Source organism: Ranitomeya imitator, chromosome 1 (genome assembly GCF_032444005.1).
Source record: "Ranitomeya imitator isolate aRanImi1 chromosome 1, aRanImi1.pri, whole genome shotgun sequence".
Lineage (NCBI taxonomy): Eukaryota > Metazoa > Chordata > Amphibia > Anura > Dendrobatidae > Ranitomeya > Ranitomeya imitator.
The window spans coordinates 530,550,130-530,653,929 of NC_091282.1; the positions used below are offsets into that span (position 1 = coordinate 530,550,130).

General features: G+C 45.4%; 1 protein-coding gene across 2 annotated transcripts; it reads right to left on the reverse strand.

Annotated features, from left to right (window-relative positions):
• Positions 1-32,458: 32,458 nt before the first annotated feature.
• On the reverse strand, positions 32,459-89,872 carry POLR1E (RNA polymerase I subunit E). 2 transcript variants are annotated; one of them, XM_069767350.1, is made up of 13 exons: positions 89,752-89,858; positions 87,497-87,588; positions 79,840-79,916; positions 77,580-77,677; positions 68,753-68,850; positions 68,266-68,327; positions 66,547-66,688; positions 65,985-66,095; positions 63,418-63,514; positions 48,354-48,484; positions 44,336-44,417; positions 33,478-33,609; positions 32,459-32,889 (listed from the first exon to the last, which is right to left on the reverse strand). In XM_069767350.1, the coding sequence occupies exons 3-13, from the start codon at positions 79,843-79,845 to the stop codon at positions 32,736-32,738; spliced, it is 1,113 nt and encodes a 370-aa protein (XP_069623451.1). In that variant the 5' UTR covers positions 79,846-79,916; positions 87,497-87,588; positions 89,752-89,858; the 3' UTR covers positions 32,459-32,735. The 2 variants fall into 2 exon arrangements, with proteins under 2 accessions (XP_069623451.1, XP_069623442.1); XM_069767341.1 differs by lacking the exon at positions 77,580-77,677 and having other exon boundaries at positions 89,752-89,872.
• Positions 89,873-103,800: the final 13,928 nt, after the last annotated feature.

The window sequence follows — 103,800 nt, forward strand, 5'->3', positions numbered from 1 at the left end:
ACTGTTGGAAATCAGCATGAATGGGTACATGATAGTAGGCATCTTTCAAATCCACTACTACCATGAAACAGTTGTTGAAAAGCATTTTTATTGCCGAATTAATGGACTCCATTTTGAAAGTATGTTTCACCAAAAACTTATTGAGACCCTTAAGATTTATAATGGTTCTGTAAGATTTATCAGGCTTCTGGATTAGGAACAGGGGAGAGTAAAACCCTTTCCCTGCCTGAGAATACGGCACTTCTACCAAAACATTTTTGGAGCAAAGAGTCCTCACTTCCTCTTCTAGGGCGAATTGTTCAGTGGGAGATGAGCGCCAGGGTGTTAATCTAAATTTGTCCTGTGGAATATGAACAAATTCCAGCTTGAGACCATGGGAAACAGTGTCTTTTATCCAAACGCTGTTTGTGATTTTCGACCACTCTGCCGAGAATTGCAATAGTCTCCCTCCCACTGGAATTGCCAGTCATTGGTCTTGTTTTTTATTTTCCGTCTGGTTACGGCGAAACATGAGACCTGTACCTCGTTTTCGCCTATCCTCCCATCTGGGACGATCTCTCCCTGGTGAAAAGGCGCGCTTTCCTCCCCGGTTGAACCTTCTTTTGTTGAAGGGACGACGGTATGGATTGAACAGGTTGGGAAACTTTTTCTTATCATCTCCTGCTTTCTCCAGGAGTTCATCCAGGGTAGGCCCAAATAAATACTCGCCTTTACAAGGGATAGCGCAGAGCTTTGCTTTTGCCTGCATATCCCCCGGCCAGCATTTCAGCCATAGGGCTCTCCTTGCAGCATTAGAAAGTCCTGCTGCTCTAGCTGCCAACTTTACGGAGTCAATTGAGGCGTCTGATAAAAAAGCCGCCCCCTCCTGGATTACAGGTAATGCTGCGAGTATGGAATCTCTAGAGGCCCCTTGTTTTAATTGGGTCTCCAACTGGTCCAGCCAGACCATCATTGACCTTGCCGTGCAGGTTGAAGCTACCGCAGGTCTTAAGGAGCCAGCTGCCATTTCCCAGGTCCCCTTTAGGAAGGTATCCACTTTCCTATCCAGGGGGTCTTTAAGTGTTCCCATATCTTCAAATGGGAGAGAAGATCGTTTAGCTACCTTGGCAATTGCTGCATCCAGCTTTGGTGCTTTCTCCCAGTTACCTACTGCTGGGTCATCAAAAGGGTACCGACGTTTTTGCGCAGGTGGTAAGGAGCCTTTTCTCTCCGGTTTTCTCCACTCCCTATTAATAAGATCTTGTATTTTCTCATTTAAAGGAAACACTCTGCGCTTTTTCTGCTCCAATCCACTGAACATCATTTGTTCTTTGGATAGTTGAGGCTTGGGTTCCGATATACCCATTGTGCCTCTGACTGCCTTTACCAATTTGTCTATTCTTTCTAGGGGTAGGCAAAACCGAGCAGCGTCTTCTTCCGAAGAGGAGGATGATGCTGCTGAATCGTCCGATTCTTCAGACTTGTCCTTTTCCACAGATGAATCAGATGCCCACTCAGTTCTCTGCCTAGAACCTCCTGACTGTGAAAGGTTTTTAAAGGACTCCTTAACCTCCATTCTAATCATCTCTTTGAGACTGGCCGTAATAGAGGAGGATTCTTCGGCTACCTACGGGGATAAGTAAGGTAGACTAGAGTGTAAGATCTACATGCTATACCCCCTCCCCTCCTTCCAGAACCTCACCGTCTGCTGGATACAGGGGTCACATAGTTTTTTAGGGTGTGAGTCAGGCAAGGGAACCCCGCAGATGGCACATTCCCTATGCTTCGCCTTACTGACGTTTTTCCTTCCCTGCATAAAACATATGAGGGGAGACTAGTCACTAAGTGAACTTTCTCGAAGATCACTTACCAGTGGCTGCTCACACCCAGAAATACCGAAGTACGAGGGGGATCCTTTTTGGCTGACCCTCCAGACCCCTGTCTGGAGGAGCTTCTGCGGCCCGAACCATCGCTCCTCTTTTCATGTTCCTTCTCCTTGGGTTTCTGGGATGCTTGTTCCAGCAGCACAACCTGCTGATCCTGATCCGATTCCATCCTTAGAAAAATGGAGCCAGAACCCGGGAACATGCTGTTGGAGCCGCCTTATAAAGCCCCTCCTTCGGTCAGCGCACCTTGCCCAGCTTGTTTGTTTGATTTTCCCGCCCTCCCGCAGCTGTGGGGGATCAATCAACGCTCAGGAGGGATTGCGGCATGATCTCCGGTGGGCGCCGCCATCTTGGAGCCCCTGCGCATGCGCAGGAGCTCACCGACCCGGAAGTCGTCGCCGGCTCTGCCCCCCGACTTCACCACCGCTTACAGCGCTTCCTGTCAGCGCTGCAGCCCTCGTGGAACGCCGAGGCCGGCCAGCTACGTTCCGATCGGCGCCCCCTAGATGCTGCCGCCCCCCCCCCCCCCCCGCACAGAGAGACCCACAGCACACGGGAAGGCGACCTACCATCTGCTGGTCCCGGAGACCGGACACCCCCTGGCGACCGCTCCTCGCTGCCTAGCCACCGCCGTGCCGCCCTGCCAGGGCCACCGTGACTACCTCAGGTACCCGCACCGGCCGAAGTGGAAGACCCCCTCGCCACCAGAATCGGTCCGGCTGGCCTTGACTCCTGTAGTCTATAGGCATCCAGTCCCTTCAGGAACAGGAAACCAACTGATGCATGGGGAGAGGTGCCGCCCTTTTGTATCTGTAGGTTTCCTGTTCCTTAAGGGCGGATCCCCTCTCTCGTGTGCTGTCATGGGAGTCCGAATAAAATACACTGTTCCAATCATTTAATATTAGTGAAGAGCGAGTATGCGTGACGAAGCTTTACATAGCGAAACGCGCGTCGGGTGTGGTGGGTCTCTGGCTTGTGGCTCTTACTTGGTAACTATTACTGTTGCATATTTATTGTGGGTCTAGTCAGTTACATTTTTTGTTTGTTTGCGTACCTGCTCTGCTCATGGTGGAATCTTGGAACCACCTTTCCTTACTAATACATTTATATGATTTATTACTACTATTAATGTCACTACTTTTCTGCTAATGCGGTTCTCTGGTTTCCCCCATGGACTGAGTATATTTACTGTATCTTGATAGCATTTCTTTGCACACTTATTTATATGATATGAATTTATATGAGCATTTGCATTTTATTTACTATAATTATGTACCCCCTTATTTATGTATTGTATGTTTTGCGATTTTAAGCCATACCCACTATTTTTCTCCTGTATGGTGTCACCTCCCATTAGTTTTTTTTTAATGTTTTTATGAACCCTTGTGGTTCTTTTATTGATTGTAAACAATACAATTTACTCTTGTAAAGCGTTATTGTTGGTGTTGCGTATTACTAGACAGGGTATAAATACTTACCGTATTTTCCTGACTATAAGACATACTTTTTTCCCCCCCAAAAAGGGGGGAAAATGGGGGGTGCGTCTTATAGTTGGAATACAGGCTTACCGGCAGAGGTGCGGGGATGAGGCGGTATGGCGTGAGTGGGGTCCCTTCCACAGGTGAGGTGATGCAGCAGCCCGGTAAGCAGCAGAGTTGGGTGAATCATGCCGTTATCGGTGGCGGCAGCCATCTTCCTGAGGCCACGCGTGCGCAGATGGAGTACTCTGCTTCCCGGGGCTTCAGGAAAATGGACGCGGGAGGCCGCACGTGCGCAGATGGAGATCGCAGCAGCCATTTTCCTGAAGCAGAGTTCGCATATTTAGATCTCGGCTTCAGGAAAATGGCCGCCGCGATCTCCATCTGCGCACGCGCGGCCTCCCGCAGTCATTTTCCTGAAGCCCCGGGAAGCAGAGCACTCCATCTACGCACGCGCGGCCTCAGGAAGATGGCCGCCGCCACCGATAAGCCGGTTATTAACCCGGCTCTGTTGCTCACATTGGAATGTATGCCGGGCCGCTGCATTACCTCACCAGTGGAAGGGACCCTGCTCTCGCCATACCGCTCATTATCCCCGCACCTCTGCCATCGCCACACCACTGCTGCAACCCCCCCACGGACACCAGGCCGTGGCGTCGCCCACCTAAGCAGGAAGGAACCCTGCTCAGGTGCACGCCGTACCGCATCACCCCACCTCTGCCGACACCATGCCTCCTGTGACCCTGCTCTGCCACTGCCAGCCCTCAGGTAAGATACTGTAAATTCTGACAATAAGACGGCCCCCATCTTATAAAAAATCTTTTTTTCTGCAATTTCCACCCCAAATTTGGGGTGCGTCTTATAGTCCAAAAAACACGGTACTTCATGCTGTCCTATTACTGCTGCTCTTTTCCTCATGTGTGTTTTTTATGGTTTGAGGCACCCCTGTTTTAATAAGTCTGTTTTGTCTATTTTGATCTATTTGAAATAAAATATTTTTGCATTTTATCTTATAAGTGTGTAACACTCTTGATCTACATGCAACTTAATTGCTGCATGATCTGTATGGTGCTATGCGACATGGAGTGCTGCTCATTTCTCATCTGAGGAAAATGGGTTTGGGTAGTATGCTTATATTTTTATTCATACAGCCATATGGATCCTTCTTCCTTTTTTTGTACATTAAATATTAGTATTACATTACAATTTATTAAGCAACTTATCCTGTGTATGCCAATACCCCATATGTAGTCGAAAACTACTTTTGAGGCACAGTGCAAAGGTCAGAAGGGAAGTAGCACCATAATATACTGCAGATTTTGTTGCACTGGTTTGAGGGTGCCATGTTACATTGGTAGAGCCCCTGAGGTGCCAGAACAGCAGAAACCTCCATAAGAAACCCCATTTTACAAACTACATCTCTCAATTAATTCATCTATCAGAGCAGTTACCTTATTGACACCACGAGTTTGTCACAGAAATTTACCGTATTTTTCAGACCATAAGACGCACTTTTTTTCCTCCAAATTTGGGAGGAAAGTGTGGGTGCGTCTTATGGTCGGAATGTAGCATGTGGAGAGGGGGCAGAGTGGGATTGCAGGAGGCAGGAAAATGTCTCTGCTGCAGGATTCCGATGCTGGGGAAACCAGGTGGTCCCGATACTTAAAGTTAAGTCAATATTCATTAGCCACTTCCCCGCCCACTGAGCAGTGAGCAGGGAGCAGCAAATGAATATTCCTTCAGCAGACCCACATGGTTTCCCAAGCGCTGGATTCCTGCAGCAGCTGGGGAGATCTGTGTCCGATGGAGGAGGGGGCAGCAGCAGGGTGCCACAGGAGAGAGGGATGCCGCATACCTGACAGCTCTGATGTAATGCTGCATGCTTTGTGGAGGACCTGTGCTGAGGTCATGAAGAGGGTTGGCTGGAGCATCATATGACCACACAAAGCCCTGCGTCTTCATGAGGTCATCACAGGTCCTGCAGACAGCTCACTACAAACAGTGCAGCTTCGTGTTACATGATCTGTGGTGAGGTCATAAGAGGGCATTGTGTAGTCTTGGCTGGCTGCAGGACCTGTACTGAGCACAGCCTGTACAAGAAAGAATTAAAAGTTTAGCGAGTACTTTACAGACACCACACTGGTCCTGCAGCACCGTCTTCTACTTTATAGCTTCCAACATAACATACTATTAGATACAGTATAATAAAACCACATATAATTGTATGTTATTTATGTTATTAAATATTTTACCACATCTTTTGCTTCAAATATTTTTCCCTAATTTCCCATCTCTAAAACCTGGGTGCGTCTACTATAGTCCGATGCGTCTTATAGTCTGAAAAATACGGTATCTCATTGGGCTGTGAAGAAAAAATAATTACACTTTTACAACAAAAAAAATTGTTTTAGCTCCAAATTTTACATTTTCAGATGGGGAAATAGATAAAAATGGTGCCAAAATGTGTCACAATTTCTCCTGAATGTATCGATGCCCCTATATGTGGCTGTTCAGTACTGCTTAGCCACTTGGCGAGAGTCGGGAGGGATGTAGCGCTATTTCACTCTTGCAGAACAAATTACTGTAGAATAGTTTGCGGACACCATATACAGTTCCCCCAAGTGTCAGCAGAAGAGCGGAATTACACCCACTGGGAGTTTATATACAGGTGCTGTGCCGATTTTAACTCCATAAGTGTTTTCCAGAAACAAGCAGCAGTGGATGTTGCCGAGTGAAATTTGCAAACTGCCGTTGTAGTGACCAGTACATTATGCTCAGCTCTTACTTCTGAAGACATGTACCCGTAAATTTGGTGGGCTCTTATTGCTACAGAAATGCCAAACATGTGGTTTAGGTACACTGTGGGGCTTAGAAGTGAGGGGGCATTTGGATTTGGGAGCGCAGAATTTGTTGGTTTCTTTTGGGGGTGCTTTTCCAGAGCCTTTGCATTACCAGTAACATGGAAGTCCCCTATATTTCTGTTAACAGATGATGGACCTGAGTGGGGACTTTTTTTTGTGGACTGAGGTGACGCTTTTATTGGGAACATTTTACATAACATTTTAGACACGTGAGGACTTTGGGGTTTCCATCTAAATGTGAGTGACGTGATTCAGATGAAACCCCAGAGGGATCCATTCACTATGAGGCAGCAGAGTTACTCTGGACTCCATCTGGCCTCTGCTCAGCGATGTCCTGTGGCAAACTGTACTTTTACGCATGCTTAATAAAAAGACGGACACTGCTGGATCACAGCTCCTATGGCATCCATAGTGCCTCCCTCTGCCTCATTATAGGGAATTTTCTGTCTGGGGTTCCATCTGAATCACATACAGTATTTCAGAGATTTACAAGGAAGTGCTCAGCGTAGAGCACAGAATAAATGTGATCTGAGCCTAACTGTGATCTTTGAATGAACAAATCAACAGCAGGTGAACAATTGGTTTTATTTTTTATGCTGTTCCTCGTGCAATATAAGTTATTAGATTAATTTATTTTTCAGGTTGGTGCAATTAAAACAATACCAGATTTATATCAGGTTTTTATGTTTGGCTGCTGTCACACCAAATTTTTTATTTTTTTTTTACAAAATCAAGTTTTTGCATCATAATATTCAGATAGCTATCGTTCCATATTTCTGTTGACAGAGTCATGTGAGGGCTTGTTTTAGCGTGACAAGCTGACGTTTTTATTAGTACCATCTTCGGGCACTTGACTTTTTTTTTTTCAATTCTATTAAGATTTTTGGAAGGCAGAATAAGCAACAACCGGGAATTCAGGAATTGTTTGTTTGCCATTGCCATTGTTTTATTGCCATTCCACGTGTGGTAAAGTTGATAAGACTTATTGTTCGGGTCAGTACGATTACAGCGATACCACATTTATATCTTTATGTTTTGCTGCTTTTACCCAATAAAAACTCTTACAGAATAGAATAAAGAGTTGTTTTTACGTCACTCTATTTTGAGAACTTTTTTTATTTTTCCACTGATGGAGCTGTAGGTCAGCTTGTTTTTCAAGATGATGTTTTCATTGATACCATTTTTATTTTCAATTGACTTTTAGATCGAGTTTTATCCCATGTTTAGTTCGACAGTATTAGAAAGTTATTTGCTCCATTTTTTATGGTGTTCACTGAAGGGATTAACTATTGAGACAGTTGTACAGAGGTCAGGTTGTTCCAGTCGTGGCAATACTAAATGTGTATTTTATGTTTTTTTTTTACATATATATATATATATATATATATATATATATATATATATATATATATATGTATTTATTGCTTTAATATTTTTCTTTTTTATTTTCTGAATTTTTATTAAATAATTTTAAAATATTGTTTTGCATTGTTTATTTAGTCCCTGTATGGGACTAAAATTTTTATTCCTCTGGTCACTGGTCTAATGCATTGCCATACACATGTATTGCATTGCATGAGACCTGTCAGTTTTACACTGTCAGATCGCTTGTTAGACTCAGCTGCTGGCTGAGTCTAAGGCCATGTTCACACCATCCTTTTTTTTAATGCGGAACCGCCGCGATTTTCCCGCTGCGGGTCCGCAGCTGTTTTCCATGCAGGGTACATTACAATGTACCCTATGGAAAACAGGAACTGCTGTGCCCACATTGCGGAAAATCCCAAAAAAAGCCGCGCTGAATAGCTGCGGTAAAAAAGAAGTACCATGTCACTTATTTTTGCGGAACTGCAGCGGTTCTGCACCCATTGACCTCCATTGTGAGGTCAAACCCGCAGTAAAACCCGCAGACGAAAAAAATATCTGCGGGTTTTCTGCGGTTTGTGGTGCAGAACCGCTGCAGTGTGGCTGCCCCCCCCCCCCCCGTGCTCCAATCCCACCCCCCCATGCTCCGGTGCCACCCCCCGTGCTCCGACCCCCCCCCCCCCGTGCCCTAATCTCCCCCCTTTATACTTACCGGGCCTCTCGGTGTCCGTCCGGCCGTCTTCTCCCTGGGGCAGATTCGTTCCAGGCACATTTTGATCACTGTGATAACCTCACAGTGATCAAAACAAAAAAAAGGTAAATGCCCCCCCCCCCTTATGACCCCCATAGGTAGTAACAATAATAAAATAAAAAGAATTTTTTATTATTTTTTTCCCCACTACAGTTAGAACTAGGGTTAGGGTTAGGGGTAGGGTTAGGGGTAGGGTTAGGGTATTTTCAGCCATTTTAACCCTAAAAAAAACTTCCTAGAAAACACACAGAAACTGCACTAAAAACCGCATCAAAAAACGCACCAAAAAACGCACCTGCGTTTTCTGCCAAGAGCTGCGGTTTTTAGTGCAGAAAAAACAGCAGGGAAATCAGGAACGTGTGAACATGGCCTAACAGGTCACCGTAGCTGGCAGACCCGGGGGTCATGAGATCTTCGGCTGCCATGACAACGCTCAGCTTCCCCGTGGGTGAAACTGACCGCTCAACGCTGGAAGAAGCTGTCAGCGCTCAGAGACCAGAGATACAGGAGCTGGTGAGTATAATGGGGAGGGGGAGCACTGCGCTATATTCACTTTTCCTCGTTCCGGCACTAGGGTTGAGCGAAACGGATCGTTCATTTTCAAAAGTCGCCGACTTTTGGCAAAGTCGGGTTTCATGAAACCCGACCCGATCCCTGTGTGGGGTCGGCCACATGGTACGCGACTTTCGCGCCAAAGTCGCATTTCGTATGACGCGCTTGGCGCCATTTTTTCAGCCAATGAAGGAGCGTGGGCAGAGTGATGACATAGGTCTTAGGGGCGTGGACGCTTATCGTCATCTTGTCGCTTGTGCGCTGTAGCGATTTGAAATGTGTAACACCAGTTTTTCTGTTCAGGGACGGAGGGGAGAGAGGGAGAGGAAGAGAGGGAGAGGGAGAGGGAGAAAAAAAATAACAATAAAAAAAAAATCCCATTGACTTTGCATTGGGTTTCGTGTTTCGGTCGATCCCCAACTTTACGCCATAATCGGCCGATTTCACTCGACTCGACTTTAGAGATAGTCGGGTTTCGCGAAACCTGACTCGACCCTAAAAAAGTAAAAGTCACTCAACCCTATCCGGCACAGCTCTGTCTTCCGCATCCTCTGCAGTGACGCTCAGGTCAGAGGGCGCGATGATGTGGTTAGTCCGCGCCCTCTGCCTGAGCATCACTGCAGAGGATGCGGAAGACACAGCGTCGCCGGAACGAGGACCGTTGAGTATTGAAAGTGCCAGGGGCCTGATCGACGAGAGGCATGTCATTTTTTTTTTTTAATCGCAGCAACAGCTTATGGGGCAAATATCTCTATGGATCATCTTATGGGGCCATAATCAACGTTTGTGCAGCACTATATGGGGCAAATATTTTTATGGAGCATCTTATGGGGCTATATTAAACGTTTGTGCAGCACTATAAAGGGCAAATATCTCTATGGAGCATCTTATGGGGACATATGTTGTGAATTCTGTGGTCGAGCTCCCTCCTGTGGTCACAAGTGGTACTTCGGCTGATTCTGTCTATGAGCTTCCGTTGGTGGATGTGAGTGGTACTGCGGCTTCTAAGTTTCCTTCCTCAGGTGATGTGGTGAAGTCGTTAGGTGCTGCTCTATTTAACTCCACCTAGTGCTTTGCTCTTGGCCTCCAGTCAATGTTCTAGTGTGGATCTTGCTCTCTCCTGGATCGTTCCTGTGGCCTGTCTTTCCTGCATTAGCTAAGTTTTGCTGGTGTTACTTTTGTTGCTATATTTTCTGTCCAGCTTGCGCTATTGGTTTTTCTCGCTTGCTGGAAGCTCTGGGACGCAGACGGGGTACCTCCGTACCGTTAGTCGGTGCGGAGGGTCTTTTTGCCCCTCTGCGTGGTTGTTTGTAGGGTTTTGTGTTGACCGCAAAGTAATCTTTCCTATCTTCGGTCTATTCAGTCAGTAGGCTTATTTTTCTATCTTCAGGGCTAGTTAGTTTCTCAGGCTGTGCCGAGTTGCATAGGGAGCGTTAGGCGCAATCCACGGCTATCTCTAGTGTGGTATGATAGGATTAGGGATTGCGGTCAGCAGAGTTCCCACGTCTCAGAGCTCGTCCTTGTTATTGGTAACTGTCAGGTCACCTTGTGTGCTCTTAACCACTAGACCCATTGTGGTTCTGAATTACCTGTTCATAACAGTACTGGAGGCCCAAAGTACTAATGCTTCTCAATAGAGGGAAAAAAGAAGTTCTGAGACCATTTTTTTTTCTTTGCACTGTGTTTTGCCTTTTTTTTCCCCTAGACATTTGGGTGGTTCAGGACACAGGTGTAGTGATGGACATTAAAGGTCTGTCTTCATGTGTGGATCATCTCACTGCAAGAGTACAAAATATTCAAGACTTTGTGGCTCAGAATTCTATGTTAGAACCAAGAATTCCTATTCCTGGAAGAGGAAGAGCTAAATTTCTAAGTTTCAAAAATAATTGTAAACTGTTTCTGGCTTTGAAACCTCGCTCCTCTGGTGACCCAGTTCAACAAGTTAGGATCATCATTTCTTTATTACGTGGCGACCCTCAAGACTGGGCGTTTTCCCTTGCGCCAGGAGATCCTGCATTATGTAATATTGATGCGTTTTTTCTGGCACTCGGATTGCTGTATGAAGAACCTAATTCAGTGGATCAGGCAGAGACAAATTTGCTGGCTCTGTGTCAGGGTCAGGATGAGGTAGAGGTATATTGTCAGAGGTTTAGGAAGTGGTCTGTGCTCACTCAGTGGAATGAGTGTGCGCTGGCAGCGATTTTCAGAAAGGGTCTCTCTGAAGCCCTTAAAGATGTCTATGTCTTTGGCCATTCAGATCGGTCGACGCTTGCGTGAGCGTAAATCTGTGCACCATTTGGCGGTATTATCCGAGCATAAACCTGAGCCTATGCAGTGCGATAGGACTTTGACCAGAGCTGAACGGCAAGAACACAGACGTCAGAATGGGCTGTGTTTCTACTGTGGTGATTCCACTCATGCTATCTCCGATTGTCCTAAGCGCACTAAGCGGTTCGCTAGGTCTGCCACCATTGGTACGGTACAGTCAAAATTTCTTTTGTCCGTTACTTTGATCTGCTCTTTGTCATCTTATTCTGTCATGGCATTTGTGGATTCAGGTGCTGCCCTGAATTTGATGGACTTGGAGTATGCTAGGCGTTGTGGGTTTTTCTTGGAGCCCTTGCAGTGTCCTATTCCATTGAGAGGAATTGATGCTACGCCTTTGGCCAAGAATAAGCCTCAGTACTGGACCCAGCTGACCATGTGCATGGCTCCTGCACATCAGGAGGATATTCGCTTTCTGGTGTTGCATAATCTGCATGATGTGGTCGTGTTGGGGTTGCCATGGCTACAAGTCCATAACCCAGTATTAGATTGGAAATCAATGTCTGTGTCCAGCTGGGGTTGTCAGGGGGTACATGGCGATGTCCCATTTCTGTCTATTTCGTCATCCACCCCTTCTGAGGTCCCAGAGTTCTTGTCAGATTACCGGGATGTATTTGATGAGCCCAAGTCCAATGCCCTACCTCCGCATAGGGATTGTGATTGTGCTATCGATTTTATTCCTGGTAGTAAGTTTCCTAAAGGTCGACTGTTTAATTTATCTGTGCCTGAGCACGCCGCTATGCGGAGTTACGTAAAAGAATCCTTGGAGAAGGGTCATATTCGCCCGTCATCGTCGCCATTGGGAGCAGGGTTCTTTTTTGTGGCCAAGAAGGATGGTTCGCTGAGACCTTGTATTGATTACCGCCTTCTAAATAAAATCACGGTCAAATTTCAGTACCCCTTGCCGCTGCTATCTGATTTGTTTGCTCGGATTAAGGGGGCTACTTGGTTCACCAAGATAGATCTTCGTGGTGCGTATAATCTTGTGCGTATTAAGCGGGGCGATGAATGGAAAACTGCATTTAATACGCCCGAGGGCCATTTTGAGTACCTGGTTATGCCATTCGGACTTGCCAATGCTCCATCAGTGTTTCAGTCCTTTATGCATGACATCTTCCGAGAGTACCTGGATAAATTCCTGATTGTATACTTGGATGATATTTTGGTCTTCTCGGATGATTGGGAGTCTCATGTGAAGCAGGTCAGAATGGTGTTCCAGGTCCTGCGTGCTAATTCTTTGTTTGTGAAGGGATCAAAGTGTCTCTTTGGTGTTCAGAAGGTTTAATTTTTGGGGTTCATTTTTTCCCCTTCTACTATCGAGATGGACCCTGTTAAGGTCCAGGCCATCTATGATTGGACTCAGCCGACATCTCTGAAGAGTCTGCAAAAGTTCCTGGGCTTTGCTAATTTTTATCGTCGCTTCATCTGTAATTTTTCTAGTATTGCTAAACCATTGACCAATTTGACCAAGAAGGGTGCTGATGTGGTCAATTGGTCTTCTGCTGCTGTGGAAGCTTTTCAAGAGTTAAAGGGTCGTTTTTCTTCTGCCCCTGTGTTGTGTCAACCAGATGTTTCTCTTCCGTTGCAGGTCGAGGTTGATGCTTCTGAAATTGGAGCGGGGGCTGTTTTGTCGCAAAGAGGTTCTGATTGTTCGGTGATGAAGCCATGCGCCTTCTTTTCCAGGAAGTTTTCGCCTGCTGAGCGAAATTATGATGTTGGCAATCGAGAGTTGCTGGCCATGAAGTGGGCATTCGAGGAGTGGCGTCATTGGCTTGAAGGAGCTAAGCATCGTGTGGTGGTCTTGACTGATCACAAGAACTTGACTTATCTCGAGTCTGCCAAACGATTGAATCCTAGACAGGCTCGTTGGTCGCTGTTTTTCTCCCGTTTTGACTTTGTGGTTTCGTACCTTCCGGGCTCTAAAAATGTGAAGGCGGATGCCCTGTCTAGGAGTTTTGTGCCCGACTCTCCGGGTTTGTCTGAGCCGGCGGGTATTCTCAAAGAGGGAGTAATTTTGTCTGCCATCTCCCCTGATTTGCGGCGGGTGCTGCAAAAATTTCAGGCTAATAAACCTGATCGTTGCCCAGCGGAGAAACTGTTTGTCCCGGATAGGTGGACGAATAAAGTTATCTCTGAGGTTCATTGTTCGGTGTTGGCTGGTCATCCTGGAATCTTTGGTACCAGAGAGTTAGTGGCTAGATCCTTTTGGTGCCCGTCTGTCGCGGGATGTGCGTTCTTTTGTGCAGTCCTGTGGGATTTGTGCTCGGGCTAAGCCCTGCTGTTCTCGTGCCAGTGGGTTGCTTTTGCCCTTGCCGGACCCGAAGAGGCCATGGACACATATCTCTATGGATTTTATTTCGGATCTCCCCGTCTCTCAAAAAATGTCGGTCATTTGGGTGGTTTGTGATCGCTTCTCTAAGATGATCCATTTTGTACCCTTGTCTAAATTACCTTCCTCCTCTGATTTGGTGCCATTGTTCTTCCAGCATGTGGTTCGTTTACATGGCATTCCAGAGAACATCGTTTCTGACAGAGGTTCCCAGTTTGTTTCGAGGTTTTGGCGAGCCTTTTGTGCTAGGATGGGCATTGATTTGTCTTTTTCCTCGGCTTTCCATCCTCAGACAAATGGCCAGACTGAACGAACCAGTCAGACCTTGGAAACATATCTGAGATGCTTTGTTTCTGCTGATCAGGATGATTGGGTGTCCTTTTTGCCGTTGGCTGAGTTCGCCCTTAATAATCGGGCCAGCTCGACTACCTTGGTTTCGCCGTTTTTCTGCAATTCTGGGTTCCATCCTCGTTTCTCTTCAGGACAGGTTGAGTCTTCGGACTGTCCTGGTGTGGATACTGTGGTGGACAGGTTGCAGCAGATTTGGACTCATGTAGTGGACAATTTGACCTTGTCCCAGGAGAAGGCTCAACGTTTCGCTAATCGCAGACGCTGTGTGGGTCCCCGACTTCGTGTTGGGGATTTGGTTTGGTTGTCATCTCGTCATATTCCTATGAAGGTTTCCTCTCCTAAGTTTAAGCCTCGTTTCATTGGTCCGTATAGGATTTCTGAGGTTCTTAACCCCTTCGTGACATGCGCCGTACTAGTACTGCGCTGCCGGCACTGCATTAGTGCCAGCAGCAGTACTAGTACGGCGCACCGATCACCGCGGTCTCGCGCTGAGCGCCGCGGTGATCGGGTGCGGGTGTCAGCTGTATATGACAGCTGACACCCCGCAGCAATGCCCACGATCGGCGCTATCGCCGATCGCGGGCATTTAACCCCTCTGATGCCGCTGTCAGTAGTGACAGCGGCATAGAGGGGGATCGCGCAGGGACAGGGGCTCCCTGCACTCTCCCACCGGAGCAACGCAATGAGATCGCGTTGCTCCGGTGACCCGGAAGGAGTCCCCAGATCCAAGATGGCCGCCGGACTCCTTCCGGGTCATGAAGTGACCTGGCTAGCCGGCGCCTGCTAAGAGCAGGCGCCAGAAAGCCACCTAAACTGCCTGTCAGATCGTTGATCTGACAGTGTGCTATGCACAGTGTCAGATCAACGATCTGATCTAATACAGAGATGTCCCACCCTGGGACAATGTTAGAAAGTAAAAAAAAAAAAAATAGAATGTGTAAAAAAAAAATAAAAAAAAAATCCCCAAATAAAAAAAAAATAACATTTCCCAATAAATCCATTTATGTAAAAAAAAAATTAAATAAATAAATGTACACATATTTGGTATCGCCGCGTCCATAACGACCCGCTCTATAAAACTATCCCACTAGTTAACCCCTTCAGTGAACACCGCAAAAAAAAAAAAAAAAAAAAAAAGGCCAAAAACAACGCTTTATTATCATACAGTCGAACAAAAAGTGGAATAACACGCGATCAAAACGACGGATATAAATAACCATGGTACCGCTGAAAACGTCATCTTGTCCCGCAAAAAAAAAGCCACCATACAGCATCATCAGCAGAAAAATAAAAAAGTTATAGCTCTCAGAATAATGCGATGCAAAAACAATTATTTTTTTATATAAAATAGTTTTTATTGTGTAAAAGCGCCAAAACATAAAAAAAATTACATAAATGAGGTGTCGCTGTAATCGTACTGACCCGAAGAATAAAACTGCTTTATCCATTTTACCACACGTGGAATGGTATAAACGCCCCCCCTAAAAGAAATTCATGAATAGCTGGTTTTTGTTCATTCCGCCTCCCAAAAATCGGAATAAAAAGCGATCAAAAAATGTCATCTGCCCGAAAATGTTACCAATAAAAACGTCAACTCGTCCCGCAAAAAACAAGACCTCACATGACTCTGTGGGCCAAAATATGGATAAATTATAGCTCTCAAAATGTGGTGATGCAAAAACTATTTTTTGCAATAAAAAGCGTCTTTTAGTGTGTGACGGCTGCCAACCCTAAAAATCCGCTATAAAAGTAAATCAAACCCCCCTTCATCACCCCCTTAGTTAGGGAAAAATAATGAAATGTAAAAAAATGTATTTATTTCCATTTTCCCATTAGGGCTAGGGTTAGGGCTAGGGTTAGGGTTGGGGTTAGGGTTTCAGTTATAATTGGGGGTTTCCACTGTTTAGGCACATCAGGGGCTCTCCAAACGCGACATGGCGTCCGATCTCAATTCCAGCCAATTCTGCTTTGAAAAAGTAAAACAGGGCTCCTTCCCTTCCGAGTTCTCATGTGTGCCCAAACAGTGGTTCCCCCCAACATATGGGGTATCAGCGTTCTCAGGACAAGTTGGACAACAACTTTTGGGGTCCAATTTGTCATGTTACCCTTGGGAAAATAAAAACATAGGGGATAAAATATCATTTTCGTGGAAAAAAAAAATTTTTTTATTTTCACGGCTCTGCGTTATAAACTGTAGTGAAACACTTGTTGCTTCAAAGCTCTCACAACACATCTAGATAAGTTCCTTGGGGGGTCTAGTTTCCAATATGGGGTCACTTGTGGGGGGTTTCTACTGTTTAGGTACATCAGGGGCTCTGCAAATGCAACATGACGCCTGCAGACCAATCCATCTAAGTCTGCATTTCAAATGGCGCTCCTTCCCTTCCGAGCTCTGCCGTGCACCCAAACAGTGGTTCCCCCCAACATATGGGGTATCAGCGTTCTCAGGACAAGTTGGACAACAACTTTTGGGGTCCAATTTCTCCTGTTACCCTTGGGAAAAAAAAATTGCGGGCTAAAACATCATTTTGTGGAAAGAAAAAATGATTTTTTAATTTTCACAATGCTACATTCTAAACTTTAGTGAAACAATTGGGGGGTTAAAAGTGCTCACCACACATCTAGATAAGTTCCTTAGGGGGTCTTCTTTCCAAAATGGGGTCACTTGTGGGGGGGGGGTTTCCACTGTTAAGGCACGTCAGGGGCTCTCCAAATGCGACATGGCGTCCGATCTCAATTCCAGCCAATTTTGCATTGAAAAGTCAAATGGCACTCCTTCCCTTCCGAGCTCTGCCATGCGCTCAAACAGTGGTTTATCCCCATATATGAAGTATCGACGTACTCAGGACAAATTGTACAACGACTTTTGTGGTCCAATTTCTCCTGTTACCCTTGGTAAAATGAAACAAATAGGACCTGAAGTAAAAATTTTGTGAAAAAAAAGTTAAATGTTCAATTTTTTTAAACATTCAAAAAATTCCTGTGAAGCACCTGAAGGGTCAATAAACTTTTTGAATGTGGTTTTGAGTACCTTGAGGGGTGCAGTTTTTAGAATGGTGTCACTTTTGGGCATTTTCTGTCATATAGACCCCTCAAAGTCACTTCAAGTGTGAGGTGGTCCGTAAAAAAATGGTTGTGGAAATTTTGTTGCAAAAATGAGAAATCGCTGGTCAACTTTTAACCCTTATAACGTCCTAACAAAAGAATTATGTTTCCAAAATTGTGCTGATGTAAAGCAGACATGTGGGAAATGTTGTTTATTAACTATATTATGTGATATAACTCTCTAATTTAAGGGCATATAAACTAAGAGTTTGAAAATTGCTAAATTTTCATAATTTGACAAATTTTTGTTTTTTTCACAAATAAATGCAAGTCATATTGAAGAAGTTTTACCACTATCATGAAGTACAATATGTCACGAGAAAACAATATCAGAATCACCAGGATCCGTTGAAGCGTTTCAGAGTTATGACCTCATAAAGTGACAGTGGTCAGAATTGTAAAAATTGGCCCTGTCACTTAGGTGAAAACAGGCTTTGGGGTGAAGGGGTTAATCCTGTGTCTTTTCGTTTGACCCTTCCAGATTCTTTTTCCATCCATAACGTATTCCATAGGTCATTGTTGCGGAGATACGTGGCACCTATGGTTCCATCTGTTGATCCTCCTGCCCCGGTTTTGGTGGAGGGGGAGTTGGAGTATATAGTGGAGAAGATTTTGGATTCTCGTGTTTCGAGACGGAAACTCCAGTATCTGGTTAAGTGGAAGGGTTATAGTCAGGAAGATAATTCCTGGGTCTTTGCCTCTGATGTCCATGCTGCCGATCTTGTTCGTACCTTTCATATGGCTCATCCTGGTCGGCCTGGGGGCTCTGGTGAGGGTTCGGTGACCCCTCAAGGGGGGGGTACTGTTGTGAATTCTGTGGTCGAGCTCCCTCCTGTGGTCACAAGTGGTACTTCGGCTGATTCTGTCTATGAGCTTCCGTTGGTGGATGTGAGTAGTACTGCGGCTTCTAAGTTTCCTTCCTCAGGTGATGTGGTGAAGTCGTTAGGTGCTGCTCTATTTAACGCCACCTAGTGCTTTGCTCTTGGCCTCCAGTCAATGTTCTAGTGTGGATCTTGCTCTCTCCTGGATCGTTCCTGTGGCCTCTTTCCTGCATTAGCTAAGTTTTGCTGGTGTTACTTTTGTTGCTATATTTTCTGTCCAGCTTGCGCTATTGGTTTTTCTTGCTTGCTGGAAGCTCTGGGACGCAGAGGGGGTACCTCCGTACCGTTAGTCGGTGCGGAGGGTCTTTTTGCCCCTCTGCGTGGTTGTTTGTAGGGTTTTGTGTTGACCGCAAAGTAATCTTTCCTATCTTCGGTCTATTCAGTCAGTCGGGCCTCACTTTGCTAAAATCTATTTCATCTCTGTGTTTGTATTTTCATCTTAACTCACAGTCATTATATGTGGGGGGCTGCCTTTTCCTTTGGGGAATTTCTCTGAGGCAAGGTAGGCTTATTTTTCTATCTTCAGGGCTAGTTAGTTTCTCAGGCTGTGTCGAGTTGCATAGGGAGCGTTAGGCGCAATCCACGGCTACCTCTAGTGTGGTATGATAGGATTAGGGATTGCGGTCAGCAGAGTTCCCATGTCTCAGAGCTCGTCCTTGTTATTGGTAACTGTCAGGTCACCTTGTGTGCTCTTAACCACTAGACCCATTGTGGTTCTGAATTACCTGTTCATAACAGCCATAATCACCATTTGTGCAGCATTATATGGGGCAAATATCTCTGGAGCATCTTATGGGGCCACAATCCGCATTTGTGCAGCACTATATGGGGCAAATATCTCTATGGAGCATCTTATGGGGCCATAGTCACCATTTGTGCAGCATGATATGGGGGCAAATATCTCTGGAGCATCTTATGGGGCCACAATCCGCATTTGTGCAGCACTGTTGGGGCAAATATCTCTATCGAGCATCTTATGGGGCCATACTCACCATTTGTGCAGCATGACATGGGGGCAAATATCTCTGGAGCATCTTATGGGGCCATTATCAACATTTGTGCAGCATTATATTGGGCAAATGTCTCTATGTAGCATCTTATGGGGCCATTATTAACCTTTGTGTAGTATTATATGAGGCATATTTTAATATGGTGCATCTTATGGGGCCCATCATGAACTGTGTGGAGCATTGGAGCATTATATGGGGCTCCTGATTCAATATGGATATTCAAAAACACTTAACCTACTGATCTCAATTCATTTTACTTTTATTGGTAACTTTTTATTTTTGAAATTTACCGGTAGCTGCTGCATTTCCCACCCTAGGCTTATACTCAAGTCATTAAGTTTTCCAAGTTTTTTGTGGCAATATTAGGGGAACTAGGCTTATACTCGAGTACATACGGTAGATCTTTATACTCCTGAAATGCTATTTCTGTATTCTCAGCCTTCAAGATTATGAATGCCATTTGTTTTTGTCTTATTAAACTTTGCACTGTCTTATTTACCCATAATGGTTTCTTTTCATTCCATGACATTTTATTACCAGAGGGTTCAAGTTCAGCAGCATCAATAGAGTTCCTGAAACTTGTAGTTCTACAACCAGCAAGGAACAGGTGTGACAACTACAAACACTCAAAAAGATGTTGAAATCAAGGGGACTATACCATCACTTCCAGGACTCCTTGTTTTACTTTAACCTGAAGATGGGTCTTAATGAAATTGAATTTGTGGGGTTGCTGTCTTGTAGACTCCCTAATGGTACTACATGATGAATAAGTATCTGTCTGTATTTCTCAGCATTGAGGACTATACATTTTGAACAAATTCACAAGTATTTGCTTAAGGGTAGCCCCAAACATGCAAGGATCCCCCCCCACCATGTTTCATTATTTTGCCTGGAAACAGACACTCATAGATATGTTCTCTAACCCTTCAGCAAATAAACTACCCTTTGTTACAGCCAAATATTCCAAATTTTGACGCATCAGTCTGGAGGACCTGTTGACACTTTTCAGCAATGCAGTTCATGTTTTCCTGTTTAGTGGAGTCACTTAGCCTTGTTTCCATATCAGAGGTATGTTTTTTGGACAGAATTCAATGAAGACTACTTCTAGTAAGATTTCAGTAAATAGGTGTAGCTGGGCCCACTTGTTGCTGCCAGTACCGAGTTGATGGCATTGCTGCACAACTTCTGATTTCAAAGGGAAGTAAGCATGATGTGCCTTTCATCTGCTACATGAAGTTTCCTTAGCAGATCACTGCATCTATTGTACTAAACATTGCCCATTTCATAGTGCTGCGATATAGAGGCAGATATTTATTAATCATGCAAGGGAGACATCTGATTGGCGCCAAATTTATTCTACAGCAAGACTACAACTCCAAGCAGCTACTTTTATTCAGTGTAAAAAATTTGCTGAAGTTATGATATGGCCCCCATAGAGCCCTGATATCAGTCTGCCTTGGATGATCTGAAGAGACAGAGGAATTTACTCAAGCCTACATTCAGAGAAGATCTGTGGTTAGTTGTCTAAAGGTACCGTCTCACAGTGGCACTTTGCTCGCTACGACGGCACCATCTGTGTGTGGAAGTGCATTTGAACAGCAAGGTTGATTGCTGTTGAGGGGAACTAGAAAAAAAAAAAAAATCTATAAATCTTCAGCAGAGCGAGTGTGAGCGAGCTGAGTGTGTCCTGAGCGTAAGTGTGGACGGCGGTAAGTGTGACTTGTGATTCAGTGAAGAGGTATTTGGAAAGCCTTTAACAAATACCTGTGTGAATTGGTGTGAGTTGCTGAATTGGGGGTAGGTATATTCATAAGGGTTAACTTAGGGTGGGGGCTCATAGTTAAGGGTTTATAAGGGGCAGCTGTTTGGGGCTCAAGTCCTTTTTGGAAGTGCATTTGAACAGCAAGGTTGATTGCTGTTGAGGGGAACTAGAAAAAAAAAAAATCTATAAATCTTCAGCAGAGCGAGTGTGAGCGAGCTGAGTGTGTCCTGAGCGTAAGTGTGGACGGCGGTAAGTGTGACTTGTGATTCAGTGACTTTGGAGTCAGGGAGTTTCCAAGGGAGGAATTACTGAATTGCTGTCTGTTTCTTATTAATACTTTGTATTTATTTATTTTTTTTTTTTTTAATTGAACTGTTCTGTCTGGTGCAATCCCCATTAGGAAATGTGCTCCACGATTGTTAATGCCATCCAGTGCACATCTTGCCACATGTATGCAGTCCTTGAGCAGCCGATCGAGGGTGCATACTGCTGTGCGAGATGTGAGCACGTTGTGCATTTGGAAACCCAGATTCTGACTCTAAATGTGCAGCTGGCAACACTGAGATCCATAGACAATATGGAGAGGAGTCTTCTGCTCACGGAGCAGACGCTCAATGGGACAGATGAGGGGGGTGATGGTGGGATGGAGCTGCAGAACAATGAAGTAGCAAGCTGGGTGACAGTTAGGAAGCGGGGTAGAGGGAAGAGTGCCAGGGAGGCTAGTCCTGATCTGGAACACCCCAATAAGTTTGCTAAGTTGGCAGATGAGGGGGGTGCCAGTACAGGGGTAGCACTGCTGCAGCCAGGCATGTCCTCTGAAAGCCGGAGGAGTGACTGCTCCAGTAAGGAGGGAAATAGGAGAGCAGGGCAGGCCAGACAGGTGCTGGTAGTGGGGGACTCAATTATTAGGGGAACAGATAGGGCAATCTGTCACAAAGACAGGGATCGTCGAACGGTGTGCTGCCTACCTGGCGCTCGAGTCCGACACATCGCTGATCGGGTGGACAGATTATTGGGAGGGGCTGGTGAGGACCCAGCGGTCATGGTGCACATTGGCACTAATGACAAAGTTAGAGGTAGGTGGAAGGTCCTTAAAGATGATTTCAGGGAATTAGGCTGCAAGCTGAAAGCAAGGACCTCCAACGTGGTATTTTCCGAAATACTGCCGGTACCACGTGCCACGCCAGAGAGGCAACGGGAGATTAGGGAGGTTAATAAGTGGCTCAAGAATTGGTGTAGGAAAGAGGGGTTTGGGTTCCTGCAGAACTGGGCCGACTTCTCAGTTGGCTACAGGCTCTACGCTAGGGACGGGCTGCACCTCAATGGGGAGGGTGCAGCTGTGCTGGGGAAGAGAATGGCTAGAAGGTTGGAGGAGTGTTTAAACTAGGAATTGGGGGGGAGGGTATTCATTTTATAGGAGGGGAAGATAGTGCAGACAGAGACCTGGGCACAAATAAGGAAGTTGGGGGTGGCGGTGGCATGGGGGTTGGGGTCAGAACAGTTAATAATTTAAGAAATAGAAGTACAGAGAGGAACATAAAGTGCATGTATACTAATGCCAGAAGCCTCGCCAACAAAATGGACGAATTAGAACTAATGTTGTTGGAGCATAATTATGACATGGTGGGGATATCTGAAACGTGGCTGGATGAGAGCCATGACTGGGCTGTTAACTTGCAGGGCTACAGCCTGTTCAGAAATGACCGTACAGATAAGCGAGGGGGAGGGGTGTGTCTATATGTAAAATCATCCTTAAAACCCATCCTGCGCGATAATATAGGTGAATTTAATGAAAATGTAGAATCCCTGTGGGTGGAGATAAGGGGAGGGGGAAAAAATAATAAATTACTGATAGGGGTTTGTTATAAATCTCCAAAAATAATGGAAGCAATGGAGAATATCCTCGTAAAGCAAATAGATGAAGCTGCGACTCAAGGAGAAGTCATTATTATGGGGGACTTCAACTACCCTGAAATAGATTGGGGAATAGAAACCTGCAGTTCCCGCAAAGGTAATCAGTTTTTGACAATTATGAGAGACAATTACCTTTCACAACTGGTTCAGGACCCAACAAGAAGGGGGGCACTGCTAGACCTAATATTAACCAACAGGCCAGACCGCATATCAAATATAAGGGTTGGGGGTCACTTGGGAAATAGCGATCACAAAATAATAAGTTTTCAAGTATCCTTTAAAAAGATGTGTAGTAGAGGGGTTACAAGGACACTAAACTTCAGGAGGGCAAATTTCCAACGGATGAGAGAGGATCTTGGTGCAATTAACTGGGACGATATCCTGAGACACAAAAATACACAAAGAAAATGGGAGACGTTTATTAGCATCCTGGATAGGACCTGTGCACAGTATATACCGTATGGGAATAAACATACTAGAAATAGGAGGAAACCAATATGGCTAAATAGAGCTGTAAGGGGCGCAATAAGTGACAAAAAGAAAGCATTTAGAGAATTAAAGAAAGTAGGTAGTGAGGAGGCATTAAATAAATACAGAAAATTAAATAAATTCTGTAAAAAGCAAATCAAGGCAGCAAAGATTGAGACAGAGAGACTCATTGCCAGAGAGAGTAAAAATAATCCTAAAATATTCTTTAACTACATAAATAGTAAGAAACTAAAAAATGATAGTGTTGGCCCCCTTAAAAATAGTCTGGGTGAGATGGTGGATGAGGATGAGGAAAAAGCCAATATGCTAAATGACTTTTTTTCATCAGTATTTACACAAGAAAATCCCATGGCAGACAAAATGTCTAGTGATAAAAATTCCCAATTAAATGTCACCTGCTTAACCCAGCAGGAAGTGCGGCGGCGTCTAAAAATCACTAAAATTGACAAATCTCCGGGCCCGGATGGGATACACCCTCGAGTACTGCAGGAATTAAGTACAGTCATTGATAGACCATTATTTTTAATCTTTAAAGACTCCATAATAACAGGGTCTGTGCCACAGGACTGGCGTATAGCAAATGTGGTGCCAATATTCAAAAAGGGGACAAAAACTGAACTCGGAAATTATAGGCCAGTAAGCTTAACCTCTACTGTGGGTAAAATACTGGAGGGCATTCTAAGGGATGCTATACTGGAGTATCTGAAGAGGAATAACCTCATGACCCAGTATCAGCACGGGTTTACTAGGGACCGTTCATGTCAGACTAATTTGATCAGTTTCTATGAAGAGGTAAGTTCCAGATTGGACCAAGGGAACCCAGTGGATGTAGTGTATATGGACTTTTCAAAAGCTTTTGATACGGTGCCACACAAAAGGTTGATACATAAAATGAGAATAATGGGGATAGGGGAAAATATGTGCAAGTGGGTTGAGAGCTGGCTCAGGGATAGGAAACAAAGGGTGGTTATTAATGGAGCACACTCGGACTGGGTAGCGGTTAGCAGTGGGGTACCACAGGGGTCAGTATTGGGCCCTCTTCTTTTTAACATATTTATTAATGACCTTGTAGGGGGCATTCAGAGTAGAATTTCAATATTTGCAGATGACACTAAACTCTGCAGGGTAATCAATACAGAGGAGGACAATTTTATATTACAGGATGATTTATGTAAACTAGAAGCTTGGGCTGATAAATGGCAAATGAGCTTTAATGGGGATAAATGTAAGGTCATGCACTTGGGTAGAAGTAATAAGATGTATAATTATGTGCTTAATTCTAAAACTCTGGGCGAAACCGTCAATGAAAAAGACCTGGGTGTATGGGTGGATGACAAACTTAAATTCAGTGGCCAGTGTCAGGCAGCTGCTACAAAGGCAAATAAAATAATGGGATGCATTAAAAGAGGCATAGATGCTCATGAGGAGAACATAATTTTACCTCTATACAAGTCACTAGTTCGACCACACTTAGAATACTGTGCACAGTTCTGGTCTCCGGTGTTTAAGAAAGACATAGCTGAACTGGAGCGGGTGCAGAGAAGAGCGACCAAGGTTATTAGAGGACTGGGGGGTCTGCAATACCAAGATAGGTTATTACACTTGGGGCTATTTAGTTTGGAAAAACGAAGACTAAGGGGTGATCTTATTTTAATGTATAAATATATGAGGGGACAGTACAAAGACCTTTCTGATGATCTTTTTAATCATAGACCTGAAACAGGGACAAGGGGGCATCCTCTGCGGTTGGAGGAAAAAAGGTTTAAGCATAATAACAGACGCGGATTCTTTACTGTAAGAGCAGTGAGACTATGGAACTCTCTGCCGTATGATGTTGTAATGAGTGATTCATTACTTAAATTTAAGAGGGGACTGGATACCTTTCTGGAAAAGTATAATGTTACAGGGTATATACACTAGATTCCTTGATAGGGCGTTGATCCAGGGAACTAGTCTGATTGCCGTATGTGGAGTCGGGAAGGAATTTTTTTCCCCAATGTGGAGCTTACTCTTTGCACATGGGGTTTTTTTGCCTTCCTCTGGATCAACATGTTAGGTTAGGCTATGGGTTGAACTAGATGGACATATAGTCTTCCTTCAACCTTAATAACTATGTATGTAACTATCTGTGATGCTCCAGCGTCGCTCCATTATCGTTCCAGCGTCGTAGACTGCGGTCACACTTCGCAATGCACGGCGCTGGAGCGATAATTTCATGACGTATTTGCGATGTAGAATTAGCAGAGGAGGTGGAGAATATCGTGCACACCTTTGTTACACGATGCGATCATGCCGCCACAGCGGGACACTTGACGAAAGAAAGTTTCAAACGATCTGCTACGACGTACGATTCTCAGCGGGGTCCCTGATCGCAGTAGCGTGTCAGACACAGCGAGATCGTAAGTATATCGCTGGAAAGTCACGGATCGTGCCGTCGTAGCGACCAAAGTGCCACTGTGAGACGGTACCCTAAGATGTTTAGAACAACCTCCCTGCTGAGTACCTTAAAAAAAAAAACCTACTGTTCAGAATGCAAAGGGGAAGGGGAATCACAACAAATACTGGTTTGATTCAGATTTCTCCTTTTTCATTTAACTCTTTATTCTGTTAATTGATAAAAATAAACTATCACTTCTATTTTTGAAAGTACTCACACTCGGCATTTTTTCCCCCCACACTTGATAAACCAAAAGAAAAAAAAAAATCACTATTCACAAAAATAAATGGAATAAATGCATAAATAGGTATGAAAAGTATTTTTATTAAATTAAAATGAACAATCCAGAAGGATAAACAGGTTTACAGGCAATAAAAACTTAAAATAGCAGATACATTGCATGGGGCGGAAGAGCATTAGGAAAAGAATAAATGATATAAAGACATACAAATATATATCAAATATATTCAATTAATAGATTGGGTTAATAAATGGACAGAAATGGCAAAGAGGTAAGTAAATAATATATGCATAAGTAATCAAAATGTAATAAATAGTTCAAATAATTATCAAAAGGCGGTGCAAGTCATTAATGAAAAGTGCTGATCCAAATATCTTATAGTACCATATGAAAGAAAAGAAACATGTTAAGAAATCAGAGTACCATGATTGTGTAGACAATAGTGAAAAAAAAAAGGGCAAATGATGCACTGTATTAACCTAATATGATGCAAGAACCATGCTGCTCCTTCACCCCACATTCTGATGTGCGTTTCGCATAGCTTCTTCAGGGAGTGATAAAAGGGCCCTGATATAGCAATGGCGATAATTATCCAAACCGCTGCTTAAGTCACATTGTAGGGTACCTGGCACACATCACCCGTCTGCCCACTGGAAGAAGAAGAAAAAGCGTCATATGACGCAGTTTTGGTAACCCAGTGGGCCGCATCAGGACTACACTAGTTCGGACATGCACAGTCTGACACACAATGTCTATCTCAACATTGAAACAAAGGTAATAGGGCCATAAAGTGAATGGAAGAAATAAAAGCTGTGAAATGAACAAGTATTTAATGTGTGTGAAAGTTGGGGGAAAAAAAGAATGAAATAACAATAGAGGCCGAAAATGAATGTGTGTGTGCGTGCGTGCGTGCGCACACGCACAGAGGGGGATAGAGGTGGAAAGGTAAAATTGCAAAATATAACGAATGGTGGCGATATAGCATGGTGAAACGAGTGATGAATGAATGTGATTTAAACTACGGTAAATGAATGTGAGAGACTAAAGAAAAAAAAAAGAGGGATACAAAAATTCCGATGGACCATGGAAGAAGAATGCATACAATAGGTGGAATATGGAAACTGAGGCAATAAAATTAGAAACATAACATAAGCTATGAATAGGGAAGGGACTGGATCACGTGAGATGCAGTGAAAAAAGTTTATCTATAAGATAACAAGCGCATACAATTATAAATTAGAAAGTGCAGACTCACAATATTTAGAATAGTTATGCACTTACATCTGCCTTTGCCAGATTTTAAGAATTCCACCCATTAATTCTTTTTTTGATGATATGATGGTTTTAGTTTTTCAATGGTTTAGGAGTGGTTTCAAACTCAACTTGTGCATGACATCGGGCCCACTAAGCTGAATCTGACAGACTGTCCTGATCTCTTTAATATGTTCAAGGATGTGAACGTGCATTTCCCTTGTTGTACGACCTACAAATATTTTGCCACAAGTGTATGTTAGATAACATATACAGTCCTGCAATTTCAAAAGAATGAGAATTGAAGACCAAATCGGTCCTATTAATTATTTTACTTTTACATGTACTGGAATTCGCACAATATCTCAAACTCCATGTGGGACAAGATGAATTAAAAATAAAAATATATTTTGGAGCAATATAATAACTGTATATTAAAGTCTCGCCAATGATTTTGGCTTTCTTGGCTACAATCCGAGGTCAACTTTTAAGTCTGAATCCTGTTTTAGAATAGACCAATACTGTTTGCAAATATCCATCTGGTTCTAGTGACCATGAGAATTTGTGATAGTTAAAATTATCTTATCTGTTGGTCTTCGATTTCTTTGCAGAAGTTATGGGTTGTTGCCAATCCATGGATTTGACCTCTTTGATGGCCATGATAATATTCTGTTTGTTTTTTTTTCAGCAAGATTGTCGAAATGTAGAGTAAAAGATCTTGTGCTTGTCTGTCAAATTCATCAGGTAAATCGCTGATGTGCTGGACTCATACAATTGTTCCTTTAGAATGGCCATACAGAGAATACATTGAATTAGCATGTAGAAAGCTATTCACACTGGTAGGTTTGCACTGAATAGTTGTATATAATGTGCCCATGTTGACCACTTAGTTTAAAAAATCAGTTCCAAATTGTTTAGTGTGACGAGTCAGACTGATATTGCAATTACTACTGTTAAGACAAAATAGAAAAAGTTTTAGTGGCTCATAAGTACTCTGCCACATGAAGAGCACATCATCTATAAAGCACATCCAATTGCTGACAGTTACCTGATCAGGGAAATCTTAAGACATTACTCGTTTTAATATCTATCTCAAGAATAAGTTTGCATGGATGGGACACACCTCACACCAATTGCCACACTTATGCATTACAAATTATATTTGGCCTATTTGGACAAATTCCAATAAGACCATCATTAATTTCTAATTAAGTTCTCACAGCTATAAGGTTTTTCCTTGGCATGAAAGTCCATGGCTGTGTTGGGTACACTTATAAAGTAATGCTACATCACATGCAATGAGGTACAAATCTGACTCCATGTTATTGTTGTCCAGTTCTTGCAGTACATCTCTTGAATTATGCATGTACGATGGAAAAATCCAAAATGCACGGTTGAAAATAATAGTCCATATAAAGACTAGCTCACAAACTGCCTCATCCAGAGATGATGGGGCTTCCCGTTGCACTAATACTGCGTCTATGAATATGCAGCTGGAAAGAAATGGTTGGAATGGTGGGACATTCCACCAGAAGCCCCTCCCAGATGGTCCTGGTAATGATCTTTTTACCTACTGTTTGATAAAGTTCTGAAAATATGGTTCGCGTCATACAAGTGTTTCATAGCATTTGATGTCATGTAGTTATATGTGTAAGAACAAAGTACTTCCAGCACTCATGTCACGGAACTTGATTGTTTTATTCAGAACCTGAAAGAGAGAGTGAGTTCTTAGATCTTATGCCGTTTCATTTCCACATGCACCACAATTCATGGAGGAGTGCTGATCACTATTTGGACTACTTATGTAGTTATTTGTGGGCTGATTGTTCATATTTTTGAATTTGTCAAAGAACAATGTTTCCACCTTTATTGGCTGGTTTAAATACTACTTCTTTGATTCGGATACGTTTTTTTAATTGAATGTTTCTGGCCAAATGATGGATTAACATACAGTCTTGAAGGTGTATTTGTCCATGTGACCATCCTACTGAGGCATATATCACGTTGGAATGTCTTGGTTTTTGATTGTTGAATCTCACTTCCCCATTTGAAGAATGAAAATCAACGCAAACTAAATATATTCTTCAATATATGCAGGTTGGATAATGTTAAAGGGAATCTGTCACCTCATCTTTCCCATATAAGCTGCGGTAACCCCCATTAGGGGATTATCTACAGCATTCTGTAATGCTGTAGATAAGCCCCTGATGTAACCTGAAAGATGAGAAAAAGAAGTTAGATTATACTCACCCAGGGGCGGTCCCGGTCCGGCGCCTCCCATCTTCGTGCGATGACGTCCTCTTCCTGGCTTCTGTTGCGGGTTCGGCGCAGGCGTACTGTTTTGCCCTGTTGAGGGCAAATCGAAGTACTGCAGTGCGCAGGCGCCGGGAAAGGTCCAAGAGGCCCAGCACCTGCGCACTGCAGTACTTTACTCTGCCCTCAACAGGGCAAAACAGTACGCCTGCGCCGGAGCCGCAACAGGAAGCGAGGAGGACGTCATCGTCTGAAGATGGGAGGCCCCGGACCACCCCTGGATGAGTATAATATAACTTGTTTTTCTTATCTCTCAGGTTACATCGGGGGCTTATCTACAGCATTACAGAATGCTGTAGATAAGCCCCTAATGGCAGTGGCCGCAGCTTATATGAGAAAAATGAAGTGACATTAAGATTGATCTTGTCTAGTATTGCTGACATTTCAAAATATGTGTGACGCTTAAAAGAGACAATTTGTCTCTCCTCTCTGTTGTGGAAATCCTTATAATAGTAGGATCTATGAAAAACAACAAGGTATTAAGTTGATAGTTGATAATTGATAACTGGATATAAGATCACACTAAAATCTGATAAGCCGAAGTGACGGGCAGTTGTCTTTACATCATTCTTCATTTTACATTATACTGTGCATCTTTCACAGTTTTGTTTTTGCGCTATTGTCTATACAATCATGGTAATTGATAGCTTGATCTTCTTTCATTTTTATTGCCTCTGGACACAACTTGTATCTATTATATGCTGACTTTTTTTTTACTTCTACATATTCTTACTCATTTTCAGGGCAACTTCTATTAATTCTTGTATTTCATATGCTATTATGAGTTCATTTGGGTCAGCATCTTTCATTTCTGACTTGCACTGCCTAATATAATATAAATATTAATAATAATCATATTAACCGTTATTACATATTAATTTACTTATACATATATACTCTTTTACTTACCTGTTTGGCAGTTCTGTCTATCTTTTAAACACTCATCTGTGCATTTAATATTTTATAAACTTTATTAAGAAACTGGTTTTGAAAATCTGTGGCAAAATGTAAAAATATAAACAACACCACAATGCTCCAACCTTAATTTAACCCCTTAACGACCGCCAATGCACCTTTTAATGGCGGCAGTTAAGGGTACTTATTTCTTAGTGCCACTTTTTAACGGCTTTTTCCCCAGCTTCGGAAATTCTCCAAAGTCTCTGCTACCGGGAGTAGCTGAGACCCCGGAGAACATTATTCTGGTCGGTTTGTACCGACACCAGTGTTGTGATCACTGTTATTCATGGAATAATGGCGACCGCAAAAAAAAAAAAAAAAAAAAGTCAGATTTCCCATTTAATTTCTCCCTTCTCTGATGTGATCTAACATCAGAGGAGAGAGAAATGAGGTTCCCCAAGCCACCCCGATGCCTCCGATGTGCTCTGGTGCCTCCTGCATGCCCCGGTGATATCTCCCGGCCATCGGCATCTTCTTCCAGGAAGAAAATCCGCCGAGATCTGTTGGCTGGCACCAATAGAAAATGTTTCCAATTGGTTCATTTTGATCACTGCGATAGACCCTATCACAGCGATCAACATAATAAAAAAAAAAAAATTGTAAATCAACCCCCCCTTTGTCATCCCCTTAGTTAAAAATAATAAAATCTAAAAATGTATTTATTTCCATTTTTCCATTAGGCTTAGGGTAGGGGTTATAGCAGGTGTTGGGATTAGGATGGAGGTGGTGCTGGAATTGGGGTTAGGCCCCTTTCACACATCAGTTTTTTGCCATCAGTCGCAATCCGTCGAATTTAAAAAAAAAAACGGATCCGGCCACTGAATGCAGAAAATTCAGTGCTTGAGCCCTGCCATGCGCCCAAACAGTGGCTTTCTCCCACATACGGGGTATCAGCAAACTCAGGAGAAATTGCACAACAAATTTAGTGGTCTATTTTCTCCTGATACCCTTGTGACAATAAAAAAAAATTGGTTCCAAAGTAAATTTTTTGTTAAAAAAGTAAAATGTTCATTTTTTCCTTTCCACATTGCTTTAGTTCTCGTGAAGCACCAGAAGGGTTAATAAACTTCTTGAACGTGGTTTTGAGCACCTTGAGGGGTGCAGTTTTTCAAATGTTGTCACTTTTGGGTATTTTCTGTAATATTTACTCTCCAAACTCACTTCAAATGTGATGTGGTCCCTAAAAAAACAGGTTTTGTAAATTTTGTTGGAAAAATGAGAAACTTTTAACCCTTATAAAAAAATATTGTATTTCCAAAATTGTGCTGATGGAAAGTAGACATGTGGGAAATGTTATTTATTAACTATTTTGTCTGACTCTGGTTTAAGGGCACAAAAATTAAAAGTTTGAAAATTGCAAAATTTTCAACATTTTTGCCAAATTTCCATTTTTTCATAAACAAACGCAGGTAATATTGAAGTCATTTTACCACTAACATGAAGTAAAATATGTCACGAAAAAATCTCAGAATCAGTGGGATCCGTTGAAGTGTTCCAGAGCTATAACCTCAAAGTGACAGTGGTCAGAATTATAAAATTGGCCTGGTCATTAAGTACCAAATTGTCTGTCACTAAGGGGTTAAGCTCATCAGCTTTATAATTTTTGTTTTCTTAAGCAACAGAAAAACTTTGTTGCTTAAATGACCCATGTGCATTATTGCTCTATTGCAGCCAACATAGTCACCTCTAGTACCATAAATAGTGTGTCACATGGACAACTTTCAAAACAATTTTCAATGATTTCCAGGTGCTTAAAAGGAGTGGTCCGAAAATATTCATTATATTTCTAAATTTCTATTTAATGTAAGAATCTGACGGCTTTTCAAATATATTTTACTCTACTCTAGATAATTGTTGTATTTCTTTTTTACCTACTTCCAGTTTGATATTTCATTTAACAATCCCTAGTTCATGCTTGAATATACAACAGCAAGGCCTCAGGGGGCAGAGCGCTGAGATCTCATCTTCCGACATCTCCATCTGCGCATGCGCCTCCCCCGACAGCCATTTTCCCGGAGTCCACCGCATAGTAAACCATGTAAGTGCGGGGGCTCTGGGCTTTCACAAAATGTCGGCAGAGCCCCTGCACCAACGAACACCCGCAGTGGCGCACATCCGAACATCCCCTCATCCCATCCTGCAGCAACGCTCCACTCTTGCCTCCTCCAGCAGTGACCCCGCTTCATCGCAGCCACCAGTCCCGGTAAGCAATACGACGCATGGATTGTAAGAAGCACCACCTTTTTATTTTAAAAAAAGTTTTTTTTTCCTATTTTTTGGGGGGATGGGGTGCGTCTTATAGACTGCAAAATATAGTAAGTCACATTAACATTTAAAAAAAAAAAAAAATAAAGCTACTTCTGGAGTATACAGTTTTTACTGGTCAGAGTAACACATACAAAGTGAAGATGACACTGAACAGCCGTCTTTTCCAGCTTAAATGAACATTCTGGCAATGTTAAATTACTTCCAAGATTTGTGACAAGTCTAATAGATGTTTTCTACAGCGCCTTGCGTTTTCTCCCAGCTCCCGGCTTGTACACCGGCAGAGGTAGTTCCAACGTGCCCATTTTGTGCCCCTCGTCCATAGACAAGCTGGAGAACATTATTCTCTTGTTTATTCTCAGCCCCATGGCTTTAGCGATTTCAAGTATCCTAATGAAAACACAAGGAAACCACATACATGGTGATATTCTGCATGCTGGAGAAAATCAGATAACCCATTTTTATATTCCATGAAGTATTTAGCAATGCAAAGTCCTACATGTAGGTCTCACAAAGGAAAGAGCGCAGAATGCAGTAATGCAAATGTACTAATGGAAGCAAAGGTATACAGAATAAACCACTACTAAACATCTGCTTTAATCATACATACATGACTACCAATTTAAGGAATGTCATATCAGGGGTCATGATGGGTTTCAATAAAAAGGTAAATCCTCATTCTAATTCAGGGCATTGTATAGACTCATCAAGATAGGTACAGTATCAGTTCATCAAGCCAGAAGCATAAATTAATATCAAATCTGAATGAGTGGGTAAAACACAAATCAAGGGGGCTGTTTGCATTTCTATGTAGTCCAGTGACCACAAATGGCTAAGAGGATGAACAAGGGAAAATACTACAAGCTCTTAAGAAGTTCCTTTGTAGGGGAAGTAATACAGTCAAAGATGCTTTGTTAGGAGGCACTAGCTATGTGACTGGTTACATGTGTGCGTATACACACACTCACACCTTCATACCTGTTCTCGTTGAACTTTAGATCCCTCTGTAACAACGTCAAATCTACTTGAAAGTCAGAAATGTGCAATGCCAGGGCAAGGACATAGGATGCAATTTTACATTTCATTGTGGCAGATATGGAATTCTTTACACTAGAAAAGAAAAAGTCACATCATACAATTTGACAGCCCAGGACATAATATTTTGCAAAATTTCTTCTGATTACAGAGGAATTCCATCACATGACTTCATCAGTAGGCGAGGATGTCAAATCTACAGACACCCATCAGGACACATGCATGATCAGCGGATATAATGCAGGTGTCCTATACTAATGGATATGAAAAATGCACGACACCTGACCCACAGACGCCCAGTAAAGTATCTGGAGATGCAAAAGCGAGTGGAGCCAGAATACCACTTTAATGCAAATACATTCTAAAAAGGCAGTTTTAAAAAGAAAAAAAAAAGGACAATACATTTTGAGGTTTTCAAAGTAATAGATAGGTGCATATGCACAAATAATCTATTGCATAATAAACTTTGGTGTGCGCGAGGAAACCCATGTAAACACAGGGAGAGCATACAAACTTCATGCAAAAGTTGTCCTTTGTGGGATTTATGCCCACCATCTTAGGGCTGTAAGGCAACAGTGCTAACCAGTGAGCTACCATATATACGGCACATATTGGGAAGGGGTCAATCCTTAGTGTGACTTATCACCATTTGGATCAGAGGTGGTTCGTCTTTTTTCTTTTAACGTGTTTTTTTTTTTGTAACTAGCAATCATTTTAACACCAGGGTTTTTTGACAAACACATTGTGACACTATAGCTTTTATCTTCTACAGCCTCTATATATCACTGTACATAAAGTGCAGCAAGTGCTTCCAGTGAATGCATCCATGACACTGTTCTGATAGGATGGTCTGTAACCTTTATCTCTCTTCTCCTGACCTATCTTCTTAACAGATTTAGGCTATGTGCACACGTTCAGGATTTTTCACAGAAAATTCCTGAGAAAAACTGGACATTTTCTGCAAGAAATACGCAAGAAAACGGCATGCGTTTTTGCCATGATTTTACCGCAGTTTTGCCGCGTTTTTTTCCGGACACTTCTCAATGCATTTTCTAGTGGGAAATCCGCAAAAAAACGCAAAATTAATGAACATGCTGCGGTTTTTACCGCGATGCGTTTTTTCGCAGAAAAAAACACTTCATGTGCACAAAACATGCGGACTTCATTCTAAATGATGGGGTGCTTATTGTATGCGTTTTTTTTGCTGTTTTATAGCGTTTTTATCGGGAAAAGCCGCGAAAAAAACCACGAAAAAAACGCAACGTGTGCACACAGCCTTAGGCTATGTGCACACGTTCAGGTTATTCATGTTTTTTTTGCGGTAAAAACGCTATAAAAACTCATTAAAAACGCATACATTATGCATCCTATCATTTAGAATGCATTCTGCGTGTTTTGTGCACATCATGCCCATCCAGGATCCCAGCGCTGCAAAGCAACAGTACGAAATTTTTAATAGAACCCTACAGCAGAAATGACTGCCAAAAATAAGTGCATTTAAGGGGAACCTGTCAGCAGGGTTATGCATAGTAACCTATACACACTGTCAGGTCGGCAGAGTTACACTGATTAAAATGATACATAGGTTGATGAAATCCGTTTTGTGGTTGTTTTTTATTAATCTTTATTTTCGGTTTTGTGTAAGGCTGTGTGCCCACGTTGCATTTTTAATGTGTTTCTGCCACTTTTTTGCAGCAGCGGAAACGCTAAAACCGCTTAAAAAATGCATTCCCATGCAATCCACAGCATGTTCATTATTTCTGCGGAATCGAGGCGATTTCGCAGCCATAGGATTGTATTGAAATGCTCACTTTACGCACGTGGCTATGTCCACCATGCGTAAAGTGAGTGCATCATGTGCGGATGGTACCCGGGGTTCGGAGGAGAGGAGACTCCTTCAGGCCCTGGGATCCAAATTAATGTAAAAAAAAAAAAAAAGAATTAAAATAAAAAATATGGATATGCTTACCTTCTGATGGCCCCCGCAGTCCTCCCGTCTATCAGCGGTGCACGCGGCAGCTTCCGTTCCCAGGGATGCATTGTGCGAATCACCTGAGATGACCTCGCGGTCACGTGACTGCGACATCACAAAGTTCCTTCGCGCAAAGCATCCCTGTGAACAGAACGTACCGGGAGCGCCGCTGAGGAGATCGGGGGCCGTCAGAAGGTGAGAATAACCATATTTTTTATTATTTTTAACATTCTATCTTTTACTAATGATGCTGAATAGGCAGCATCAATAGTAAAAAGTTGGTCACACTTGTCAAGTACTATGTGTGACAAGTGTGATCAACCTCTCAATCACTTTTCTAAGCGATGCTTCATATCGCTTGGAAAACGCAAGCATTCTGCAAGCTAAAAATGCTTGCAAAATGCTTGTGTTTTGCGGAAAAACGCATGCGAATTCCGCATGCGTTTTACCCGCGGCAGGGAGTTGCGGAAATGCTACGGACATTTCCGCAGCATTTCTGCAAGGTGGGCACATAGCCTTAATGAGATTCTTGTGCCCTAAGGCAGGGTTCATGTATGTGGTGCTCTGATTAGATAGTCATAATGCAGACTGCTGACAGGTCACTGCTCCCTCACTGACCTGCCCCCTAGTTTACATAATGAATACCATCACACACTGAATAATAAAAAAAAAATAATACTTCTGCAGGCATAATCACATGTTTACGTGGCACTTAATACCTTTTTTTCAGAATTACTTGAGTGAGTCATATAGTCATTATAGTCTCTATAATGAGGCAGCAGAGTTACTCTGCACTCTGTCTGGCCTCTGTTCAGCGGAGTCCTTCTTTTCAGAGATACACAAAACTGTGTCCGACTGCACTTTTATGCAATCCTAAAAAAGCAGACAGCTGGATCATGGGTCCTATGCCATCCACAGTGCCCCCATCTGCCTCATTATCGGGAATCTTCTGCCAGAGGTTCCGTCTGAAACTGGCATTTCAGAGATTTACACAGAAATCCCGGTGTAAGCACTCAGTGCACTGGATAAATGTGCACCGAGCCTTACTGCAATCTTTGGGAGGCAGAAAAAAAAAACAGCAGGTGAAGAATCGGTTTTATTTTTTATGCCGTTCCTATTGCGGTATAAGCGATTACGCGACTATTCTTCGGGTCGGTGCAATTACAGCGATACCAAATTTATATAAGTTTTTTATATTTTGCGACTTTCACACACTGAAAACAGGATTTTTTTGTTGCTTACCGTAAAATCTGTTCCTCGGAGCCTTCATTGGGGGACACAGGAACCATGGGTGTATGCTGCTGCCACTAGGAGGCTGACACTATGAGGATAAAAAAGTTAGCTGCTCCTCTGCAGTGTATACCCCACCAACAGGAAGTAGGATATTCAGTTAGTGAAAAAGCAGTAGGAGAAGCAATATAACATAATAAACAGAGCTTTTCAACTTGGGAGGGTGCTGTGTCCCCCAATGAAGGCTCCGAGAAACAGATTTTACGGTAAGCAACCAAAAAATCCTGTTTTCTCTATCGCCTCATTGGGGGACACAGGAACCATGGGACGTCCCAAAGCAATCCCTGGGAAGGAACAGCAGAAAACTCCATTCAGGATGGAGAACTCACCGCTGCCGCCTGCAAGATCCTTCTACCTAGACTGGCATCTGCCGAAGCATAGGTATGGACTTTATAAAATTTGGCAAATGTGTGGAAGACCAGTTGCCGCTTTGCAAAGATGTAGGGCGGATGCCCCATGGTGTACCGCTCAGGAAGCGAACACTTCACGGGTAGAGTGAGCCTTAATCCCAGGAGGAGGCACTCTGTTAACCCGGTAAGCCTCCAGAATAGCAGTTCCGATCCAGCGACCAATCGTAGCCTTGGATGTCGGTAGGCCTCTATGCGCACCATCTGGAATGACAAACGGTCTGTCTTCCTAAAGGAGGAGTCCTATACAAATAGATCCTCACAGCCCTGACCAGGTCTAGCCTGATCAGCAAACGCTCCAGAGAATGAGTAGGAGCAGGACAAAAGGAGGGAAGGACAAACTCCTCATTGAAGTGAAAGGAGGTCACCACCCTGGGAAGAAAAGAAGGGAGAGGCCACAAAACCACCTTATCCTGTTGAAAAACCAAGAAAAGGGGGAGACAGGAAAGAGCCGCCAACTCCGAGACGCACCTAATGGAAGTGATGGCCACCAAAAAACGCCACCTTCCAGGACGGAACAGACTGTAAGGCCTGGTGGAGACGTTCAAAGGGAGAAACCCCACTGAGCCTCCGGAACGTGATTGAGGTCCCAGGGATCCACGGGAGTCTGGAACGGGAAGCCGCATGCGTCACTACCTTGAAGAAAAGTTCTGACCTGAGAACGGGAGGTTAAAGACTTCTGAAATATAATGGAAAGGACTGATACCTGGCCCTTTAGAGAACTAAGGGCAAGGCCAGCATCAAGTCCCACCTGGAGAAAGCCAACATGGAAGCAAGAGACAGGGTCAGTGGCGGAACGTAAATGGCACTCACACAAGTCAAAATAGGCTTTCCAGGTCCAGAAATAGACCCTGGAAGACAATGACTCCCTAGCCTGGATCATGGTAAGTATCACCTGATCAGAGAAACCAGACGCTCTCAGAAATCGTGGTTTCAACAGCAATGCTGTTAAATTGAGCGACCGAGAACTCTGGTGGCAGAACGGTCCTTTGGACAGAAGATCTGGCCTGTTTGGGAGCCTCCAGGGGGCGTTCGAGAGGAGATTGATGATCTCTGTGAACAAGAGCCTTCTGGGTCAATCCGGTGTGATCAGAGTGACGGGCACCTTCCCTGTATTGATCTTCATCAACAGATTGGGAAGAAGGAGAGGAAACAGATAGGGAAGTACGAATTGCGACCCAGGAATGGCCGAAGCATCGGCATCCACCACGAGAGGAACTGTGAACTGTGGAACCTTCCTAATCAGTCAGAATGCCATGAGATCCACGTCCGGAGTTCCCCATCAAAGGCAAATTTGATGGAAGACCTCCTGAAGCAGGGACCACGCTCCTGTCGTGAGGCCCTCGTGGCTGAGAGAAACAGTGGCCCAGTTGTCCACGCCGGGAAAATGCACTGCGGATATAGCCGGAACCATCATCTCTGTCTAGAGGAGGATCTTGGATACCTCCGCCATTGCCAAGAGACTCAGAGTCCCTCCCTGGTGACTGACGTATGCCACCGCCATGGCAATGGACGTTTGGACTCTGACTGAGAACTCAGAGAAGTCTTTCCCAGTGACGGAGGAACAGATGGATGGCCCTTATCTCAAGGATGTTGATCGGCAGAGAGGACTCTTGCTCCGACCAACGCCCTATACACTGACGGATGGCGAAAAACCACACCCCAGGCGGGAAGCTTGTGTCCGTCGACACCACCTGCCAATGGGCGGGAAGGAAGGACTGGCCCTGAAGAAAGGGAGGGGATGACAGCCACCAGCTGAGAGACCGTTTGACTACGGAGAGCCGAATCGGACGATCCAGAGAGAGCACTGACCTGTCCCACTGAAAAAGGATGGCCTGCTGAAGTGGTCTCGAATGGAATTGCGCAATTGGGATCGCTTCCGACGCTGCTACCATTTGTCCTAGAACCGTCATTGCTGAGCGGAAGGAAGGCAGACGAGGGCCTTGCAGAGAGCGAACTCCGTCCTGGAGAATTGCTCGCCTCTCCTCGTCGCGAGGCCCTAAGAAAAAAAACTCTCAACTGACAGGTGTCGAACAGCATGTCTAAGAAGACAAGGCGCTGAATCAGGACAAGGCAAGACTTTGTTCTGTTGACCAGGCACCCGAAACGGAACAGAGAGTCGAGGATGATGGTCAGACTCTCCTGGGCCTGAGAAAAAAACAGAGCCTTGATGAGAATGAGCACTAGGCCCCTGAACCTCAAAATGGCCATCAATGTCGCCATGATCTTGGTGAAGACCCTGGGAACAATTGCGAGACCGAACGGCAGAGCGACAAACTGGAAATGATTCTTCTGCACCACGAAATGCAGGAACCTCTAGAGTGCTGGGAAAATCAGAAACATGGAGATAGGCGTCTTGATATCTATGGAGCACAGGAATTCCTGCGGTTCCATGGAAGCGATTAGTGAACAGAGGGACTTCATCCTGAAATGCCACAGGCGGACCCTTCTGTTCACTGACTTCAGATCTAGGATGGGCCGAACCACACCACAATTCTTCGGCACTACAAACAGGTTTGAATAGAAACCTGTGAAGCGTTCCCGCTCTGAGACGGAAACGAAAACCCCCGAACTAAGAGAGGGATGGATGCAAAGAAACCTGGAAACAGAGGAGGATCTTTTGGAGGGCGGGATTTGGAGAAGCGATCCCGGGGCCACGAAGCGACCCCTAACTTGTATCCTGAGGATACCACCTCCTTGACCTAGGCGTTCTCCGCCGAGGCAAGCCCACACGTCCCTGAAAATTAGAAGACGCCTGCCCAACCTGGGAGAAATGCTGGGCTCTTGACACGAGTCGTACCGAGGAAGATCTGCCGGGTCTGGACCTGGTGGACCTACCATGGGAGTTTCGGGAATGCCCGGAAGGGGTGGGCTTGAAGGAAGCCCCCCCCCTTTTTTTTTTTTTTTTTTAAACCTGGTGAGTCTGCAGTTTGTACTGACCAGCAGAATCTTCTATCGCCGCAAAACGGCACAAAAGGACCAAAAGGAGCGCAACTGCCTTTTCAGGGGAGGCTGGCAAGGGTTGGGCAGAAGAAGGAGGTAACTCGTGCCCCTCCGTGGCATCCTTAATAATTTGATCCAGCATGGATCCAAACAGACGGGCCCCCTGGAAGGGGAGGCTGGAAATGGACTTCTTTGATGACAAGTCCGCCTGCCATGCCTTGAGTCAAATATTCTGCCGGATGGCCACCATATTGCTGGATGCCTGAGTTGCACAATACATGGCATTTAGGGAGGCAGATATCAAATATTTCCCTGCATAGGAAATCTGGTCCGCAAGGTCGGCTATTTCCCCCAGAGGTGTTCCGGCCAGGATGTCCTTACAAAGCCGTTTGGTCCCTCTAGCTATGGCCCTTGAGACCAAGGTAGAGGCAGAGGCCAGGTACAATGCAGGAGCAGCCACTTCAAAGGCTGACTTTGCCAGCGAGTCTATAAATCTATTATTGAAATCTTTGAGGGATGCTGCATTAGAAAGCGGGAGGACCATGTGGATGGGCAGTCTGGAGACTGGCGGGTCCACTGCCAGGGAAGCAGTCCAGTTAGCGGTGAGGTCAGGGGAGAAGGGATATAGAATGCCGAGACGCTTCCCTCTCTGAAAGCGTCTGGTAGGGTTCACCCTTTCCCTGGCAAGTATCTCCACATATTCACTGTGTGGGGCAAAGACCTTGGAAGTTGGTTTTGACCGTCTAAACGAAACCGCCTAATCTGCGGGTTCTGTAGAGGTATCCGTGATGGCTAAGGTCTGGTGACCAGGATATCTCTCCTGTTAGAGGCCTGTACTGAATCCAAGTCTGAATCATCCTCTGAAAAATGCGACCGAGGACGCCTCGCCTGACTCGGGAGAGGAAGATCTGGAAGCAGGATCTTGCCGTGCCAAACCAGAAGGCTAGATGGACTTAAAATGGCGCTCCTGTCTGGATCTTTTGCAGCTTGTGTTGAAAAGGGGTCGGAGAATCCTGTGACCCACTGGCAACGGCGGGAGCTGGAAGGGACAATCTGTCAAGCACGGACACCAGGGTCTGCGACACCCTGGTGTGGTCTGCTACAGACTGCGACAGAAAGGAATACCGACCAGGGATAGGGGTCTCGGGCTCACCCGGGGTAGGCAGGGACTCCTGGGCGATGGGAACAGTGGAGATGCTGCAGCCCTGACAGAGGGAAGAGGACTAACCTAAAGGGAGCCTGCCATTTCCCAGAGAGAGCACAAAGTGTCTGACAGGAGTAGAGGAGTAAGATGGAGCAGGAAGACGAGAATGGTAAGCAGACCTACTAAAGAATGCCAGAAGGTTAGGGGAACAGGAGAGATGCAGAGAGGAGTGCCAGACTGCTAAGCAGCGCTACTCACAGCAGGTGTCGTGTCCTGTAGTCTGCTCCCAGACTGTAGCTGCGACAGGCATCAGGGCGCAGGTCCAGGGCACCAGCAGGAAGATGGAGGCGGGGAACCCGGACGGTGAAGGCACACGCTGGTGGGAAAGGACCCGCCTCAGAGGTCGAAAGGGGGGCGGGAATAGCCACCGGATCAAGAGGAGACCGCTCTCCAGCCAGATGGCAGCGATCCCAGGACGATTCGGGCGACTGGGAGTAGTGGGCGGAGCTAGCCACCCTGCACAGGAATGGGTACAGACAGAATCGGGCAGGAGAAAAGCCCGCCCGGATGTTGAGAGGACGGAGCTAGCGTTGTAACTAGGCCCGAGAAAAGCCAGGACCTAGATTTGCAGCAAGTGACCGCCGAAGCATTGGGGGGTGGGGGGGTTTGCGGAGGCCTCAAAATGCCACAGTGGGATACCCGGTGCCCGACTACCATCGGAAAAGGCAGAGAAAGCTCCCAAACCTAAAAACCTCTGTAAAAATTACAGAACGGATGGCGTAAGGGGGGGCCGCAGGTATGAAAGAAATAAAGGATCTATCTTCTTCCTGACTTCGCCAGAACCTGGGGAGAAAGAAAAGTACCTCCCCGTTCAGCATGTCCGAAATCCTGTGATGTGGGACGTCCTCGTCTCCTCAGACCGACAGGCTCTGGTGGGCGAGTGGGTAGGGGGACGGAGGAAGGAACAGGTCCAGATCACCTGAACACGCTTCTGTGTTAGGGGCTGGGGTCCTGCCGGCTAGACGTATGAGGATACGGGGTGGCAGTACACGCCGTACTCAGTCTCTTTGTGGGAGTACAGGAGTGACTGTTCACCCTGTATACGTCCGTGGTACCCGAAAAGGAACAACGCACACTGAGGTAGATATGAATCTAATGAAAGACCCGTGTCCACCTCCTACTGACACTAAGCTAAACTGGATATTCTACTTCCTGTCGGTGGGGAGTACACTGCAGAGGAGGAACTAACTTTTTTATCTGCATAGTGTCAGCCTCCTAGTGGCGGCAGCATACACCCATGGTTCCTGTGTCTCCCAATGAGGCGATAGAGAAAGACTTTTTTTTGCAAAAAAAAAAATAGTTTCTGCATCACCATATTTTGGGAGCTATAATCTTTCCATATTTTGGCCCACAGAGTCATGTGGGGGCTTGTTTTTTGCAGGACGAGCTGACGTTTTGATTGGTACCATTTTCAGACATGACATTTTTTTGTTCGCTTTCTATTCGATTTTTGGGAGGCAGAATGAACAAAAACCAGCAATTCAAGATTTTATGTCATTCCACTTGTGGTTAAATTGATAAGGCAGCTTTATTCTTCGTGTCAGTACGATTACAGCGATACCTCATTGATATCGTTTTTTGGTGCTTTTACACAAAAACTATTTTATAGGGAAAAAAAATGTTTTTGCATCCCTTTATTCTGAGAACTATAACTTTTATTTTTCCGCTGATGGAGCTGTATGATGGCTTGTTTTTTGATGGACAAGATTACGTTTTCAGAGGTACCATTTTTATTTATAGTCATCTTTTTTATCACGTTTTATTTCACTTTTTGTTTGGCGGTATAATAAAGCATTATTTTCTGCCTTTTTATTTTTTTTATGGTTTACACTAAATGGGTTAACAAGTGGGACAGTTCCATAGGTCAGGTCATTCCAGACACGTCAATACCAAATAAATATCTGTACTTTTGTTGTTTGATTTTTTTTTCTTTCATGAAAATATTACAGTAATTACAGTATATTTAGATTTTTATCAATTTAATTTTTTTAAAAATATTTTTATAATTTTTTTTAAACTTCTTTATAACTTTTTTTTACTTTGTCTCACGCTGGGACTTTCATTTTTTGCAGGTTGATCGCTTTTACAGCATGAAGATGCAGCAGCATCCCTATGCTATGCAAACTGTCAGCTCTGCACTGACAGAGACAAGAATGTCGTCATCGAGTCACCATGGCAATGACAGCGACCCCACGTGACTTTGCGGGGTCTCCGATCCAAGGGCAGAGGGGCTGTCATCCCTCTGCCTGCTCCCGAAATGCTGCAAACAAGTTCAGTGGCAGCATTTAGGGGGTTAAATTGCCGGGAGCGATGCAGGACCGCTCCTGGCACTTAGTGTTGGGTGTAAGCTGTCAGAATCAGCTGACACTCGGTAGCGATCACGCACACACAGCCTGTCTGCGTGCAAAATCCCTGGGACACATCGAATAAGAACAAGGTCACAGGAACGTATGGATACGTCCAAGGTGGGATAGGGCTTAATAGTTCCCTTAGGTGACTTGAAGCTGTGATAGTCTGATCACATGGTAGTGCATCAGCATTGCTATGTATAGCAGAAATCACAATCTCCTATGAAAGTTGGCCAGAGGGTGGCATTCACAAGAGGCTCGTAATGACAGGCACAGGGGTCATCGAGATCACATTACGGGCATGCCTGATTCACGGGCACATATTAAATGCTACTGTCAGATGGGCAGCAGGCTTTCACAGGTTAATATCTGTGGGCAGAGCTCAGATGCATCAGCGGCTGTGAGGGACACAATGGCTGATGAAATCATGTGTGGGGAAAGATACAGGCTCAGCGTGTGAGCCTGCATTAAAGGCAGGGACATGAAAAGATGTAAATATATGTCAAAATTCATAAACTTGGTTAAAAAAATGTTTTATTATAAATTCCATTTAAATCTTTAGACCAAAAAAAGAAAATTGTTGATTAAAAGCCATTGGCAACATGATACTTTCTATATAATAGGAATAATGACTGACCTTTCATTCTTAAATACTGTGACAGTAAAATTCTTCAGGAAGTTGCCAATCATAACATTTGGACATTCCAGAGTAACAAGATCTAAACACAAGAAAATAACGAGGTTATAGTCCATCATTTATGTCACAAATGTATTTGCACAAGAAAACCTCCTTGAAGACTGTTTAACCCCTTAATGACCGCCAATACGTCTTTTAACTGACCTGAGATATAAGAGAATAGCCTCCCATACAGATGACAATCCAGTAGCTGTTGGTTGTACACTATAGCTGACAACTTGCTGTACCAGCCACGATCAGTAGTTGCACCATCTAAATCTGTTTAACCCCTTAGATGCTGCTGTCAATAGTGACTACATCATTATAAATGGTTAATAGAGTGTGGGGGCTTCTTCTTTGTCACAATTGGTGCCCTCAGATCATGATTTTCTTGTCCTGATGTTTGCGATGGCAATTCATGACCAAATAGCGGACTTAAGAGTCTGACGGCTGTAGTAATCTGTTTAGAAGTTAGCAACATTTAGGTGGTAAAAATACACATTTTCATTTCTGTCATACCACTTTGCATTAATTCCTGTAAAGCACCTGAAGGGTTAATAAACTACCTGACAGCAGTTTTCAATATGTTTAGGGTTGCTGTTTTTAAAATGGTATCACGTTTGTGGGTTTCCCAATATATGGGACCCCTAAAGTCACTTCAAACATGGATAAGTCCCTAAAAAAATAAATTTTGTAAATTTCTTTGAAAAAATGAAAAATTGCTGCTACATTTTTAAACCTCCTAAAATGCTAACAAAATAAAATAACATTTTACAAATGGTGCTGATGTAAAGCTGACATGTGGAAAATGTTATTTATTAATGGTCTGCTGTTGTATGACTATCTAGATTAAAGGGATAATCATTCAAATTTAGAAAATTGCTAATTTTTTAACATTTTTCTCAAATTTTTGATATTTTTTTATAAATAAACACAAAAAATGTTGAACAAAATTTACCATTATCATAAAGTATAATGTGTCACGAAAAAAACAATCTCAAAATCACTGGGATTTGTTGAAGCGTTGCAGAGTTATTACCACATAAAGTGACACTGGTCAGATTTCAAAAATTTGGCTCGGTCACTAAGGGGATAAAGCAATTTGTTACTAAAAGTTCCTGAGGCTTATTTTTGCTTTTGGGAAGCAGCATATAAATGGGTTATATTTTAATTTAACCAACAGATGTCTGTTTTTAATAATGTTTTTGCATCATTTATGCATGATCACAGTAAGAGCAATAACTATTTCTATGTGGAAATAACTTGATTAGTACTTGATTTGTAGGACAACTGTACCAAGTTGCGGTACAACTTGTTTTTGGATGGGATAAAAAAAAACATTTAATATTGCCATTTTTTTACTTGGCTGAAGGCTAAATATATTTATTTTTTTATTACTTAAACACAAGTCGCCACATTTTTATACAATGAGTTTTATTTATTTTTTAAATCAACTTCAGATCTCGTCATTTGATTAGACTGGGATTCTCTCACTGCTTTAATAATACAATGTAAGGTCCCTGTATTGTACTCTAATACTACTGCTTGTCAGCGTTTTACTGACAGCCATTCTATTAGGCCCAGCCGCATGCTGGGCTATACAGGCTGGGTAACACGGGAGTACCAGCACGGCAGGGACGGGGGCCTTCAGCAGGCCCATGGCCTGGCATCCATGGGCCATCCATGGCATCCATGAGCATAGTAACATAGTAAGGCCAAAAAAAGACATTTGTCCATCCAGTTCAGCCTATATTCCATCATAATAAATCCCCAGATCTACGTCCTTCTACAGAACCTAATAATTGTATGATACAATATTGTTCTGCTCCAGGAAGACATCCAGGCCTCTCTTGAACCCCTCGACTGAGTTCGCCATCACCACCTCCTCAGGCAAGCAATTCCAGATTCTCACTGCCCTAACAGTAAAGAATCCTCTTCTATGTTGGTGGAAAAACCTTCTCTCCTCCAGACGCAAAGAATGCCCCCTTGTGCCCGTCACCTTCCTTGGTATAAACAGATCCTCAGCGAGATATTTGTATTGTCCCCTTATATACTTATACATGGTTATTAGATCGCCCCTCAGTCGTCTTTTTTCTAGACTAAATAATCCTAATTTCGCTAATCTATCTAGGTATTGTAGTTCTCCCATCCCCTTTATTAATTTTGTTGCCCTCCTTTGTACTCTCCCTAGTTCCATTATATCCTTCCTGAGCACTGGTGCCCAAAACTGGACACAGTACTCCATGTGCGGTCTAACTAGGGATTTGTACAGAGGCAGTATAATGCTCTCATCATGTGTATCCAGACCTCTTTTAATGCACCCCATGATCCTGTTTGCCTTGGCAGCTGCTGCCTGGCACTGGCTGCTCCAGGTAAGTTTATCATTAACTAGGATCCCCAAGTCCTTCTCCCTGTCAGATTTACCCAGTGGTTTCCTGTTCAGTGTGTAATGGTGATATTGATTCCTTCTTCCCATGTGTATAACCTTACATTTATCATTGTTAAACCTCATCTGCCACCATGGCAACCCATCAGCAACCTGTCATCGTGCTAGCGCTGGTCGCTGCTGTTAACACAGTTGCTGGATGTATAACATATGGTACATGGAGTATGAAGGGGCCAAGACAAAATACATGCCCATTTTCCCATACTAAACATAAAACAACTTATTATACTAGCTAATCAAACTAATCAGTGGAAAAAAATCCTATTGTGGACTGAAACCACTAAGCTTATGCTGCCTGCACTGCAAACTCTAATATATAATGGAGGTTGTTAATAGAAACTTTCTTGTTCATTGATATATTTTAAGTGTGGTGGTCTTGGCGCGTACACATAGCAATGGTGTAAGCAAATGCATGCACACTATGTCAATGGTACACCATAGTAGAGGGTAAAGGCGTGTGCACAACTATTGATGGTGCCAAGGTAGGTTCCCACACCATGTGAAACTTGAAGGAATCTGGCACTCAACTTAATGCTCGTGTGAATTTTTAATGTAGTACCCAAAACGTTTCGGTCCTATGTCAGGACCTTCATCAGTTAAGTACTAGTAGTGTAATTTTTGGTATTGGTGACAATGATGTCAGAGGGCACATCGTGATCTGCGTCTGTTAATGCGCAGATAATTTAGCAGACGCAGATCACGATGCGCCCTCTGACATCATTGTCACCAATACCAAAAATTACACTACTAGTACGTAACTGATGAAGGTCCTGACATAGGACCGAAACGTTTTGGGTACTACATTAAAAATTCACACGAGCATTAAGTTGAGTGCCAGGTTCTTTCTTTCATTGGTACACCATATACACCTATTAGAGTCCAATTGAAGAATTTGAAAATAACTGGCGTTATACTTGAACAGATTGTGTTTTGTTAGGTACTCAATAAGCATTGTATGACTTGCAGTTTCTGAAACATTGGGTATTACTTCTATTTATTTTGTGAACTGATTATTTCAATGCCTGGACTCACCAAGAGTCTCCGGACCCCAACCTCATATATGCCCAGGAGGCTGTAAGCTCAGGATATGAGAAACATGACTAACTGAACCTGGTGTTACAATGCATATTTAATGATTTGGAGCTTATGCCACACCAGTTTTAAATGGATTTTATATGAATTATTATTTCAATAAAATATTGCCAGTTCATAATGTAGTTGTATTTTTGACTCACTCTCTTGGACATAGGATAGATATCCGGACATAATGATGCCAGGGTCTTAACAGTGATTCTAGTCCACACGCACAAAATGAGTGTGTTATATTTCTAAATCTGAGACTGATGCAGCCATACAAAGATCAGAGCAGCTTTCCATAAACGCCTTGCCTCCTTAATAATTAGGCGGCACCTTACAGTGTGAAAAGCACTGACAAAGCAGATAAAAGCTGATAGGTTATAATGTTTAAGAGAAAATATGGAACACTGAGATAAAGGACATACATCAGGCAAATACATTTACAACAATGCTTACCCTTCCGTTTGATAATTTTATTATTAATGAGTTTTGTTAGAGTGTCCAAATACCACAAAGCACGGGCTTTACGATCAACATCTTGAGCATATTTAAGCTCACCAAGTTCTTGAAGTACATATGCACCATGTCTACAAGGAAAAGACAGGTACAAGTTATCACACCTCAAAACATTGCTTTGGGTTGTGCTGAAATCACAGGTCAGATCACAACTTTTGGGTGGATTATCTCACCAGGAATGAGTAACTCTGTTGTGCTGAACCCCCTCATCAAGAAGCACTACTGACAAGGGAGCTATACATAGGTTTAAAGATTTAGGGAAACTTGCCAAAAACATGCACATTAACACATTCTTAATGAACTTATGTTAAAATGTTTTTCTCTAAAAGATGGGCCATACCAATTGATCAAGAACATTCCATTCTTTTTGGTGGGTCATCGATACGTACACTTTACGGTCTGAATGGATTTCTGTACACATAATGATAAATCAGTTGCAATCACTAATAGGGATGGGCGGACCTATGGATGTTCGGGTCTGTTAGGTTCAGCCAAAGTTTAAAAAGAAAACGTTTGGTTCAGGTACAAGAATGGTACCTGAACTTGACCCCGGAACCCATTCAAATGAATGGGGGCCCCAAACATCCGGCGGTTACCACACTTTAATTGTTTGACAGAGCGGGAAACACCGGCTCTGATCGGCGGTAACCTTACTGATGTTACCAATGGTCACAGTGCTGCAGTTCCCACGCTGTCACAAAAAGTGTGTGAGCCAGCAAGCTGTGACCAGTGAGGAAAAAGTTGCCGCCGGTAAGGCATCAGCAGATGAGTACTACTCATCAACACACACCTGGTGTTGCTGATAAAGAGAGTAGACGACGCTGATAATATTCAGCCAGCGCCTGTGTATAGTAATAAATATGTCAGTCTGATATAAAATTAGAGCAATACAGCTTAATGTATATGTATTAAACTAATAAAAATGGTGTAGAGTCCCCTTTATTTTCAATACCTAGCGGAGGGAAAGCAGACAGATGGGGGCCGGTGTTATTATTCTTGGAAGGGGGTAATAAACATAGAGCTTCCCAGGTTATTTAACCCCTTCATGACCCAGCCTATTTTGACCTTAAAGACCTTGCCGTTTTTTGCAATTCTGACCAGTGTCCCTTCATGAGGTAATAACTCAGGAACGCTTCAATGGATCCTAGCGGTTCTGAGATTGTTTTTTCGTGACATATTGGGCTTCATGTTAGTGGTAAATTTAGGTCAATAAATTCTGTGTTTATTTGTGATAAAAACGGAAATTTGGCGAAAATTTTGAAAATTTCGCAATTTTCACATTTTGAATTTTTATTCTGTTAAACCAGAGAGTTATGTGACACAAAATAGTTAATAAATAACATTTCCCACACGTCTACTTTACATCAGCACAATTTTGGAAACAAAATTTTTTTTTGCTAGGAAGTTATAAGGGTTAAAATTTGACCAGCGATTTCTCATTTTTACAACGAAATTTACAAAACCATTTTTTTTAGGGACCACCTCACATTTGAAGTCAGTTTGAGGGGTCTATATGGCTGAAAATACCCAAAAGTGACACCATTCTAAAAACTGCACCCCTCAAGGTGCACAAAACCACATTCAAGAAGTTTATTAACCCTTCAGGTGCTTCACAGCAGCAGAAGCAACATGGAAGGAAAAAATGAACATTTAACTTTTTAGTCACAAAAATGATTTTTCAGCAACAATTTTTTTATTTTCCCAATGGTAAAAGGAGAAACTGAACCACGTACGTTGTTGTCCAATTTGTCCTGAGTACGCTGATACCTCATATGTGGGGGTAAACCACTGTTTGGGCGCACGGCAGGGCTTGGAAGGGAAGGAGCGCCATTTGACTTTTTGAATGAAAAATTGGCTGCACTCTTTAGCGGACACCATGTCACATTTGGAGAGCCCCCGTGTGCCTAAAAATTGGAGCTCCCCCACAAGTGACCCCATTTTGGAAACTAGACGCCCCAAGGAACTTATCTAGATGCATAGTGAGCCCTTTAAACCCCCAGGTGCTTCACAAATTGATCCGTAAAAATGAAAAAGTACTTTTTTTTCACAAAAAAATTCTTTTAGCCTCAATTTTTTCATTTTCACATGGACAACAGGATAAAATGGATCCTAAAATTTGTTTGGCAATTTCTCCTGAGTACACCGATACTTCACATGTGGGGGTAAACCACTGTTTGGGCACATGGTAAGGCTCGGAAGGGAAGGAGCGCCATTTGACTTTTTGAATGAAAAATTATCTCCATCGATAGCGGACACCATGTCGCGTTTGGAGAGACCCTGTGTGCTTAAACATTGGAGCTCCCCCACAAGTGACCCCATTTTGGAAACTAGACCCCCCAAGGAACTTATCTAGATATGTGGTGAGCACTTTGAACCCCCAAGTGCTTCACAGACGTTTACAACGCAGAGCCGTGAAAATAAAAAATCATTTTTCTTTCCTCAAAAATGATGTTTTAGCAAGCAATTTTTTATTTTCTCAAGGGTAACAGGAGAAATTGGACCCCAGTAATTGTTGCGCAGTTTGTCCTGAGTATGCTGGTACCCCATATGTGGGGGTAAACCACTGTTTGGGCACACGTCGGGGTTCGGAAGTGAGGGAGCACCATTTGAATTTTTGAATACAAGATTGGCTGGAATCAATGGTGGCGCCATGTTGCGTTTGGAGACCCCCTGAAGTGCCTAAACAGTGGAAACCCCTCAATTCTACCTCCAACACACCCCTAACCCTTATCCCAACTGTAGCCGTAACCCTAATCACAACCCTAACCCCAACACACCCCTAACCACAACCCTAACCCCAACACACCCCTAACCCTAACCACAACCCTAATTCCAACCCAACTCTAAGGCTATGTGCCAACGTTGCGGATTCGTATGAGATTTTTCAGCATCATTTTTGAAAAATCCGCGGGTAAAAGGCACTGCGTTTTACCTGTGGATTTACCGTGGATTTCCAGTGTTTTTTGTGCGGATTTCACCTGTGGATTCCTATTGAGGAACAAGTGTAAAACGCTGCGGAATCCGCACAAAGAATTGGCATGCTGCGGAAAATACAACGCAGCGTTCCCGCGCGGTATTTTCTGCACCATGGGCACAGCGGATTTGGTTTTCCATATGTTTACATGGTACTGTAAACCCGATGGAACACTGCTGCGGATCCGCAGCGGCCAATCCGCACCGTGTGCACATAGCCTAATTCTAAAGGTATGTGCACACGCTGCGGAAAACGCTGCGGATCCGCAGCAGTTTCCCATGAGTTTACAGTTCAATGTGAACCTATGGGAACCAAAAATCGCTGTACACATGCTGCGGAAAAACTGCACGGAAACGCAGCGGTTTACATTCCGCAGCATGTCACTTCTTTCTGCGGATTCCGCAGCGGTTTTAGAACTGCTCCAATAGAAAATCGCAGTTGTAAAACCGCAGTGAAATGCGCAGAAAAACCGCGGTAAATCCACGATAAATCGGCAGCGGTTTAGCACTGTGGATTTTTCAAATCCGCTGCGGAAAAATCCGCATAGGACCAGAATACGTGTGCACATACCGAAACCCTAACCCTAGCCCTAACCCTACCCCTAGCCCTACCCCTAGCCCTAACCCTAGCCCTAACCCTACCCCTAACCCTACCCCTACCCCTAACCCTAGCCCTAACCCTACCCCTACCCCTAACCCTAACCCTAACCCTACCCCTAACCCTAACCCTAGTTCTTACCCCAACCTTAGTGAAAAAAAAAAAATTCTTTATTTTTTTTATTGTCCCTATCTATGGGGGTGACAAAGGGGGGGGTCATTTACTATTTTTTTTATTTTGATCACTGAGATAGGATATATCTCAGTGATCAAAATTCACTCTGGAACGAATCTGCCGGCCGGCAGATTCGGCGGGCGCACTGCACATGCGCCCGCCATTTTGGAAGATGGCGGCGCCCAGGAAAGAAGACGGACGGACCTCGGGCGGCCAGGTAAGTATAAGGGGGGGGAGATCAGGGCACGGGGGGGGCGTCGGAGCACGGGGGGTGGATCGGATCATGGGGGGGGTGGATCGGAACACGGGAGGGAGGATTGGAGCACGGGGAAGGATTGGAGCACGGGGTGAGGGATCGCTGTGCGGGGGGGGGTGGATCGGAGCACGGGGGGGGGGGTCGCTGTGTGCGGGGGGGGGATCGGAGTGCGGGGGGGTTTGATTGCAGCACAGGGGGTGTGATTGGTGCACGGGGAAGCGGACAGGAGGACGGGGGAGCGGAGCACAGGACGGAGGGGAGCGGACCACAGATCGGGGGGCTGGGGGGGCGATCGGAGGGGTGGGGTGGGTGCACATAAGTGTTTCCAGCCATGGCCGATGATATTGCAGCATCGGCCATGGCTGGATTGTAATATTTCACCAGTTTTTTAGGTGAAATATTACAAATCGCTCTGATTGGCAGTTTCACTTTCAACAGCCAATCAGAGCGATCGTAGCCACGAGGGGGTGAAGCCACCCCCCCTGGGCTAAACTACCACTCCCCCTGTCCCTGCAGATCGGGTGAAATGGGAGTTAACCCTTTCACCCGGCCTGCAGGGACGCGATCTTTCCATGACGCATATGCTGCGTCATGGGTCGGAATGGCACCGACTTTCATGACGCAGCGTATGCGTCAAAGGTCGGGAAGGGGTTAAGGGAACCTGTCACCCCCTCAGGTGTTTGTAACTAAAAGAGCCACCTTGTGCTGCACTAATACTGCATTCTGACAGGGTGGCTCTTTTAGTTCGGGTACCTGGCACTGCTGAAGGAATCGTTTATGAAATTTGTCCCTCATACCGTGAAATCGCCACAGGGGCAGGTCTTTTCCCCTTAATCCAGACGCACCGCAGCTATCACACATGGCCTCTGCGCGCCGGGGGCCGCCTCCTCTTCCTTCATTAGCGTCCCCAGCGCCTGCGCTGTAAGTTCAAAGGGCAGCGCACCTGCGCATGCCTGAAAAAAAAAAAAAACTGCGCAGGCAGCGGGGACGCAAATGAAGGAAGAGGAGGCGGCGCCCAGAGGCCATGATTGACGGCTGTGGTGCGTCTGGATTAGGGGGGAAAGACCTGCCCCGGTAGCGATTTCACGGTATGAGGGACAAATCTCAAAACCGATTCTTTCAGCAGTGCCAGGGAAACAAACTAAAAGAGCCAACTTGTCAGAATGCAGCATTAGTGCAGCACAAGGTGGCTCTTTTAGTTACAAACGCCTGGGAGGGGGGGGGAGTGACAGGTTCCCTTTAATATCAACTCACAGTCAGCTTAGCCTTTACTGGTTATTTAAAACGGGGACCCCACACCCCAAAAAAGTGATATAGGGTCCCCCTACCTATATATATATATAATTGTCTATGGTCCACTTCTGTCGGTCCCGGAAATCCCGCGTCGCTCATTGGTCGGGGCCGCCAGGCCACAACCAATCAGCGACGTGCACAGCCCGGCCGAGAATTAGTCCCTCCCTGCTTCCGTCCAGTCAGTGCCCGGCACCCGCACCATACTCCCCTTCAGTCAGCGCTCACACAGGGTTAATGGCAGCATTAACGGACCGCATTATGCCGCAGTGTAACGCACTCCGTTAACGCTGCTATTAACCCTGTGTGACCAACTTTTTACTATTGATGCTGCCTATGCAGCATCAATAGTAAAAACATCTAATGTTAAAAATAATAAAAAAAACCTGCTATTCTCACCTTCCGTCGTCCGCTGATGCGCGCGTGGCTGCTGCCAGCTTCCGTTCCCAGAGATGCATTGCGAAATTACCCAGAAGCGAGACCGCTAAGTCATCTGGGTAATTTCGCAATGCATCTCTGGGAACGGAAGCTGGCAGCAGCCGCTCACGCATCGGGACAGCTTCGGTGGACGACAGAGGGTGAGTATATAACTATTTTTTACTTTAATTCTTTTTTTTAACAGGGATATGGTGCCCACACTGCTATAGACTGCGTGGCCAGTATTATAGACTGCGTGGCCAGTGTTATAGACTGCGTGGCCAGTGTTATAGACTGCGTGGCCAGTGTTATAGACTGCGTGGCCAGTGTTATAGACTGCGTGGCCAGTGTTATAGACTGCGTGGCCAGTGTTATAGACTGCGTGGCCAGTGTTATAGACTGCGTGGCCAGTGTTATAGACTGCGTGGCCAGTGCTATACATTACGTGGGCTGTGTTATAAACTACATGGCTGCTATATACTATGTGGCTCCTATATACTACGTGGCCTGTGCTATATACTATGTGGCTGCTATATACATACATACATACATAATTCTAGAATACCCGATGCGTTAGAATCGGGCCACCATCTAGTTGTTAATAACCAGCAAAGGTTAGACAACTGCGGGCTGATTTTAATATACTGAGACGGGATCATGGATATTTGCCCCTTCCTAGACTAATAACATCAGCAAAGGAGCTTGGCCTAATAACGAACGCAAATGCGTGTATTGTATGATTTATTCTGAAATTAATAAACAAATTTTAAAAAAAAGGGAGCTTGGCCTAGGCTCTTACCACTTGCCTTGGTGCGTTGGCAAGCAGGGTAATAGTTATGGGGTTATGTCAGTTGTTTTATGTCCGCTGACATCAAGCCCAGGGGTTAGTAATGGAAGAGGCGTCTATAAGACACCCCAATTACTAACCTCGTAGCCCTTTAACCCCTTCATGATTGGAGGTATTTTCGGTTTTGAGTTTTCGCTTTTTGCTCCCCCTTCCTCTCAGAGCCACAACTTTTTTATTTTTCCGTCAATATGGCCATGTCAGGGCTTGTTTTTTTGCGTGACGAGTTGTACTTTTGAACAACATAATTGGTTTAACTATGTCGTGTACTAGAAAACTGGAAAAAAATTCCAAGTGCGGTGAAATAGAAAAAAAAAAGTGCAATCCCACACTTGTTTTTTGTTTGGCTTTTTTACCAGGTTCACTAAATGCTAAATCTGACCGGCCATTATGATTCTCAAGGTCATTACGTGTTCATAGACACCAAACATGTCTAGGTTCTTTTTTATCTAAGTGGTGAAAAAAAATCCAAACTTTGTTATAAAATAATATTGCGCCCTTTTCCAGTACCTACAGTGTCTCCATTTTTCGTGATCTCGGGTTGGATGATGGCTTATTTTTTGCATGCCGAGCTGATGTTTTTAATTATACCATTTTGGTGCAGATACGTTCTTTTTATCAGCCGTTATTGCATTTTAATGCAATGTCACTGCGACAAAGATAGGGATTTTTGTGTTACTCACTGTAAAATCCTTTTCTCCGAGACGCTCATTGGGGGACACAGGACTGTGGGTGTATGCTACTGCCGCCAGGAGGCTGACACTAAGAAAACATAAAAAAAGGTTTAGCTCCTCCTCTGTCGTATACACCCTGACACGGGCCGAAGGCAAACCCAGTTTGGTGCAAAAAAGCAGTAGGAGAACAAATATAACAGTCAGCATTAATACAGAAACAACATGTCTAGAAAACGACCCTACCGACTGATAGTCAAATAACAAAAAAGAGCCATCTGGCTAACAGGGAGGGAGCGGTGTCACCCAATGAGCGTCTTGGAGAAAAGGATTTTACGGTGAGTAACACAAAAATCCCTATTTCTCCTTCGCCTCATTGGGGGACACAGGACTGTGGGATGTCCTAAAGCAGTCCCTGGGTGGGAAATTGACTAACCGGAGTAATATCCAGGCATCTGCCACCAATAGGTGCGCTACCGCTGCCTGAAGAATCCTTCTACCCAGGCTTGCATCTGCAGAAGTCTGAGTATGAACATTATAGTTTTGGAAAAGGTATGCAAACTGGACCAGGTTGCTGCCTTACAAACCTGTTCTGCCGAAGCCTGGTGCCAAAGCGCCCAGGAAGCCCCCACTGCACGAGTGGAGTGAGCTCTGATTCCGGCCGGAACGATCATGCCCTTGACGCGGTAGGCCTCCTGAATAGCTGATCGTATCCAGGAAGGACAAACAGCGCATCCGTCTGCCGAAAAGGTGCTGTCCAAGAAATGTACCTCCTAAGTGCTCTCATTAGGTCTAGCGCATGGAGAGCTTTTTCCACACGGTGCGTTGGCGCCGGGCAAAAAGAAGGTAAGACAATGTCCTCGTTAATGTGGAATGAGGAAACCACCTTTGGCAAAAATGAGGGTGGTGGCCTGAGCACCACCTTATCCTGATAGAACTGTAGAAACGGAGCCCGGCAGGATAGAGCCACCAGCTCGGATACCCGCCTAATGGAAGTTATGGCCACCAAGAACACAACTTTACAGGAAAGATAGGTCAAAGAGACGTCCTGAAGAGGCTCAAAAGGAGCTTCCTGTAAGGCACTTAAGACCAAGTTAAGGTCCCAAGAATCTAGGGGGGCCCTGTAAGGCGGCACCATGTGAGTGACTCCCTGTAGAAAAGTTTTCACCTGTAAATTGATGGCGATCCTGCGCTGAAAAAGAACCAATAAGGATGATATATCTGTCTTCTGAGGGTACTTGGTGCAAGCCCCAAATGCAGGCTGGCTTGGAGAAAAGCAAGTATGTTATGAATGGAGTAACATAGTGGGGGAAACCCACACTTTCTGCGCCATGAAAAGAAAACCTTCCAGGTGTGATGATAAATACGCGCGGAGACGGATTTGCGGGCGCTAATCATGGTAGCGGCAACCTTTTGTGAGAACCCGGCCTGCGTCAGAATCCAAGATTCAATGGCCAGGCCGTTAAACACAGGACCCAAGTTCTGGTGGTAGATCGGGCCCTGAGATAGTAGGTCTGGGCGCTCTGGAAGTCGCCAAGGAACCTCAGTGAACAGCTGCACTAGGTCTGCATACCATGACCGACGAGGCCAATCTGGAGTAACCAGGATTGTTGGAACTCCCTCTGTCTTGATCTTCCTGACTACCTTTGGGAGCAGCGCAAGAGGGGGAAACAGGTATGGGAGACGAAACTGGTTCCAAGGTAGAACTAACGCGTCCACGGCGATTGCCTGTGGGTCTCGATACCAGGTGACAAACTTGTGGACCTTGGCATTCATTCTGGAAGCCAACAGGTCCATGTCCGGCGTTCCCCAGCGATGACATATTTGCTGAAACACCTCGCGATGGAGAGACCACTCCCCGAATGCAAGGCCCTGGCGACTGAGAAAATCCGCAGCCCAGTTTTCCTCGCCCGGAATGTGGACTGCAGAAATCACAGAGTGGTTCTTTTCGGCCCAGTCGAGGACCTGTTTTACCTCGTGCATGGCTGCCCTGCTGCAGGTACCCCCTTGATGATGTAGGCCAGCGCTGTGGCATTGTCCGATTGAATCCGGACAGGGCGGCCTGCTAAAAGATGAAAATGTTGTAGCGCCAGCCGAATCGCCCGAATCTCCAATAGATTGATCAGGAGGGTTGACTCCCGCGAGGACGAGCATGCCTGGGCTGTGTGGTGGCAAAACACTGCTCCCCAACCGCGAAGACTGGCGTCTGTCATGACTACCAGCCAATGGGCTGGGGAAAAGGGTTTCCCTTGTCGTGGAGAAGGGCTCGTTGACCACCATGCAAGAGCCTGTCTGACCTGGAGAGACAGACGGCACCTGAGGTTTAGAGAATACGGATTCTTGTCCCATGCTGCCAACTGTGCATGTTGGAGAGGACAGAGATGGAATTGCGCAAAAGGTACTGCCTCTATTGCCGCCACCATCCTTCCTAAAACCCTCATTCAGAACCAGATTGTATGGTAGGTCGGCCGGCGAAGGCTCCTCACCTCTTTGCAGAGGGTTAGGACCTTGTCCCGGGGTAGGATTGTCAACCCTTGACAACGAGTATGCCCCGGGAATGCAGAATGGACACCACTGCTGCCATGACCTTTGTAAATACCCTGGGTGCGGTGGCCAGCCTGAAAGGTAAGGCAGTGAACTGAAAATGTAGGCTGCCTACAGCAAAACGTAGAAATTTTTGATGCGAAGGGAAAATGGGAATGTGAAGATAAGCTTCTTGAATATCTATTGAGGCTAAGAATTCTCCTTTTTCCATTGCCGCAATGACTGACCGGAGAGATTCCATTAGAAAGTGACAAATGTTGATAAACCTGTTTAAACTTTTTAGGTCCAGATTGGGCCTTACGGATCTGTCTTTTTGGGGAACCATGAACAGGTTGGAATAAAACCCCTGAAATCTCTCTTCCTTCGGGACTGGAATGAAGACCCCGCAGAGCCGAAGGGATTCTACAGTTCTGAACAAGGCTTGTACCTGGGATCCTGAATTGGAAGACGAGAGGGAAAGAACCGGCATGGGGGGAGACAGAAACTCTATTTTGTACCCTGAGGACACTATCTCTTACCCACCTGTCGTGATCCACCTAGAGCCAAGACTGATGAAACAAGAGTAGACGACCGCCTACTCTGTCGGAGGCAATCTGATACCACCTCCAGACATTTGGCCGAAAACTTATGGGACCTAGAACCCCTTGACCTTGGCAGCTGGGCCCTGTAGGAGATCGATGATATCTGTCCCGATTAGGTCGACCTGGGCCAGCGGGATTTGACGCTGGGGTCCACCTGGGGTTACGAAAGGATTTGAAACGAGCCTGTAACTGGCGACGAAAGGGTTGTTTAATCTTTTGCTGTGGGAGAAAATTGCTTTTCCCCCCTGTGGAATCAGAAATGAGCTGATCCAGTTTTTTCCCAAATAATCGACCACCTTGATAAGGGAGAGTTGTAAGGGATTTTTTCGAGGTAGAATCCGCCGCCATGTTTTCTCAACCAAAGGGCCCGTCTAATGGCAATTGCGTTTGAGGCAGCTAATGCCGCACCATTCGCTGCATCCAAAGATGCATTGATCAGGTAGCTCCCAGCTAGGGCTATCCGATTTGACATCTCTGTTAACTCCACCGGTAGGTCCCTCTCCTGTAGAGCCTTAGTTAAAGTTTCTGACCAAGATATCATGGCCTTAGCTACCCAAGTCATCGCAAAAGAGGGCGAGAGCGCCGAACCTGAGGCCTCGAAAACTGAACGGGCCAAACTTTCTATGAGCCGATCAGTTGGATCCCTAATAGAGGAACCGTTGGGAAGGGATAACAGTGTGTTGGAGGCCAAACGAGAAACCAGTGGATCTACCGACGGGGATTCTGCCCACTTCTTACGCAGCTCAGGGGCGAAAGGGTATCTTGTATTTAGAGCCTTTTGTCCCAAGAACAGTCTGTCCGGACGCTCTCTATGCCGTTGGACTAAGTCCTCAAACTCAGGGTGAGTGGAAAACACCCTATGAGGCTGCTTGATCCTTTTGAACGATACCTTATGGCCCGAGGACAAGGAAGATTCGTCCTCTATACCCAAGGTTTGGTTGACAGCCTCAATTAGGCTGTCTACTGACTCCTGATAACCAGGTGCCTCAAAATCGAGGGACCCTTCAGAATCCTAGTCCGAACCCTGTTCACTAATCTCCGCTGGTGAGGATGAACGAAAGGCGGAACTAAAGGATGCAGATGCACCTGATGGCCCGGGAGACGCTGTATGGGTTCGCTTTCCCCGCGTCTGCCTAGTGAGAGTGCGGCCCCTGCAGGCCGGAGGTTCCAGTGAGTCGGAAGACCTCCAAGATAGAAGAACCACTGTCCCTGGCCCCAGCCGGGGTTTGGAGGGACTAGATTGCCTTGGTTAGGGATGCCATAGATTTCGACAAGGACGTGACCCATTCCGGGGGAGAAACAACAGTTTCTGCCTGAGTCGCAGGGGAGGGTTCCTGAGCGCGTTCGTAATCGCAGGTGTCACAGAGACGCTTACTTTGGGTATGCGGAAAAGCGGAACGACCGGCTACACATGCGGTATATAAAACCGTGTGAGACTTGGTCCTTCTAGACATGGTCCAGCTGATGCAATAAAGTGTTTTAGATTGGCTGCAAAAAAACAGATATGGCAGCTGTCAGGCTGGGGGGAGTAGCACTTACCCCAGTCCTGTGTCCCCATCTGTCCTGTGGAACCTGTCACAGGGCGACGCAACCACGCTGTTCCCTTTAAAAGGAGCACTTCCTTGGTCGGTGGTCCTGCCGGAAACGGTGGCGTTTTCAGTACACTGGCCTATGGGGATCTGAAGCCGGCCTAAATTAATTTTTTTTCAGTGTTGCGGGGGGCGAGGCCTACGGCCAATAACACGTCCGGAAGGGGCGGGGCTTCCACCCGCGGCCTAACACGGCAGAAGCCGGGGGCCTAGATTTTTCTCTCCCCCAGCCCAGGGAGAGGGAGGCGGGAGGATGACACGGCCGATGACGCGGCCGGAAAAGGCGGGACTTCTGCCCACAGCCTAATACGGCCGAAGCCGGGGCCTAGATTTTTCTCTCCCCCAACACGGGGAGGGAGAGGGGCCCGCCGGCCAATGACGCGACCGGAAGGGGCGGGACTTCCGACCGCGGCCTGTCGGCAGACGCCGGGCGTAAAAATTTACCCGGACCTGCACGAGGATGAAGAGGCTGGGATCCATGCGGAGAAGCGCTGCCAACAGCAGAAAAAAATGCAGCGCCCGCTGTCCCCTGGATGCTGCAGGAACCCTCCCAGCCCCCCCCCCCCACGCGATGGAGCTTAAGGTCAGAGGGGGGCTGCTAAAAAGGACGGTGCAGGCAGCCTAACTCCATCTTCCCTTTAGGGGATGAGGATAGGGACCGTCCGTCTCCTCTGTATCACCGCTGTCTACGCATTGGTGATGCAGTGGAAGCCGCACGGACAGTACATATGCACCTGTACAGCCTAGGGTTTTGTTACCTTCGGGTGGTCAGGGCTGAGTCCGGCAAGGGGTCCCACGTCACGGGAGAGGATATGTGGAGGCGACACTCCACATGCTCGCCCGTTGTTGGTTTGGGGAGATCGGACCCCTTCAAAAGGGTCCGTCGCCCCTGTCGCATTTCAATGTGAAGAGAAGGAATATTGAGAGTCTGAAAATCAGACGTGTGCCTCCTTCAGACACTAAGCATAAACTAGAGGTTTGCCTTCGGCCCGTGTCAGGGTGTATACGACGGAGGAGGAGCTAAACCTTTTTTTATGTTTACTTAGTGTCAGCCTCCTGGCGGCAGTAGCATACACCCACAGTCCTGTGTCCCCCAATGAGGCGAAGGAGAAAAAACGTAATTCTGGCGTTACTTTTTTCCTCGCTACGCCGTTTAGCGATCAGGTTAATCCTTTTTTTATCGATAGATTGGTCAACTCTGAAAGCGGTGATACCAAATATGTGTATGTTTGATTTTTTGTTTTGTTTTATTTTATTTTGAAAGGGGGTGATTTTAACTTTTATATTTTTAAAAACATTTTTATTTTTTTTACTTTTGGCACGGTTCCAATAGTCTAGACCAGAGGTCCCCAACCGCCGGTCCGCGGACCAGGACCGGGCCGTTGGGGTTTTTCAGCCGGTCCGCGGCGCCGCTGACAGCTAGCTTCGTGGCCCTGCGCCTGGTCAGAGCACGCTCTGTGACAGCTCGCAGCTCCCGGCAGAGAACATTATGCAGGACGGGGCGGGGCGTCAGGCGGGTCTTAGTGACACAGCCCTCCTGCGCAGCATGGTGTGTTCCTGACGGGGTGGGGCGGCAGGCTCTCCTCACTGACACGCCCAGTGGCGTATCTAGGGGGGTGCAGCCGGCAGGGGGGCGCAGTCGGGCCGCCTCATTCGGCGGTCCGCAGTGTCTCCCCCGGCGGCTGCATTCTGCCGCCCCTGGTCAGGGAGTCAGCTGTTCTCTGTGCCGACTGTCAAGCTGACAGCCGGCACAGAGAAGCTGCAGAGCGCCGGCTCCCAACAAGTGCAGAGGTGGAGGGGAGCCCCTGCAGGGTGGCTGTGATGGGCAGGGAGAAATCCCTGCAGCTCCACTGCCCAGCGATCTGTCTTCCTGCTTCCTCTCACACAGACGCGCCGCTGGATGACGTCATCATTCAGCGGCCGGCTGTGTCAGAGGAAGGCAATGAGATGCTGTGGGAGAGTGCGAGGAGAGGTGAGAGGGGTGTGTGAATGTGTGTGTGAGAATGTGTGTGTGAATGTGTGTGTGTGAATGTGTGTGTGTGAGAATCACATTCTCATTATAAATGTCATAATTATATGATAAGTATGCACTAAGCTCCACCCCTCCATAACTCCACCCCCATATGACCAGAGCCCCGCCCCTGCCCCACCCCACCGGGCCATGGAAAACTGGTCTTGCTTAAAGCCGGTCCCTGGTGCAAAAAAGGTTGGGGACCTCTGGTCTAGACTATAAAAGACTAGAAGCTGCCACAACCGGATCGGCTCTGGAACATACAGGCAATTATCAGATCGCCTCTATGTAGTAGAATTACTCCCTTGTTATGAGCGCCGTCCACCGGGTGGCGCTCACAGCAAGCCAGCAGTGACAACCATAGAGGTCTCCGGGAGACCTCTGGTTGTCATGCCAACGAACCGGTGACCCGCGATCACGTTACAGGGGTCACCGGTGGGCAGATTTCAGGCCTGATGGCCGGAAGCGTGCACTAAATGCCGCCGTCAGCGTTTCACAGCGGCATTTAATGGGTTAACAGATGTCACATTACTGATGTCACCGCTCAGCAATGCAACCAGATGAAACAGAGTTGAGGTTCGTCGTGGGACTTAATTCATATTGCTTAACAGCGGACAGGCAATTACTTTGATTTTTGAAGGAGTGTTTTATTCAACTAAAGGACTTTTTGTGTGTGTGTGTTTTTACTTACTGGCTTAATAATGGGGGTGTCTGATAGTAGTAATGGGCTTAATGGCAGCTGACATTACAAAGCTGACATAAACCCCAAAATATTAACCCTTTTGCCAACGCACCAGGGCAAGCAGGAAGAGCTGGGCAAAACGCCAGAATTGACGCATCTAATGGATGCGCCTTTTCTGGGGCAGCTGCGTGTTGCTATTTTTAGGCTGGCGAGGGCCAAATACCCTTGGGATTTCCCAGCCTGAAAATATCAGCTCCCAGCTGACTGCTTTAGCTTGGCTGGCAATCAAAAATTAGGGGGTCCCCATGCAGTTTTTTTTTAGATCTAAATAATGTAAAAGAAACGGAAAAAAATACATTAACAAGTTGGCTTACTGTTTCTTCTCCATCCTCTCCTGGAGCTCTTCGGGTGTCATATTCTTAAAAGCAGCAGAAACGTGTTCCAGGGATTCATACTCCACAGGAGAAATGACTTATCAGAAGTTAAGAACAAGTATCTATGGGTAGTTCTGGGATATCGCATTTAAAGTACTCATCCAGTAATGTACATCTATGCATAAAATGATTATATATATTTAGGATATATTTTATTCAGTAACCTATTGTGCACCCTACTGTGAATTACAGTGCCCTCCTCACTGGTGGATCAATAGACCTTTAACCCCTTATGACCCAGCCTATTTTGACTTTAATGACCTGGCCATTTTTTGCAATTCTGACCAGTGTCCCTTTATGAGGTAATAACTCAGGAACGCTTCAACGGATCCTAGCGATTCTGAGAAAGTTTTTCGTGACATATTGGGCTTCATGTTAGTGGTAAATTTAGGTCGATCATTTTTGCGTTTATATGGGGGAAAAAATGGAAATTTGGTGAAAATTTATAAAATTTCGCAATTTTCAAATTTTGAATTTTTATTCTGTTAAACGAGAGAGTTATGTGACAAAATAGTTAATAAATAACATTACCCACATGTCTACTTTACATCAGCGCAATTTTGTAAACAAAATTTTTGTTTGCTAGGAAGTTATAAGGGTTAAAATTTGACCAGCGATTTCTCATTTTCACTAAATTTACAAAACCATTTTTTTTAGGGACCACCTCACGTTTGAAGTCAGTTTGAGGGTTCTATATGGCTGAAAATACCCAAAAGTGACACCATTCTAAAAACTGCACCCCTCAAGGTGCTCAAAACCACATTCAAGAAGTTTATTAACCCTTCAGGTGCTTCACAGCAGCAGCAGAAGCAACATGGAAGGAAAAAATGAACATTTAACTTTTTAGTCACAAAAATGATATTTTAGCAACATTTTTTTTTTATTTTCCCAAGGGTAAAAGGAGAACGTGGACCCCAAAAGTTGTCATCCAATTTGTCCTGAGTACGCTGAAACCCCATATGTGGGGGGGGGGGGGGGGGGAACCACTCTTTGGGCGAACGGCAGGGTTCGGAAGGGAAGGAGCGCCATTTGACTTTTTGAATGGAAAATTAGCTCCAATCGTTAGCGGACACCATGTCGCATTTGGAGAGCCCCTGTGTGCCTAAACATTGGAGCTCTCCCACAAGTGACCCCATTTTGGAAACTAGACCCCCCAAGGAACTTATCTAGATGCATAGTGAGCACATTGAACCACCAGGTGCTTCACAAATTGTTCCAAGATCTGGGCAGGTAAGTGTTGCTGCCTTTTTTTTCTGCTGTCAAAAATTGAATTTTTGTAGACCCCGAGTCTCTAGTGGCTTTGCTATTTAGTTTAGTGTTGGACTCGTAAGCGTGGGGACCCTTGGCGTGGGTTACGAGCTTGCGTATTTTGGCCAAAATATCAACCAATACCTCACTATTTTTGAATATTTTTTGCACTATATTTTTCGGGGTGCAGCCAAGCCCAAACACGTTCGGTCTCACATGAGGGGTGTTCGCACTGGGATGCATTGAGAGTGTACTGGCCAGCCCACCTAATCGAAAAGTAGGGGCGTGACTAATAGGCTGTGAACCAGACACTATGCAGTACCATTGTGTGAACAACGCCCTATGTGGGCCTTTATTGTGCACTTGTATACAGGGCAGTCACCCCCTCCAGGAGTGGGTATGTGGAGAGTGGCTGATGATCTGGTATTTTGCACCTGTGTTGCTAACATCTTGCTTTATGAGCTGGCTGCACCCTGCAGTGCATTTGTTCCAAGATCTGGGCAGGTAAGTGTTGCTGCCTTTTTTTTTCTGCTGTTGGAAATTGAATTTTTGTAGATCTTGAGTCTCTAGTGGCTTTGCTATTTAGTTTAGTAACATACTGTGCACTCTACTGTGAATTACAGTGCCCTCCTCACTGGTGGATCAATAGACCTTTAAAGGGAATCTGTCAACAGGTTTTTGCCATGTAATCTGAGAGCAGCAAGATTAGCAGCTGGGGCAATGATTCTAGCAATGTGTCACTGGCTAGGCTGTGTATTGCTGTTTCAATAAAATCAGTGTTTTATCAGCAAGAGATTTCAGGACTGTGTCTCCTCCCTCTCTTAGTCAACCCTATCTGTGCAATCCTACTCTCACAACTGATTAGCAGCTTTTTGTCAATTTAGATTGTACACAGAAAGTTGCCAGTTAGTTGTCAGGGTTGTGTTACACAGGGCTCAGCATTTGAGTACTGCTAGATGTGCAGAAGAGAAAACCGTGATTGCATAAAAACAACAGTATGCAAACCAGCAAGTGACATATCGCTAGACTCCGGGTCTCAACCTCTACATCAAAACCTGATAAGAAAATCCTTTCAAAGATTAGTCCATTTTTTATGTTTTTTTTTCATTCCCGGTTTCCAAGAGTTTGTGGAGGGAGGGGGAGGGGGTTATTATGTCACCATGTAACAAAAATACTATTTTGGTTTTTTTAAATACATGTATGACAAACATGACATATGGCATAACTCATCACCAGCCTCACATTAAGTTGAAGGATACGTTGATCAAATTCATATACGCTTTCTTTTTTGTCAGCATGAGCATTGCATGGAGGTAAAAATAGTGAATAGGACTCTTCCTCTTTCCTCTCCACAACTTCCTGTACCAGTTCTGTAAGAATCACAGTGAACAATTATATTAGAGATTATTCACAATATTATTTTACACCATTAGAGATTAAAGGGGTATTCCCATCTCCAAGATCCAATCCTAACTTGTAGTAGATGTAATAATATTAGATCAGATGTCCTGTGTGGGGAAAGTTGCGGGCTCAGAGCCGGAGTCCGCATCAAAGACAAGGACAAGACCTTTGACGTACGTAAACGTCAAAGGTCATGAAGGGGTTAAACAGCCACACATACATTATCTCAACGTTTACAGAAAGCTGCTTCTCAGCTATGAAAAGTATTATGCCAGTAAAGGTAAAAATATGACCAGACAAGTGTGCATCTCTCTTCACTTTCACAGAAGTTACAGAAACGCTTGAGAAAACTGAGTGTTCTATAAATGTCTAACTGGAAAGCTACATAATGACTGGTTATGGTATAGCTCAGGTACTTGCCCGTTCCCTTGGATTCAATAATGTCTTCAGCTGCCTTTGTCATTTCTTTACTTAGAATTTCACTGCCGACTTGGTTCAGCTTTCGTGAAGATAAGGCACGTTTCTGCTTGTTAGTTCCAAAGGCCTCAATCAGAGCATCAACCTATTCAATAAAGAAATATGAATGTAGTATTGATATGGGGGGGGGGTACATATTTTATTTGCAACCTCATGAGAATATATACTGCTTTTCAGTGTCTGTGTTGAGACAAACGCTTTTAACACCCCCGATCCGCAGCCAATTTTCATTTCTACGATTGCATCAAGTGAGGACACAGACAGAAGATAAGCCCTGAAAGGCAGTGACCGTATCTTATATCGGCCAAACCTGGTGACAGGCTCGCTTTAAAGATAACACATGGGTAAGTGAAAAAGGTGGAACCACAACTGAAATCTTCAAATGGGTGTAGACATTAACTTTAGCCAATCAGATGTATGTATGCTAATGGAAGCAGATATGTAGAGATAAACTGAGTATCTATGATGTATGTCCAGTAGATGCCTATATACCAGTGACTGATGATGTAACTAACAGAGATCTGCTCTGACACTAAGAGTGCCTTAGCGTGGCTCTCTGTACACATAACTGCACTTTATAATTTAAATTGGAACAGGCACAACATCTCAGAAGGCCCCACACTAAGTGGCGACGACCCCACCAAGCCACCACTCGCTGCACTGTTGCGTTTGGGGGTGAGAGGGTGTAATTCACATATTCCTCATAGACATAAAAAGGTCTGCTGGCTGTCAATAAGGGTTTAGGTGCGAACTAAAAACACAATTTTCAGGCACACCTATAACATTCCGAAAATTTTAACCACCTACTCCACAGATCCTCAGAACTCGATCCCTTCTCTCAACATTATCCCCTTAAATCGATGCACTTAATACACAAGTACAGTGTGTTCCCTGACTCATGCTTTATGTCCACTACACTATAACTATAAAAGATGGCTGGGCCATTGTAGATATCAAGCACTTTTACCTCCTGAGTGACCCATCTCCAGACTGTAAACTTTCATGAGCAGTGCCCACACGCCGATTGGTTATATTGTTGATTCGTTTACTACTCTAACGTCTAATTTTATTTGTACTCTGAATTGTGAAGTGCTGCAGAATGTGTGGGCGCTATGTAAAGAGTATCATCATTGCCAGGGTATAGGTTGCAGAAGTAACATTTTTAAAAGCTCCTGGTGGTACAAATGAAGGTGGTCAACAGTCCTATGTGAATAGGGTGGAGCATGGTCCTAAGGTGGCAAAGTCAATCCATAGGAGCCTTTAGAAATGCAGCTAAAAGTACAGGCATGCAGGGAGTAGATAAAAGAGCAGGATTTGGCAAGATGCACAGAGATAAGCGAAGGCATTGAGGTGTCTTCAGAACAGGTGTACATCAACATCTGAGACTCTAGTAAACCACAGGTGCCATTCAGGATTTCATCTTTGTATACGGACCCACACCACTACTGAAACAGTGGGCCCCTGCTCGGGCTCTAGAAATAAGGCCACACTGCCTTTTCAGCACTTTCTCTCCTTTGAGTTTGGACCTTCTTGATCAGCAAGTTATGGCAAGGTCCAATAAATATACAGCAGCATAGTAAGTACAGCAAAATAGATTTTCTGATATTACAAGATATAGAATATGAAAACTTTCTCAGAACTGAGTGCAACCATTGAACGTACCTTTTCTCGGTACGTTCTGTTTGGCTGGTCTGGAGTATCTTGAACTTGTTCATCTGCCGACCCTACAAAAAAATTAAAATAAAATCACAAAGACAACAAAAATTGTGCTCAAAAAGGTTCTCAGAGTTAACTTATCCATGGGCGTTCTTGTGTGCAGTACCACGTGATAATCTACACCTTCTCATAGTATATCCACACAAAATATTATTCCGGAGCACCTCCATTGTACCTGAACAGATGAGCTTTACACAGTGTGTCCTCTAATATGATCACCCAAAACTGCATTGAAGGCGAGACCTTCTAGGTGGATGGACTCAAAGCTTGCATCTGCCTGCAAAGTCACCAAGCTTTTGGCAGTCTCTAATCACTGCTTTATTGGGAGCAAGATGCATGTTTGGTTTGGGTCTAGTTGACCGTGTAAAGTAACCCAGAACTATACCACCTTCTGCAAAGATGAGAGAGTTTAGTTTACCAGTATTTTACTTACCGGTAGCGTTTTTCTCCAGTATTGGCTGCATACTAAACCGCTCCGCATCGTACACTTCCATCTTCCCAGTTTCTTTATTTAGTACTCCAACAAAATATCTGAAATATAATCATATCCTATTCATCAAGACCCACAGTGTAAATACAGAAAAGTCTGCAGCAAAAAGAAAAACCTATCCATGAAGTTAGATTACCTTGTTACAGTGAAAATTAGGCTGCTGCAAAGTGGTTTCATATATTTCAGTGGTTTATATAGCGCCAATATCATTTACAGCCCTTCATAGTTTTCCATTCATACCATATGCAGTAGATGTGGGCGCGATAACATGACTTGCAAGAGCCGATGTCATAGCCAGCTCTCTGTAAGACTGACGCATGCGCACGGCTCTCTTTCATACAAGTCATTGTGTCACTGAAGCTGGGTGCACGCTTCCTGACTTCACAGGCACGCTGTGCATGTCCTGAAGCAAAGAACAAGCTTCTTCTTCAGCTCCTCCATTGACGTCAGGCTTCGTCTCTGCTTCCGGTCATGCTCAGTGCGCCTCTGAAGCGGTGATACGTACACCTGGCTGTAGAGGCGCAATAACTTGTATGAAAAAGCTGAACGCATGAACAAGTTTTACAGAGACTAGTCTCAGGAAACAAACATCCCATCAACTAGTCAAAAGGTAACTTGCATATGATAAATGGCCTTAAGAAACACATTTTCTAAAAGGTCTGTGTGTGAAACATAAAAGGACTGTTAGGCAGGGAATTTATACCGGAATATACAAATGCTGGTGGTTTGGAGGGCATGGGGGACCTGCAGATTTCATATCAACATAAATGTAGCTTAATGGCAACCTTTGTGTGAATCTCCAGTATACAGTGGAGACCAAAATTATTACTTCTGTCTGGTTGTTGTGATACCATTTTCCTGGTGATTAATTCAAAGTGAATGGAGTTGTCATCATGCAAGACCTTAAAGTGAACCAGCCAGCAGGATTGTGCACAGCAATCTACACACAGTGTCAGGTCAGCGCCGTTATACTGATTACAATGATACAATGATATATTCGGCGTCTTCTGCTGTGACGCTCAGGTCAGAGGGCTCGGTGACGTGGTCAGTGCACGCCCTCTGCCTGACCGTCAGTGCAGAAGACGCTGAAGATGGAGCGGCGCCGGAACGAGGAGCAGGTGAATATTGAAAGTGTCGGGGGCCTGAGCGACGGAGAGGTGAGTATGTGATTTTTTGTATTGCAGCAACAGCAAATGGGGCAGGTGTCTGTATGGTGCATCTTATGGGGCCATAACGTTTGTGCAGTACTATATGGGGCAAGTGTCTGTATGGAGCATCTTATGGGGCCATAATCAACGTTTGTGCAGTACAATATGGGGCAAGTGTGTGTATGGAGCATCTTATGGAGCCATAACGTTTGTGCAGCATTATATTGGGGCCATTATTAACCTTTGTGTATTGTATTGTTAACGTTGTTACTTATGACTTTTGTGTTTGAAACTGTAAAGCGCTGCGGAATATGTTGGCGCTATATAAATAAAGATTATTATTATTATTATTATTATTATTTGTGTAGGATTATATGGGGCATATTTTAATATGGAGCATCTTATGGGGCCCATCATAAACTTTATGGAGCATTATATGGGGCTCCTGATTCAATATGGATATTCAAAAACACTTAACCTTCTGATGTCTCAATTAATTTTACTTTTATTGGTACCTATTTTTACTTTTGACATTTACCAGTAGCTGCTGCATTTCCCACCCTAGGCTTATACTCGAGTCATTACGTTTTCCCAGTTTTTTGTGGCAAAATTAGGGGGGGTGGGGGTGGATCGGCTTATACTCAGGTCAGCTTATACTCCAGTATATACGGTAATTACAGCAGGATCCTACCTACTCATAAATACAGTTTTTTTCTGAGAGAGGTATCCACATTTACCCAGGAATTCAGACTTCAGCCTAACAGAGGTATTCACCCTAGATACAAAGTCCCAGAAGCGTGAGACCACCTTGTCGTTGGTTGCTGGGCATGCATGTATTTACCAAGTTATGTGCTAAGCGTCTCAAGCTTTTCTTATTATCCAAAGCAGTATTGCTATTCATATTTCATATATTCCATGTCTACATGCTTTAGCACGATAGAGAGCAACTTTATGAGATTATGAGAAGAGTCCTAGCCATCAGCAGTGTTAGTAAGCCACATCAAGAAATGAAAAAGATAAATACTTAAAAGGGGTTTTCCAACTGACAAAAGTACATTTTAATTAATAGATCTTGGAATAACAGGATTTTTGGTTGCTTACCGTAAAATCTGTTTCTTGAAGCCTCCATTGGGGGACACAGGAACCATGGGTGTATGCTGCTGCCGCTAGGAGGCTGACACTATGCAAATAAAAAAATTAGCTCCTCCTCTGAAGTACACCCCACCGACTGGCATTAAACTCTTCAGTTAGTGAGAAAGCAGTAGGAGAAAGAACAAGGTTGAAAAACCATAACCACAAACTTGAGAACTGTAAACGTGAGAACAGTCAGAGAACATATAACAAAAACATTGGGAGGGTGCTGTGTCCCCCAATGGAGGCTTCAAGAAACAGATTTTACGGTAAGCAACCAAAAATCCTGTTTTCTTTATCGCCTCTCATTGGGGGACACAGGAACCATGGGACGTCCCAAAGCAGTCCCAAGGGCGGGAAAAACAGACTTCCATCAGGTCAGAGGACTCACCACTGCCGCCTGCAGGATCCTTCTGCCTAGGCTGGCGTCCGCCGATGCGTAGGTATGGACCTTGTAAAATTTGGCGAACGTGTGGATGGAAGACCAAGTTGCCGCTTTGCACAGCTGTAGGGCGGAAGCCCTGTGGTGCACCGCCCAGGAGGCGCCGACTGCCCGGGTAGAGTGAGCCTTAATCCCAGGAGGGCGCACTCTGTTCTTGACCCGGTAAGCCTCCAAGATTGCCATTCTGATCCATCGAGCAATAGTCGCTTTAGAAGCCGGCTGGCCTCTGCGCGTGCCATCAGGAATGACGAAAAAGGAATCCGTCTTCCGGAAAGTGGACGTTCTGTCCAGATAGATCCTCACAGCCCTGACAAGGTCCAGCTTGTGCAATGATCGCTCCAGAGGATGAGTCGGAGCTGGACAAAAGGAAGGTAGAACGATGTCCTCGTTGAGGTGGAAGGTGGAAACCACCTTAGGAAGAAAAGAAGGTGGGGGCCGGAAGACCACCTTGTCCTGGTGAATGACCAAAAACGGAAGACGGCAAGACAGGGCCGCCAGCTCGGAAACGCGGCGAATGGACGTGATGGCCACAAGAAAGGCTGCCTTCCATGATAAAACTGATAGAGGAATCTCCCTAAGAGGTTCAAAGGGAGAAACCTTCAGAACGTCCAGTACCAGGTTTAGGTCCCATGCCTCCACAGGGGCCCTGTACGGCGGGACGGCGTGGGCTACCCCCTGAAAGAAGGTCTTAACCTGTGGCCGAGAGGCCAAGGTCTTCTGAAAGAGGATGGAAAGCGCAGAGACCTGACCCTTCAGGGAACTAAGAGCCAGGCCCGAATCCAGTCCTGCCTGAAGGAAGGCCAAAAGAGAAGGCAGGGAAAAAACCATAGGCGGAACGCGGTTGGACTCGCACCACCGGAAGTAGGCCTTCCAGGTGCGGTAGTAGATCCTGGAAGACGAAGGCTTCCGAGCCTGAATCATGGTGTGAATCACCCGGTCCGAAAGGCCAGACGCTCTCAGAACCGCGGTCTCAACAGCCACGCCGTTAAACTGAGCGACCGAGAATTCGGGTGGCAGATCGGACCCTGGGACAGCAGATCGGGCCTGTCTGGAAGGCATCAGGGAGCGTCCGCGAGAAGGTTGACGAGCTCCGCGAACCAAGCTCTCCTGGGCCAATCCGGGGCGATCAGGATGACCGGCACCCCTTCCGCTTTGATCTTCTTCAACAGTTTGGGAAGTAATGGAAGGGGTGGGAACAGGTGGGGCAGCTCGAACTGTGACCAAGGAATGGCCAGAGCATCGACGCCCACTGCGAGAGGATCGCGGGACCTGGAGACGAACTGCGGAACCTTCCTGTTGACTCGGGACGCCGTGAGATCCACATCCGGAGTTCCCCATCGAAGACAAATCTGATGGAAGACCTCCGGATGCAAGGACCATTCCCCTGCCGCGAGGCCCTCGCGGCTGAGGAAGTCGGCGGCCCAGTTTTCCACGCCGGGGATATGCACTGCGGATATCACCGGAACCGTTGCCTCTGCCCAAAGGAGGATCTTGGATACCTCGGCAAGGGCCAAGGAGCTCCGAGTCCCCCCCTGATGGTTGACATATGCCACAGCCGTGGCGTTGTCCGTCTGGATCCGGACTGGAAGGCCCCTGAGGATCCTTTCCCAGTGGCGGAGGGACAGGAAGATGGCCCGAATTTCGAGGACGTTGATCGGCAGAGAGATGACTCCTGCAGCGACCAGCGGCCCTGGACCGTCAGGTGGCGAAAAACCGCACCCCAGCCGAGCAGGCTGGCGTCCGTTGTCACCACCTGCCAGTGAACTGGAAGGAAGGACCTGCCCTGGGAGATGAGAGGTGACGTCAGCCACCAGTTGAGAGACCGCCTGACCCGAAAGGAGAGTTTGATCGGTCGATCCAGGGAGAAGACCGACCTGTCCCACGGAGAAGACCGACCTGTCCCACTGAGACAGAATGGCTTGCTGAAGGGGTCGCAAATGGAATTGGGCGAAGGGAATCGCTTCCAATGTAGCTACCATCCTCCCCAGAACCTTCATGGCCGAACGGAGGGAGGGAGGTCGAGGACCCTGGAGCAAGCGTATGTCCCGACAGAGAGTGGATCTCTTGTCTGTGGGAAGGAAGACTCTGCTCTGACGAGTATCGAAAAGCATGCCCAGAAAGATGATGCGCTGAGAAGGAATAAGGCAGGACTTCTTCCGGTTTACCAGCCACCCGAAACAGGCTAAGGTGTCGAGAACAATGGACAGGCTTTCGTGGGCCTGAGCGAAGGACGGAGCCTTGATGAGGATGTCGTCGAGATATGGAAATAGGACCAGGCCTCTGACTCTCAAGATGGCCATCAGCGCCGCCATGATCTTCGTGAACACTCTTGGCGCGGTTGCGAGACCGAACGGCAGGGCGACGAACTGAAAATGATCTCGTTGCACTGCAAAGCGCAGGAAACGGTGATGTCCGGGAAATATCGGGACATGGAGGTAGGCGTCCTGGATATCTATTGAGCATAGAAACTCCTGAGCCTCCATGGAAGCAATTACTGAACGAAGGGATTCCATCCTGAAGTGTCTCAGGCGAACTCTCCTGTTCAGCAATTTGAGGTCCAGAATGGGGCGAACTTTGCCGTCTTTTTTCGGTACCACAAAAAGATTCGAGTAGAAACCCGTGAAGCGTTCTTTTTCTGGGACGGGAACGATTACCCCGGATTTGAGCAGAGAAGCGATGGCTGAGAAGAAGCCCGGAACTAGAGCGGGGTCTCTTGGAGGATGGGATTGGAAGAAACGATCCCGAGGTCCGGAAGCGAACTCTATTTTGTATCCCGAGGATACAACTTCCCTGACCCATGCGTCCTCTACTGCGGAAATCCAGACGTCCCTGAAAAGGAGAAGACGGCCGCCCAATCTGGGAGTTGGGCTGGAGTCTTGCCGAGAGTCATGCCGAGGTGGATCTTCCAGTCCTGGGCCTGGAGGATCTACCCTGGGAGAAACGAGGACGCCAGGACGGAGTGGGCCTAAAGGACACTGCCTTCTTCTCTTGACGTGCCTGTGGCCTCTGTTGCTGCTGGGAAAAGGAGTTTGACGCAGCGAAGCGACGAAAAGGCCGAAAAGAACGAAACTGTCGTCTAGGAGGAGGGCGACGAGGCTTAGCCTGGGGGAGAAGAGAACTTGTACCCCCGGTGGAGTCCTTAATTATTTGGTCCAGCTGGGAACCAAAGAGGCGAGAGCCCTGGAAGGGCAGACTAGTGAGGGACTTTTTGGAGGACAAGTCCGCCTGCCAGGCCTTGAGCCAAACGGTCCGGCGGATGGCAACGGCATTGCTGGAAGCTTGAGCCGCACAAGACGCGGCATCCAGGGAGGCGGAAACCAGGTATTCACCAGCGTGGGAAATCTGGTTGGCAAGTTCCGCTAATTGCGCGGGAGGCGCCCCATCCAGGATACCTCGCCGAAGATCCTTGGCCCATTTTGAGATGGATTTTGAAGCCCAAGTGGATGCAAAAGCTGGACATAGAGCCGCTGAAGCCGCTTCAAAAGCAGATTTCGCGAAGGATTCTATAACTCTATCGTTAGAATCCTTCAGAGATGCTCCGCCGGACAGAGGAAGCACCGTGTTGGTGGACAGCCTGGAAACAGGGGGGTCCACCGAGGGAGAGGCCGTCCAATTGGCGGTAAGTTCTGGAGGAAAAGGATATAACACACCCAGGCGTTTTCCCCTCTGAAAACGCCTAGTGGGGTTCTCTCTCTCTGGACACGATTTCCTCGAATTCAGGATGAGGAGCGAAAAATTTTGAAGGTGGTTTGGCCCGTCTAAACGAAACCGCCTGATCTGCGGGTACCGTAGAGGGATCCTTGATGCCACATGTTTGGTTTATTGCCCCAATGAGGTTCTGGACTGTCTCACTCATGGTGGCGATTTGGTTAGGATCCAGCTCCGAAGTATCCTCCGAAGGCGCATCAGATAATGCCTCGCCTGACTCAGGGGAGGAGGATCGGTGGGACACCAACCGCGGGGGAGGGCCGAGCGGCGAGATGGAGCGCGAAGAGGACTCAGACCGACGTTCCTGTCTGGACCTTTTGTGGCTTATCAAGGAGGGCTCGGGCGACCCGCTGGCCACTGCAGGGGTCTGCAGGGGTAACCGATCCAGCGCGGACACTAGGGTTTGAGATACCCGTGTTAAATCGGCCACCGATTGTGACAGGGAGGCGGCCCAGCCTGGGATGGGGGGGATCACTCTCGGGCGGAACAGCCGGGGGATCCTGGGCGGTGGGAACAATCGGGTTGCTGCAGGACTGACACAGCGGGGAGGACTGACCTGAGGGAAGTTTGCTGTTACAGGACGAACATGCAAAGTACGTGACTAAGGCAGAAGATGAAGAGGTAGGGGGACGAGAGCGGCCCCCTTTAGAGGTAGACATTTTTAGGGACCCTGAAGATGCCAGTGGGTTAGGGGACAGTGGGCAGAGGGGGGTGTCAGTCTGCAGTGCAGCTACTCACGGACCCGGTCCTGGAAGATGTCCCACTTGTCGATGCAGTGCCCTGAGGAGCTGTATTCAGCGCAGATAGAGCTGTGCCCACAGAAGATGCGGGTGCGCTTGCGAGAGCTGGTGCTGCTGCCGGTACAAAGCGGTGCTCACACCAGACGAGTGTCCCAGGAGGAAGGGGGCGGAGCCAGACGCAGGGGCGTCTGACAGTAAGTACTGTCAGTAAGTCGGGCGGGAAAAAGCCCGCCCGCAGAACCGGAAGTGAGGAGCCGAGAAACCGGAAGTAGGCCCCGGCCTAAGCCGGGACCTAAATTAGAGGCCGGCGCCGCCGGAGAAGGGAACCGCGGCGCCGGAGCAGTGCGCCGCAGGGACTGAGAAGAGCGGCAGCCTGCCAAGGCTGTCTGGGAAAGCAGAACTGGCGGGGTCGCGGCGCCAGAAGTAGGCCCCGGCAGAAGCAGGGACCTAAATTAGAGGCCGGCGCCGCCGGAAATTCGCGGCGCCGGAGAATCGCGGCGCTGGAGCTCCGCCGGAAAATCGCGGCGTCGGAGCGCCGCAGAAAGTAAGTGGCACGGCATCCTGCCAAGGACGCCGTGCAGACACAGGACGCATTGTGGCCCCCGAGCAGTGAGACCGCAGGGGGAAGCGGCGCGGCAGCCTGCTAGGCTGTGACTCTGTAAGGGGCTGTGCGGCTGCAGGGAGAGAACTGCGGCCGCTAAGGAAGAAGAGCTTATGGCTGTCCCTGGGATCCCTCTAAAATAAACGCCATGAGGGAGGACAGGGGGACATCTGGAGAAAAGATCCCGGGGGAATGGAGGGGAAATACTCACCTAAACATCCCACGCCGTTACTAACCTGAGGGGAATGAGACGTCCACGGAGCTGTGATGGACGTCCTCGTCTCCTCCAACCGACAGGCTCTGGTAGGCGAGTGGGTGGGGGACGGAGCCAGGAACGGACTTCTGAGCACGCTTGTGTGCTAGGATCTTGGTCCTGGAGAGGGATCTATGAGGATATGGGGTGGCAGTACACGCCGTACTCATAGTCCGCATTGTGGGAATACAGGTGTGACTGCTCACCCTGTATCCCTCCGGAAAAAACCTGAAAAGAAACGACGCACATTGAAGTAGATAAGGGTCTAATGAAAGACCCGTGTCCACCTCCTACTGACACTAAGCTAAACTGAAGAGTTTAATGCCAGTCGGTGGGGTGTACACTGCAGAGGAGGAGCTAATTTTGTTATTTGCATAGTGTCAGCCTCCTAGTGGCAGCAGCATACACCCATGGTTCCTGTGTCCCCCAATGAGAGGCGATAAAGAAAATAATCATTTCCACAATTGGATGTGTGTATATAAAATGTTCCTGTGCTGAGATAATCCTATAAATGTGTCCCTGCTGTGTAGTGTGTAGTGTATAATGGCTGTGTCTGACCATACCACATCTCCAGGGCAGGGGAGGACGCAAAACAGTAATAATAGTAATAATAATAATAATAATAATAATAATAATAATAATAAAAGTATAAATACAGTATAGCGTAAACAAACATTACAGCATGGGACTGTAAATGGTTCTTTGAAATAAAACATTGTTTTTATAAGAGGCAGAGAAATGTCTTACCTCACAGAAAGAATCAGATGCGATCCCCTGCTGTCCTGTCTGTATACTCTTTTGTTTCCTCCCCTGTCCAGGAGCTGTGGTATGATCAGACCATGTTCCTGTACAGTCAGACACAGCCATTACTCAGTACACAGCAGGGGCACATTTATAAGATTATCTCGGCACAGGAACATTTTATATACACACATCCAATTGTAGAAATGATTATTATTCCAAGACCTATTGATTAAAATTAACTTTTGCTTGTGGGAAAACCCCTTCAAGGCCCCAATACACATTGCATAGCCATTATTCTAATTATTCATAATATGCCTCCAAACACAGAAATGCCTGTTTGAGTGTGACTGTGTTGTCTGAGAGAGCCACAGAACTTTTTTCGGACCCTCACAGACGTTTCACCCTCTCTGGAATTCAGAAACAGGCTGAAAATATTCTAAGATGCTCCATATAAAACTGTGCCACATATAATGCTCCATACCGTTCATTATTGCCCCATAGATGCTCCACATAAAGCTGTGCCCCATGTAATGCTGCTGCTGCAATAAAAAAAAAATGACATACTCACCTCTCGTCGCTGCCCGCTGCTCCTCAGCGTCCCGTCTCTCCGCAGTGACTGTTCAGGCAGAGGGCGGCGCGCACACTAACACGTCATCGCGCCCTCTGACCTGCACAGTCACAGCAAGAGGACGGGAAGACGGAGCGGAGCGGTGCCCGGCGGGTGGAACGCGGACAGGTAAATATGAAATACTCTCCTGCTCCGGGGCGGTCCCCGGCTCCTTCTCCCTGACAGATGATCTCCGGGCACTGCAGCTTCCTCCTCTGTCAGCGGTCACTGGTACCGCTCATTACAGGAATGAATATGCAGCTCCACCCCTAGTCTATATTCATAACGTTAATGAGCGGTACCATGTGACCGCTGAACAGAGGAAGCGCTGCGGCACCCGAAGACCATGGGACAGGCAGGGGACAGCGCCAGGAGCAGGTGAGTATGCGACAGTCCTCTCTCACCCTCACCCGCCGACCATGACTCGAGTATAAGCCGAGAGGGGCACTTTCAGCCCAAAAATTTGGGCTGAAAATCTCGGTAAGTATACGGTAAGTATCAAGGACACTTTGCGCCAAAGGCTCTGGAACCATTTAGGACCGGGACGGACACTGATCTCCCTGAGAATCTGCCTCCAGAGCTTATGTAAATGAAAGTGGCATTAGGCTACTTTCACACTAGCGTCGGTACGGCGCCGTCGCCATGCGTCGGCCCGACGTACCGATGCTAACTGCGAAAAAATGAACGGAGCAGCGGATGCAGTTTTACAACACATCCACTGCCCCATTGTAAGGTCCGGGGCGGAGCTACAGACGCGCATGCGCGGTCGGAAATGGCTGACTCGACGCACAAAAAAAGTTACATGTAACTTTTTTGGCGCCGACGGTGCGCCAAAACACGATGCATCTGTCGCACGACGGATGCGATGTGTGGCGATATGTCGCAATGCGTTGCTAATGAAAGTCTGTGGAGAAAAAACGCATCCTGCGGGCAACTTTGCAGGATGCATTTTTACTCCAAACCGACGCATTGCGATGTACGTCAAAAAACGCTAGTGTGAAAGTAGCCTTACCAGTGTGAGACATAAAGTGGCCAATCTCTGATCTTATGATCACACACAACTCTGCAGTGACATCACAGCCAACACTGTACAGCAGAGGTGACGTTTGTCTCATTACAAACATTTCTGCTGCTCTACTGTTATAATCCGGCACAACTCTGCAGCAGAGCTGACAGCACTATGAGTGGACAAGTACTGCTGCATTTTTACAAACTTCACTTCTGCTGTACTGCTTTAATTCGGATTTTACTGGAGAGCTGTGTGAGATTTTGAGAGCAGATTGTCAGTCATTACATGTCTGACACTGGTAACGCCCCCGTTTATTTAAAATAAGCTCTGGAGGCAGATCTGTGTCCTACCCATAGATCTTAAGAGCTCATTTGCATATAAAAACTGTGCATTTCTATGGAAAACATCGGATCGCAGATATCAAGGTATATAGTCAGCTTAGGAGGGTTTACTTCTTTGTAAAAGGTCATAATCATATCTGTAAAGTGTCACGAAATTTTTTAAGTTCAATACAATGCAAAACACTTCACCAACTGCATAAAAATCTGTTTTGACTGGAATATGGGGTAGATTTTGCCTTAAACAAAAAAAAAACTGCAGATTTGCAGAGTTGTCCCACATTTCAATGTGGCTTTAGTGTATCTTACCTGCATAATGAGCTGGACTTCAAGGCTTCAGGTGTGAAATTTTTACCGATATAACTTAGTCTTTCTGTTTGTGCAGTCTAAAAATAAGAGAAAATGGAAAACATCAGTTCAAGAAGTAGCATTTATTAAGTTATGAAAGACTAGTGGCTTGAAATATTATATTTAGTCTTTAGTGCAATTATGTGTCTTAGGCCGGGGTCACACTTGCGAGTGGAATGTGAGAAACTCACGTGAGTCGCTCGCATCAATACCCGATGCTGCCGCCGGCACTTGGGACGGAGTGTGCGGCTGAATGTATTTCTATGCAGCTGAACGCTCCGGTCCCGAGTGCCGGCGGCAGTGCCAGGTATTGAGGCGAGAGACTGGTGAGAGTTTCTCACATTGCACTCGCAAGTGTGACCCCGGCCTTAAGCTAATGCCCCCTTAATGCCCCACTACAGACATATCAATTAGACCGTTAAGGTGTGTGGAGTGTACTCCACATACTGTAGTAACGCCGTGTGTAATAGAAACAATCGGATGATCGCACGTTCAAGGCCCCTTAGAGAATTAAGAAACAAAGCAAAAAAAAAATACAAAGTTTCAAAACATGCAAAACAAAATTTTCCCTCCTTTCCCCCCATAAAAAAGTCCTATCAAAACATAAAATAAATTATTGGATAAGTAACTTCTACAAAAAGAAAAAAAAATCATAACGGCAGAATTGTGATTTTTTTTTTTTTCAAGCACCACAACTTCTTTAAAAATGCAAAAAAAAAAGTAATGTATCCCAAATATTTTTTCAAGAAAAGCACGTTGCTAATGTAACAGTAAAAACTTTACGGATCCAGTAAAGAGATGTTACAAATTAAAATTGTTTTACTTTTAAATATTTATTTTTTTGCAATCCAAAAAAAAGATAAAAATAAATCTAGCCAAGTTTGGTATTGCCATAGTCGTACTGACCTGGAGAGTCATGCTGTGAAGTCATTTTTTACAACAAAATGAGTAACAATAAAAAGACAACACAATGTGATAAGTCTGCAGTCACTCTGTGTGACTGCAGACTTATGAATCCCCAAGCGCACGCACTGTGAGCTGCGGGGAATCGCCAGTTTCAGACTATACAGGTCCTTCTCAAAAAATTAGCATATAGTGTTAAATTTCATTATTTACCATAATGTAATGATTACAATTAAACTTTCATATATTATAGATTCATTATCCACCAACTGAAATTTGTCAGGTCTTTTATTGTTTTAATACTGATGATTTTGGCATACAACTCCTGATAACCCAAAAAACCTGTCTCAATAAATTAGCATATCAAGAAAAGGTTCTCTAAACGACCTATTACCCTAATCTTCTGAATCAACTAATTAACTCTAAACACATGCAAAAGATACCTGAGGCTTTTATAAACTCCCTGCCTGGTTCATTACTCGAAACCCCCATCATGGGTAAGACTAGCGACCTGACAGATGTCAAGAAGGCCATCATTGACACCCTCAAGCAAGAGGGTAAGACCCAGAAAGAAATTTCTCAACAAATAGGCTGTTCCCAGAGTGCTGTATCAAGGCACCTCAATGGTAAGTCTGTTGGAAGGAAACAATGTGGCAGAAAACGCTGTACAACGAGAAGAGGAGACCGGACCCTGAGGAAGATTGTGGAGAAGGACCGATTCCAGACCTTGGGGAACCTGAGGAAGCAGTGGACTGAGTCTGGTGTGGAAACATCCAGAGCCACCGTGCACAGGCGTGTGCAGGAAATGGGCTACAGGTGCCGCATTCCCCAGGTAAAGCCACTTTTGAGCTACAGAGAAGCAGCACTGGACTGTTGCTAAGTGGTCCCAAGTACTTTTTTCTGATGAAAGCAAATTTTGCATGTCATTCGGAAATCAAGGTGCCAGAGTCTGGAGGAAGACTGGGGAGAAGGAAATGCCAAAATGCCTGAAGTCCAGTGTCAAGTACCCACAGTCAGTGATGGTGTGGGGTGCCATGTCAGCTGCTGGTGTTGGTCCACTGTGTTTCATCAAGGGCAGGGTCAATGCAGCTAGCTATCAGGAGATTTTGGAGCACTTCATGCTTCCATCGGCTGAAATGCTTTATGGAGATGAAGATTTCATTTTTCAGCACGACCTGGCACCTGCTCACAGTGCCAAAACCACTGGTAAATGGTTTACTGACCATGGTATTACTGTGCTCAATTGGCCTGCCAACTCTCCTGACCTGAACCCCATAGAGAATCTGTGGGATATTGTGAAGAGAAAGTTGAGAGACGCAAGACCCAACACTCTGGATGAGCTTAAGGCCGCTATTGAAGCATCCTGGGCCTCCATAACATCTCAGCAGTGTCACAGGCTGATTGCCTCCATGACACGCCGCATTGAAGCAGTCATTTCTGCCAAAGGATTCCCGACCAAGTATTGAGTGCATAACTGAACATTATTATTTGTTGGTTTTTTTGTTTGTTATTAAAAAACACTTTTATTTGATTGGATGGGTGAAATATGCTAATTTATTGAGACAGGTTTTTTGGGTTATCAGGAGTTGTATGCCAAAATCATTAGTATTGAAACAATAAAAGACCTGACAAATTTCAGTTGGTGGATAATGAATCTATAATATATGAAAGTTTAATTGTAATCATTACATTATGGTAAATAATGAAATTTAACACTATATGCTAATTTTTTGAGAAGGACCTGTACATATCCCCGGCCAGTGGGTGCCCATTGGCTGGCCGCATCACTAGACGGGACACAGTCTTGGAACAATACAAGTGTAAGGAGCGAGGGCCCGGCCACAGGCAGGTGTATGTATAACTCATACATACCCTCCGGTCCCGGGTCTGAAACCTGCAGGGCATTCATAAGGCTACGTTCACATTTGCGTTGTGCGGTGCAGCGTCGGCGACGCAACGCAAATGTAAACACATGCACAACGCAGCTTTTTGTGACGAATGCGTTCACTTTTGCATGATTTTTGGCGCAGAAAAAACTGCATCATGCAGCGTCCTCTGCGCTCTGACAGTTGCGCCACAGTGACGCATGCATCACAAAACGCAAGAGCAACGCAACGCATGTCCATGCGCCCCCCATGTTAAATATAGGGGCGCATGATGCATGCGTTGCCGCGGCTGCGCCCGACGCAACGCTAATGTGAACGTAGCCTAAGTCTGCAGTCACACAGAGTGACTGCAGACTTCTCAGTTTTGACTGGACAACTAAAGAAATTACAGACAGGAGAAGACCCCGTGTACAGTCCGGCCCCTGTGCACCAAAATCTAATTAGCAGAAAACAAAGTGGTGATTACAGAAGAACCACAAAGCGGATTTCACCACCAAAGGTATCCATGTAATCAGTGTAACAGCGCCATTACAGCCATGGCTTTTCTTTACAAAACTGTGCCCACAGGTTCACTTTACTAAAAACGTGTATATGTGTAGACCTGTAGCAGATAGAACAATGATTTTATAAAATACAGCAAGGAGTTCAGGGACACATCACAGTAATCAGGGTCTCTGCCCCTACATCATGCTGCTCTCAGATGTAGCAAAACCTGCTGACAGATTTCATTTAACCCCTTAATCCCATAAGACGTACTATCCCGTCCAGGTGACCTGGAACTTAATTCCCAGTGACGGGACAGTACGTCATATGCGATCGGCCGCGCTCACGGGGGGAGCGCGGCCGAGTGTCAGCTGCCTATCGCAGCTGACATCCGGCACTATGTGCCAGGAGCGGTCACGGACCGCTCCCGGCACACCGCGATCAAAGATGATCGCGGTGTGCCGGCGGTGCAGGGAAGCATCGCGCAGGGAGGGGGCTCCCTGCGGGCTTCCCTGAGACGATCGGTACACGGTGATGTGCTCACCGTGTACCGAACGTCTTCTCCCTGCAGTCCCCGGATCCAAAATGGCCGCCGGGCTGCATCCGGGTCCTGCAGGGAGCACTTCCGGGTCAGGATCAGGCTGCAGCTGCAGCTCTAATCCTGCCCGGCTGTATGTCAGATCACCGATCTGATAGAGTGCTGTGCACACTGTCAGATCGGTGATCTGTGATGTCCCCCCCCTGGGACAAAGTGAAAAAGTAAAAAAAAAAATTTTCACACGTGTAAAAAAAAAAAAAAAAAAAAATTCCTAAATAAAGAAGAAAAAAAATATATATTATTCCCATAAATACATTTCTTTATCTAAAAAAAAAAAAAAAAAAAAACAATAAAAGTACACATATTTAGTATCGCCGCGTCCATAACGACCCGACCTATAAAACTGGCCCACTAGTTAACCCCTTCAGTGAACACCGTAAGAAAAAAAAAAAAAAAACGAGCCAAAAAACAACGCTTTATTATCATAATGCTGAACAAAAAGTGGAATAACACGCGATCAAAAAGACGGATATAAATAACCATGGTATCTCTGAAAACGTCATCTTGTCCCGCAAAAAACGAGCCGCCATATAGCATCATAACCAAAAAAATAAAAAAGTTATAGTCCTCAGAATAAAGCGATGCCAAAATAATTATTTTTTCTATAAAATAGCTTTTATCGTATAAAAGAGCCAAAACATAAAAAAAAAAGATATAAATGAGGTGTCGCTGTAATCGTACTGACCCGAAGAATAAAACTGCTTCATCAATTTTACCAAACGCGGAACGGTATAAACGCCTCCCCCAAAAGAAATTCATGAATAGCTGGTTTTTGGTCATTCTGCCTCACAAAAAATCGGAATAAAAAGCGATCAAAAACTGTCACGTGTCCGAAAATGTAACCGATAAAAACGTCAACTCATCCCGCAAAAAACAAGACCTCACATGACTCTGTGGACCAAAATATGGAAAAATTATAGCTCTCAAAATGTGGAGATGCAAAAACTTTTTTGCTATAAAAAGCGTCTTTTAGTGTGTGACGGCTGCCAATCATAAAAATCCGATATAAAAAACGCTATAAAAGTAAATCAAACCCCCCTTCATCACCCCCTTAGTTAGGCTAGGTTCACATTGCGTTAATGGGTTAACGCTAACGGACAGCGTTGCATGGCGAAAATGTCACAATTAACGCCGTGCAACGGGTCCGTTAGCACACCCATTGACAGCAATGTGATTTTCGGGTGTAGCGCATCGCTAGAGCGTGCCATTTTGGGCTCGCGCTAGCAAGGTGCCGTTCTTTTGGGGCGCGCCTCGGACGCTGCTTGCAGCGTCCGCGGCGCGCCTGAGGTCCGATCCCCGATCTTCCAGAGCGGGGACGTTAACGCGACCACTAAACACGACACCTAAAAAGACATTGCGTTAGCGCAATCCGCTAGCGCTAAACGGATTTCCCTAACGCAATGTGAACCTAGCCTTAGGGAAAATTAATAAAATTTAAAAAAAATGTATTTATTTCCATTTTCCCATTAGGGTTAGGGCTAGGGTTTGGATTACATTTACGGTTGGGATTAGGGTTGGGATTAGAATTAGGGGTGTGTCAGGGTTAGGTGTGTGGTTAGGGTTACAGTTGGGATTAGGGTTAGGGGTGTGTCTGGGTTAGAGGTGTGGTTAGGGTTACAGTTGGGATTAGGGTTAGGGGTGCGTTTGGATTAGGGTTTCATTTATAATTGGGGGGTTTCCTCTGTTTAGGCACATCAGGGGCTCTCCAAACGCGACATGGCGTCCGATCTCAATTCCAGCCAATTCTGCATTGAAAAAGTAAAACAGTGCTCCTTCACTTCCGAGCTCTCCCGTGCGCCCAAACAGGGGTTTACCCCAACATATGGGGTATCATCGTACTCGAGACAAATTGGACAACAACTTTTTGGGTCCAAGTTCTCTTGTTATCCTTGGGAAAATAAAAATTGGGGGGGGCTAAAAATCATTTTTGTGGGGAAAAAAAAGGATTTTTTATTTTCACGGCTCTGCGTTGTAAACTGTAGTGAAACACTAGGGGGTTCAAAGTTCTCACAACACATCTAGATATGTTCCTTGGGAGGTCTAGTTTCTAATATGGGGTCACTTGTGGGGGGTTTGTACTGTTTGGGTACATCAGGGGCTCTGCAAATGCAACGTGACTCCTGCAGACCAATCCATCTAAGTCTGCATTCCAAATGGCGCTCCTTCCCTTCCGAGCTCTGCCATGCGCCCAAACAGTGGTTCCCCCCCACATATTGGGTATCAGCGTACTCAGGACAAATTGGACAACAACTTTTGGGGTCCAATTTATTATGTTACCCTTGTGAAAATACAAAACTGGGTGCTAAAAAATAATTTTTGCGAAAAAAAAAAAAAATTATTTTAACGGCTCTGCATTATAAACTTCTGTGAAGCACTTGTTGGGTCAAAGTGCTCACCACACATCTAGATAAGTTCCTTAAGGGGTCTACTTTTCAAAATGGTGTCACTTGTGAGGGGTTCCAATGTTTAGGCACATCAGGGGCTCTCCAAACGCAACATGGCGTCCCATCTCAATTCCAGTCAATTTTGCATTGAAAAGTCAAATGGCGCTCCTTTCCTTCCGAGCTCTGTCATGCGCCCAAACAGTGGTTTACCCCCACATATGGGGTATCAGCGTACTTAGGACAAATTGGACAACAATTTTTGAGGTCCAATTTCTTCTCTTACTTTTGGGAAAATAAAAAATTGGGGGCGAAAAGATCATTTTTGTGAAAAAATATGATTTTTTATTTTTACGGCTCTGCATTATAAACTTCTGTGAAGCAATTGGTGGGTCAAAGTGGTCACCACACATCTAGATAAGTTCCTTAGGGTGTCTACTTTCCAAAATGGTGTCACTTGTGGGGGGTTTCAATGTTTAGGCACATGAGGGGCTCTCCAAACGCAACATGGCGTCCCATCTCAATTCCTGTCAATTTTGCATTGAAAAGTCAAATGGCGCTCCTTTCCTTCCGAGCTCTGCCATGCGCCCAAACAGTGGTTTACCCCCACATATGGGGTATCAGCGTACTCAGTACAGATTGTACAACAACGTTTGGCATCCATTTTATCCTATTACCCTTGGTAAAATAAAACAAATTGGAGCTGAAATAAATTTTGTGTGAAAAAAAGTTAAATATTCATTTTTATTTAAACATTCCAAAAATTCCTGTGAAACCCCTGAAGGGTTAATAAACTTCTTGAATGTGGTTTTCAGCACCTTGAGGGGTGTAGTTTTTAGAATGGTGTCACACTTGGGTATTTTCTATCATATAGACCCCTGACTTCAAATGAGATGTGGTCCCTAAAAAAAAATGGTGTTGTAAAAATGAGAAATTGGTGGTCAACTTTTAATCCTTATAACTCCCTAATTTTAGTTCCAAAATTGTGCTGATGTAAAGTAGACATGTGGGAAATGTTACTTATTAAGTATTTTGTGTGACATATCTCTGTGATTTAAGGGCATAAAAATTTAAAGTTGGAAAATTGCGAAATTTTCTAAATTTTCGCCAAATTTCCATTTTTTTCACAAATAAACGCAAGTTATATCGAATAAATGTTACCACTAAAATGAAGTACAATATGTCACGAGAAAACAATGTCAGAATCGCCAAGATCCGTTGAAGCGTTCCAGAGTTATAACCTCATAAAGGGACAGTGGTCAGAATTGTAAAAATTGGCCCGGTCATTAACGTGCAAACCACCCTCGGGGCTTAAGGGGTTAAAGGCACAAGTGGTAATAAGGTTGGTTAGCACTGAGTGGTCTTACCAGTATTCTTTGCCTCTTAGAAGAGTCTTTATTTTTATATAAATTAAACACAACGTTTTCTTGAGTCTGAACTGTTCCATTTGAAAATTGGACTGCAAAATGAAGAGAAAATTACCAGAAAGTTACTTTATAAGCAAGAAAGCTTTCAGTCATAAAAAAACCTAAGCATGATGTGATAATGGCATAACCAACCAAAATGAGAGGAAATTGATCAGGGCCATTATCCACATTTACACCTGAGCGGTTGGCTTAAACATCAATTAATCTACATTTTATGTAATTGTATGTTTTACTTTCGAAGAAAAGTAAAAAAAAAAAAAAAACACTTTAAAAACTTTAAAAAAAATGGAGCCCCAGAACTATCTTTTTATATTTCTGCACACAGTTGCATTTTACAAGAAAGCGCATTCTCACCGGTACAGATGTGTGTTGCTGGGTAAGAAACCAAGGATAAACCAAACAATTCTGCAGTAGAACCTGACATGATGACTTTATTCTGGGGGTCCATAGGATTACAATGATACTCAATTTATTTTTTTACTTCTTTCGCATAAGAAAACTCCCTTTCGAAACAATTTTTTTTCCCTTTAGGTCGTCATTCCAAAAGACATCAATTTTCCATTTACAGATCTGCACGAGGGCTTGTTGTTTTGTGGAACAGTCTGTAGTTTTCATCGGTACATATGATTTTTTTTTTTTTTTTAGAAAACCATTTTTTAATTGCATTCTGTTATGAGACAGGATGAACAACAAAAAGGTTCTGGAAATTATTTTTAATGCAAAATTACTATTTTTATAGTATGGGGCGTTACTGATGCAGCAATATCAAATACAGGTCAGGTTTTTTTTTTTTTTTTTTGCTCTTTATAAAGCATTTGATTCCTTACGCTGTGTGGCTGGGAAGGGATACAATAACTGCTCTGTCATATCATCGCAGCATGTAAAGAGTTAAACAGCCAGGATCACACACAGCGGTGATCCTGTTCATAGCAGAACAGTTTTAGGTAACCTTTTGCCTCCCACAGCCCCTGTGTCCATTCCATCCCATAGAATATGGGATATATGGTATGGTGTGCATCATAAGGCAGTAAAGGGTTAAACAAATCTGGCAACAGACTGTAAAACTGCTGACAGCTCTACATAGGAGATGTGTAGAGGTGTTCAAAATGAATAATAAAAATAAAACTTTGGTTAGGACTCCACCAGTAGAATGAATGAGAAGTTCATGCACACCACTCCAGGTACTGATATCAGGGAGGTCCCTTTGTTTTTTTACACTTGGGAAAAAAAAAAATTTATCAGTATTGTTCAGGGTTTCATCGGCATAGGCTTGTAAGCATAAAAAAAAAAACCCTCAGCTTGCAGTAAGTGATCTAATCTCACTCCTATGTATGTTGAAAGTCGGACTGCACTTGGATGTCATCTGAGTGCAGTCCAATATTGTTCCACGGACCCATAGAGTTGAATGGGGAAGTGGCATCTGATTTTCAGAGGTAAATCTTGCATACTGTGATTTTCCATTTGGCTGACTGGTCCAAAGGAAAAAAAAAAAATTGGACAAGTGCTGCCCATCAAAAGACAGATCGCACGTTATACGGTGGTCCGCCCCCGCCCTTAGATGCTGTGATCACCGGAGTCTAGGGTAGCTAAGTGGTCAGAATGCCATGGAAACAAAACTGGTGGTGGCACAAAAAAAAAAAATACAACTCATAACTTGAAAAAAAAAAGGCTACATTAAATTAAAAAAAAAAGAAACTCGGGATGAAGTAAAAGAAAGAAGTCGGATATTAAAAATACCACTTTTTCAATTCAGTGCTGATTAGGATTTCCAGTTCGTGGTCTCGGAGACAGACCACCACTGCGCTGAGGTGGACGGGGTTCGGAGGTCACAGCGCGCTTCACGATCCCAACAGGCTTGTAGGCACTACGCTGGTTCTGCTGTTTGGCAGTGGTGGCCGGTCGCCAAGGCAACAAGCTGTAAAGAACAGTGTTAATATCAGAAGAGTGGCTAAAAACGACAATAAATTGCCGATATTTACAAGCACTAGCCAACAACACCCATGTATGAAGATGGGAAAGGGGTTAATTCACTGAGGCGGTCACCCAGCTTTCTCAGGCATTTTCCTACCAATTCCATGTATATCCAGGCAGAGTCACCTGACCTGACAACCTCTGTGCCGGCCAGAACGGACTCAGCTTTCCTAGAAAAAGCCCCATGTTGTCAGACAGCGCTGAGGCTACTAGCCAGGTCTCACCCAGCAATGCCGGCCGCTCCGGGTCTCCTCGGTACTCCCAGCTCGCCTTCCCGGCCATGTCTCACACACGTGTGCTCCGGGCACTTCCTCCTGCAAGGGAAGTCAACAAGCTACTGGCGTGCAATAGAGAGGGCCCACTGTCCCTCCGCCATCCGTGTGTGCGCCAGCCTGCGCCCTCTGCTGGTCACTGCCGCGCACTGCACTCACAACTAACAGACCAATGTGGATAGCAAGCTGGGATTCCGCTGTATAATGCCCAGCCTCAGCCTGGAGGCGCCATAGTACATGGGGTAGTAACTAGGCCCCAGCCATTACTATACAAGAAAAGCATTGTATAAATGAAGGGATTGCAAACGTCCTGTATGTAATATTGGCTAGCCAGTAATCTCTGGTCGGAGCTAGTACGGCTGATGTGTTAGGCCTCTGATATATCCGTGTCAGTGAGTGGCATCTGTGTGACACGTTTCGCGCCTGGGAAAAGCGGTATAGTTCACACTGATCCCAGGTGCCGGATGCTAAAGGCAGCTCTCATCATTGTTGCCCGCTCACCTTGTGATCAGCATGACCTGGGCATGGAGGGCATTAATCAGAGAGGCAGGATAGAGACCGGGGTGGATTAAGGGTAGCCAGGGCCCCGGGCTGTTCAGACACTGTGGGCCCCCCGGTCATGTGACGGGGTCATGCGATGGGGTCATTATATACCTGAACCAGATTATTCCAGAAAAATAGTTGCTGAGCGAAACTATAACCATACCTCCCAACTGTTAAAGAAGGGATAGAGGGACAAAGTTTGCGGCGCGCTAAGCACGCCGCAGCAAATTTTAAGCCATGCCTCTGACCACACCCATTTCACAACTAGTCACACCCATATCCACGCCCCAACCACACCCAATTAGGACTGCTGATCACACTGCTTCATAAACAATAATTATAAACAAAAAAAAATATAGCCACACAGTGCTCCATACTGTATAATGACCCACATGATGCTCCATACTGTATAATGGCCCCACATGATGCTCCATACTGTATAATGACCCCACATGATGCTCCATACTGTATAATGACCCCACATGATGCTCCATACTGTACAATGGCCACACATGATGATACATACTGTATAATGGCCACACAGTGCTCCATACTGTATAATGGCCACACAGTGCTCCATACTGTATAATGACCCCACATGATGCTCCATACTGTATAATGGCCACACAGTGCTCCATACTGTATAATGACCCACATGATGCTCCATACTGTATAATGACCCCACATGATGCTCCATACTGTATAATGGCCCCACATGATGCTCCATACTGTATAATGACCCCACATGATGCTCCATACTGTACAATGGCCACACATGATGATACATACTGTATAATGGCCACACAGTGCTCCATACTGTATAATGACCCCACATGATGCTCCATACTGTATAATGGCCACACATGATGATACATACTGTATAATGGCCACACATGATGCTCCATACTGTATAATGGCCACACATGATGCTCCATACTGTATAATGACCCCACATGATGCTCCATACTGTACAATGGCCACACATGATGATACATACTGTATAATGGCCACACAGTGCTCCATACTGTATAATGACCCCACATGATGCTCCATACTGTATAATGGCCACACATGATGATACATACTGTATAATGGCCACACAGTGCTCCATACTGTATTATGGCCACACAGTGCTCCATACTGTATAATGGCCACACATGATGCTTCATACTGCATAATGGCCCCCTCCCTCCCATCCTGTATACATGGCTCGGCTCCCCTCCTCCCATCCTGTATGCATGGCTCATCTCCCCCCCTCCCATCCTATATGCATGGCTCATCTCCCCCCTCCCATCCTGTATGCATGGCTCATCTCCCCCCTCCCATCCTGCATGCATGGCTCATCTTCCCCCTCCCATCCTGTATACATGGCTCATCTCCCCCCTCCCATCCTGCATGCATGGCTCATCTCCTCCCCTCCCATCCTGTATACATGGCTCATCTCACCCCCCCCCCCTCCCAACTTGTATGCATGGCTCGGCTCCCTCCCTCCCATCCTGTATACATGGCTCATCTCACCCCCCCTCCCAACCTGTATGCATGGCTCGGCTCCCTCCCTCCCATCCTGTATGCATGGCTCATCCCCCCCTCCCATCCTGTATACATGGCTCATCTCACCCCCCCCCCCCCAACTTGTATGCATGGCTCGGCTCCCTCCCTCCCATCCTGTATACATGGCTCATCTCACCCCCCCCCCCCTCCCAACCTGTATGCATGGCTCGGCTCCCTCCCTCCCATCCTGTATGCATGGCTCATCTCCCCCCCTCCCATCCTGTATACATGGCTCATCTCATCCCCCCTCCCAACCTGTATACATGGCTCATCTCACCCCCCCTCCCAACCTGTATGCATGGCTCGGCTCCCTCCCTCCCATCCTGTATGCATGGCTCATCTCCCCCCCTCCCATCCTGTATGCATGGCTCATCTCACCCCCCTCCCATCCAGTATGCATGGCTCATCTCACTCCCCCTGTATGCATGGCTCATCTCACCCCCCCTCCCATCTTGTATGCATGGCTCATCTCCCCCTCCCAATCCCATCCTGTATGTATGGCTCATCTCACCCCCCCATCCTGTATACATGGCTCATCTCCCCCTCCCATCCTATATGTATGGCTCATCTCACCCCCCATCTTGTATGCATGGCTCAGCTTCCCCCCCATCTTGTATGCATGGCTCATCTCCCCCCCTCCTGTATGCATGGCTCATCTCCCCCCTCCCATCCTGTATGTATGGCTCATCTCACCCCCCCATCCTGTATGCATGGCTCATCTCCCTCCCTCCCATCTCATATGCACTGCTCAGCTTCCCCCCATCTTGTATGCATGGCTCATCTCCCCCCATCCTGTGTGCATGGCTCAGCTTCACCCCCCATCTTGTATGCATGGCTCATCTTCCCCCCTCCCATCCTGTATGCATGGCTCACCTCACCCACCCTCCTGTATGCATGGCTCGGCTCCCTGTCCTCCTTCATCCCCCCCCCCCATCCTCCTGGCTGTCATACTCACCTTTCCCACACCGCGCCGAACATCCCTCCATCTCTGTCCCGGCGCAGCACCTTCATCCTGCGTGAGCGGTCATGTGGTACCGCTCATTAAGGTCATGAATATGCATCCATATTCATCATCTTAATGAGCGGTACCACGTGACTGCTCACACAGGACGAACTGCCAGCGCTGAGAGACCAGGCATCGCTGGAGTAGGGTGAGTATGACATCTTCAAGGAGGCAGGGAGGGAGGCAGGTGGGTAGGCAGGCAGGTAGGCGGGTGGCCAGGAGGTGACTCCGGACTTTAATTAAAAAAAAAACAGAAAAACTTGCTCAGGTGCCCCCTTCCCCCCCCCCCCCCCCCCCGCATCGTCCCGCCCTAGTGGCAAATACGGCCCAGCATACAGTCCTGTCTTGTTAGCTTTATAATACAATGATGACTGATGGAGCATGGGAAAGCTTCTTTTCTAAAGTAGTAGCTGATGAACTGGTACTCTGGTCAATGGCTCATCCATCAGTGGTTATTTTATCTTTAACAAGATAGGAGACTATGTAATAAAAGAGACAAGCACTGTACATAACAGCAGAGGAAGCTATATAATAAGGGAGGGCATCATATATATACCTGGAGAGGATAGTACGTAATAAGGGAAGGTGCTATACATAACTAAACTATGTAACTAAGGATGGTGTTATACATAATAAGTGTGTACATTATAAACTAAGGGACTGTGCTATACATAATAAATGAGTACACGTTATACTAAGGGACTGTGTTAGACATAATAATCGATAATAATGTCTTCCTCCACCTCCCCCTGTTCTTAAATCCATTATAAATCCCCCTTCCTCCCATACTAATCCCCCACACCCCTCATTGTCCTCCTCCCCCATATCCCATTATTGCCCTCTCCCCCACCACTATGATTGCCCACTTCACCATCTCCATCATTGCTTTCTCCCCACCACCCCATTATTGCCCATTCCATCACCTTTCCACCACCCCCATCATTGTCCTTTGCACTGCCATCATTATTGCCTTCTCCCCATCACCCCATCATTACCGATTCCAACGCCATCTTCATTGTCTTCTCCCCCACCACTTCCATCATTACCCATTCCACGACCACCATCATTTCCTCCTCCTCCACCATCCCCATCATTGCGCTTTCCACCACCACCCTTGTGTTTTCCCCCACCTCCCCATCATTACCCATTCCACCACCTCCATCATTACCTCCTCCACAACACCCCATCATTGTCCTTTCCACTGCCACCATCATTGCCTTCTCCCCCACCACCCCCATCATTACCTATTCCACGGCCTCCATCATTTCCTCCTCCCCAACAAACCCTATTATTGCCCTCTCCGTCAACCCAATCATTGCCTTCTGCCCCATCACCCTCATCATTGCCCTCTCCATCAACCCAATCATTGCCTTCTGCCCCATCACCCCCATCATTGCCCTCTCCTCCACCTACACGCACACAGACACACACAGCACTGTTCACCTCTCTGCATATACACACACACACCTCACCTCTGTACATGGTATCCTAAAGACGCACCATCACCGGCAGCTTCCTGTCTCGCACAGCTGCGGCGCTGAATGATGATGTCATTCAGCCGCTGCTGTGTGAGACAGGAAATGCAGGCAGGAAGCAGGATGGATCCCTGCAGCTCCACTCCACTGCCGTTTTCTCTTAAAGGCAGCGGAGCTGCAGGGAACACGTGAGGGCAATCTGGCCAGGGGCCCCCTGGAGCCTCGGGGCCGGATAAATTGGCCAGATTACCCTCATTATAAGCTGCCCTGCAGGGACCCCCTGGAGCCTCGGTGCAGCCACATTGGTTGAACAGGCGGTGGTATGTCCGCCCATGGTAATAGGCACACATACGGCAGCAGAGGCTCAGTATTGGGGTATCAGGTGCAGTAATAGAGGCACATACGGCAGCAGCGGCTCAGTAGTGAGGTATCAGGTGCAGTAATAGGGACACATACGGCAGCAGCGGCTCAGTATTGGGGTATCAGGTGCAGTAATGGGGACACATATGGCAGCAGCGGCTCAGTATTGGGGTATCAGGTGCAGTAATAGTGAAACATATGGCAGCAGCTCAGCATTGGGGTATCAGGTGCAGTAATAGGGACACATACGGCGGCAGCAGCAGCTCAGTATTGGGGTATCAGGTGCAGTAATAGGGACACATACGGCAGCAGCAGCTCAGTATTGGGGTATCAAGTGCAGTAATAGGGACACATACCGCAGCAGTGGCTCAGTATTGGGGTATCAGGTGAAGCAATAAGGACACATACGGCAGCAATGACTTAGTATTGAGGTATCAGGTGCAGAAATAGGGACACAAATGGCAGCAGCGGCTCAGTATTGGGGTATCAGGTGCAGTAATAGTGACACATGCGGCAGCAGTGGCTCAGTATTGGAGTATCACGGGCAGTAACAGGGACACATACGGCAGCAGCTCAGTATCGGGGTATCAGGGGCAGTAATAGGGACACATACGGCAGCAGCGATTCAGTATTGGGGTATCAGGTGCAGTAATAGGGACACATACAGCAGCAGAGGCTCAGTATTGGGGTATCAGGGGCAGTAATAGGGACACATATGGCAGCAGCGGCTCAGTATTGGGGTATCAGGGGCAGTAATAGGGACACATATGGCAGCAGCGGCTCAGTATTGGGGTATCAGGTGCAGTAATAGGGACACATACGGCAGCAGTGGCTCAGTATTGGGGTATCAGGTGCAGTAATAGGGACACATACGGCAGCAGCGGCTCAGTATTGGGGTATCAGGTGCAGTAATATGGACACATATGGCAGCAGCGGCTCAGTATTGAGGTATCAGGTGCAGTAATGGGGACACATACGGCAGCAGCGGCTCAGTATTGGGGTATCAGGTGCAGTAATAGGGCCACATACGGCAGCAGTGGCTCAGTATTGGGGTATCAGGTGCAGTAATAGGGACACATACGGCAGCAGCGGCTCAGTATTGGGGTATCGGGCAGTAATAGGGACACATACGGCAGCAGCGGCTCAGTATTGGGGTATCAGGTGCAGTAATAGGAACACATACAGCAGCAGCGGCTCAGTATTGGGGTATCGGGCAGTAATAGGGACACATACGGCAGCAGCGGCTCAGTATTGGGGTATCAGGTGCAGTAATAGGGACACATACAGCAGCAGCGGCTCAGTATTGGGGTATCAGGTACAGTAATTCCAACTGCACCCCTTATGGTGGCTAAACGTGGTCAGAACATCAAGGACATATTAGTCCATAGTCGTTATGACCCAAAACGAAATACTAAGAAGAAATTATCAGCTTTAAAAATACTGCGCTATAGAGTATGCATATATATAAACATACACATATATACACATACATGTGTCTTCCACTACAGAGAAGCCATACGAACACAGGATGCCGCTATTTGTAAACGAAGATTTGGTGGGTATCCACTATAGAGGGGGCTGCAGTCAGAAAATAGCAGGATATAAACCTTCCTTATGAGCGTTCAATAGTAGGAGGTTTTAATAGTTAACAGCCTGGTGCATATATAGTCTAATGTGCATACCTTAATGTTGCCGCATCAAGATGCGCTGCGCTTCCTGGGGGAAGTGACTCCGGTTGGTATAATCCCTGTGCCGCTCTTGAACTGGAGTGTGCAGAGGGGAGGGAGTGTCGCGGCGTGCAGAGCCAGAGGCGCCCCGGCCGGTAGCGTCCCTGGTTACACGAGGAAGGTAGGAAGATCGCCGATATATTCAGCCGCTCGACCTGAAAGTAATGTCACTTCACTACGGAGACACAAAGGAGTCAGATACAACCAACGCGTTTCGAGGTGGGACGCACCTCTTCGTCAGGGTTACGGCCCCTCTTTATGTAGCCGCTTATATCACCAGCGGCTTGGCGAACTACCTCCGCCCCTCTGCATTAACCCTCTACATACCAAATGATCCCATAAGCTCAGCAATGGCCGTGCATCAGAGGTGTGATGCCTATATTATAACGGACACCACATATATTACTTTTTAAAAACAAGAATTTTTATTTAAATAATTTTAAAAATGATATTAAAAGAGAGGAAAATATAAATAACCGTAAAAGATCACTTGAATTAGATTAAGATTAATAAATAATAGAACCTAAAACCGGTTTTTCCTAAATGAGCCGGCATTAAGCAGAATACAATACTGACAGAGGTCAGCACAACTTCTGTCTAAATACCAGCTGCTTTCTTGTACCCCCTCTTCTCTTTATATATGTGCAGCGCCAGTGTGGTTATTGGTTAAATAAACTAAGAAGAAATTATTGCAAGATGGGTTCTTCCCTTGTGGGTTTTGCAAAGCGTGCCTCAATTTACGGAAATTATTTTCATTTACCAACTGGAATGGATCTAAAAATTATGAAATAAGGAAACATCTTACATGCACCTCCCGAGGAGTCATATAGTATGCCAAGTGTCCGTGCGATTTGATTTACGTCGGTTTTACCACCCGAAAACTCAAAATAAGGGTAAGAGAACATGTGAGAGACATCGAGAAATCAATGACAGGAGAAGATGTATCTACCCTTAAGACCTCACCCCAACATTTTAAGATTCACCATAAATGTAATCCAAAGGGTTTGGTTATTTGGGGTATAGACCAGGTTGACCTGGGGACTAGGGGTGGGGACCTAGGTAAAATCTTGGCTCAATATGAGAGCAGATGGAATTTTCATCTTGGTACATTAACGCCACAAGGCCTTAATGAGAATCTGGGATTTAATTATTTTTTGCAGTAATATTGGTTGTCTTCTCAGGTTTTGGTTTGGGGTTCCTTTTTAATTGTATATATCCTTTTAGGATTTTCCTTTTTGTGTTTTTAATGAACTTTTTATACTTTTCAGATACGTCCATGATGAAAGATCGGTTTATCTAGGGTGGAGTATTAATTGGTCTTGAGGAATATTAATATATTTATTATTCAACAATATGCAGCTGCAACAATGCAATTTCCATCATTATGAAGTTTCCAGTTGGAGGATGAAGGTGAAGAAGTGAATATATGGGGGAATGTGAACCATTGTTACTATATTTAACATGTTATTAAATTGTTATGTTAGGTAGAAATTATTGTTTTTTATTATACAGGTCCTTCTCAAAAAATTAGCATATAGTGTTAAATTTCATTATTTACCATAATGTAATGATTACAATTAAACTTTCATATATTATAGATTCATTATCCACCAACTGAAATTTGTCAGGTCTTTTATTGTTTTAATACTGATGATTTTGGCATACAACTCCTGATAACCCAAAAAACCTGTCTCAATAAATTAGCATATTTCACCCATCCAATCAAATAAAAGTGTTTTTTAATAACAAACAAAAAAACCAACAAATAATAATGTTCAGTTATGCACTCAATACTTGGTCGGGAATCCTTTGGCAGAAATGACTGCTTCAATGCGGCGTGGCATGGAGGCAATCAGCCTGTGACACTGCTGAGATGTTATGGAGGCCCAGGATGCTTCAATAGCGGCCTTAAGCTCATCCAGAGTGTTGGGTCTTGCGTCTCTCAACTTTCTCTTCACAATATCCCACAGATTCTCTATGGGGTTCAGGTCAGGAGAGTTGGCAGGCCAATTGAGCACAGTAATACCATGGTCAGTAAACCATTTACCAGTGGTTTTGGCACTGTGAGCAGGTGCCAGGTCGTGCTGAAAAATGAAATCTTCATCTCCATAAAGCATTTCAGCCGATGGAAGCATGAAGTGCTCCAAAATCTCCTGATAGCTAGCTGCATTGACCCTGCCCTTGATGAAACACAGTGGACCAACACCAGCAGCTGACATGGCACCCCACACCATCACTGACTGTGGGTACTTGACACTGGACTTCAGGCATTTTGGCATTTCCTTCTCCCCAGTCTTCCTCCAGACTCTGGCACCTTGATTTCCGAATGACATGCAAAATTTGCTTTCATCAGAAAAAAGTACTTGGGACCACTTAGCAACAGTCCAGTGCTGCTTCTCTGTAGCTCAAAAGTGGCTTTACCTGGGGAATGCGGCACCTGTAGCCCATTTCCTGCACACGCCTGTGCACGGTGGCTCTGGATGTTTCCACACCAGACTCAGTCCACTGCTTCCTCAGGTTCCCCAAGGTCTGGAATCGGTCCTTCTCCACAATCTTCCTCAGGGTCCGGTCTCCTCTTCTCGTTGTACAGCGTTTTCTGCCACATTGTTTCCTTCCAACAGACTTACCATTGAGGTGCCTTGATACAGCACTCTGGGAACAGCCTATTTGTTGAGAAATTTCTTTCTGGGTCTTACCCTCTTGCTTGAGGGTGTCAATGATGGCCTTCTTGACATCTGTCAGGTCGCTAGTCTTACCCATGATGGGGGTTTTGAGTAATGAACCAGGCAGGGAGTTTATAAAAGCCTCAGGTATCTTTTGCATGTGTTTAGAGTTAATTAGTTGATTCAGAAGATTAGGGCAATAGGTCGTTTAGAGAACCTTTTCTTGATATGCTAATTTATTGAGACAGGTTTTTTGGGTTATCAGGAGTTAATGCCAAAATCATCAGTATTAAAACAATAAAAGACCTGACAAATTTCAGTTGGTGAATAATGAATCTATAATATATGAAAGTTTAATTGTAATCATTACATTATGGTAAATAATGAAATTTAACACTATATGCTAATTTTTTGAGAAGGACCTGTACACATATCTATGTATGGAATGATTTCCCTCCCTTGTCTTGATCCTGTTTCCCTTCCCTTTTACTAAGCAGTCATGATTGAGCTGCGTATGATTATATATAACACTAGATGGTAGCCTGATTCTAATGCATTGGGTATTCTAGAATATATATGCAGTTTATTTATGAAGATTTTACAATAATACATTGAATACACAGGATTCGGCCAACCGCGACCAATTAGTGAAGCATGGTTCAAATCCCGCCCCAATTCGCGACCGGACTGCGCCTGTCGCTGATTGTTCACGGCCGGCCACGTAGTATATAACAGCCCAAGTAGTAAATAGCACAGCCACATAGTACATAGCACAGCCACGTAATATATTGCACAGCCACGTAGTATATAGCACAGCCACGTAGTATATAGCACATCCCACGGAGTATATAGCACAGCCCACAGAGTATATAGCACAGCCACGTAGTATATAACACAGCCCACGGAGTATATAGCACAGCCCATGGAGTGTATAACAGCCCACATAGCATATAACACAGCCACGAAGTTTATAACAGCCCACGTAGCATATAACACAGCTCATGTAGTATATAACAGCCCACGCATGCAGTATATAACACAGCCCACGTAGTGTAAAACACAGCCCACGTAGTGTATAACACAGCCCACGTAGTGTATAACACAGCCCACGTAGTATATAACAGCCCACGTAGTATATAGCACAGCCCACGTAGTATATAGCACAGCCCACGTAGTATATAACAGCCCATGTAGTGTATAACACAGCCACGTAGTATATAGCACAGCGCACGTAGTATATTGCACAGCCCACTTAGTATATTGCACAGCCCACTTAGTATATTGCACAGCCCACATAGTATATTGCACAGCCCACGTAGTATATTGCACAGCCCACATAGTATATTGCACAGCCCACGTAGTATATTGCACAGCCCACGTAGTATATTGCACAGCCCACGTAGTATATTGCACAGCCCACATAGTATATTGCACAGCCCACATAGTATATTGCACAGCCCACGTAGTATATAGCAATGTGGGCATCATATCCCTGTTAAAAAAGAGAATTAAAATAAAAAATAGTTATATACTCACCTTCCGTCGGCCCCTCGGATCCAGAACAGGCCTTTCCTGCTCCTCGTGATGCCCCGGTGACCGCTCCATGCATTGCGGTCTCACGAGATGATGAGGTAGCTGTCTCGCGAGACCGCTACGTCATCATCTCGTGAGATCTCAATGCATGGAGCGGTCACCAGGGGCGTCGCGAGGAGCAGGAAAGGCCTGTTCTGGATCCGAGGGGCCGACGGACGGTGAGTATATAACTATTTTTTATGTTTTTTATTATTTTTAACATTAGATCTTTTTACTATTGATGCCGCATAGGCAGCATCAATAGTAAAAAGTTGGTCACACAGGGTTAATAGCAGCGTTAACGGAGTGCGTTACACCGCGGCATAACGCGGTCCGTTAACGCTGCCATTAACCCTGTGTGAACGCTGACTGGAGGGGAGTATAGAGTGGGCACTGACTGTGGGGAGGAAGGAGCGGCCATTTTGCCACCGGACTGTGCCCATCGCTGATTTCCGGGACAGACGCGGGATTTCCGGGACAGACGGGAGTGATCCTTAGACAATTATATAGTAGATTTTGACACCAGGTGTGGGTTATGGTATCAACTTTAGCAGTTGGGGGATATATCGTTACTAATATCCAACTGCATTCTCAATTATTTACTTATTTATTTATATTTATATATTTTTCATATAGTATTTATTAATATGAAATTGTGGTTTCCCATTTCTATAATAATAAAACCCCTCTTTTCTTTACGCTGTTCACACTTTCCTTCGTTTTTCCGGCACTGTATTAATTTGTATTAATTCAGATTAACTTATTTAGTAGCTTCGATTTGACTTAAATGCTCTTGGTTATCGCCGCTACATAAGATTTCTCTCCACCACTTTTTCTTTTCTGCCTCTGAATTGCGCATGCGTCGGGTCAGATCCCCTAGACTTCCGGAGGTGCCTAATCATGTGACTGCAGTGCGTTCCACTGCGTTCCATCTGGCATCATCCGGAAGTCTCTTTTTACATCGAAGGGGATGACATGTCCTGGCGCATGCGCTATTAGGTTCAGAGGCATAGTCTATCACGATCGTGGACGGCCTATTTTAACAGCGTCAGGACCCCTCACTGTACACGCCCCCGGAAGAAGCGAGCAGCGAAATGGCGCCCATCGGACGGACACAAGTTACAGACTTGCGGTAAGCATCCTGGATTCACAGGGTTTTAACTATCGGCACTAGCAATTGTTGCACCTTGCTTTTCTTGTATATCTTTACTTCACTCCCATCATGATAAGGATTGACTATCACTGCCAATTATTTATTTAATATCGATATATAGCTTCAATTTTATTCACAGTAGGAGGCCTCATGAGTAGTATTTGATTTGTGATTTGTATTAAACTTCTATTTGTATACTTCAGCCTTTTCACATGTGTTATAAATTATTGATATGTCATCCTAACATTTTGTATAGATAATTTAGCGCTATAAATTGTTGGTCAGAGATACCCGACTTTTGTAAAAAACCTGGTACCTGTGTAATCTGTCCCTCCTTTTGGAGGTTTTTAGCCCTTTTAATTTTCCAAAGGTTTTTTAATCTTGTCTAAATAAAATTTAATTTTTACTTTTATGCCTGAACCACTTATTGTCTGTGGGCAATTGTACCCCAACGGACATTTTTGTTGAACTTGTTGAGAGTGTTTATATGGCAAACTAATCTTCCATGGACATTTAGTATTATAATATGTTTTCTGTTTTTTAGAAACAGATTTTGTCCAGCCATCTAATATGGTCTTCAAAGCTAGGGAGAAATCCTGGCAGTCCAAAGCATTGGACCTTTTCAAACAGGGCGCCTCCGCAGGAACCAACCATTAGAAATAAAGATCTTATGAAATCCTATAAAAATGCTCTTTATAAGAAAACCCAACCTCTGGTGGAATAAATCATCATTAGAAAATTATTTAGATAGACAAATAATACCACGGGGTCTTCGGGTTTAAATATACCTGTCATTTGAATTAGAAGATGAAACCTTGATTAAAAGATGGACATCTGCAGCTATGACATGTTCGTTAGATTTCATGCAAATTATCATTGATAAAAATTCTCAGTCCTTAAAAATCATTGACGAAGAAATTGATGAAATGGAAAAAAGCATATAAGGGTGGGAATTTAGTAATTTGGCCTATTGACCAATATGAAAAACAGGCTTATAAATTACTTCACGCCCCTCAAGGTTATAAAAAATTGAGTTATAACCCCACTCATAACTTCCAAATGGAGTTGGTCAACATTCTGGAAAAAGCAGGGGATCAGGGAATCATCTAAAAAAAAATGTTAGATTCCATTCGTAACCTACACCCCAAACTGCCTACGTTTTATTTGATCCCAAAATTGCATAAAAATCCTGTGGACCCCCGGGTAGACTGATTGTGGCCAGAAATGGTGGCCTTAATGAAATAATTTGTAATTTTATTGACTGGTACTTAAAACCGTTGGTGTCTACCCTACCGTCCTATATACAGGACACAACAGCCGTCCTACAGAAATTGGATAGTCTCTGTTTGGAGGATAATATGATCATGGTGACATCGGATGTCGAGACTCTTTACACCTCAATAAAACATCCAGAGGCCTTAGAGCGGCGGCCTTTTATCTAAGAACCGCCAATCTTACCCCTGAATTGATTGATTTGATTCTTATCCTCCTAGAGTATGTCCTAACCCATAATATTTTCACCTTCAATAACCAAACCTACCTTCAATTACAGGGTACAGCTATCGGGGCCTCTTGTGCCCCCTCATATGCCAACCTGTTTATGGGTGCCTGGGAGAGGGACATTTTCCAGGAGGGTACCATCCCTGAAATGGAGAAAGTTCAGGGATGGGTGCGTTACATCGATGATATTTGGTTTGTATGGGAGGGAACAGTCAAGGAACTACATATTCTTGTGAATAAACTAAATGATGATTCCCTTAAAGCGAACCTGTCACCCCGAAAATCGCGGGTGAGGTAAGCCCACCGGCATCAGGGGCTTATCTACAGCATTCTTTAATGCTGTAGATAAGCCCCCGATGTTGCCTGAAAAAGGAGAAAAAGACGTTATATTATACTCACCCAGGGGCGGTCCCGCTGCTGGTCCGGTCAGATGGGCGTCTTCGGTCCGCTGCGG

Excerpts from the sequence above, each read along its gene's own strand:
- POLR1E (XM_069767341.1), bottom strand. The coding sequence starts at position 89,809 with ATGGCCGGGAAGGCGAGCTGGGAGTACCGAGGAGACCCGGAGCGGCCG. Across the intron at positions 87,589-89,751 it reads GGAGCGGCCGGCATTGCTGG|TCCAATTTTCAAATGGAACA; the intron begins GTGAGACCTGGC and ends TTCATTTTGCAG. Across the intron at positions 79,917-87,496 it reads CTAAGAGGCAAAGAATACTG|ACTGCACAAACAGAAAGACT; the intron begins GTAAGACCACTC and ends TCTTATTTTTAG.